This window comes from Aquarana catesbeiana, linkage group LG12 (genome assembly GCF_042186555.1).
Source record: "Aquarana catesbeiana isolate 2022-GZ linkage group LG12, ASM4218655v1, whole genome shotgun sequence".
Taxonomy (NCBI): Eukaryota; Metazoa; Chordata; class Amphibia; order Anura; family Ranidae; genus Aquarana; species Aquarana catesbeiana.
In genome coordinates, this window is record NC_133335.1 from 6,262,135 (window position 1) to 6,406,313 (window position 144,179).

The 144,179-nt window shown below is 46.1% G+C and overlaps 2 protein-coding genes across 5 annotated transcripts; both read left to right on the forward strand.

Annotated features, from left to right (window-relative positions):
- The first annotated feature begins 14,806 nt into the window (after nucleotides 1-14,806).
- On the forward strand, nucleotides 14,807-114,729 carry LOC141113856 (cholesterol transporter ABCA5-like). Of its 4 annotated transcripts, none has more exons than XM_073607183.1 (39): nucleotides 15,059-15,198; nucleotides 18,912-19,016; nucleotides 34,783-34,990; nucleotides 35,194-35,349; nucleotides 37,956-38,050; nucleotides 41,988-42,214; nucleotides 42,475-42,613; nucleotides 45,118-45,303; nucleotides 45,695-45,842; nucleotides 46,127-46,292; nucleotides 48,033-48,091; nucleotides 49,501-49,611; nucleotides 50,032-50,207; nucleotides 50,300-50,419; nucleotides 51,275-51,413; nucleotides 51,818-51,908; nucleotides 53,301-53,440; nucleotides 53,718-53,837; nucleotides 54,938-55,133; nucleotides 56,557-56,723; nucleotides 57,963-58,093; nucleotides 76,516-76,653; nucleotides 77,244-77,354; nucleotides 83,363-83,533; nucleotides 85,842-85,955; nucleotides 91,446-91,568; nucleotides 93,571-93,630; nucleotides 96,154-96,245; nucleotides 97,555-97,675; nucleotides 98,612-98,735; nucleotides 99,160-99,251; nucleotides 99,728-99,897; nucleotides 100,288-100,363; nucleotides 101,035-101,129; nucleotides 101,535-101,654; nucleotides 103,313-103,453; nucleotides 112,145-112,224; nucleotides 112,323-112,378; nucleotides 112,631-114,729. In XM_073607183.1, exons 2-39 carry the CDS (start codon nucleotides 18,912-18,914, stop codon nucleotides 112,721-112,723), a joined length of 4,857 nt encoding a protein of 1,618 aa, XP_073463284.1. In that variant the 5' UTR covers nucleotides 15,059-15,198; the 3' UTR covers nucleotides 112,724-114,729. The 4 variants fall into 4 exon arrangements, with proteins under 4 accessions (XP_073463287.1, XP_073463284.1, XP_073463285.1 ...); XM_073607185.1 differs by lacking the exon at nucleotides 15,059-15,198 and adding an exon at nucleotides 24,969-25,093 and having other exon boundaries at nucleotides 18,938-19,016; XM_073607184.1 differs by lacking the exon at nucleotides 93,571-93,630.
- A 20,966-nt stretch (nucleotides 114,730-135,695) lies between these two features.
- SCO1 (synthesis of cytochrome C oxidase 1) lies at nucleotides 135,696-143,303 on the forward strand. Its single transcript, XM_073607192.1, has 7 exons — nucleotides 135,696-135,851; nucleotides 136,867-136,977; nucleotides 137,747-137,837; nucleotides 138,043-138,240; nucleotides 141,002-141,094; nucleotides 142,732-142,847; nucleotides 143,150-143,303. Exons 1-7 carry the CDS (start codon nucleotides 135,783-135,785, stop codon nucleotides 143,282-143,284), a joined length of 813 nt encoding a protein of 270 aa, XP_073463293.1. The 5' UTR covers nucleotides 135,696-135,782; the 3' UTR covers nucleotides 143,285-143,303.
- Nucleotides 143,304-144,179: the final 876 nt, after the last annotated feature.

Genomic DNA, 144,179 nt, shown 5'->3' on the forward strand with positions numbered 1-144,179 from the left:
TGGGCTTGCTGAGGGTTGTAGTGCTACAGGAAGTCAGCCCAGACCCAAAGACAATGTACACTCTGGTTTATCTGCTGAAATCAAAAACCTCAGATTTAAATGAAACTGGTGAGAGTAACTGTCAGCTTTTGTGGGAAGAGTCTGCAGAGAGGAGCACCATGGACAATACAGTGAACTTGCCTGGACCAGACACAGCAGCTGTTTCTGAGAATAGTGGAGGAGATGCTGGGTGCAGTAGTGCTACAACTATCATGGAGTCTGCAGTAGCCAAGACTGTGCTTGAACCCAGGAAAGAAGCTGAGCGTTCGGAGCAGAGGGAGAGGGCGGGTCCTGCCTCTGTTGATTCAATGACTGCTATCCAAGCTGAATCAAACTCCCTGTTAGCTGGTTTGATTGTGCCAATACCCAATATGTCTGTGTCATCCCAGTCTGTGGTGCCCCAGTCTGTGCATTTGCCTAGTGTGCCCATGTCTTCCCAGTCTGTAGGTAAGGTATCAGTTACTGAGAATGTGTCCAATCCTTCTGTGTCTATGTCTTCCAAAGTTGCAGAGGCAGCAAGAGGTGCTGAGGCAGGTGCATCTAGTGCGGTACCAGTCCCCCTCCCTCAACACTGCAGGGTTTCTGTTAAGGATCGTGGGGTGCAGAGGAGTGGGGAGGATGGTGAAGAGGCTGGCCTAGTGGTAGGTAAGGGAAGGGAGAGTGGGGGGTGAAGGGGGTGAAGTTTAGGGTAGAAGTGGGGAAGCTGTTGATTCCGGTTTGTCCAAGGATGATATGGAGGGTTGGAGGATAAAAGGAGGAGGGGCAAAAGAGAGAAGAAAAAAAGGGGTTTGGTTACCTTAATTCCTAAGGTTTTGCCTTTGGCAAATATTATTATTATTATTATTATTATACAGGATTTATATAGCGCCGACAGTTTACGCAGCGCTTTACAACAACATTAGGGCAGACAGTACAAGTACAATACAATTCAATACAAGAGGAATCAGAGGGCCCTGCTCGTTAGAGCTTACAATCTAGGTGGGAGGGTCAAGTTATACAAAAGGGTAATAGCTGTGGGGGATGAGCTAATGGAGAAAATAATGCAGTTGTTAGATGGAGGCAGGATAGGCTTCTCTGAAGAGGAAAGTCTTCAGGGATCGCCTAAAAGTGGATAAATTTGGAGACAGTCTGACAGATTGGGGTAGGGAATTCCAGAGGATGGGCGAGGCTCGGGAGAAGTCCTGGAGGCGGATATGGGAGGAGGTGATGAGGGAGCTAGAGAGCAGGAGATCTTGGGAGGAACGGAGATGGCGTTTAGGTTGGTATTTTGAGACTAGGTTAGTGATGTAGCTGGGGGCACAGTTGTGGATGGCTTTGTAACTTATTGTTAGTATTTTGAATTTAATTCGTTGGGCGAGTGGCAGCCAATGGAGGGATTGGCAGAGAGGGGTAGCAGACACTGATCGGTTTGTAAGGTGGATGAGTCTGGCAGCAGCATTCATGATGGACTGAAGGGGGGATAGTCTATTTAAAGGTAAGCCAATGAGGAGGGAGTTGCAGTAGTCGAGGCGAGAGATAACCAGGGAGTGAATCAGGAGCTTTGTAGTTTCACTGGTTAGAAAGGGACGTAGTTTAGAGATGTTGCGGAGGTTGAGGCGGCAAGCTTTGGAAAGTGATTGGATGTGGGGCTGAAAGGAGAGTTCAGAATCTAGGATAACACCTAGCACCCTGACATGTGGGGACGGGTGGATGGTTTTGCCATTGCTCTTCACAGAGAAGTCAGGGGAAGAGGCGCGTGGGGGAGGAAATATTATAAGCTCGGTTTTGGACAAGTTGAGTTTGAGGAAGTGGTGTGACATCCATACAGATATGTCGGTTAGTAAGTTAGTGATGTGTGAGGAGACTGATGGAGTGAGTTGAGGGGTGGAGAGATAGATTTGTGTGTCATCAGCATAGAAATGATATTGAAAGCTATGAGAGGCTATCAGCTGACCCAGGGAAGAGGTGTAGATTGAAAATAAAAGAGGTCCAAGAACAGAACCTTGGGGGACCCCGACAGAGAAGGGAAGAGGAGTGGAGGAAGTAGAATTGTAAGTGACACTGAAGGTGCGTTGGAATAGGTAGGATGAGAGCCACTGAAGAGCACAGTCACGGAGACCGATGGAGTGAAGTTTTTTGAGGAGGAGGGGGTGGTCAACCGTGTCAAAGGCAGCTGAAAGATCCAGAAGTAGGAGTACAGAATAGTGTCCGTTGGTTTTTGCAGTTAGTAGGTCATTTGTGAGTTTTAAAAGAGCAGTTTCTGTGGAGTGTTGAAGGCGAAATCCAGATTGAAGGGGATCAAGAAGGTTGTTTTTAATGAGGTGGTCACTCAGTTGGTTGTAAACCAGGCGTTCAAGGAGTTTAGAGGAAAAGGGGAGCAAGGAGATAGGGCGTAGGTTGTTAAGATTGGTAGGGTCCAAGGATGGTTTTTTGAGTATGGGAGTGACCAGTGCATGTTTTAGAGCATCGGGGAAGACGCCAGAGGTGAGGGAGAGATTGAAGATGTGGGTTAGAGAGTGTAGGATGGGGTCAGAGGGTGACCGTAGCATTTGAGAGGGAACAGGGTCCAGGGGACAGGTAGTTAGGTGGGCGATAGAAAGGAGTTTAGCAACTTCGTCTGGAGTAGTAGATTTGAATAGAGGTAGTGTCAGTTGTATCTGTTGACATGGGGTCTTAGCTGGGGGAGATACCTGTAGAGTGGAGATTTCATCACGGATTGTATCAATCTTGTTTTTGAAGTGATTAGCGATTTCCTGGGCAGTGAGTAAATCAGTGGGGGGAGGCGGTGGAGGACAAAGTAGAGAGTTGAAGGTAGAGAAGAGTTTACGGGGATTGGATGAGAAGGTATTAATAAGAGTTGTAAAATAGGTTTGCTTGGCAGTGTGGAGGAAAGAATAGTATTTTTGCAAATAAGTTTGAGGTCCTGTCAGATGATGACGATGAATGGGATCGAGTACTGCATCCTCCATGGATGATGAGTGCCAGGGTGCAATGAAGCACTAGTCAGGCTAAGAAACGAGTAGTCAGGCTATGAAACGGCTGCCTCAACTACCCTAATGGCAGTTCCCACTCTGTTAAAAGTGGCAGCCATTAATGTTGCCAGCTTAAGATCGGTAAGTGCTCGTCATATGGCCTTGTTTTTGCTCAGTGAGTTTTATGCTGACATTTTGTTTTTGCAAGAGACCCATCTGAGTAGTCTGGTCGATATACATCTGGCAAAGAAGGAGTGGAGATGTGGTCCCTCCTTTTGGTCTCTTGTGGCCGAGCCTTACAGCGGGGTTGTGGTCCTTTTTTCTGGTATGGTAACTTGCTGGCGGGTAATTGAGGTAGAGATTGGGAGATACATGGTCTTGGACGTCTCTGTGAGGGGGCAGGACCTGCGCCTGATTAACATCTATGGTCCCCAGACAAAGTGGGACAGGAAAGATTAGGCCTTTTCTTTTTATGGCCCAGCAGGTTATCTTTGGAGGTGATTTCAACACCATTACTAGGTCTAAAGATAGGAGAGGTTTCAGTGATAAGCTGGGCTATGACAGCCTTTTTCTCAATACGATAGTTAGGGAAGCAGGTCTGGTAGATGCGCACATTAAGAGCTGCCCAGACAGCACGGGGTTCATTTTTCAGCGAGGTAGTAGTCAGAGTAGGATAGATAGGTTTTTTAAAGGGAGACTCTGCTTTTTCGGCACCTGTGTGTCGGGCAGTGGAGTTTTTCGATCACTGTATTCTATCTGTGACTCTGAATGCCTCAGTCATGCCACCTAGCGGGAGGGGTATCTGGAGATTGAATTCGGCCCTCCTGGACAATCCTTTGAGGATTTTTTTCAAGCACAGGTAACTATCCTAGACTTTTGCAACAGTAAGGCAGAATGGTGGGTGCTTGTAAAACAGCGGACTATTGGTGGCCTCTTTGGTTCAGGAGAGGGATTACGGGAAATACCATTCGCCTGACACTTACCAGAAGTGTCGAGCAGAGTAAACAGAGCGTAGCAGTTAACGCGGTCAATGGCCTGAAGGACAGTACGGGCTCTCTGACAAAGTCTAGGTCAGGGATCCTGGAGGTTGTCATTTCATACTATGCCGATCTCCTGGGAGGAAGGAACCTTGATCGGACAAGGATGTTGGGTTTTTTGGACTCTACACCAGGTCTGGAGAGTAATGTTCCTTTAAAGAATTTGACAAATGAAATCACTGCAGATGAGGTAATCCAGCCTATTGATAAACTAGCCATCGAGAAAACGCCAGGGCCAGATGGTTTGACAGCCAAATTTTATAAATGTTTTAGGACGTTCCTGGCTCCCCACCTTGCAGAGGTTTTTAATGGCTGTTTGTATTAGGGTTCTCTCGTTCCATGAGGCAATCTGCAGTGATTCTTCTGTCAAAGGGTAAAGATCCTTCGATGATTGGGAATTGCCGCCCCATTAGTCTTCTTAATGTTGATAGAAAGATACTGGCAAAGATTTTTTTCTGGTGATTATCACCAGTGGCAGGCAGTTTGTTATTCCACCACCAGCACTGCTCAGTCCAAGGTAGAAGCACTTTCTCAGCAGTGTTGGCTGTCCGGGAGGCCTTGGAGCATTGTAGGGCTGCTGGTTGGGGTACATTTTTGCTAACATTGGATCAGGCTAAGGCCTTTGATCAGGTTAATCATGAGTACTTATGGCTCCTTCTGGGCAAATCTGGCCTGAAGGGGGGTTTGATTGATTAGCTCAAGATTTTGTACAAAAGGGCTGAAAGCTTTCCTCTGGTTAATGGTTGGGTCGGGCAGCCCTCTGTGGTCAGCTCGGGTGTGCATCAGGGGTGTCCATTGCATCCTCTGCTATATGTGTTTGCAATCGACCCCTTCATTAGAAGGCTAGAGAGTGGACCATTGTGTAGGGTACCTTTGGGCTTCGCTGGTGAGACTCCTTTGAGGGTTGTGGCCTATGCTGATGATGTTTCTGATTTTGTCTCTGGGACTGGGGAGGCACAGGAGGTGGTCTCAGTGATAAGGCACTATACGAAGGTCAACCAGGACAAGTGTGAAGCTTTCTGGATGGGCGTGGAAGGTGAGAGCTTTGTTCTCCCGGATGACTTCTCGAAGCCCCAACAAAAAATTGGAGTTCTAGGCATTGAATTTGGCCCAGGTGACTATGGTCATGCAAATTGGGTGAACAGGCTGGAGAATGCTGATGCCAAGGTGGCAAGCTGGAAAGGTTGGCGGCTTTCCTTGAGGGAAAAGGTTGATCTGATCAAGTCTTACCTGATTCCGCTTTTTCTGTATGTACGTTTTGTTTGTGTTTTGCCAGTTTCTTTCTATACCAGGGTCTATAGTTGTTTCTTCCAGCTGTTATGGGGGAACAAAATAAACCTCGTCAAAAGGAATGTGACTTACCTTCCTAGGCGGGAGGGTGCTCTAGGGATGATCAACCCTGTAGTCTTTTTCTCTCTAATGTTTGTGAAGTACAATCTTGGTAACATGTTGGCAGAGAGACCGCCTGGGTGGGTTTGTATTTTCCAGTCCTGTTTTAGGACCTTTCTGCGAGACTGGGAAAATGGTGGGCCAGTGAAAAGCCTGAGGGTCAAGCATGATAAGCTCCCGGCTTATGTTGCCCCGTATTTGAAAATGCTTCGGCAGTGGCAAGTAACAGCAGGAGAAGTGTCAGGGCTGGGCTCAGCCCTTACTTCTCTGAACTGGCCGCTCAGCTGTCGGCTAATTGCCAGCTCCCATCTCTCTCCACAGTTACCCAGCTGTTGTTGATTCTGCTCGTCAGTCCTGCCTACTTAAAGCCGTCCAGCTCACTTGATCTCTGCGTTCGCCTTTGTCAACATCACAGAGACTTTCTCCTGCGTTCCTGTTGAAGACTTGCTCAGCTGATGTTCGTTCTGGCTCCTGATCCTGCTTGCTGTACTACTACGTTTATCTCTGGCTCTCTGACATTTGCTTGGCTGACTACCTGATCCGGTTACTGAACTCTGGCTTGTTTTGACTATGCTTACTCTGTTTACCTTATTATTATTAAACAAGTGTGATTTAACTATACTTCTGTCTCGGTCTGATTCATGGCTCCTGATAGTAGGCGAAGGCCATGAATTCAGAAGATACAGTCAATCCACTTGTTGGTAATATTTTTTCCAGATTGGATAAGCAAGATCACCGCATCAATCAGTTTTGCCATAGGGTTACAAACGCACGGCTCACCTGGAAACTCCCACTGTGGCTGCTCCGGTACATCCTGAGTTGCAGGCCATCCCTGCTGCTGTACCAGTCTCTGTGCAGGCACCCGCCTCGAGTATTACCTCTATAAGAGGTATGTCTGGTTCTGCTCTGCTTCCCAAGCGATTTGGGGACGATGCAGTTCAATGCAGAGGGTTTCTCAACCAGGTTGAGATTTACTTTTAAGGAGCACTTGCAGAAGCCTCCTGTACCTTTACCTCCGAGCTTTGCAGTCCCACCCATGCCTATCCCACCTCCCTCACCTACCATGCCTCCTGGTACAGAGTCTGTCAGTGAAGATGAACCCATGCACTTGGGCTTCACGCGTCTCTCTGAGGATGAGAGAGCCTTTAGGAGGAGGGAGAGATTGGGCCTTTATTGTGGCCAGGCAGGTCACTTTTTGAAGTCTTGTCCTACCCTTCCAGTGAACGCCCCAACCTTGAGGTCCTGTCATGGACAGACCTTAGGTGGCGTTGTTTCGTCCCCAGTTATCCAAAAGGATAAGCCCCTGGTTTCAGTCACCCTTTCTTGGGCTGAGTCGTCCATCGAGATACAGGCTCCAATCAACTCTGGGGCTGCAGGCCTGTTCATTGATGCCGCCTTTGTATCACAGCACTCGATTCCACTGCAGCTGCGTGACACTCCACTTGCCATTGAGGCTCTTGACGGGAGACCTTTACAGCCTGCCCGTGTGACTCATGAGACGGTTCCGTTGTCCATGGCCGTAGGGGCTCTTTCAGGGAAGGTTCCATTCGCTGATGACACTGCCTGATATTTGCTGTGCAGTACTGTGGTCCACCAGCAGGTGTCTCCTGGCAGTTAGGTGTCAAGGTGTCTCCTTGCAATCAGGTGTCACTTGAGACCAATTACAGGCCTATAAATACCCGGAAAACACTCACGTTTGCCTTGGTATCTTCCTTGCACCCTGACCTGCTACCTAGTGATCTGATCCTGATTCTGGACCTGTTCCTGTGCCCTGAACCTGTGTATCTGATCCCGTTTCCCTGTCCTGATCCCTATCCTGTCCCACCTGTTACCTTCATCCCTGCCCTGCAGTCTGATCCGTCCTTCCTCTCCCTGTACTTCCCTTGGCTGTATATAATTATCTGGTGTCTGTGGGTTTCTGTTGGTTGGTTGAGCACTATTTGTATTTGGGGTATTACGTATTTATCACTTATCCTTAATAAACTTTATATTATTCACTTATATACGTTTTGGTGTCCTCTGTCACAGATCACACGGTTCTGGTCACACATGTTCATGACAGTATACCAAGGCCATCTCTGACCAGATGTGACTGCGCAATGGAACCATTGTAGTGCTGTTACTGCTACTAAGATGCAATCAGAAACAGTTGTTCTCCTTGCCTCACTGATATTGGAGGACAACAATTATTGTCGTCTGGTCCTGAAGGAGTGGGCCAGGGATTAGCTCCTGGAGTGTATCCGTCTGGCCCATTCTCTGGTGGATTTGAAAATGTTCAGCCTCTGATTCAGCTGTGTGTAGAGCTAGCCTCGTCCAGTACTCCAGAGGGCAGGGATGATTTTTCTCCCCCCTTCAGTTTGGATCCGATTGAGTCTGTGGTGTGGTTATTAGAGGATGAGCCGGTTTCTTTCTTTGAACATTATTCCTCATGTTCTCAGCAGGTGTTATCAGAGTGTGTTAACTCAGTGCAATCTCTTGTTAGACAGGCAGCATGTAAACCAAGTTTTGTTCAGCCACTATTCCAAGCCTGGTCTAATATATTGCACTCAGCCTCACTCCGCTCACAACGCCCCATGTCTGCTACCAAACACCTGCCTGTTCAGACGTCTTTTCTCTCATCACCCATGGCAACCTCAGCTACAGTCCAATATACCCTGCTTCCCACCAAGTATCAATACCCTTTTTCTACTTCCTGCACCTATCCTGCCTTTAACCCACCTGCCTCTTCTCTACTACCTACAACTTCCCCACAAAAACTTCTTCTGTTCCCCCTTCCTTGCCATATCCCAGCCCTTCGCTTCAGTATGCCTCACCTCCTACCTACAGTCCTACAGTCACCTACAGCAGTTAAGCCAAAGAAGAAACGGAAATTCTTTCCAACCCATTTGATCCTGCCAGTAACCCAACCTGCCTCTGCACCAGCTAATCCACCCCAGTCTGACGTCCCAGTGCTTGCTACCCAGCCTGATGTCCCAGTGCTTGCTACCCAGCCTGACGTCCCAGTGCTTGCTACCCAGCCTAACGTCCCAGTGCTTGCTACCCAGCCTGACAGCCCAGCGCTTGCTACCCAGCCTGACGTCCCAGTGCTTGCTACCCAGCCTGATGTCCCAGTGCTTGCTACCCAGCCTGACGTCCCAGTGCTTGCTACCCAGCCTGACGTCCAAGTGCTTGCTACCCAGTCTGACGCCCCAGTGCGTACTACCCAGTCCGATGTGCCTGCCTTCCAGTCTGATGTCCTGGTGCCTGCCTTCCAGTCTGATGTCCTGGTGCCTGCCTTCCAGTCTGATGTCCTGATGCCTGCCTTCCAGTCTGATGTCCTGATGCATGCCTTCCAGACTGATGTCCTGGTGCCTGCCTTCCAGTCTGATGTCCTGGTGCCTGTCTTCCAGTCTTATGTCCTGATGCCTGCCCTCCAGTCTGATGTCCTGGTGCCTGCCTTCCAGTCTGATGTGCCTACCTTCCAGTCTGATGTCCTGATGCCTGCCTTCCAGTCTGATGTGCCTGCTTTTCAGTCTGATGTGCCTGCTTTCCAGTCTGATGTCTTGGTACCTGCCTTCCAGTCCGATGTCTCGGTGTCTGCTGCCCAGCCTGATGTGTTCCTGTCTGCTGCCAAGCCTGATGTGTTCCTATTAGCTGCCCAGATTGATGTACCTCTGTCTGCTACCCAGCCTGACAAGCCTCTGTCTGCTGCCCAGCCTGATGTGTTCCTGTCTGCTGCCCAGCCTGATGTGTTCTTGTCTGCTGCCCAGCCTGATGTGTTCTTGTCTGCTGCCCAGCCAGATGTGTTCCTATCCGCTGCCCAGCCTGATGTGTTCCTGTCTGCTGCCCAGCCTGATGTGTTCTTGTCTGCTGCCCAGCCTGATGTGTTCTTGTCTGCTGCCCAGCCTGATGTTTTCCTGTCTGCTGCCCAGCCTGATTTGTTCCTGTCTGCTGCCCAGCCTGATGTGTTCCTGTCTGCTGCCCAGCCTGATGTGTTCCTATCCGCTGCCCAGCCTGATGTGCCTCTGTCTGTTGCCCAGCCTGATGTGTTCCTGCCTGCTGCCCAGCTCGATGACCCGAAGCCCGCTGCCCAGCTAGATGCCCTGGAGCTTGCCGCCCAGCTCGATGACCCAGAGCCCACCGCCCAGCTCAACAACCCGGAGCCTGCCACCCAGCTCGATGACCTGGAGCCTGCCGTCCAGCTCGACGACCCGGAGCCTGCTGCCCAGCTTGATGTGCCCGTGCCTGCTGTCCAGCTTGATGTGCCTGTGCCCAGCCTGATGTGTCCCTGTCTGCTACCCAGCCTGATGTGCCCCTGTCTGCTACCCAGCCTGATGTGCCCATGCCTGCTGCCCAGTTTGATGTGCCGTGCCTGCTGCCCAGCTTGATGTGCCTGTGCCTGCTGCCCAGCCTGATGTGTCCCTGTCTGCTACCCAGCCTGATGTGCCCCTGTCTGCTACCCAGCCTGATGTGCCCATGCCTGCTGCCCAGCCTGATGTGCCCGTGCCTGCTGCCCAGCTTGATGGCCGTGCCTGCTGCCCAGCTTGATGTGCCCATGCCTGCTGCCCAGCTTGATGTGCCCGTGCCTGCTGCCCAGCTTCATGTGCCTGCTGCCCAGCTTGATGTGCCTGTTGCTGAGCCTGTTATGTCTACGCCTGCTGCCCAGCTTGAGCTGCCCGTCGCCTGGTTTGATACTTTGGACTGTCTTCTTACCCAGCTTAGTGTGACTCTGCCTGCTGTCCAGCTTGATGCCATAGACTTGCCCCAGCAACAGCTAGTTGGAGCGTCTGGAGGCCGTTCCTTTGAGGGGGGTACTGTCAGGGAAGGTTCCATCCGCTGATGACACTGCCTGATATTTGGCGTGGAGTACTGTGGTCCACCACCAAGTGTCTCCAGGCAGTTTATGACAATCTCAGGCCAGGTGACGGGAGCGAAATTTTCGCCCTCACTCGCCAACCTCTATATGGGGTGGTGGGAGAGGTCCCGCATCTTTGGATGTGATAGCCCCCGCCGTCTGGACACAATTTTCTTTTGTCGGTACATAGATGATCTCCTGTTCATCACATCGGACGATCAAGTAGATCTAGATCAATGGCTTTTGTACCTGAATGACAACTCCCTTAATTTGAGATTCACCGGAGAACTCGGCCTGGTCTCAATTACTTTTCTTGATGTGACAATGACGGGTGAAGACGGCATCATAACCAAGAGCCTACACAGAAAATCCACAGCTGGTAATGCTCTTTTGAGAGCAGACTCTGCCCATCCAGGGCACACAATTAAAGGTGTGCCCTATGGACAGTTTCTGAGATTAAAACGCACATGCAGCACACCTGTCAGTTTCGAGAAGGAGGCCATCAATAGGACCCACAGGTTTATAGACAGGGGATATCCCAACAAACTACTGAATAGGGCTTTATGTGCAGTAGAGAATATCCCTAGAGATACTTTGTTGATAGAAAATCCCAGAAAAAGCAACAAAAAACATTCTCGCTTACATAGCAATATCCCAGTTTTCTCCACGCCATTTTTTTTTTAAAGTCAGCAGCTACAAATACTGCAGCTGCTGACTTTTAAAACATGGACACTTACCTGTCCAGGGCGCCCGCGATGTCGGCACCCGAGGCCGAACCGTCTCTCCGTACTCGGGTGCTGCCGCCTCCATCTTCGGTAAGGGAATCAGGAAGTGAAGTTCAATCTATCTTGTATTGTACACACATGGATAAACTAGTGTTTTATACACTAATATACAGGACGCGCATATATTTGGGGTTTTGTCCTAGCTTAATTAGCGGGTCTAAACACCACCGTATTCGTCTATTTTTACACATCTTATACTTCTTTTCTTACATTAACATGACTTTTACATCTTATTCCCATTTAAGATTTTGATCGACACAGATATGTGTCTTTGTCTTTGTCTTTCTCCCTTCTTTTTTAGCACAGATTCTATATTTTCCTTTTATTTGGGTTGATAGCCCTTTATAATGTTTTTATTAAATAAACATATATATATACATTATATACATTTTTTATTCCATACTTAATGCACATACTTTGATATAAGCTCATACTCACTTTTAATACACTTCAGTATATTCTAGTATATATCTTATTTATGGACTTCTTTCACTTTATTTATACACATTTTTTTTACATTTTCCAATTTTTCAACCTTTCCTAAGCACCATTTGAACTACACAGATCTGGGTTTTTGTCTTGACTTTGGTCACACCTTTTTTGAGCTTGTTAACTGAATGTAAACAATCTCCTGAACACGTGACTAATGAACCCTAGTATATATGTAATGCCGCGTACACACGAGCGAACTTTACGGCAGACTTTGTCCTGCGGACTTTTCGATGGACTTTCCTGAATGAACGGACTTGCCTGCACACGATCAACCAAAGTCCGACGGATTCGTACGTGATGACGTACGACCGGACTAAAACAAGGAAGTTCATAGCCAGTAGCCAATAGCTGCCCTAGGGTCGGCTTTTGTCCGTCGGACTAGCATACAGATGAGTGGACTTTTCGACCGGACTCGAGTCCGTCAAAAAGATTTGAAACATGTTTCATTTCTAGGCCCGTTGAACTTTTAGGGAAAAAAAAGTCCGCTGGAGCCCACACACGATCGAATTGTCCGACGGACTCCGGTCCGCCGAACCAAGTCAGGTCTTGTGTACGCGGCATTAGATTAAATTCTGTGAGATTTAGCTATGATTAAGCACGAAGTGTAGTGTGAAACGAGTCGGCTTCCCTTTACTTCTTGCCGTGGCATGTATTATTGTTGATTTTATTAATAAAGGCGACTATCATTTTGAGTGCAGCTGTCCAGGCCTTTTCTCACAAACTCATTGTTACAAGCATTGCCGGCACCTGAGGCTTCCAGTCTGGAGGAGAGGTTCCTGATTGACCTTCTTGGAGCGGTGATTTCTTTTTCTCTGCTAAAACCAATGGCCATTACTCCATACTCATACTCTTAGAAGACCTCTCTGCTGCCTTCTGCAGTTGACCACCTGCTCCTCCTCAGCAAACTACACTCCCTTGGTCTTTGTGATTCTGCTTTATCCTGGTTCTCCTCCTACCTATCTCAGCGCACTTTCAGTGTCACTTACAACTCCATCTCCTCCGCTCCTCTTCCTCTCTCTGTTGGGGTACCCCAAGGCTTCGTCCTTGGGCCCCTCTTATTCTCGCTCTATACCTCTTCCTTGGGCTGGGTGATAACCTCCCATGGCTTCCAATACCACTTCTACGCCGATGACACCCAGATCAGGGCTGCCGTGGTCTAGGCTGTGGGCCAGGGTAGGTCTGGAAAGCCTATGGAGTAGTGCCCCTGGAATGGCAGTCCAGGGGTGCCATAAGATCACTGTGAGTGGCAGTCACTTTGATTTTGGGCACCACGGTCACTGCACCATAACACAGCTTTTTTTGCACCTGCCTCTTGGGCCGGGCCTTTTAGCTAGGACCAGAGGAATTTTTTATTCCTGGCCGGAGGGCCTGGTCATTGTGCTACACAATGGCCACTTCTTTTCACTCTCCTCTTCACTATCCCTTTCCCCACTTTTTATTTATTTTAAACCTATGTAGTCTGGTCACGTCTTGTTTTTGTCACGTTTGTCTCACTGTGTGATGAGTAAGGATGCGGGTCCTCGGGCCAGCCCTGAAAGTCTTGGGAAGGGGTGGACATGGCCTTTTGGCTTAGTTCGCCCTCTCTCATGGGGTCTCCCTTCGGGGGAGCCCCACCTAGTACTTGGGTGGGTCCTGTTTCGGCAGGCCCTCCAGAGAACGGGGTCTGTCTGGTTTCGGCCAGATAGACCATAGTAAGTACCTTTGTCCCCGCAGGAGCCTAACGCCCCGGGGGATCAGGGAATTGGCACGTCTTGTGTACCCGTGGCACTTTTTTGTGAACACTCTTTATGTGTGTGCACATTTTTTATGCACCGGGTGAAGTTTTTGGGTGTGTTTTGCACGCCATAGGCTTTCAAAAAAAAAAACAATATGAAACAAACTAAAACACAATAAGAAGCTAAACTAAAATACAATATGAAACAAAACTAAACCACAATAATAAACAAAACTAAAACACAATAAGAAACAAAACTAAAACACAATATGAAACAAAACTAAAACACAATAAGAAACAAAACTAAAACACAATATGAAACAAAACTAAAACACAATATGAAAAAAAACTAAAACATAATAAGAAACAACACAAAGACAATATGATATAATTTTCTTGACCTTATGTGTATAAATTTCCCCTTTTGATCTAATTGATATACATGATGATTGTTATATATTAGCAGACATAAAATTCTTACTGTATTTTTCTACCTTATAGTTGATCAATTGCCACACTGTATCTCCTGAAGAAGCTTAAGAAAGCGAAACATGTTGAGAGAGTGGTATCAACCTTTGTATCAATTAATCATTTTACTTGCCCTGTAAACATATATTAGTGTCTCTGTTTTATGTCTGTTTTTCTCTTTTAAAGATTGTTAAATAAAGATCCTTTTATTTTATTTTATTTTTTCTACTTTATTTACTCTAGCACCGTTAAAAGTCCCGAGGCCTATTCTTGGCCTCAATGTCCCTCCTTTCTATAAACGTATTTTTTGGGATGTGGTGCTCTTGATTTTTCCTTCCCTCCATTATTTCAACACTAAAACACAATATGAAACAAAACTAAAATACAATAAGAAACAAAACTAAAACACAATATGAAACAAAACTAAAACATAAAATGAAACAATCTAAAACACAATAAGAAACAAAACCTAAACACAATATGAAAAAAAAACTAAAACACAATAGGAAACATAACTAAAATACAATAAGAAACACAACTAAAACACATAAGGAAACAAAACTAAAATCTGATAAGAAACAAAACTAAAATACAATATGAAACAAACTAAAACACAATATGAAAAAAAAAACAAAAACACAATAGGAAACAAAACTAAAATACAACAAGAAACAAAACTAAAACACAATATGAAACAAAAGTAAAATACAATATAAAAAAAAAACTAAAACACAATATGAAACAACACTAAAATACAACAAACAAAACTTAAATACAACAAGAAACAAAACTTAAACACAACAACAAACAAAGATAAAATACAACAAGAAACAAAATATAAATGACCACTAACAACAAATCAATATGTATAATAACATAAATTGAAAAAAAAGGAAATATAAAAAACAAAATTAAATACTATATTATAATAAGCATATCATTCTATTAAAACACTGCATTGTAAAAAAAAAATCTAAATCATTCATAGGTCTGGATAGCGCTCAAGTGTTAAGGACCCCTCCCCCATACAGTAAAATGGGACAATTAGGATTTGTGTTGTCCCTTCTGTATCTTGCACAATGCTGACCACAGAGCCAGCCAGTCCTTGTAACTATTAACTGTGCAAAAGTTCAGATCTTTGGTTTAGTTCCCCCTCTGGGGGGGTTGGGGGGGAGGGGATCCTGACTTCCTCTGCTCCCCATCCATCCAACCATCAGATGAAGAATGTGGATGGGATGGTGGAAGACGGTTCTGGGCTGGAGGTCCACACAGTATGAGAAATGTCCCTGATGGACGTTCTCGGCTCACACACAAATGAGAACAGCGACCCCAAGAGATAATTCTGGGATCTGTGCCAACATCACATACACATCTGCATTCTGGTCATGTGACCTCCTCAGACCAACGCTGTGCTGGGTGAAGAAACAGAACAGATGGTGGTATAGGAGGATCGGGGTGGCCGTGTGTGCGATCCTCTCCGACACCCAAGGTAAGTGGATTTCCTGCTCAGGAGATGGAGAGATTTGTGGTTGTGCAATGACTCTTCCAACCAATAACAGTATATGGGAAATTATTATTATTATTATTCAGGATTTATTTAGCACCAACAGTTTGCACAGCACTTTACAATCTTAAGGGAAGACAATACAGTTACAATACAGACATACAAGAGGATTCTGCTCATAAGAGCTTACACTCTAAAAGGGTGGGGAAATATTGTATATGCCTGTCATGCTTTTACTGTTATCTTGGGCTCCTTTAAGTGGTTGTCTCCTCACTTCCTGTCCTGATGACAACATTTTAATCTCCAACAGCAACACAGACAAATAAAAATTATTTACATAAAGCCGTTCTCCAGGCAGCTATTAAAAAAACTAGATAAATAAATAAAAAAGAAAAACCAAATGATCACCAAGCATTTTAAGTCCCTAAATGTGACCTGGTATTGGCCCCTTTACAGCAGAGCTCAGGTTGGGATCGGGGAAACCAATACAAGGAGGCTATCGGTTGTTCTGTGGTGTTCACAGCTGATTGGAGGAAAGAGCAGAGTGACAGCAAAATAAACTCATCACTGTGCTTGCCCACTGTTCCTTTACAGGCTGGGGCAACCTGGGCTCAGAGGAAGTGGGTTGAACAATGATGGCCATCAGACTGAGGACATCTAGTGGCAGAAAATAACTACTGCATGGGGAAAGATCTGGATTGAACATGAATATGCAGAAAAGGCCGGTTTGGTTATTTTAAGCTGTAATGGGTTCCTTATTTATTTCTCTTGTTCCTGTTGGTGGGATTCCAGATATCATTTGGATAAAATTAGTCCACACCTAGAAAAGTCTCAGACTCGTCTAATTGGTCATTTTAAGTGATCTTAAGAGCCTGGATGATCTGAATGTCTTTCTGATGAGGTCCTGCCCCCCGGGGGGAAGATAATCTTCTGTGCACAGCTGTAGGTGGATATAACAGAGGACAACGCAAATAACTGTCAGCAGAGAAGGAGCAGAATATGTTCATCTCTATAAGAAACGCGCACACAGCCGTCATCTCCTCTTCTGTGCAGACCGCCATGTAAGAGGGCCCCCTTAAAGAGGAACTCCGGACAAATACAAAATGACACCTAGGATACAGCCTGTTACTAGCATTAACCACTTGACCTCCGGAACATTTACCCCCCCCCCACTTCATGACCAGGCCATTTTTAGCTATACGGCACCGCGTTCCTTTAACTTTTTAATTGACAATTGCGCGGTCACGCTGTGCCCAAATAAAATGTATATAATTTTTTTCCCACAAAGAGAGCTTTCTTTTGGTGGTATTTGATCACATAAAAAAAAAAAAGACCAAATATATATAAATATATATATATATATATATATATATATATATATATATATATATATATATATAAAATTTTTACTTTCTGCTATAAAACATATCCAAATAAAAAATGTAAAAAATCGAATTTCTTCATCAATTTAGGCCAATATGTATTCTGCTATAAATGTTTGGTTAAAAAAAAATCTCAATAAGCGTATATTGATTGGTTTGCGCAAAAGTTATAGTGTCTACAAACTATGGGATATATACTGGAATTTGTATTTATATATGTTTTTTTACTAGTTGAGTGGCGGCCCGTCCATTAGGGATGCCCGGGCGTCACCCCCCCCCCCCCCCCCTATATGAATAATGGATGGATAAATAGCATGAATCTCTCCACGGCCACCGCGGCCACCCCCTATTCATGTGTCCGGCCTCTTTCAGGACGCCGGGCGTGTGAATTACGGCGGCGGGGGGGTTTTTTTGTAAGCACCTGATTAGAGTCAGAGGCTCCAATAGGCTTCAAAATAGGGTGGAATGCGAGCGCAGAGCATTGCACCACGAGCCCACCCAAGTATTGCAACAGCGCATGAATATATACGTATATACACTGTTGTAACACTGATCCTCAATCCAGCCAGTCAGAAGCGGGTGTGAGATCTGTTTTCTGATTGGCCGAACATAGAAGACTCACAATTGGCTGCCAAGAAGGAGGAAACAGAAGCCACCGCCACCGTGGAGACCCGTGGAGAGCACGAGACCCCCCCAAAAAAAAATTACACCGGCCGCCACTGCCAGTAAAGGTGGCGGTCAGCGACTTATAACGGGACTGCGATATTGCGGCAGGCACTCTCTGACACTAACTGACACTTTGTGGGGACCAGGGACACCAATACAGTGATCAGTGCTAAAAAATATGCACTGTCACTGTACTAATAACAGAGGCTAGGAATGCGGTTAAACATCTCGGGCGTTGAAAGGGTTAACTGTGTGCCTAGCCAGTGTTTATGTGTACTGTGTGTGCTGCTTTTACTAAGGGAAATGATGGATTGTATTCCCTGCTCTGCAGGGAAAGGAAATCCATCACATCCCTGGTGCCAGGATGGAGCTCTGTATTGTTACATAGGCAGAGCTCCATCCAGCCTCTCTCCTCGATAATCAGAACATGCCGGAGGACATCCATTGGCTGGCAACCGCAGAAGAACCAGCGCGCCAGGGGCGTACGTGCGCCCTCCTACCCAGAAGTGCAGAATCACATATACCAAGCATTACCAAGCAGAAGCGGTGCGTCGGGGGCGAGAGCGCGACCCCTACCCAGAAGAGCAGAATCACATATTGTATATACTGTATATACATGACTTTTCGTCTGTCTACGACTGCCCTGTCTGTGGGGTGACAACACTGCTGTGCGATTTCACTGCAGAACAAATAGCGTTGTCACCCTTATACAGGAAGTGGAACAATAATGTATCTACTGGCAGGATCATCAGGGAATAACACTGTGCTATGGGGGAGGGGCCAGTCCACTGACAGCGGATCTTCCCGTGTGTGATGGATGTCCGGTGATATCTTCTCCCTCTCGGGGGTGCTGGATGTGTTTCGCAGAGCTCTGCAATCATTGGAAGTTCTCTGTTACATTTTGAATATATTCTTATGTATCCAGCTGGTTGCTGAGAGAAGTGCGGAGAGTAACATCTGTGTGACATCCCCGGGAAGTTACTCCAGTTTCTGGAGAATTTCTTGTTTTTTGGAGAAGTGAAATCCCTTGCAGCTTTGCAGTTTTACATAATGTACTCAACTTATTACTGGATAGGAGAGCAGCTCAGCCTCAGGATCATTAAACAGAATGCAAAAAAAAAAGATACAAAAACATCAACAAAAAGATACAAAAACATCAACAAAAAGATACAAAAACAAGTATTTTTAAATTGACCATTAAACAGAATGCAAAAAAAAAAAAAAAGATACAAAAACATCAACAAAAAGATACAAAAACAAGTATTTTCAAATTGATCATTGAACAGAATGCAAAAAAAAAAAAAAGATACAAAAACATCAACAAAAAGATACAAAAACAAGTATTTTTAAATTGACCATTAAACAGAATGCAAAAAAAAAAAAAAAAAAAGATACAAAAACATCAACAAAAAGATACAAAAACAAATAAACAGAATGCAAAAACAAAAAAAAACAATACAAAAAAAACCCAAAAGATACAAAAGAAAACAACAAAAAGCTAAAACAAAATATTAAAAAGATACAAAAAAAAAACAACAAAAAAAGATACAAAAAAACAACTAAAAAAGAAATTAAAAAAATAACATAAAAGTTGCAAAACAACAACAAGGAGTATTTCCAAAGTAATCATTGGTGATGTTTGTCTTTCAGATGACCGGGGGGACAGGAAGGGAGACCAGCCTCGTCCAGCAGACCTTTGTTCTGCTGCGGAAGAATATTCTGGTACAATGGAGGCGTCTGGGAAATGTAGTGCTGGTAAGTAAACCATGACTGGGGGCAATCCTGTGGGTGTTGGGGGGGGTGTCCTTAAATGAGAGAACAATGTAAGTTGCTGCTGCTGACCTTTCCTTTCTTACAATAAATTTGCAGAGAGCTCTGTTATTGGATGTTTATTTTAGTGAATAGGTCACTTTAAAGGCAATAAAGTGTAACTCCAGCCAACGTTTATTTTATTTCCAGTAGAACTGATAGGATAAAACTTCTGTCAAGTCTTTTTGTTTTGTTTTTTTGCTCCCTATGTCCATATTAGCAAGAGTTCCCCTTACTTCCTGTCTCAGTGACACCAAGGCATGAGATGAGAGGGTGCAGGTGTAGGTGGGGTGCAGCACCTTGCGTCTTGCTTTTTGACTGCTGGTGATTGCTGGGTGGCATTTTTAGGTTCTTTTCCTGTCGCATCATGGCAGCATACACTTTGGGTTGTGACTCCGCCCCCACAACCTGATAGGACCACATAGCTATAAATTGTAGAGAGGGCCCCGCCCCAGTATTCTCTTATTTTTCCTCACCTGTCAGGACAGATTAAGAAACACCCCCTTACCGCTTCACCCCAGCCAGGTTCTAGCCTCTCCTGGGTGGAAGTCCTTACCTGTACAGCCTCTAAATGAGCTCAATGGAAGGAACCCCGCTCTGGTGATCTCAGGGGTATTTTGCGGCTCCAGTATAGGCCTTAAACAGGCTTAGTTGTTGTGCAGCGGTCTCCAGAATCTTTCTCATCACTGGTTTGTTTTTACTGGGCATTGTAGTCCCTCTGTGATCCTCCACAGCACGCTGAGCGTCTTGGCGCTTCCGCGCATGCGCAGTGCACAGCCTAAGGGCGTCCTTTAGTTTTTGCCAGTCTCCAAGATGGCGCTGAGTGTTGCGCGCTGCTACTGCGCATGCGCGAGCGGGACATGACCTCGGCGGCCATGGCGGCAACTTTAAAAGGCTTCAGCTGTCATTCTGTGCTTCTCCTGCTTCCTGAAGGTATTCTGACTGCAATTTTCAGCTCTGTTTGCACTCTTGTCGTACCCCCCCCCCCCCCCCCCCCGGGTAAGTGTCTATCTCCATACACTTTTCTTCTTGTCTGCTTGCATGCTCTTACCTTCCTGTATCTCTCTCAGGTGCATCACCTTTCTTTTCCTATGGAGGCCGCTGCCCCAACAGATCACCATCAGCCTAATAGGTAAGGGGGGGGGAGTTCCCGTTGGTAAGTAGTGAAGATCGAAAAAGAGAGCAGGATCAGACTAACGCTGCCTAATTGGTCAGCCCTATCAGGTCCTCAAGATCGTCCAAGTCAAGGCGAAGAGAGACCTCGTACAGGAGAAGCCGCTCCGGCCATAGGTGCAGCCGCTCACGCGGAAGAAGACGCTCAGGCCATAGGAGAAGCCGTAGAAGGAGTCGATCCCACTCAAGGCATAGCCGTTCCTACCACAGAAGATCCCCTGCACGTAGACACCAGTCTCCTGTGCACCCTTCCCGCCCAGCTGGGAACGCTTGCTGGGTATGCGGGGCCACAGCCCTCCCAGATAAACTGGCGTGTCGCAGATGCATGGATGAAGCCACCAGGGAGAAAGAGCTGGATTCCATAGAACCTACTGGAATCTCTACTCTGCAAGTTTCAACACCCGATATGGCGTTTACAGCCCGGAGCGCCTCACCTCCCAGTACATCAAGGGAACAAGATTTCCCATCGGATAACGAGGAGCTGGAAGCATCAGCTGGTTTCGATTTTTCGCTTATAGAGCCTTTCGTTAAATCGGTCAAGGAAACGATAAACTGGGAGGAACCTAAGGAGGTACAGCAGAAACAGAGGAAGAATTTCCCAAACCTCAAGAAAGTTCCGGAGGCTTTCCTGTTCATCAATGAGTTAGATGAGCTGATTAAAGAGGAATGGCAGAATCCAGAAAAAACGTTTAGTCTATCCAACAGACTTACCAAATTGTACCCGCTTAAGGAACCCAAGGTATCCCCGTTGGTTTCTCCTCCAGTAGTAGACGCATCTTTGATGCCTCTAGCCAGACACGTGACGCTTCCTATTGAAGACGCAGTGACGTTCAGAGACGTGCTTGACAGGAAGGTGGATACAGATCTTAAGAGGGCCTACCTATTTGCAGGAGGCACCTGCAGACCAGCAGTGGCACTGGCTGCGGTCGGCAAAGCTATTTCCAGTTGGTCTTCTGGTACCGCAAAACTTGTTGCTGAGGGTGCAGATCAAGAACAGATCGTTAAGGCCCTACAAGAGCTTAGCCTTGCAGGGGATTTTGTGGTGGAAGCTTCTGTGGACACGATTCGATCCGCTTCAAGGTCCATGTTAGCCGCCGTAATGGCCAGAAGGGCGTTATGGCTTAAACCCTGGTCAGCTGACCCTGCCTCAAAATCCAATTGGTGCCAAATTCCATACGATGGGGTAAACTTCTTCAGGACAAAGCTGGATACGGCAATTTCTAAGGTGACAGGCGGGAAGTCAGGTCTCATCCCATCAGACAGAAGGCCGAAACAACAGAGGCCGCCTCCCTTTAAGCGCAATCTCCCGGAGAGATACAGGGATGCAAAATCCTATAGACCCGGGAAAGAATACAGAAGTTGGAAGAACCCTCAGACGTCCTTCCTCAAATTCCAGAAGCCCAAAACCCCTGCCTCCAATGACCAGAAGTCCTTTTGAAGGTACGCCCGCCCAGCCAGCGGTAGTGGGTGCCAGACTCACAAAGTTCAAACTGGTTTGGGCGGGAATGATAAAAGACCCATGGACAGTGTCCACCATTCATTTCGGGCACAGGTGGTCATTCAAAGGTCGCCCTCCAAGGGATCAATTTTGCTCAACCAGACTTCCTCCTTCCCAAGAAAAAAGGCTATCTTTAGTCCAGTACATTCAAAATCTGCTCCAAAAGCATGCTATCACAGAGAGGCAAGGGTCTCTATTCCCCACTTTTCTTAGTAAAAAAGAAGTCAGGGGACTTTCATCCAGTCTTGGACCTAAAGAACCTCAACCGGTCAATCCGGATAGAAACGTTCAAGATGGAAAGCCTACAATCAATCCTCCAAGCAATAAACCGGGGAGATTGGATGCTTTCAATCGACCTCCAGGACGCATATCTACCTATCCCTATCCACACCGAATTCCAGAAATTCCTCCGTTTCACCCTAAACCATTGGCACTTCCAATTCCGAAGTCTTCCGTTCGTGATCTCTACCGCACCCAGGACGTTTACGAAGGTCCTATTGCCTGTAATAGCCCACCTGAGAGAAAAGGGACTAAGGGTCCACCATTACCTGGACGACATCCTGCTTCTCTCAGACGGCCAGGGGTCTCTCATCCAACATCGGGAGATCCTAGTCTTAACGTTACAGTCCCTAGGGTGGCTGATAAATTGGAAGAAAAGCAACATCCATCCCACACAGAGAATGGTCTTTCTGGGGGCCGAGCTGGACACCAGGGAGAACACAGTGGAGCTTCCATGGAGAAAATCCCTCTCCTAATACAGAGGGTGAAGAGAGCAATCTCGGCTACAACGTTACCGGCCAGAGCATGCCTCAGTATCCTGGGGTCCTTAGCGTCCACCATTCCAATGGTCCAATGGGCACAATGGAACTCGAGGCCTCTCCAATCTCCTTTCTGTGCCAGTGGAATGGCACGTCAATGTCCCAGCTGATCGCCATCTCTCAGGAAGTAAAACAATCGTTGCATTGGTGGGCACGACCTCACAACTTGAGAAGATGCAAGCACATAATCACACCTCATCAAGAGATAGTGACCTCAGATGCAAGTGTGCAGGGATGGGAGGCACACTATCAGAACTATGCGGCTCAGGGCTGCTGGCCATTCTGGACATAGGACTCAGTGTCGAACATTTTAGAGATGAAAGCAGCATTTTCAGGCTCTCCTGGCCTTCAGTCCTCACTTGAGGGAGAAGCATGTCCTTCTGAGGATGGACAACAAAGTGGCTGTCGCCTATATCAACAGGCAGGGGGGCACCAGAAGCAGGTCCATGATGCAGGAGGTCCGTCTTGTTCTAGAATGGGCTCAGCTGAACCTGTCGGACTTAAGAGCGGTTTATGTTCCGGGGGTCCAGAACATCTTGGCCGACTTGCTGAGCAGGAATTTTACCTCCAACAACGAGTGGTCTCTGAGTGCCCAAGCTTATGCTCTCATATCCCGGACCTGGGGATCACTGGAGATAGACCTGGCAGCAACACCGGAAAACACGAAATGCCAAAGATTCCTGTCAAGGATACCCTTTCCTTCAGCAGAGGGGATGGATTGCCTCCAACACCCCTGGGATTTTCGTCTGGGTTACATCTTCCCTCCGACTCCCCTCATAGAGAGATTCCTCCTGAGGCTCAAGATATCAACGGTATTGGTAATAGCAGTGATTCCTTTTTGGCCGAGGAGGCCATAGTTTACTACCCTCATGCAGCTGAACACGGCAGATCCCCTGCTCCTCCCGTTATCGATGGACCTGTTCTCCCAGGGCTATCTTTTTCACCCGAACCCGGAGAAGCTACATTTGATGGTCTGGAGACTGAAAGGGCTAGGTACATAGAGCAAGGCTGTTCCCAGAAGGTGGTGGACACCTTACTCCAGGCCAGAAGGCCTACCACCAACAACACATACAGACGGGTTTGGGAGAAATTTGTCACTTTCACTCAGCAGCAAGGTTGGGACTCATCCTCCCCTTCGGTATCGCAGATCCTGGAATTTCTTTAATCAGGCCTGGAGAAGGGCCTTAGGTCAAGCACCCTGAAGGTTCAGGTATCGGCCCTATGCACCTTGACAAGAGTTAAGTGGGCACAGGATCCTCCTGTAATTCAATTTCAGAGGGCCTGCCTAAAACTGAGGCCCCCCAGAAAACCTTCCTTCCCGGTCTGGAACCTCTCAGTGGTTCTGGAAGCACTATCTAAAGAACCTTTTTTCCCACTTGAGAACATCTCCCTATGGGATTTAACACTGAAAGTTTCATTCTTAATAGCCATAGCATCGGCTAAAAGGGTGTCAGAGATGCAAGCTCTACTGGCTAGTGAGCCATATCTGATTGTCTATCCAGACAGATTAGTTCTGAGGCCTTCGGATCGTTTCATCCCCAAGGTATCCTCATCCTTTCATTTCAACCAGGAGATTAACCTCCCAGCACTTACCACGGATCAGGGCGATCCTCACACTTTAGATGTTAAAGGTAACGTCTTGGAATATCTCTCGGCAACCAAATCCATCAGAAAGATGGAGAGTCTCTTAATCATCCCGCATGGATTCATGAGAGGTCAAGTGGCATCCTCACACACCATTGCTTCATGGCTAGTAAAGACCATCAAGAAGGCCTATTCATTAGGTAACCATCAGATACCTGAGGGCTTAAGGGAACACTCCACCAGGGCAGTGGCAACCTCCTGGGCGGCATATTGTAGAGTCTCGGCGGAGACAATTTGCAGAGCGGCTACCTGGTTTTCCAGGAACACCTTTATGTCTCATTATAAGGTGGATTCCGCTCGCTTATCCACAGTGGATTTCAGAAGATCAGTTATCCAGGCCAATTCTTCTATTCTTTGTTAATAAACTTAGTTTGCATTCCCGCCCAGTTTTGTGAGTTATTCCCCAAAGTGTATGCTGCCATGATGCGACAGGAAAACGGAAAATTGTATACTCACCTTTCCGTAATTTTCCTTTCCTGTCGCATCTTCATGGCAGCATACAATTTCCCACCCTTCTGAGGTTATATATTTACGGAGAATACTGGGGCGGGGGCCCTCTCTACAATTTATAGCTATGTGGTCCTATTAGGTTGTGGAGGCGGAGTAACAACCCAAAGTGTATGCTGCCATGAAGATGCGACAGGAAAGGAAAATTACGGAAAGGTGAGTATAAAATTTTCCGTTTTTGGGGCTCTTCCTTGTAGCCTTTTAACACCTTTTTCCTGACACTTTTTAAACAGCTTTTTTTTTCTTTGCTTCCTTCAGCCTACTAATTAAGGATTAATTGGTCACAGGTGCTTGAGGCCTATATAACCTTGTGTAGAACTCATTGTGAGCCTGCTTATCGTTGAGCTTGCTGGAACTCTGTCCAAGTGGAACTGGACTAAGTGGTGAGATAAAAACCAAAGTTTAAAACAGGAGGTTATAACAGGGGTCATAGTACCTGTGTAGTGTGAGTACCTGAGTGTTGTCTGAGTAGTGTGTGTGGATCGTTAGTACTTGTGTATTGGGGGTGCACGTGGGTTTGCGGGTGCACGTGGGTTTGCGGGTGCACGTGGGTCTGCGGGTGCACCTGGGTCTGCGGGTGCACGTGGGTCTGCGGGTGCACGTGGGTCTGCGGGTGCACGTAGGTCTGCGGGTGCACGTAGGTCTGCGGGTGCACGTGGGTCTGCGGGTGCACGTGGGTCTGCGGGTGCACGTGGGTCTGTGGGTGCACGTGGGTCTGCGGGTGCATGTGGGTCTGCGCAGGGCCGATCCTAGGGTCACAGACGCCTGGGTGCAGAAATATTTCTGGCGCCCCCACATGGGCGAGGTCATCTTACCAACTCTTCCCCTTTACAAATGTTTCTATGGCAACGACTCAAACAAAGAGATGCTCCCCTAAGGACTCTTCGTTACACTGGGATCCTCCCATGATCTCTTAACAATAAAGAAAATACAGAAAGAGCGTACACTAATGAGACCTGGAGGGGAGTCTCTCTGATGCACACACAGAGGGCTTAGATGGTCAGAGACTGCAGACATGGTACAGGAGATGGTCAGAGACTGCAGACATGGTACAGGAGATGGTCAGAGACTGCAGACATACAACATACTACAGGTGATGGTCAGAGACTGCAGACATGATACAAGAGACGGTCAGAGACTGTAGACGTGATAAAAGAGACCTCAGAAATTGTAGACATGACACAAGAGACAGTCAGAGACTTCAATTATGGTACAGGAGATGGTCAGAGTGCAGACATGGTACAGGAGATGGCCAGAGACTGCAGACATAATACAGGAGATGGTCAGAGACTGCAGACATGATAGAATAGATGGTCAGAGACTGTAGAGATGATACAGGAGACGGTCAGAGACTGCAGACATGGTACAGAAGCTGGTCAGAGACTGAAGACATTATACAAGAGATGGTCAGAGACTACAGACATTATACAAGAGATGGTCAGAGACTGCAGATATAATACTGGAGATGGTCAGAGACTGCAGATATAATACAGGAGATGGTCAGAGACTGCAGTTCCTATGGACGTTAGTAGATGGGCCCTCTCACCCGACCCAGCGATACAGCAACGGTTCCCCTGATCAGGAGTCAGCTCACTCTGAATTGCCCATGGCGACTCCCCTGGGTAGCATCCAGATCTGTATTCTGGCAACGACTCCATTCTTTTCTCCACCAGGGATGGCGCCAGGCTGTGTGGCTTTCCCTCTGGTGGCGCAGGGCAGCGGGGTTCTCTCTCTGATGGTGTTCTCTCAGCACTACCCTCTCCCTCTGGAGTCCTGGGTGTACTTCCCTGAAAGTTTTCCTGGGCTCCTGGCTCTCTCTCCCATTCAGCTGAGCATGCTGTGTGGGTTGCAGTTTCCCTGTTACAGTGGGGCTGCCAGTCTTCGGGACTACATGTCCCACAATCCTCTTCTCTGCTCTTTATTCTATTCTATTTTTTCCCTGGCTGATATGAAGGCGGGGGAAGAAACATAGTGGGCATCTGTGCTGGCCAGCGCTGCTCACTAGTACAGCAGTGCACGTGAGGGGGAGAGGGAGGAGGAGGAGGGGGAAAGAAGAGCCCGCAGCTGCAGTGGCGTCACTAGGGTTGGTGTCACTGGGTGCGGTATAATATGGTATCACCCACCCTTAGACCAACTATAGTGGCCCCTCAGTACAGACCCCCCTCCACTAAGTATAAGCCCCTCCCTCAGTACAGACCCCCCTTCCATCGTACAGACCCCCCCCAGGACAAACCACCCCCCCATTTGTACAGACCCCCACCAGGACAAACCCCCTCCATTAGTACAGATCCCCCCCAGGACAAACACCCCCTCCATTAGTACAGATCCCCCCAGGACAAACCACCCCTCCATTAGTACAGATCCCCCCAGGACAACCCCCCCTCCATTAGTACAGACCCCCCCAGGACAAACCCCCTCCATTAGTACAGACCCCCCCAGGACAAACCCCCCTCCATTAGTACAGACCCCCCCAGGAGAATCCCCCCTTCATTAGTGCAGACCCCCCAGGACAAATCCCCCTCCATTAGTACAGACCCCCCCAGGACAAACGCCCCCTCCATTAGTACAGACCCCCCCACCAGGACAAACCCCTCCTCCATTAGTACAGACCCCCCCAGGACAACCCCCCCCTCCATTAGTACAAACCCCCCTCCATTAGTACAACCCCCCTCCATTAGTACAGACCCCCCCGGAGAAACCCGCCTCCATTAGTACAGACCCCCCCTAGGACAAACTCCCTCCATCAGGACAAACCCCCCTCCATTAGTACAGACCCCCCAGTACAAACCCCCAGGACAAACCCCCCTCCATTAGTACAGACCCCAGGACAAACCCCCCTCCATTAGTACAGACCCCCCAGGACAAACCCCCCCTCCATTAGTACAGCCCACCAGGACAACCCTTCCCCTTCCATTAGTACAGACCCCCCAGGACAACCCCCCTCCATTAGTACAGACCCCCCCAGGATAACCCCCTCTCCATTAGTACAGAGCCCCCAGGACAAACTCCCCCTCCATTAGTATAGACCCCCCCAGGACAACCCCACCTCCATTAGTACAGACCCCCCAGGACAAACCCGCCTCCATTAGTACAGACCCCTGCAGGACAAACCCCCCTCTATTAGGACAAACCCCCACTCCATTAGTACAGACCCCCAGGACAAACCCGCCTCCATTAGTACAGACCCCCCCAGGACAAACCCGCCTCCATTAGTACAGACCGCCGCAGGACAAACCCCCCTCTATTAGGACAAACCCCCACTCCATTAGTACAGACCCCCAGGACAAACCCCCTCCATTAGTACAGACCCCCCCAGGACAAACCCCCCTCCATTAGTGCAGACCCCCCCAGGACAAACCCCCCCTCCATTAGTGCAGACCCCCCCAGGACAACCCCCCTTCATTAGTACAGACCCCCACAAGACAACCCCCCCTCCAGTAGTACAGACCCCCCCCAAGACAACCCCCCCTCCATTAGTACAGACCCCCCCAGGACAAACCCCCTCTATTAGTAGAGACCCCCCCAGGACAAACCCCCTCTATTAGTAGAGACCCCCCAGGACAAACCCCCCTCCATTAGGGTACAAAAAAACACCCGAGCGGCAGCTAGAGAGGAGAGGACAGTGTGCAGAGGACAGTGCAGCTAGAGAGGAGAGGAGAGGACAGTGTGCAGCCGTGCCACCCGGGTGAAGAGCAGGTGGAGACAGGCTTGAAGGGGAGTGAGAGACTGAGGAGGAGAACATGTGTCAGGCACAGTGACCGCCCCCCCATGTGACGTCACTGCGCGGCTGGTCTCTCTCCACACAGAGACCAGCCGCTACGATCTCCGGAAGCTGCTCTCCTTCTCTGACAGGAGGAGGGAGTAGGGACGGCCTTCAGCAGCCAAAAACACAGTGGTGGCGGTGACCTGTGGAGAGAGCTGCCTCTGGACAAAGAGAGGAGGAGGAGGAGGGAGGGGAGCACTCTGGCGCTTCAGCTCCCCCACCTCTCTCTCTGGCGCCCGGGTGCACTGCACCCCGAGCATCCGCCTGGGATCGGCCCTGGGTCTGTGAGTACCTGTGTATTGTCTTGATGAGTACCTGTGTATTTTCTTGTTGAGTACCTGTGTATTGTCTTGTTGAGTACCTGTGTATTGTCTTGTTGAGTACCTGTGTATTGTCTTGTTGAGTATTAGTGTCAGGAAGCTAGTTGTTAGGTATATTGGACAGGGTATAATCCCCAATCCTCATTAAATTTAATAGGTACGATGCGGGTGTGGAGAGGCGACTCGTACATCTTGTGGCATGTATGCGTTCCTTGATCATCCGATTTGAGGGTGAATACTGCAGTGCAAAATGTAAGCACATTGTTTCCTTGGAAGCCCAGGTTCTGAATCTGGGGAAGCAACTGTCAGCACTGAGAAGTCCCTCCATACTAAAGGAGAGCCAGGAATGTACACGGCAGGTGCTGGCAGGGGCCAGCACAGAGGGTGACAGTCAGGAAGGGTAGAGGGGGAAGTGCCAGGGAGGCCGATCCAGGGCTGCAGCATCCCAATAAGTACACTCCATTGAGTGACAATAGTAAAACCAGTCAGGGACCAGCACTGCTGGAGCTGAGGGACTCTCCTAGCTGCCGGGGAAAGAACTCCTCCAGTGAGAGTGGGGGGAGGCGAAGGGAAAGGAAAGACAGATTCTGGTGGTAGGGGACTCAATTCTGAGAAGGACAGAGAGGGCAATCTGTAACCAAGACCTGAAGTGCCAAACTGTATGCTGTCTACCGGGCGCTCAGGTTCGGCACATCACGGATCTGGTGGACAGATTACTGGGAGGGGCTGGGGAAGACCCACCTGTCATGGTGCACGTTGGCACCAATGACAAAGTTAGAGGCAGGCGGAGTGTCCTAAAGAACGATTTTAGGGACTTGGGAGCTAAATTGAGGAAAAGGACCTCCAAGGTAGTGTTCTCAGGAATACTACCGGTACATCAAGCCACACCAGAAAGGCAGAGGGAGATTAGGGAAGTAAACAAGTGGCTGAGGAGCTGGTGTAATAAGGAGGGGTTTGGGTTCCTGGAGGACTGGGCTGACTTCTCAGTCGATAAAAGGTACTATAGAAGGGACGGACTGCACCTAAATGAGGAGAGTGCAGATCTGCTGGGAATGAAGATGGCCAAAAAGTTAGAGGAGCTTTTAAACTAGGTGATGGGGGGAAGGGTCCAGAGGTAGAGATAGTCAGCGTGGAACATATTCCAGAGGGCAGTATTGGGGGCATTAGTGGTAGTTTGACCAAAGCACATAAACCCAAGGTAAGTATAGTAGCAAGTACTGGTTGCAATCTCGGAACACCCAATAAGAGGATAATATGTGACCGGTCTAAACTATGTGGCATGTTCACCAATGCCAGGAGCCCACAAGATGGGTGAACTAGAGATACTGTTGTACGAGGAGGATTTGGATTTGGTGGGAATTTCAGAGACCTGGATCAACAGCTCTCATGACTGGCTGGCAACCATTCAAGGGTATACCCTTTATCGCAAGAATAGAGAGGGTAAAAAAGGGGGAGGGGTATGCCTATATATCAAGAATAATGTACAAGTGAATGTGAGAGATTACATCAATAAGGGAGCTAGGAAGGAGGTGTAATCCTTATGGATAGAGCTCCAAAGGGATGAAGCTAAGGGGAAAAATAATACTGGGAGTATGCTATAGGCCCCCTAACCTGAGGGAGGAGGGGGAGACAGATCTCCTATAACAATTTGGATTAGCAGCAAGGATGGGAAGTGTTATCATAATGGGGGATTTTAATTATCCAGACATAGACTGGGCAGAGGGAACCGCGCATTCATCTAAGGCTCGATAGTTCCTAAATGTCTTGCAGGACAATTGTATGGGTCAGATGGTAGACGCACCAACTAGAAATAGAGCGTTGCTGGATCTACTGATTACCATCAATACAGACCTGATCACGGATGTGGAAAAACGGGGCAATTTAGGTAACAGCGATCACAGGTCAATTGGCTTCAGTATAAATCACACAAATAGGAAACATAAGGGAAATACAAAGACACTGAATTTCAAAAGAGCCAACTTCCCTAAACTACAAACCTTGCTAGAAGACATAAATTGGGATAAAATCTTAGCAACAGAGAACACGGAGGAGAGATGGGTTTGCTTTAAGAGCATATTAAATAAGGGCATTAGCCAATGCATCCCATTGGGTAATGAATTTAAAAGAGCGAACAAAAGTCCTGGATGGCTTAACTCCAATGTAAAAATGCATATAAAAGCAAAAGAGAAGGCCTTCAAAAAATACAAGGTTGAGGGATTATCATCAGCATTCAGAGTTTATAAAGAATGCAACAAGAAATGTAAGGGTGCAATAAGGACGGCTAAGATAGAACATGAAAGACACATAGCGGAGGAGAGCAAAAAAAATTCCAAGAAATTCTTTAAGTATGTAAACAGTAAAAAAGGGAGGACAGACCATATTGACCCCATAAAGAATGAGGAAGGACATCTGGTTACAAAGGATGGGGAGATGGCAAAGGTATTGAATTTATTCTTCTCCTCAGTCTTCACAAGGGAATCGGGGGGCTTCAGGAACCAAAACTGCAGTGTTTATCCTCATGACACAACACAGGAAGCACCTCCATGGTTAACAGAGGACAGAATTAAAATTAGACTTGGAAAACTTAACATTAATAAATCACCGGGACCAGATGGCTTGCACCTGAGGGTACTTAGGGAACTCAGTCAAGTAATTGCCAGACCATTGTTCCTAATTTTTACTGACAGTCTACTGACTGGAATGGTACCAACTGATTGGAGAAAAGCCAATGTAGCACCAATGTTTAAAAAGGGCCCAAAATACATCCCTGGGAATTACAGACCAGTTAGCCTAACATCAATAGTATGTAAACTCTTGGAGGGGATGATAAGGGACTATATACAAGATTTTAGTAATGAGAACGGTATCTTTAGCAGTAATCAGCATAGATTCATGTAGAATAGTTTTTGCCAAACCAATCTATTAACATTCTATGAGGAGGTGAGTTACCATCTAGATAAAGGAAGGTCCGTAGACGTGGTGTATCTGGATTTTGCAAAAGCATTTGACACAGTTCCCCATAAACGTTTACGATACAAAATAAGGTCCGTTGGCATGGACCATAGGGTGAGTACATGGATTGAAAACTGGCTACAAGGGCGAGTTCAGAGGGTGGTGATAAATGGGGAGTACTCGGAATGGTCAGGGGTGGGTAGTGGGGTCCCCCAGGGTTCTTTGCTGGGACCAATCCTATTTAATTTGTTCATAAACGACCTGGAGGATGGGGTAAACAGTTCAATCTCTGTATTTGTGGACGATACTAAGCTAAGCAAGGCAATAACTTCTCCGCAGGATCTGGAAACCTTGCAAGAAGATCTGAACAAATTAATGGGGTGGGCAACTACATGGCAAATGAGGTTCAATGTAGAAAAATGTAAAATAATGCATTTGGGTGGCAAAAATATGAATGCAATTTATACACTGGGGGGAGAACCTCTGAGGGGGATCTAGGATGGAAAAAGACCTGGGGGTCCTAGTAGATGATAGGTTCAGCAGAGGCATGCAATGCCAAGCTGCTGCTAACAAAGCAAACAGAATATTGGCATTAAAAAAGGGGATTAATTCCAGAGATAAAACGATAATTCTCCCGCTCTACAGGACTCTGGTCTGGCGGCACCTAGAGTATGCTGTCCAGTTCTGGGCACCAGTCCTCAGGAAGGATGTACTGGAAATGGAGCGAGTACAAAGAAGGGCAACAAAGCTAATAAAGGGTCTGGAGGATATTAGTTATGAGGAAAGGTTGCAAGCACTGAATTTATTCTCTCTGGAAGAGACGCTTGAGAGGGGATATGATTTCAATATACAAATACTGTACTGGTGACCCCACAATAGGGTTAAAACTCTTTTGCGGAAATGAGTTTAACAAGACTTGTGGCCACTCATTAAAATTAGAAGAAAAGAGGTTTAACCTTAAACTACGTAGAGGGTTCTTTACTGTAAGAGCGGCAAGGATGTGGAATTCCCTTCCACAGGCGGTGGTCTCAGCGGGGGGGGGGGGGCATTGATAGTTTCAAGAAACTATTAGATAAGCACTTGAATGACCGCAACATACAGGGATATACAATGTAATACTGACATATAATCACACACATAGGTTGGACTTGATGGACTTGTGTCTTTTTTCGACCTCACCTACTATGTAACTATGTAACCTGAGCTTGCTTTCTCAGGTGTGCTTGGCATTCTTACCAACATTCAATCCCCCAATCACAGTGGTAATTCTTCCAAGACAGGTTCAGGAGCCATCTATTTGTGTTTGTCCAACACCAAGTGCTTGGCCTTTTGCCTCCTCTCCCAATGTTCCTGTTCCCAAGAACTAAGAGTTCTGGGCAGGAGGTGTTCCAGTGTCCCCAACAAAAGGTCTACGGACATCTGGCTGGACTGCCCAAACATAAGGAAGAAGGGCATGTGTCCGATGGACTTGTGGACAGTGTTGTTATAGGCCCATACCACAGCCACACCCCCCCATGTTGGCACCACCAATCTCAATAGCTCTAAAGTCTGCAGCATTCAGCAGGGTGTGATTGAATCACTCACAGGTGCCATTGCATTAGAGGTGATAGGGAGTGGTGTGAGATTTACATTTGGTCATGATTACATACTCAAAGTTCTGGCCTTGGCCTGACAATATCCACTTTGAGCAGCCGTACGATTGGACAATGTGCTCCCAGAAATGTTTGGCAGTGGTGACAGCTATCTCGTCCTTGGTAGGCACCACCACCACGAACCTGGTAAAGTGGTCAGCGAAGACATGCACATATTGATAGCCATAGGGCGTGCTGGAGATCGTTAGGAGGTCCATTGTCACCAATTCCAAAGGGCTCAGGGGTGGTGATTGTCATTGGAGTGATCTTTTCAGAGGGAGCCCTGCAGCTGGCACAACTTTCACACTCCTGACAAGCTTTGTGCACCCAGTCTGACAAAAATGGAACTAAAAAGTACCTCCAAAACAATGATTCTGTCTGATCCACCCCAAAATGGCTGCCTGTTCTGTGGATTACTTGGCAGATCTGTAGGATATGCGACTGGGGAATATCCCATAACTTGGAGGGGATACATGCCTGATAAGGTCCTTAATGGACCATGGATAGGGTACGGCCCACCCGCCACTCTCATTACAGGCCTTGCAGGGTTCGATTATAACGGTGGTCCCTGTAATTTTTGGGGTGGCCCAACAGGGAGTGACCATCCACTTCTTGTAAGGGTGCCAAAAGTAACTTTGGCTTGGGGGTGTACAGACCTATACTACTTGCTCCATTTGCTTCTTGGTTGCCCTGCAGAAGAGCGCCACATGCAGTGGAGAAAGAAGACTACGCCTGCCTACACTGGTGTCACCAGGACAGGAAGACACAGGGAGCAATGAAGGCTAAATGATATTCTATTGCTGCTTGCTTGATATCATTATAGTGTTCTTGCTGTTTCTGTTCATTACTACTTGCCGCCCATATTACACCCTGTCCCTAGGACAGGAAGTTATTAATATATCCCTTATGGGGACACAGGAATTAACACTTTCTGCCTGTCCCTGCTACAGTTTGATGTTCTTCATGGTCCAAATCCTTTCTGTAAATCTCTTTTGGTATAATCAAAGGTTTTTATTCCATTAAATCATTGGTTTAATATAAACAGCTCTGATGAAGGGTGTGATGTTCTGAAATGTGTTAGATTTCAACCTCTGCCATAAACACATCAGTGATTGAAATTCCACAGCTGGCCTTTTGCTATTGAGGTTTTAAGAAGAGCGCATAAAGAGCCAACAGTGGTTCAAATCCTCTCTGTGCATAACTAAATAAAACTGTTTCTCTGGAGTTCAGCTTTAATGATCCAGAGAGGCCGTCCCATGTCCTCAAGGAGAATGGATTCCTCTGGTTAGGGGCCCCTTTATCTTACCCATAATTTCCTGTAGTGGAGAGCTCAGGAGATCTCTGTCTGTGATCTCGAATGATTTATTATAATTGGTGATGGTGGTGACCCCATGTTTGGTTTACAGGAGTGGGTCCAGCATTTGGCGTTGATCTTCTTGCTCTTCGTAATGCTGGCTCTTAGAAACGGTCCAAGCCCAAGTGCGTACCCACCAGCTGTTGTCCTGGGGCGCCTGGATGAATTCAGCAACAAAAGTTTTCCAGTTGGCTACATCCCTACAACCCCAGCCATCCGGGACATAATGCAGAGGGTCAGCAGAAGCCCCATCACCCCAGGTAAGATCAGCTGTAAGCCGAGCATTGTGCTCCTCTCCGATGAATGAGGAGTGGATGAGGGTCACCAGAAGGCCTGACTGCTTTATAAAAATCTTTTAGTTCCCGTTCAAGTGTTATATGTGTATACGAAGCTGGGGTACCCCAAGAATGACCCCCGCTAATAAATGAATGGAAATTACAAAAGTCCCGATTCCTCCTTTCAGAAATATCAGTGCAGGAATTCCAAAATTCTTCTGACCTCCTGGACGCAGTTCATGAGATCATCACCGCTGCTGTGGAATTTGAGAACGAGTTTACGTATTTTATCAGATTTCATCACTACACCATCCCGAACCCCAATGACTACTTGGCTCGCAGAGGTAAGAGAGCAAGTAGACAATTTTTCAGCAGTGCCATGGAGGTCTCTGTTTTTACATCCTAAGCAATTTCACTTCCTTTAAAAACATCAGAATGTTGAAACTTTCATACTGCCACTTCCTTGTTTTCTTTTTGCATTTACATGAAAGTCTACTGCAGCCTTTCTCAACCATTTTACCAGAGGAACCTGTAAAATAAGTTTCAGGGCTCAGGGAACCCCTGCTAATCCAATTCATTGGGGATCAGTGGGGAAAATATCCCTTATGTTAGTGGCCACTGGCCAGTTGTCATTGGGAAGAATTTCCCTTACATTGGTGGTCAGTGGGAAGAATGATCCTTCCATCAGTTATCAGTGGCAAGAATGCTTCTTGCATTGGTGGTCAGTGGGGAGAAAGATCCTTCTATTGGGGGTCAGTAGGAAGACTTCTCCTTTCATTGGCGGTCAGTTATAAGAACATCCCTTACATTGGTGATTCATGGAAAAAAATGCCCCTTACATTGGTGATTAACGGGAAGAATGCCCTTTACATTGGTGGCCAGTGAGAAGAATGCCCCTTACATTGGTGGCCAGTGAGAAGAATGCCCCTTACAGTGGTGGCCAGTGTAAGAATGTCCCTTATATTGGTGGTTAGTAGGAAGAATGCCCCTTAAAATGGTGATCAGTGGGAAGAATGCCCCTTATATTGGTGGTCAGTGGGAAGAATGCCCCTTACAGTGGTGGTCAGTGGGAAGAATGCCCCTTACATTGGTGGTCAGTGGGAAGAATGCCCCTTACATTGGTGATCAGTGGGAAGAATGTCTCCTTACATTGGTGATCGGTGGGAAGAATGTCCCTTACTTTGGTGGTCAGTGGGAAGAATGTTCCTTACATTGGTGGTCAGTGGGAAGAATGTTCCTTACATTGGTGATCAGTGAGAAGAATGTTCCTTACATTGGTGGTCAGTGGGAAGAATGTTCCTTACATTGGTGATCAGTGGGAAGAATGTTCCTTACATTGGTGGTCAGTGAGAAGAATGTTCCTTACATTGGTGGTCAGTGGGAAGAATGCCCCTTACATTGGTGATCAGTGGGAAGAATGTCCCTTACATTGGTGGTCAGTGAGAAGAATGTTGCTTACATTGGTGGTCAGTGAGAAGAATGCCCCTTACATTGATGGTCAGTGGGAAGAATGCCCCTTACATTGGTGATCAGTGGGAAGAATGTCCCTTACATTGGTGGTCATTGAGAAGAATGTTCCTTACATTGGTGATCAGTGGGAAAAATGTCCCTTACATTGGTGGTCAGTGGGAAAATGTCCCTTAAAATGGTGGTCAGTGGGAAGAATGTCCCTTACATTGGTGGTCAGTGGGAAGAATGTTCCTTACATTGGTGATCAGTGGAAAGAATGTTCCTTACATTGGTGATCAGTGGGAAGAATGTTCCTTACATTGGTGGTCAGTGGGAAGAATGCCCCTTACATTGGTGGTCAATGGGAAGACTGTCCCTTACATTGGTGGTCAGTGGGAAGAATGTTCCTTACATTGGTGATCAGTGGAAAGAATGTTCCTTACATTGGTGGTCAGTGAGAAGAATGTCCCTTACATTGGTGGTCAGTGGGAAGAATGCCCCTTACATTGGTGGTCAATGGGAAGACTGTCCCTTACATTGGTGGTCAGTGTAAAAATGCCCCTTATATTGGCGGCCAGTGGGAAAAAATTCCCCTTACAATGGTGGTCAGTGGGAAGAATGTCCCTTACATTGGTGGTCAGTAAGAACAATGCCACTGTCACATACCTTGCGGCCTGAGCCTGATGTGCAGCGGGAGGTCTCTTTTACAGATCTGACTTGGGGACTAATGATGTTGCGACAGTAGCCGCGAGAGCGTGGTGAGCGTGGCATGACTGCCTTTGTATTCTGGTGGTAGTAGTGATTCGTAGCAGGTGCATCATCAGAGCTGCCTGGAGAGCTGGAACAGCAGATCCTGGACTGGTAGACAGGCAGCAATGAGCAGCGGCTGATAGCAGGTACAGGAAGACCCACAGTAGAAGATGCTCTAGTCGGAGCTGGGCAGTTGCAGGCAGGGCAGATGAACAACTGGATGTGAGGTCAGACAAGCCAGGTCGGCAACAGAAGGTCAGATGCAGGTATAGATGGCAGGCAAGGAACTGTCAGGGTACAGGCAGAGGTTGGCAACACGAGATCAAGCAGATAAGCAGAAGGCAGAGCAAAGTCCAGAGACAGGCCAAGGTCAGCACAGGTAGCGTTCAAGCAAAGTCAGGAGCAAGTCCGGTTAAACACAGAAGTCTGCAGAATCCGATACAAGAACATGGGTACAGCTGCAGATCAGACACCAATGGACTAGTGCAGCTGCTGCACTTATATAGGCCACTTGGTGCCAGTGTCAATGGCTAATGAACGCATGAGCATAGGTGTGTGCATTCGCATGCGCATAGACGTTAAGATGGGCACAAGCAGGCCAGCGTTGCATGCGCCTCAGAGCTTCAGCTGTGTTATGGCCAGCACGTTCCAGACAGCTACTATTCTCTTTCACAGGGTTGCATATAAGAAATACTACTGGCTCTAATATGTATCTTCTTTTTGTCTTTGCTCTTCCTGTGTGTTCCTCCAGGTTACTGTGGAACTTCAGAAAACTGCCGCCCCCTGGAGTACTGGAAAGTGGGGTTCATCTCTCTACAAGCCAGCATTGACTCTGCCATTGTTCAGGTGAGCCAAAAGCCATTTCTGTCCCATCACTACTCATTATATAGGTAGCTGTCTGATCAATGGAGAGAGAAAGATCCTGAGGGGTAAAAATGGACCCGGTTTCTTAAAAGCCCTAACAGACACACTTACCTTTCTAAGTGGAAAGAAGACCAAGGAAGGCACCAAAGGCAAGGAAGACGGTCACAAACCTGGTGCATGATAGGCTCATGTTCTAACAACATACCTACCTTCGAATCAGTCTTCAGGACCATCTTGAGGAGGTATATGCTTCCGTCTCGTCTAGCACCATTCTACCCATCTTCTCCTGGCACTTGTTTCTGAGGCTGCTCCATTCCAGGGGATGTTCTCCACACATGGTGGACATGCTCTATGCTCTCTGTATTTGGGATCAAGGTCCTTAAACTCTTTCAATCATTCCTGGCTTGTCCCTTCCATAGAGACCTGTGGTATGTTCTCTTACACTTAAAGCCCCCAGACCTCAAAAGGTCCCAATTTCAATTGGCAACCAATGTATGTTTTACTGACAGCAAAACAAGCCATAGCAAGAGCTTTGGAAAAGCAATTTGTACCCTTTACAGAACTCTGTCATCGCATATAGGCACCAGCATTCTCCTAGACATGCACAAGAAATTTTTAAAAATATGGACCCCGTAGATACAATATGCCCACCCTTTCATGTCTACAGCAAGTAATGTACTGTTATAGGCACTCAGGCCCTAAGACTCTAGCTGCCAAAAGTATTGGGATGCCTGCCTTTACACACACATGAACTTTAATGGCATCCCGGTCTTAGGGTTCAATATTGAGTTGGCCCACCCTTGGCAGCTATAACAGCTTTAACTCTTCTGGGAAGGCTGTCCACAAGGTTTAGGAGGGTGTCTATGGGAATGTTTGACCATTCTTCCAGGAGCGCATTTGTGAGGTCAGGCACTGACGCTGAACGAGAAGACTTGGCTCGCAGTCTCCGCTCTATTTCATCCCAAAGGTGTTTTTCGGGTTGAGTTCAGGACTCTGTGCAGGCCAGTCAAGTTCCTCCACCCCAAACTCACTCATCCATGTCTTTATGGACCTTGCTTTGTGCACTGGTGGGCAGTCATGTTGGAACAGAAAGGGGCCATCCCCAAACTGTTCCCACAAAGTTGGGAGCATGAATTTGTCCAAAATCTCTTGGTATGCTGGCGCCTTAAGAGTTCCCTTCACTGGAACTAAGGGGCCAAACCCAACCCCTGAAAAACAACCCCACACCATAATCCCCCCTCCACCAAATGATTTGGACCGGTGCACAAAGCAAGGTCCATAAAGACATGGATGAGCAAGTTTGGGGTGGAGGAACTTGAGTGATCTGCACGGAGCCCTGACCTCAACCTGACAGAACACCTTTGGGTTGAATTAGAGAGGAGACTGTGAGCCAGGCCTTCTCGTCCAACATCAGTGCCTGACCTCACAAATGCAATTCTGGAAGAATGGTCAAACACTCCCATAGACACCCTCCTAAACCTTGTGGACATCCCTTCCCAGAAGAGTTGAAGCTGTTATAGCTGCAAAGGGTGGGCCAACTCAATATTGAACCCTACAGACGAAGACTGGGATGCCATTAAAGTTCATGTGTGTCAGACGGCAGGTGTCCCAATACTTTTGACAATATAGTGTATTTTTTTCCTATGATCGTCAGGTCCATTTAGTGGTCAGAATGCTACATTTTTTGATTCACTCTAGTCTTAAAGAACAAATAACATTTAACCTGCAGAGGATAAAGCCTAATAACATTTGATTTTGCTCCCATTCACACAGTACAAATGTACAGTGCCTTGAAAAAGAATTCATACCCCTTGAAATTTTCCACATGTTGTCATGTTACAACCAAAAACGTAAATGTATTTTTTTGGGATTTTATGTGATGGACCAACACAAAGTGTCACATAATTGTGAAGTGGAAGGAAAATGAAAATTATACAAATAAATATGTGAAAAGTGTGGGGGGGGGGCATTTGTATGGCGCCCCCCAGAGTCAATACTTTCTCTACAATTACAGCTGCAAGTCTTTTTAGGGATGTCTCTACCAGCTTTGCACATCTAGAGAGGGACATTTTTGCCCATTCCTCAAAATTGCTCAAGCTCTGTCAGATTGGATGGAGAGTGTCTGTGAACAGCAATTTTCATGTCTTGCCACAGATTCTCAATGTGATTTAGGTCTGGACTGTGACTGGGCCATTCTAACACATGAATATCCTTTGATCTAAACCATTTCATTGTAGCTCTGGCTGGATGTTTCGGGTCGTTGTCCTGCTGGAAGGTGAACCTCCCCCCAGTCTCAAGTCTTTTGCAGACTCTAACAGGTTTTCTTCTAAGATTGTCCTGTATTTGGCTCCATCCATCTTCCCATCAACTCTGACCAGCTTCCCTGTCCCTGCTGAAGAAAAGCATCTCCACAACATGATGTTGCCACCACCATGTTTCACGGTGGGGATGGTGTGTTCAGGGTGATGTGCAGTGTTAGTTTTCCCCCACACATAGCATTTTGCTTTTAGGCCAAAAAGTTGAATTTTGGTCTCATCTGACTAGAGCACCTTCTTCCACATGTTTTCTGTGTCCTCCACATGGCTTCTCGCAAACTACAAACAGGAATTCTTATGACTTTCTTTCACCAATGTCTTTCTTCTTGTCACTCTTCCATAAAGGGCAGATTTGTGGAGAACACAACTAATAGTTGTCCTGTGGACAGATTCTCCCACCTGAGCTGTGGATCTCTGCAGCTCCTCCAGAGTTACCATGGACCTCTTGGCTCTTCTCTGATGAATGTTCTCCTTGCTCGGCCGGTCAGTTTAGGTGGACGGCCATGTCTTGGTAGGTTTGCAGTTGTGCCATACTCTTTCCATTTTCCGATGAATGATTGAACAGAGCTCCGTGAGATGTTCAAAGCTTGGGAGATTTTTTTTATAACCTAACTCTGCTTTAGGCTGGGTTCACACCGCAGCACGGAGTGGCTCACAGCAGGGGTCCAGTGTGTCCCCATTCACCGTTTCAGGTCTGATTTCAGTACAAATTTTGGGCTGAATTCGGACCTGAAACAGATCAGAAGACACCCAGGACTCCTGTGCAATTCGCACCGGAGCCGCTCCTGTGTGAATCAGCTACATAGAGAGCCGGTCACAATCTACTGACATGCGAATTGGATGCGGGGAAACCCGCATTCAATTCGCAAAAGTGTGAACCCAGCCTTAAACTTCTACACAACTTTATCCCTGTCCTGTCTGGTGTGTTCCTTGGCCTTCATGAGGCTGTTTGTTCACTACGGTTCTCTAACAAACCTCTGAGGGCTTCACAGAACAGCTGTATTTATGCTGAGATTAAATTACACACAGGTGGACTCTATTTACTAATTAGGTGACTACTGAAGGCAATTGGTTACACTAGATTTTAGTTAGGGGTATCAGAGTAAAGGGGGCTGAATACAAATGCCCCCCACACTTTTCACATATTTATTTGTAAAAAATTTTGAAAACCATTTATCATTTTCCTTCCACTTCACAATTATGCGCCACTTTGTGTTGGTCTATCACATAAAATCCCAATAAAATACATTTACATTTTTTGGTTGTAACATGACAAAATGTTGAAAATTTCAAAGGGTATGAATACTTTTTCAGAGCTCCTCATTAATACGCCCCTACGTGTGCTGATAACCACTGTCACCGGGACAAAAATTGAATGTACATTAAATTCTTCCAATGAGAACACTTGTTCTAAGGAATGTCAAAAAAGGTGGGATTTACCTTTTTTGGGGGAGTTCTCGGGCTTTCCAAAAAAATTAAGTAGATATATTTTTGATCTGTTACTCCTTTTTCTTTTAACAGAAAAATAATATAAAAAAATATATAAACTTAAAAGTTGCCCAACCTTAAATACTGAAATAATCGGCACAAACAATATTTTGCAGAAGAACACCAAGCAGTCGCTGTGGGATGGTTTGGCGGCCACAGAGGTGGTGAAGATGAAATCTTTGGATAAAACAGAAAGGCCGGTTCTCTCCATGGGCACCATCATCTATGAATTGAGCATGTGCTTCGTCTCATTGTCCTATCTCATGACGCTGCAGATTGCCCGGGAGAGGAGGAAAACCAGAGAGCTGATGAGGATGATGGGACTGAAGGATCTGGCGTTTTGGTGAGTGGTGTTGGTTAACCCAAATAAGTATATTCTTGCTAGGGATTCTTTATGGAAGATAAATAGCTCAGGTAGGGTGCCAATAGTGTGGGAGGTGGGGCAGTGACACAGTGGTGGCGCTACTGACTTTGAAAAGTTCAGGAAGATCGGGGGGTCACAAGCATACCTGCCTTTCTGTTGGCAGATAAAATGGCCCCCATTGGTTCGAGATTTCCATTCTTTGAAGATCTCCAGTATGGTGTCATCATCTTGTATTTCAGGTTGTCTTGGGGGTTGCTGTACATCATCAGTGCCATCATCATCGCCACCCTCATGGCTCTGGTTGCCACCACTTATGTGTTTGTGCAAAGTTCCTTTGGCGTTATTTTTCTGCTCTTCAGCCTCTACGGCATTGCAACGGTAAGTCTGGATGATGTGTTTGAGTAAATGAAAGCCACATTTTTATTCCCCCTACTAGTTAGGTTGCTAGTAGTATTGAGGTAAATTTAGTTGTTGGCTCTTCTATAACCAGTGCAGTGAAGTTTAATTGCTTTTGGCTGTTTTGGGTTCTGCTGGTTGTAGGCTTGGCTGCTTCCCCCTGATTTTTGGTGGGTTCCAGAACTTAGTGGGTGGAAAGAAGCAGGCCCCTCAACTTGCATATTGAACAGCATCAGCCAATCCTGAGGTAGGAAGAATAAGCAGTATGTGGGTGAGGTGTGTAAAAATAGGCTGGGCCCTAGAACAGAAGGGTCCTTGTCCTGTGGGAGAAGACCCAGCCTGAGGGTTGTGGCCCTATTGTCACTTAGTGAAAGTTTGCAGGAGGGTACAGTGGCCCCAGCTCAATGAGAGCTTAGGGACCCGTGTCTGGTGATGCTGGGAGTAGTCTACAGAGGATCTTGTCTGGAGGCTCGCAGTACTGCAGGAAAGCATTCAAATACCCAGGGCACAGTGAGTACAGGCCTGAGCGAGATCCTAGAGACTGCCCTTGTTAACTCTTGGAGAGACTGCTTAAGGTTGTAGGCTCAGATTTGCTCCTTCCCATGTCATTTTGTTTAATATGTAAAACCTTTGATAAAGAAAATTGAAAACAGATTTGCTCCTTCATTTGAGTCCACTGAGGGGGTTCACCCTGAGGAGTCTGTCATAGTCAGAGAATGTCCTCCATTATACTTTTCACCAAATTTGGGTAGGGTAGTATGTGGATTGAACCTTGGGATACTCCAAATTTAGTATCCCAAGGCTCACCCCGCACCCTAGCCAAGTTTAGCTACAAAAAGACATGCAACCAATCACTAACATTTCATAGAAGCTTTAACTTGTCAATGTCTTTTCAAAAGTCATTTTCAAAATTCTCAATGAATAAAAATGATTTCGCGCAAAACACAAAAACTTACAAATGTATATAAAAATTCATATATATAGAAATCTTAATCCCATACGTGACCTGTATAATAGCATAAGTTCTGTCACCAAGTGTAAGTAAATAAACAACAACTGAAATGTAAAAATAAAATATATACAAATTAATCCAATAGTGAGATAGTGAAAATGAGTCACACAAGGTGGAAATGATGGCAGAGAAATGAAAGTTCAATGGCTAGGATGAATCTTCAGTACATATGGCATCTATAGTACTGGTATTCATAAAAATTCTTCCGTGCTTAAATTAGTAGAGATAATATCTGTGCATAATCCACGTGTATTCATGCTCACATTGCCCTTACCTTAAGGGGCTTAAATAAAAGCCCTGTACAAAGTGCTGCATGGTGGTGGAGATGGCTGTTCCAAATGTTGCCAGATGATGGTGGCTGACTTCAGCTGGATTGATATCCGTGATTGATCCTCACTGGATTGGACTCAGGATCCTGGACCTCGTGCCAAGAAGACAGAAGGGAAAACAAGGGGGCTTCCAATGGTGTAGTATAAGAAATCGGCTTTATTGAGATAAAAACGCACTATGCATACAGTGCATATTGTGAAATAGAGTAGGCGGCGAACCGCTGTCACCAGATGCGATACTTCCGGTACAACGTGTCAACAACCAGGGTCAAAGAGTGTCGACTACTGGGTGTGTCTGCTAGCTGTAGTTCCTACGCGTTACGTCACGTGACCTCGTGCCTTCCTCAGGGAGTACTATAGATGCCATATGTACTGAAGATTCATCCTAGCCATTGAACTTTCATTTCTCTGCCATCATTTCCACCTTGTGTCACTCATTTTCACTATTTCACCATTGGATTAATTTGTATATATTTTATTTTTACATTTCAGTTGTTGTTTACTTACTTACACTTGGTGACAGAACTTATGCGATTATACAGGTCACATATGGGATTAAGTTTTCTATATATATGAATTTTTATATACATTTGTAAGTTTTTGTGTTTTGCGCGAAATCATTTTTTTCATTGATTGCTTTGAGGTGGTTAGGTGTACACTTTAGATTTTGCAGCAGCACACGGACGATTTTCTCAACACACAGCAGTTTATGTGCCATTGTTTAGTAGCGCAGAGGTCCTTTCACGTTTATCATTTTCAAAATTCTGCCTAGAAGGTCATGGAACTTCCTATTAGGGTGTGACAACACTGTCTCAGTCTCCCTGCATTGTCACAAGGGATTCCAGTGGAGACTACAAGTGGACATGTCAATACACATTACACAGGCATAGTCAAGTGTTGTCACCATCAGGAAACCCTCTGAAACGCCACGCCGCCATCCCTGGAGTGCATGTAGACAGGAAGTGGCTGGAGATCTCCAGGGCTCAGAGCAAATTACATGTCATCTAGTTTACATCGCTAGGGTTTCATGAGGGATCCTTACCATATGGGGGGCATTATAGAAAGGGGGTATATGGAGGTAGTTTTCCTCTGCAGCTCCTTTTTTATGAACTGAATCCAACTTCATTGATCTTTTACACACTCAGGTCTGTTTTAACTGCATGTTGAGCGCCCTCTTCAGGAAGCACCGCCTGACAGCGATTCTGGGATTTTTCATCACTCTCTTCCTAGCCGCAATGGGCCTCCTTCCTCTGGTGAACGCCATACCCAAATCTCTGGAAGTTTTTCTGAGCATTTTCCACCCCTTCTCCTTCGCCATCGGGATAGTGGAGGTAATCATTTATTTTTGGGAGCTGTTTGTGGAGCTTACACAGGGCTGAGGAATATCGCCCCACCCCTAGTCAGGCACCAATCACCAAGCACCAGTGCAGTCATATGACAATAAGGGAGAGGAAGTGGTATGGTCAACAATACCTGGATCCTACTGATCTTCTTTATTTGGCAGCTGAATGGAACCAAGGAGGCATGAAGGAACGATTCTTCAGATTCTTCAGGGGCGGGCATTAATGTGAACCTGTTGTCCTGCACTGCATGGATAAAGCATTAGTTAGGTTTAAATACACTTCAAAAAGTATAGTCAAACACTTTGAAAGTGTATTTGGCATGGACTCTCATATTGTTGGTGTGAGATGTGCCCATAATATGGCTTCTCTGTGTTTTTAGAGCATGCACATGGAAAATGACCTTCAAGGGGCCTTCTTCTCAGACATCGGTGGTGACTCCTCCCACATACTCTCCAGCGCCATCTACCTGACTCTGGATTCAGTGCTTTATATCATTCTCACTCTCTATTTCGACAAGATTATTCCAGGTGATGCCAAATGGCTGATGTTTATTCTCATCATTTAGCGGTGGATCAAGGAGTTCCAATAACAAAATGTGTCAAGTGGAGCACAGGGGTGGGAATGTCAATTGTGTCCAAGCCTCAAACATAAGTATGGAAGCTATTGCACTGATTTGTCTTGGTCACTGTGATGTCTCTCTTATGATGTAATTATATACACGCTGGTCTAAAAGCCTCAACCAAAGTAACTCTAAAGCTGTCTTTATTTTATCCTCATGTCCTTAACCAGACTTGACTTATGTTCATGGCAGATAAACACGGAGTAAGACACAACCCGCTGTTCTGCCTGAGCCCTTCATTCTGGTCAAAGAAGAAGATGACCACTGTACCGCTAGGAGAAGGAGAGCACATAGAAGAGGACTCGGGGGACTATGCAGAAAAAGTTCCCATTGAGTTACTGGGAAAAGAAGCGATCAGGTATTGATGTTCCAGGTGAAGTCTCCACTTCTGTCCATTAAAGAATCACACCCAGTAAGCACCTTAAATTAAAGAGAGCCCAAGGCTTGTTGACACAGACCCCAAATATTATTTTTAACAATGATCCAGGATGGGGGCACGTTTTCATCGTAACATGATGTTATATACCGTATTTGAATTGCCATGGAAGCGACCATTATTACCCATTATACCTTGCCTTGAAAAAGTGTTCATACCCCCTTGAAATTTTACACAATTTGTCATGTTACAACCAAAAACGTAAATGTATTTGGAGTCACACAAGTGTGAACGGAGAAGCTTAGCCTTTTGCGAGCTGTGTTGTTACCCAAGATATGTGATTTGGCCATGCTAATAAGCATTCTGTTGATTCACGTGGAGCCGCTTTCTCAACCTTTTTCCCTCTAGGAAACTAGAAATAATTTTTTAGGCCTTGGTGAACCCCTGCTATAAATAATTCTTTGGTGGTCATTGGAAAGAATGCTCAACACCGGTGGTCAGATTTGCAAAACAGAGCTAAAAGATCATTGGGGCCATGGTTCTGGTTCAGTTGAGTGGTGTTGGCTCTGAAACTATGCAGGCACCATCAGTTGGGAGGTCAACCAACGAATTCTCAAGGAACCTCTGAAAACCTGTGGAGAAACTCTGGTTTAGATTAGTTTATGTAAAATGTTCATTTTAGTATTGGGAACTGTAGCGAAACTTCCCACACTCCGCTTGAGTGCTTTCGTCATATACCGCTTCCTCCCAGTATGAATATAGATATCAAATATTCCAACTGCTCCCAACAACAAAACGAGACAATACTCATTGGTTGCTGAACATGGACTGTTTATTAGAACAAGAATACAGTCTTATATACAGTTGAAGAGGAGGTTCTCCCCTCCTGCTCATATTACTCTAACAATACACATGTAAACAGAAACCTAATTAACATGAGCTAGTTATCTAATCATTTACCCAGACTTGGTGACTCAGAGATATGACCTTTCAGGGTAGACTTGCCGCCTCCTGACTCAACTTACAATACACATAAGTATAAACACATCCCCCAATAGTTTTCTAGGAGACAAAGGTGTGTTAATGAGCACAATAAACTATTGGGTGAAAGACCCAGGCTTTCCAGATCTCATTAATCAGCATTTCTTTCACATACATCTGCCCACTGAGTCCCAAGCTGGCAAAAACGATCATGGCCTCCTCAATAATGTCCTTTTGCATTACATAACAGAATATTTTCCTAAATGCTTGTAGCTCAAATGCTGAAGCCCATAGTCGGTAGGCAAGAGGCTACCATTCAGTTCCCTCCAAAAGCCTCTGTCCTGAGTGAGTCTGTCACAAGAACTAGCTCTATATGGTGGTTTTGGCCCTGAAACTATGGAGGCACCATCAGCTGGGAGGTCAACCAGCCACAGCTCAAGGAACCCCTAGAAATCTCTGGAGGAACCCTGGTTGAGAATGGTTGGTGTAAATTGTGAATTTTAGTATCGGGAGCTAGCTCTGTAGAGTGGTGTTGGCTCTGGAAGTATGGAGGCACCAACAGTGGTCAACTAATGACTGGAAGTATGGAAGTCAACCAATGACTGCTCTAGAAACCTCTGGAGGAACCCTAGTTGAGAATGGTTGATGTAATATATGAATTTTTGTATCAGGTCAAAGAACATGTTCTTGGACTGGTTTTATGTAATTTCCTCTAAATCATCATCTTCTCCCTTCATACAGGATAAGTAATGTCAAGAAAATGTACAGCGGCAAGGACAAGACGACAGAGGCGCTACGAGGTGATCCAATTTCTAAAATGTTCACTTCTCTTGTCTGTAATACGGATTACTTTCTAAAGAATGGATACATATGAGGATCTTTTTTTCCACAATCCTGGAAAGAAATTATTTCACGTTAGAGATGTGCACAACAGAGAAAGATTTGTGTGTTAAGTTAATTAGTTTGTTTCCTCATATTCATAATAGTTGGAATGGTTCGTTTTCAGAATTTGTTTTGTATATTCCCATTTGTTTTGTATGTTCGTTATTTTCAAATCGATTCGAAATGAACTTGAAAATGAATTTGAAATGGAACATATTGTAATAAATACAAAAAGATTTAAAAGTGAAAAAAGATGATGATTCCTACTTAGGCTGCTTTATAGAACAGAATTGAAAAGAATAGATTACAATAGAATAGAAAATAATAGAATATTTTATTATGTGTACTTCTATTTTTTTTCTATTCTATTCTAATTTATTCTTTTCTATTCTATCCTTTTATTTTCTGTTCTATTTTAATCTATTCTTTTCTATTCTGTTGTATTCTATTATTTTCTTTTCTATAAAACGGCCTAAGTAGGAATAATCATCTTATTTCTATTTTATACCTTATTGTATTTATTGCAATATGTCTCCATATTGAATTCAAATAAATTTTTTCATTCGAATTTGGATAATTAGTTTATAATTCATTTAATAACGTTTTTAATTTATTTTGGATTTATTGAAATTTGTTATTACTGTGATTCCTTAACTCTGAATGTTGTGAAGCTGAATTCTTCTTAATATACATTTCCCTTCATTTAAGGCAGAGGATAGGCTGTCTGTCCTGAGGAATTCCTATGTAGAAGACAGTGGGCATACAAACATTCACAGCCAATACCTAATTTTAATGAACACGCCGTATATAATAATTAAAAAGATTAAGGGGTGTATTTATAAAAATACAAAAATAAAAAATTCTGTATGAACATCTCAAGCATTCTCTCAGCTGTCACGAATAATCCCCATATATTGACAAAGGTGTTTATTCTTATAATCGCCAGCTCCATCTAGTGGCCATGATGTGATATTTCCATGACTGAGGTTTTACAGAAAAATACTGCATTGTAGCCAGTAGATGGAGCTGATGATCATTGGAAACACACATATTAGGCAAATTATGGGGACTATCTGTTATAGCTGTAAGAAAGCTTAAGATATTTTTTTATTTTTATTTTTTTATAAATAGAACCTTTTAAGGGCAAGGAGACCTGAAAAGTTCCAGAAAGTTGGGAAAGGATAAGTATACTTTACACAAAAAGGATGACTGTCCTTTTTTTTTAAAGAGACTCAATGTTGCATTCCACATTTTTTTTGTTTCTGATGGAAGGATAATCCCATATTGTGTAGCCGTGCATTGATCACTGAAAGGTTTTACCCCCCAGGTCTGAGTCTGGACATCTATGAGGGACAGATCACAGCATTACTCGGTCACAGCGGAGCTGGAAAAACAACATTACTGAATATACTCTGTGGGATGGGCAGAGCCACTGGTGGTGAGTTTTTCCGCTCGTAAAAATAGATAGGCATATAAAAAAGAGATAGGCATGACCTCTACAGTCTGCATCCAGGGCTGAATGTAAACACTGCAGGGCACATTTGCTAGTGTAAATGTGGCCTAACATTAAAAAAGCTGACCAAAATCCAATACAGTTTCCATCTCTCTACTTATATTGAGCTTCAAAGAGCCCTCTGACAACACTGTGCTAATACCACATCTAGAAACATCTGAGAAGTGGACACCATACTGCTGTTGAACAGAACAAGCAACTGTGTCATTATCTTACTGTGCATTATTGGTACATGACTTCTAATCTTCTGATAGGACCATAACCAACCCCTGAAATACAGATGAAGGCTCAAATATACATTTTTGGGTGGAGATGACCTTTAACATCATTTTGTCCTCATTGTAGGGTCTGCCAACATCTATGGCCATCTTCTATCAGACCTCAGTCTTCGTCAGGAGATCCAGAGAAAGATCGGCTTTTGTCCGCAGATCGATATCAACTTTGAGCTTCTAACGGTGAAGGAGAACTTGGAAGTTTTTGCTCAGATTAAAGGTGTTCCTAGAAGTAAAGTGAAATCCGAGGTACAAACCAATGCGGATGTGCATATATACATCAACAATAGACATCTGCGAATGGAAGGTTTGAATTTTTGCTGATCAGATTTATTTTATAGGTAGAAAAGGTCCTTTCTGACCTGGACATAGAGAACATTGAAGACCTGAAAGCCAATAAACTAAGTGGAGGTCAGAGGAGGAAGCTGACCCTGGCGATTGCACTATTAGGAGACCCCAAGGTAATCTTTTCCATTTTCTAGTATTTTTTGGCTTTCATTGCAAAAAAAAACATTTGTAAGAACCAGCATGGAGCATTAAGGACACAGCCATTTTCTTAAAGTGGATTTAAACCTGTGAAATGACTGGGTAGATGGAAGGGTTTACAACCACTTTAAATCTTATTTTTAAGGGTTTTTCCTACCCATTTTTATTAAAACAAAGCTCAAGTGTCACATAAGGGCTACTCACACAGGGTTTTTTAGCATTCATCTTCCACCAAAGAAGGGATCTCCTGGAAAGGGATCTCCTTTGTCTGCTGGGGTGGAGCCCTGAGCAGTAGTCACATCTATAAGGACAGACCTTCACACACCTAGGCTGCTGGTGGACCCATGTTGGGAGCTTCATCCTTTTCAAGTATCTACGAAGCCTCTGGGCTCCAGGATCCAAACCGAGTATTACCAATCTCTGAAGAAACGTAAAATCCAGTTTCCCTTTTATGACATAAGGACCCTGGAGTGCTTCAACCTGCCTGGGTGAAAACCATGGGGATAAAAAACCCTTTTCACACCATGGCACCACACTTTTTTTATACATGGTAAATCTAACATCTTACAATTTAAGGATCCTCATTTCTCTAAAATTGTGGAGGACATGGATGAGTATTAAATTATTTATATATATATATATATATATATATATATATATATATATATATATATATATATATATATATATATATATATATATATATATATATATATATATATGAAGTAAACATAATTTATGGCTTTGACTGAAGTTCTCTTTTAATCGCTAGTATGCAACACAAATCTTTACAAACATCTCTTCTATTTTTAAAACTGCCCTCCTTTTAGATTCTGTTGCTGGATGAACCGACGGCTGGTCTTGACCCCTTCTCCAGGCACCGTGTATGGTCTGTTCTCAAAGAGCGCAAAGTTGGCCACGTCACCTTATTCAGTACACAGTTCATGGACGAAGCCGACATCCTTGCAGGTGCTTTAAGGTTTTGGTGTCCACCTTTCTGGTGTAATTTAAACCCTTAGGGCCCTTGAGAAATATTTATTTTAAAAATATACTGAAGATTACTCATGTCCCTTTTTTTAGCCCAATAAATAGTCCGTGCCAAAATATTCTGAAGCCAATCAGCATGGTTGTATCTGCTGTAAAAGTTCACATAACCAAGCATTTTTCCTTTAAATTTGTGACCTTATCTATCATTTGGGCTATTTAGGGCTACAGCAAAGGTTGGCTTTTCAAAGACCAATCTCTGTAACCAGATACAGCATCCAATTTAGTTTATCCCAACTCTCAGACTTGATTGTCATGTCATACAAAATGTTTTAACTTGTTGGAAATTCTTATACATGTCTGACCTTTATATTTTAATTTGGTTCCAGACCGTAAGGCTGTGCTCTCCAACGGGAGGCTGAAATGCGTTGGTAGCTCTTTTTTCCTAAAGCAAAAATGGGGCATTGGCTATCACTTGAGGTGAGCATGGAGATCCAAACCTGCATGTCATGCTTTGAGACTGGCAGAAGATGTAGTTGGTGCACTAAGTATAGTATACATCTCTAACATTTAGTCTGAGGAGCAAACACAAAGAGTCTCATACCTGAACCTTCAAGGAAGGGTTAGGATTCACCAAACAACTCTTCTAACATCTAGACCAGGTATTTCCAAACTACAGCCCTCCAGCTGTTTGTGGAACTACACATCCCATGGAACATTGTAAAACTCTGACATTTACAGACATGACTAGGCATGATGGGAATTGTAGTTCCTGAACAACTGGAGAGCAATAGTTTGAAGACCCCTGATCTCGACTGTGGGTCTTATGCAAAGGGCTTCATACCTAAACTACATGGAAGGGTTAGGATTCACTAACAACTCCTCTAACATCTAGATTATGGTGCCAACACAATGGGTCCCATACCTGAACGAAAGATTAAGATTCACCAAACAACTCATCTTAACATCTAGACTGTGGTGCAAATACAAAGGGCCTCATATTTGAAATTTCAAGGAAGGGTTAAGGTTCACCAGACAAATCATCTAGCATCTAGACGCTTTCTAGCATCTTTGGCGCTTTCACAAAAGGCTTCATAGCTAAACTACATGGAAGGGCTAGGATTTACTAAACAACTCCTCTAACATCTAGGCTGTGGTGCCAACACAAAGGGTCTCATATCTTCACCTTCAATGAAGAGTTAGGATTCACTAAACAACTCCTCTATTATCTACTGTCGTGTCAGCACAAAGGGCTTCCTACAGGAACCCACATGGAAGGGTTAGGATTCACTAAACAACTCCTCGAACATCTAGACTGTGGTGCTAACACAAAAGTCCCACTACCGGAACCTTCAAGGAAGAGTTAGGATTCACCAAACAACTCCTCCACTATCTAGACTGTGGTGCTAACGCAAAGAGCCACATACTTGAACCATAAAGGAAGGGTTAGGATCCACAAAACTACTCCTCTTAACATCTCTAGACTGTGGTGCAAAAAAAAAACCTCATACCTGAACAACCAAGGAAGCTTTAGTTGCCTGGAGTCACCAGGTCTCATACTACTCTACAAGAATAGGGAACTAAGCCTAGTTGGGTTTATGAAAATGCAGAAATTTCTATGCTGTGGGTCAATGTGGCAAATACAGAGAAAATAAACGTTTGGTCATTTCAGTATAGACTACCCATCCACTATTGTGTCATTAAACCGTAATCTCTGGTATAGCACGTGGACCTTTTTAGGACTAAGTCTGACATTTGCAGCTTCAAAGGAATATAAGGGAGATCCATATGAAGGATCAATGTACCTCAAAAGCTGGAAAGTGTTTTGGAGATTAATTTTGACTGATAACTTTGTTTTTTTTGGGTAACCAGGATGCAGGTGACCCCATCATGCGACACAGAGGCCATCACATCCCTCATAAAGCAGCACGTCTCCAGTGCCAAACTCAGCACACATAATGTGGAGGATTTGACGTTCACCCTGCCATTCCCGAACATGGATGCCTTCCCTGGTACGGGGATCATGTCATAGTCTGGGGGGGCATAAAATGGAAGTATACATTCATTTGTAGTGGATTCAGAAAATAACAGGCAAAGGAAGCAGAGAGTGCACAGACCAGGAGCATCGAGCTAAGGGTACCGCAAAGTTCCTGCCATATTTATATGATCCCTAAGTCAGAAAAGACAGCATGGAGATACATGTAATTCATTGATTACACTAACCTCCTACTGTCCTTTCCACTTCTATATCCTGAAGTTCTCCTTTAACACTGAACTGTTTTATTACAGCTCTGTTCTCTGACCTGGAGGGACATGTGGGCCAAAACATTGTAAGCTACGGCGTCTCTATTACTACGCTGGATGATGTGTTCCTGAAATTGGAAGGAGAGGCCGAGATCGAAAAAGGAGGTGGGTGACGTTTTTATGTTTTTATAATCTGGCAGTTCTAATGTCTAAAATTCTGCAAACTTTTACTAATTTTTAAATGCGGTGGCTGCCCCTACTTTACCAACTCACAAAATAGATGCCAAATCTGGGAGCCAGGGCCTTTAAAAAGGATCCGCCTGACCCAAGATGGCTGTTATAGCCACATTGAATGGCAGCATCCAATGGGATAGCTTCCCTAGTGACCCAGGAAACCATAGAGGGATCATGTTCTACTTGACCTCCTCTCCAACTGCAATGTCACTGCAGAAGAGTACCACCTGCAGTAGAGAAATAGAGAAAATAGACTGCATCTGCCTACACCCCCCCACCCCCCTTAACAGTTGTCCTCCTTGGCATCAACATAAAGTGGAAACAACAATAACAATGGTGATAAAAGCACAATCAAAATATGGGTAGGCAGAACAATAAACAACTCAAACAACTGTGGAGCAGAGCTGCCCGCAGTTTGACTGCAAAGAGTGCTGGCTCTCTTGATTCCCCATAGAGTCACTTGGCAAAGGCTCAACTGCAGGCAGTAACTCAGGGGGGCTCAAGTTACAAGGGACCAGGCATGTCTTCTATTTTCTCTTCACCTGAGCCCAAGGTTAAATCTTCGAATGAGTCAGTACAATCTGTGGTACTGGGTGGTGTGGGTGGGCATTCCTGGCTCCCAACTCCAACGTTGCCAGGCTCAGGACTGTGAGAGGCCAAAGACTTAAGCACCACCTGCAGTAGAGAAAGTAGACTGAACCTGCCTACACAATGTATATGAAGTTACCAGCTCACTGGATTTCTGGCAGGATGAACAGGATTTTGTTTGCACTTATCAAAAAAAAAAAAAAACACTTTCAATTGTATATTTAACAAACCAAAAAGAGCCAAGGAGTTCAGGTTTACATACTCTTTAACTACATTCCATGGCTAAGCTTGAGGTCAAAATTGCTACCAACATGGTAATAAGGACTATATTATCATGGTGATTAATGACAATGAAATATGCCACAACAAGGTCTTTGCAATTAAAGTTTTGCTGTCTATGTACAGCACACCAAATGTTTACTTTTCTCATCTTGAATGATCAGATTATGGCGTTTTTGCCCAAGAGCAAAATGAAGAAGAGGATCACTTCTCCTCGGAGCCGGAAGATTCTATCCTTCTGATGTCGGACTCCGGTACACCCACCATCAGTGGACTGGCATTGTGGAGACAGCAGGTGTTGGCCGTGGCGAGGATACGATACTTGAAAGTTATCCATGACATAAAAGGCTTTCGATCCATGTAGGTGTAATTGGTTTCTGTCGATCTCTGATATGGCGGGACCGGGGTATATTATAGAGAGTTATTCCATGTGTAAAATTCTGCTTATTTTAAAATGTACACAGAAGACCTGGCTTGCAATCGGCATCCTAACTCATTTCTATGGTTTTCAGTAGGGCTGAGGTCAGGGCTCTGTGTAGCACTCTCAGGTTCCTCCAAACCAAAATGGTCAAACCGTGTCTTTATGGAGCTGGTGGTGTATACAGAAGACCTCGTTCACATTTGGCATTCCAACTAATCCCAAAGGTGTTCAGTAGGATTGAGGTCAGGGCTTTGTGGTGGCCACTCATGGTTCTCCACACCAAATTGGTCACACCATGTCTTTATGGCACTGGTTTGTACACAGGGGCTCAGTCATGATGGAACAGAAAAGGGTCTTCCTCAAATTTTTACTACAAGGTTGGAAGAGCACAATTGTCTACAATGTCTTTGTATGATGAAGTAAGACTAGGACCTGTCACTAAGACACCTGAATGCCATCATTTGGAGAGGTGGCCCCATATAGTGTACTTTTCTCCTAAGATATACAGGGGGTTATTTACGAAAGGAAAATCCACTTTGCACTGCAAGTGCACTTGAAAGTGCACTGAAAGTCAACTCCATCACTGAAAGTGCAGTTGGAAGTAAAGTCGCTGTAGATCCGAGGGGGATATGCAAGTAAAGTAAAAAACTGCATTTTAGCTTGCACATGATTGGATGATAAAATCAGCAGAGCTTCCACTCATTTCAGATCTATGCCTGATGCCGCGTACACACGATTGGAAATTTGGCCAGCAAAAGACAGATGAGAGCTTTTGTTCAGAAAATGCTCCATTGGACTTTTCCTGGCCGAATTCCAGCCTGCAAAAGATTGTGAGCATGTTCTCAATTTTTCGGTCGGAAAAAGTTCCGATCGGAAATTCCGATCGTCTGTAGCAATTCCGACGCGCAAAATTCCTACGCATGCTCGGAAACAATTCGACGCATGCTCGGAAGCATTCAACTTCATTTTCTCTGCTCGTCGTAGTGTTGTATGTCACCGCGTTCTTGGCGGTCGAAAGTTCAGCGAACTTTTGTGTGACCGTGTGTATGCAGGGCAAGCTTGAGCGGAATTCTGTTGGAAACACCATCCAAGATTTTTCTGACGGAAAATCCGCTCGTGTGTACGTGGCATTAGATTGAGAGCGACTGCACTTTCAAGTGCACTTGCAGTGCAAAGTGGATTTGCCTTTCGTAAATAACTCCCACAGTATAATACTTTTGGATTATCTGATGGGTGGTGTTGATTGAAGTAGCAGGTTACTGCCAACCACACCTGTCAGATGCAAAATAGGAATGGAACTAGGAGATTGTGTGTAGTTGTCCTTAATCTAATATGCATGTAACACGCCTTCTTGAATTTCAGACTTCTTCTGCTGGTATTGTTCATGCTTCCCCTGGTTACCACCACCATACTGGTGAACAGTTTCCACTCCACAAACACCTGGGAACTGACTCCACAGCTTTACTTCCGAAGACCCGGAGATCGGGCCCACAGATATTACTCCAATCTTCTAATCGTCAACACCACCGGTACAAAACCAAAAGGGGCCATGATTTTCAGTTATCAGCACTCTAAGCTTAAATATTTAATTTGGTAAATCAAAAACATTCTCAGTCTTAAAGCAGAACTGAAGCAACAATTCCCAGAACATTTACTATAATGTCCAGGCATGTTCCACCTTATGGTGACTTAGATTGGCCTCCTCCAGCTATACATGGCCCATGCTCCACCTCGTCACTGCAATCTCCTTCTAGGCTTCTTATGGCCTGGCATCTTCTTTCTTCCACCATTAGTGTGTGTTGCAGTTACATCTTCCTGTCACCCAGCTCCATTTGCTTATAGATGTCGGAAATGTACACTGCTCTGTTCATGCACTACACACAAAGTACTAATAGACAGGAAAATTATTTTTTGGCGCAGAAGAAACATATAGGGGTTGGTTTACTAAAACTGGAGAGTGCAGAATATTGTTCAGCTCTGCATGGCAGCCAATCAGCTTCTACCTTCAGCTTGTTCAGTTAAGCTTTGACATAAAAAAAAAACTGGAAGCTGATTGGTTTCTATGCAAAGCTGCACCAGATTTTGCCCTCTCCAGTTTTAGTAAATCAACTCCATAAAGTCTCTACTCCTTGGAGTCTATTTATAAAAAGATCTCTGTGGAAATGCTTCAAGCGTTCTCACAACTGTCAAAGTTATTATTGTCAGCTCCATTTAGTGACTGTATTGCAGAATTTTCCTGAAATACCCCAATGAAGAAAATACTGCATTATGGCCACTAGATGGAGCTGACACTCCTAGGAAAGGACAGTGACTTCAAAAAGTATTCATACCCCTTGTACTTTTCCACATTTTGTCATGTTACAGCCAAAAAAGTAAATGTATTTTATTGGGAATTTATTTGATAGACCAACACAAAGTGGCACATAATTGTACAATAATACATTCACGTTTTTGGTTGTAACATGACAAAATGTGGAAAATTTCAAGGGGTATGAATACTTTTCCAAGGCTCTGTATATTACTCACATTATGGCAATTTGTGACAGATGTGTAAATACTTGAGGCATCCTCACAGCAAAAAAAATTAATAAATTGATCTATAGGCAAAAGACAATGTTACCAAAGAGTAAAAAAAATTTCCATCTGTAGGAGTCAACCCTACAACCACCTGAGAATGTTTTTACTATTAACCCATACATGTCACTAAGCTTTCTTTTAACTAAACCATAACCTTCCATAATGGTGACTTCCAGTATTTCTCCACATAGGTCTTTCCATTGAGAATCTTGTTCATGGTATAACGGCTCAAAATATTGCAGTGGATGTTCTGGATGGTCCGTATGATGAAAACACTACGGCCTACAATGGCGCTATAGAGATCACACGAGGCAACAACACGGTAATAAAACTTTCTTACAAACTAACATTTCTCCACCACTAAGGATGCTGAAAATAACCCAACAGGACATATTCCTGATCTATACAGCACGGACACATCACTGTGTAGACAGTAGGGATAAGCCCATGAACATAAGTTTGACTCGAACATCGGGTGTTCGCCCTTTCGCCGAACAGCGAATTTTATGGGGCCTTCGCAGCAAATTCGAGCGCTGCGGAATGCCCCATAATGTGGCCACTGCAAGATCGCAGTGCATTGCTGTATGATGATTGGCCAAAGCATGCACCTGACCTACATGCTTTGGCCAATCCCAGTGTTCTCTGCTAAGAGAGCCATATTTGCTCAAAGGCAGGGTGCCTTTGGCCAATCATGGCTCAGGGGGACTATGTCCATGCCTCACACTATATAAGGCTGCTTACACGGCGACCCTGTGTAGTGTTGTTGGCGTGGACGGAGAGATAGCATGATTTAGATTAAGCAGGAAGTTTATTCAGTTAGTGGCAGGGTATTTTATATATATATATATATATATATATATATATATATATATATATATATATATACAGTCAGTCTAGTATATATATATATATATATATATATATATATATATATATATATACCGTATTTATCGGCGTATAACACGCACTTTTTTCCCCTTAAAATCAGGGGAAAGTCGCAGGTGCGTGTTATACGCCGATCCCCTGCGATCCCGACCTGTCAAAATAACAAAATCGCCGACCGCGATTTGAAAATGGCGCCGCCGGCGCCGAAATACACAGAGCCGGTCCTCGGCTCTTTCCGGCGGCTCTCGTTTACTTTCGGTTTCACTCGTAGCCCCGAGCGGAGCTATCCGAGTAGGTTCGGATAGCTCCGCTCGGGGCTACGAGTGAAACCGAAAGTAAAGGAGAGCCGCCGGAAAGAGCCGAGGACCGGCTCTGTGTATTTCGGCGCCGGCGGCGCCATTTTCAAATCGCGGTCCGCGATTTTGAAGCCCAGCAAGCAGGGACAGGGGATCGAAGGCTGCACTGGGGCAAGGCTGCACTGGGGAAGGCTGCACTGGGACAAGGCTGCACTGGGGAAGGCTGCACTGAGAAGGCTGCACTGATATGGCTGCACTGACATGGCTGCACTGACATGGCTGCACTGGGGAAGGCTGCACTGACATGGCTGCACTGACAAGGCTGCACTGACAAGGCTGCACTGGGGAAGGCTGCACTGACATGGCTGCACTGAGAAGGCTGCAATGATGGGCATTTAAATGTAAGTTTTTTTCCCTTCAACTTCCCTCCTAAAAGTTTTTTTTTCCTTAAAATTCCCTCCTAAATTGGGGTGCGTGTTATACGCCGGTGCGTGTTATACGCCGATAAATACGGTATATACACTCTACAGTGCTTTCCGTGGTGTACTATTTCTAATATACTTGTGTATACTACGGTGTATTAGAATATATATATATTTATATATACATACAGTCTTATGTAGTAGAAACAGTACACCACGGTATGAACTGTAGATTTAGGCTACACTGGATACAGAGTATATATATCTATCTAGATAGATAGATAGATAGATAGATAGACAGATAGATATAGTCTTCTATCTATCTATACATAATAAATAAATATATATATATATATACCCTGCATCCAGTGTAACCTATATGTACAGTTCATTCCGTGGTGTACTATTTCCAATATACTTCAGGCAGGGTATTAAAATATATATATATGCAGTTGTTACTACTTTTCTGGTGGTTTACACAATACATTGCAGCCGTAGTGCAGTTGCTACTACTTTTCTGGTGGTGTACACAGTACACAATACAGTGTAGTGTGGTGTTGCAAAACAAAATATACATCATGTCCAGAAAGCCCCCAAGGAGAGGCAGACGCTCACAGGCCACTAAAAGAGGGCAAGCAGCCTCTGTGTCTACAGTCAACAGTGGTGGTCGTATACATGGTGCATCCTCTGCAGGTGGCCGTGGGGCACGCTTGTCCTTTTTTTCTGCTGCTAGGGCAGGGGCAGAAAAATTGGGTCTTTGGTGGTGGTGGTGGTGCCACAACACTGTAACCCCTCACAGATACTCTTGTTTGGCGCAGGAACGGGCCCTGCTGTGAAAAATTAGATCAAAAATTGTAATGTTAAACAGGAACAGAATAATTGGGCCTTAGGCAGTGGTGGTGGTGTCCTAAACCAAAAATATTGTTGGAAGCTAGCATCATCAAAATTGAGGAGGAATAGGATAGTCACTCAGCATAGGCAGTCTTCAAGGGATCCCACATCCATAGAAAAATCAATCAGTTACATCAGCATCAGGTGCTTGATAGCTGCTGATCCGAGACTGATTCATTTTTATAAATGTGAGCCTATCAACGGAGTCTGTGGACAGGTGCACTGCCACTAAGGTACAGCACATTCCACAAATTCAGGAAAGGGGGCAGAGTCTACCAGCTGAAAAGGCAGCAGTTGCAGTGCTAGCAATTTGGCCAAGCTAGCATTCAGATGCTGAGCATGTGGATGGCTGGGACCGAATTCCTTTTTTACGGTTTAGCAACTGGGGTAGGGAAATTTGCCTGCTAAAATCAGATGGTGGTGTACTGATAGAAAAGACACAATTTTGTTGCGCTGGGATCATGTAAAATTAAATCAGCAAGAAATTAATTAATGAATTGTGAAATATAAAAGCGGCTAACACAATATGCGAGGTTTCCACAGTAATTAGTATGGTAGATGGTGTAGCGCTAAAATAGAAACTAAATAATGAACTTTCAGTGCTTAGAATGAATTATATGACAACTTAATTTTAAAAGTCCATAAAGATCTGGAATAACAGTAAAAAATCTGGTGAAATCCGCTTTCCTCTTACCCTCAGGAAGATTACACAGGCATAGGTATTTTTCCAACAACCGCTCCTCAGCACTATGGGGGATAAAAGACTGCAGCTCCTTCACAGGTACCAGCAAGCCTAGATGCCTCTCAATGACAGATCCTCACCAGCATGGGATTGAATACAACAGTTCATCCACCACATGTAGTAACCCAGTAGAGAGAAGAAAAAACTTCAAAGTGCAGACATCCCAAACATTTTGTTTATTGAAAAGTTAAAAGTTGTTACACTCACATTTAAGTAGTTGATAACAGGCAAACGAACAGAAGAAACGTCCGGAGTTTCAAACCAAGAAAATGGCCGCTGCGTCCCAGCACACAAGTCGTGTCACACGTCACAGGCTCCCCCCCACGCGTTTTGTCATCACTGACGTAGTCAGGGGCGTGGCCGTACGTGTGTTGTGCTTGGTATATATAGGGGACAGCTTAACAATGGGCGGATTGGTCTCTGCAATCCAAATACAAGAAGCAGGAAGTTCCTATGCGCCCCAACGACCGGATGCAGTCATAGGAATAAACTGAAGGAACAGAACAGAGTATATATGTTCCGGATGCTGAAAACACATTACCAATAAATTTAAATACACATATGAGGATAAATACCATCGTAAGCCAGGACATTAGGTAATAAATCACTTAGTGATAGTCCAGGCTACGGAAGCATAAATCTTTTTAAATATTTAAATATTATAGCAACCGCACCAGGTTAACAAAACAAATAACATTATTTGAATAATCAACATCAGCATGATTAACCACTTGCCGACCAGCGCACTCCGATGTTCGTCAGCAGAATGGTACTGGTGGGCAAAAGGGCGTACAGGTACGTCCCCTTTAAGAAGCGGTCTCTCCTGCTCCTGCCGCGATCTCCGTGACCATGACCATGGGTCCCACGGACTCGATGTCCGCCGGGTGCCCGCGATCGTGTCATGGAGAGGAAGAACGGGGAGATGCTTTTGTAAACAAAGCATTTCCCTGTTCTGCCTAGTGACAGGACAGTGATCACAGCTCTCTGTCGTCGAGAGCAGTGATCGCTGTCCTGTGTGTTCAAGCCCAGCCCCGTCACAGTTAGAATCACTCCCTAGGACACACTTAACCCCTTCATTGCCCCATAGTGGTTAACCCCTTCACTGCCAGTGTCATTTACACAGTAATCAATGCATTTTTATAGCACTGATCGCTGTATAAATGACAATGGTCCCAAAATAGTGTCAAAAATGTCCGATGTGTCCGCCATAATGTCGCAGTCCCGAAAAAAATCGCAGATCGCGGCCATTACTAATAAAAAAAAATTAATAATAAAAATGCCATAAAACTATCCCCTATTTTGTAGACGCTATAAATTTTGCACAAACCAATATACGCTTATTGCGATTTTTTTTTTTACCAAAAATATGTCGAAAAATACATATCGGCCTAAACCAAGGAAAAAAATTTTTTTTTTTATATTTTCAGGGGATATTTATTATAGCAAAAAGTAAAAAATATTGCTTTTTTTTCAAAATTGTCGCTCTTTTTTTGTTTATAGCGCAAAAAATAAAAACCGCAGAGGCGATCAAATACCACCAAAAGGGAAAAAAAGGACTACAATTTTGTTTGGGTGCAGCGTCGCACTATCGCAAAAAATGTCAGTTAAAGAGGCGAGGTGACGAAACGCAAAAAATGGCCCGGTCATTCTGCAGCCAAATCCTTCGTGGCTGAAGTGGTTAAGTAAACCGTTTTTTAAAAATAAATATTTTTATAAAAATAAAAAGGGAAACAATTAAAACCTAATTAAAAACTCTAGAGGAGACATAACTAGGGCTCCATAACCTCACCACATCAATCAACTTTTATTGATGAAGGAGTTAACGTCCCACTCAATATTAATTCCATAGGGAGCATAGCACCTGACCTGATATATCCACTTGGTCTCTAAGCGTGATATTTTTCTGATCGTGTTACTACCTCTCCAATTGTTGTTAAATTTATCGATCCCAAGGAACACAGTACCTCTAGGGTCTCGATTGTGGCACAAATCACAATGTTTGGACAAACTGTGTTTCGGAAATCCTTTCTTTATATTGGCCACATGTTCGCTCAGCCTTATGTGAAGCATGCAAATCGTGCGGCCAATATATTGGAGCCCACATGGACATTGAACAACGTATACAACATTCTTTGATGTGCATGTGATAAAGGGCTTTATAGGGAACTGCTCACTGGTGGAGCTAGACTCAAAAGACTCAGTCTTTCTACATTTGTTAGTATTCATTTTGCATATAGGGCACTTCCTACAAGGGAAAAAACCTCCCATGTTTTGAAAAAAGGATAGTTTTTAGGAGGCTCAATAGCATTAGGTGCTATTTGTAGTCGCACCTACTCCGGTAGGTGAGGACCTAACACCCTGTCATTACGAAGTGCACCCCAATGTTTTTTCATGATTTGCTTCACTGAATAATGTTGGTTGGAGTAGGTGGCTAGGAGAGAAAACCTAAAAGAGTCATTACGGTCTTTTATCTTAGGTACCAAAAGGTCATCCCGAATTCTCTCGTCGGCAGCTCTTATAGCATCCTCTAACTCCAATGGTTGCTAGCCTTTCTCCCAAAACTTCATCTTTAACATTGAAGCCTCTTTGTGAAAGTCTTTCCTATTGGTACAGTTCTCTTAAGTCTTAAAAATCACCTTTTGGGTACTGATTTCAGCCAAGCAGCATGGTGACAACTATTGATATTTATGAATGAATTGCGATCAGTCTCCTTAAAAAAAGTGGATGGAATAATATTTCCATCCATAATTTTGATATTCAGGTCCAAAAAGTGAATTTCAGACTTACTGGTCTCATATTTCAGGACTATGCCTCTATCATTACAGTTAAGTTCGGTCATATAGGAATCAAGCAACTCCAAATTGCCCTCCAGTAGGAGGAGGATGTCGTCTATATATCGTCTCCACACGACTAATGCCCCGTACACACGGTCGGACTTTGTTCGGACATTCCGACAACAAAATCCTAGGATTTTTTCCAACGGATGTTGGCTCAAACTTGTCTTGCATACACACGGTCACACAAAGTTGTCGGAAAATCCGATCGTTTTAAACGCGGTGACGTAAAACATGTACGTCGGGACTATAAACGGGGCAGTGGCCAATAGCTTTCATCTCTTTATTTATTCTGAGCATGCGTGGCACTTTGTCCGTCGAATTTGTGTACACACGATCGGAATTTCCGACAACGGATTTTGTTGTCGGAAAATTTTATCTCCTGCTCTCCAACTTTGTGTGTCGGAAAATCCGATGGAAAATGTCCGATGGAGCCCACACACGGTCGGAATTTCCGACAACACGCTCCGATCGGACATTTTCCATCGGAAAATCCGACCGTGTGTACGGGGCATTACTCAGGTCTGGGGTTGTACCGCAGATTCCACCGCTCCACTACCCCCATTAAAATTAGGCCCTCCAAATGGCACCTCTTTACTTTGCCACTTGAATACATTTTTATTTTTATAATCCTCAAATTCCCTAAGGTATTTCTTTTTTTTCTTTACTTTTTGCTCTGTCTCCTCTTTTTCTAAATGTTTTTTTAAAACCTCTGACCTTTTATTATAATCATCATTATTTTTAAAAGGCACACATTTTTCACCAATTTGATAGCAGATTGGCTGCAAGTACTTGGGACACCTATTGCTATACCTTCCTTCCTCTCAGTGCAGGTTTTTGAGAGGACTGGAGGTATAGTGGGGTTGAAGATCCCAGATGAGGAGCAAGGAGAAGTCTGCCTTTTTCTTTGATGGGGGTCTTTTAAGTGCTGTTACTAACGGACTGCATGGGAGGTCGTCATATGTCTGGTCAAGCATGTGGTGCCCAAGTGGCTGCTGTTCTGGCCACGCTTGATCCGCTTCAGACATAGGTTGCAAACAGCTACAGTACAATCTGCTGCACACATGTCAAAAAAGACCCACACCAAGGAACTTTTCAAAATCAGCGGGGAGTCAGCAGCGCCCTCCACCTGCAGAGCTCTGCGGTGTGATGCAGTAGGGTGGCTGCCCTTAAGCTGCTCCCTAGAGGACATCCTTCCTCGTTGGAGTTGTGCCACCTCCTCCTCCTCCTGCTTTCTATCAGGCACCCAAGTAGAGTCAGTGACCTCATCATCCTCTCTCTCCTCGTCACTGGAGCAAACTTGGCACTATGCTGCAGCTGGGGGAACATGACTGCCAGTTTCTTGTCCTTCTTGGGCACCCACTCTCTCTAGGCCTAGGTTACTTCCTTCCTCAACCTGGGAACCAACATCGAAGCCTTCCAATCTTTGCGCATCCTCCAGCAGTATGTCCCCAACACTGTGGTCGAATAGTTCGGGGGACTCCTCCGTGCATGATGGTGGGGCTACGGAAGGCGTGACTGTGGACAAGGAGCCGGTGGAATAGTCCGCTTTGGCAGCTGCATTGGAAGGCAAACTACTCTGAGCCTGGGTGACAGAGGATGAGGATGGCTTTGTTATCCACTCCACCAACTCTTCTGCATGTTCTGGCTCAATAACACGGCCATCAGCAGAAAAAAAGGACAAGCGTGCCCCACGGCCACCTGCAGAGGATGCACCATGTCCATGACCAGCACTGTTGACTGTAGACACAGAGGCTGCTTGCCTTTTTTTAGTGGCCTGTGAGCGTCTGCCTCTCCTTGGTGGCCTTCCGGACATGATGTATATTTTGTTTTGTGACACCACACTACACTGTATTGTGTACTGTGTACACCACCAGAAAAGTAGTAGCAACTGCACTACGGCTGCACTGTATTGTAAATAAAATTTTTGATCTAATATTTCACAGCAGGGTCCATTCCAGCGCCCACCAAGAGTAGCTGTGAGGGCTTACAGTGTTGTGGCACCACCACCACCACCACCAAAGGCCCAATTTTTCTGTCCCTGTTTAACAGGGGCATGCAATTACAAACCATATCTGGTCAAACCAGTGGCGTAGCGTGGGTTGTCAGCACCCGGGGCAAGGCAAGTAATTTGCGCCCCCCTTAACCTGCGGACTTTTATCACTCCCCGAGTCCCTTCAAATACAATAGTACTGACCTACCTGATTCCTATACTGACCACTACACTAACCTACTTGATTTCAACACTGACCAACCTGATTCCTTTACTGACCATGACACACTACACGGACCACTATACTATACTGTCCACTACACTAACAACTACACTGACCACTATACTGTCCACTAGACTACACTGACCACTATACTGTCCACTACACTGACCACTATACTATACTGTCCACTACACTAAGAACTACACTGACCACTATACTGTCCACTAGACTACACTGACCACTATACTTTCCACTACACTGACCACTATACTATACTGTCCACTACACTAAGAACTACACTGACCACTATACTGTCCACTACACTACACTGACCACTATACTGTCCACTACACTGACCACTATACTACACTGACCACTATACTGTCCACTACACTACACTGACCACTATACTGTCCACTACACTGACCACTATACTGACCACTACACTGAGAACTACACTGTCCACTACACTATACTATACTGACCACTATACTACACTGAGAACTGCACTACAGTGACCATTACACTGTCCACTACACTACACTGACCACTATACTACACTGACCACTACACTAACCACTATACTGTCCACTATACTGACCACTATACTACACTGACCACTATACTATACACTCCACTACACTGTCCACTACACTATACTGACCACTACACTAACCACTATACTGTCCACTATACTGACCACTACACTATACTGTCCACTATACTGACCACTACACTGAGAACTACACTACACTGACCACTATACTGTCCACTACACTACACTGACCACTATACTACACTGTCCACTACACTACACTGACCACTACACTACACTGTCCACTATACTACACTGATCACTACACTATACTGACCAGTACACTATACTGACCACAATACTACACTGTCTACTACACTACACTGTCCACTACACTACACTGACCACTACACTACACTGACCACTACACTATACAGACCACAATACTACACTGACCACTACACTACCCACTACACTATACTGACTACTACACTATACAGACTACAATACTACACTGTCCACTATACTACACTGTCCACTACACTACACTGTCCACTACACTGCACTGTCCACTACACTACACTGTCCACTACACTATACTGACCACTATACTACACTGTCCACTACACTGTCCACTACACTACACTGACCACTACACTACACTGACCACTACACTGTCCACTACACTACACTGACCACTACACTACACTGTCCACTACACTACACTGACCACTACACTACACTGACCACTATACTACACTGTCCACTACACTACACTGTCCACTACACTACACTGTCCACTACACTACACTGACCACTACACTATACTGACCACTATACTACACTGTCCACTACACTACACTGTCCACTACACTACACTGTCCACTACACTACACTGACCACTATACTACACTGTCCACTACACTACACTGTCCACTACACTACACTGACCACTACACTATACTGTCCACTACACTACACTGTCCACTACACTACCCTGACCACTACACTGACCACTATACTACACTGTCCACTACACTACACTGTCCACTACACTATACTGACCACAATACTACACGGACCACTACACTACACTGTCCACTACACTATACAGACTACAATACTACACTGTCCACTATACTACACTGACCACTATACTACACTGACCACTATACTACACTGTCTACTACACTACACTGTCCACTACAGTACCCTACCACAACACTATACTGACCACAATACTACACTGTCCACTACACTACACTACACTGTCCACTATACTACACTGTCCACTACACTATACTGACCACTACACTGTCCTGACCACTACACTATACCGACCACAATACTACACTGTCCACTACACTATACTGACCACTAGGGATGAGCCGAACACCGCCCGGTTCGGTTCGCACCAGAACCTGCGAACGGACCGAAAGTTCGCACGAACGTTAGAACCCCATTGACGTCTATGGGACTGGAACGTTCGAAATCAAAAGTGCTCATTTTAAAGGCTAATTTGCATGGTATTGTGGGACATGTATCAATGCAAAAAAAACTTTTAAAAACGTCCGTTTTTTCGGGAGCAGTGATTTTAATGATGCTTAAAGTAAAAAAAAAAAAAAAGTGAAATATTCCTTTAAATATCGTACCTGGGGGGTGTCTATATTATGCCTGTAAAGTGACGCGTGTTTCCCATGTTTAGAACAGTCCCTGCACCAAATGTCATTTTTAAAGGAAAAAATCTCATTTAAAACTGCTTGCGGGTTTAATGTAATGTCGGGTCCTGGCAATATGGATGAAAATCAGTGAGACAAACGGTACCCCCCAGTCCATTACCAGGCCCCTTGGGTCTTGTATGGATATTAAGGGGAACTCCGCACCCAAATTAAAATAAGGAAAGGTGTGGGGCCACCAGGCCCTATATACTCTGAACAGCAGTATACAGGCGGTGCAAACAAGACAGGGACTGTAGGTTTGTTGTTAAGTAGAATCTCTTTGTCATTTTGAACGGGTACATTTTTAACGTGTTTAGCTCCAGCCAAAATATCTTTTTTAAGCTTTTTGGAAAACATAGGGAAGGGTTATCACCCCTGTGACATTTGTTTTGCTGTCTTTCCTCCTCTTTAGAAGATTTCACCTCACTTTTTGTCCCAATGACAAATGTTTTTTGAGAATTTGGGGTTTTTTGTGGAACAAGGATTGGAAAGCATCAGTGGAAAGGAGAAATGTTTTTCCCATATTAACTCTTACAGGAGAGAATTTCCCTTCCTAGGGGTAGATTTCATCTCACTTCCTGTTGTCTCCTTCTGTTTGCAAGTAGGAGTCATTTGTAAGTTAGATGTTTGAAAGTAGGGGCCTGCCCTATATACTCAGCAGAAATTTGGGCCTTAGGTGTTGTGGCCACAACACTGTAAGCCCTCACAGGGCCCTGCTGTGAAATATTAGATCAAGAATTGTAATTACATGCCCCTGTTGAACAGGGGCAGAAAAATTGGGCCTGTGGTGGTGGTGGTGCTGGTGCCACAACACTGCAACCCCTCACACTTTAGTTGGAACGCAGGAACGAGCCCTGCTGCAAAGTATTGCATCAAAAATTGTAATTACACGCCCCTGTGAAACGGGCAGAAAAATTGTGCCTTAGGCACTGGTGGTGGTGCCCAGAACCAAAAATGTTCTTACAAGCTATCAGCGTGATGATTGAGGAGGAAGAGGATAATTACTCAGGGATAGTCACTCAGCATCAGCATAGGCAGTCTTTGAAGGGATCTGAGATTTCAAAAAAAATTATTTGGTTACATCAGCATCAGGTGCTTGGTAGCTGGTGGTGATCCAAGACTGATTCATTTTTATGAAGGTCAGTCGATCGACCGAGTCTGTGGACAGACGCACCCTGTGATCGGTTACCACGCCTCCAGCAGCACTGAATGTGCGTTCCAAAAGAACGCTGGATACAGGACAGGCCAGTAGCTCAATTGCATACTGTGCAAGCTCTGGCCAGTGATCCATCCTCAAGACCCAGTAACCCAGAGGATTTTCGGGGAAAGGTGTCCAAGTCTGATCTTGCCCCTAGGTATTCCTGCACCATGTAAAACAGACGCTGGCGATGGTTGCTGGAACCGATCATACCTTGGGGCTGTGAACCAAAAAATTGTCTGAACGCATCGGTCAGACGGCCACCTTCTCCACCGCTCCTTCTTTGACTGACCGAAGCCTCAGCAACACGTTGTCCAGAAACAGGAGTTTGTAACATCCCAGTCTCTGGGAACGCGTTGCACAGACCTTTCTGCAAGGCCTCCCGAAGATGTTTCATCCTCTGCTCCCTCTGCGATGGCAAGATAAGGTCCGCAACCTTACCCTTGTAATGTGGATCAAGGAGGGTTGCCAGCCAGTATTGGTCCTTCTCCTTGATACCACGAATACGAGGATCCTTACGCAGGCTTTGCAGGATCAGGGAGGCCATGCAGCGTAGGTTTGCTGAGGCATTCGGTCCGGAGTCCTCTGGGTCACTAAGGACGACATGGTCCGCAGCCACCTCCTCCCAGCCACGTACAAGTCCATGTGTTTCTTGGGACTGATTCCTTAAAGACTGCTGCTGATGCTGAGTGCCAGGCTCCACCTCCATACTGACACAATCTTCCTCCTCCTCCTCCTCCTCCTCGTCCTCTTCCTGTGTGATCGGCGGGCACGCAGGAACACTGTCTGGATAAAGGGGGCCTTGAGAGCTAAGGAAGTCCTCCTCTTCCTGCCTCAAGTGCCCTGTCCATTATTCCACGCAGTGTGTTCTCCAACAGGTGGACAAGGGGGACAGTGTCACTGATGCATGCACTGTCACTGCTCACCATCCTCGTGGCCTCCTCAAATGGTGACAGGACAGTGCATGCATCCCTGATCATGGCCCACTGGCGTGGGGAAAAAAAACAAGCTCCCCTGACCCTGTCCTGGTGCCATAGTCGCACAGGTACTCATTGATGGCCCTCTGCTGCGTGTGCAGCCGCTGCAGCATGGCCAACGTTGAGTTCCACCTGGTGGGCATGTCACAGATTAGGCGGTTCTTGGGCAGGTTAAACTCCTTTTGGAGGTCCGTCAGCCGAGCACTGGCATTATATGACCAGCGGAAATGCACACAGACTTTCCTGGCCTGCCTCAGGACATCCTGTAAGCCCGGGTACCTGCCCAAGAACCACTGCACCACCAAGTTAAGGACGTGAGCCAAACAGGGCACATGGGTCATTTGTCCCTGTCGGAGGGCAGAGAGGAGGTTGGTGCCATTGTCGCAAACCACCATTCCTGCCTTAAGTTGGCGTGGCGTCAACCACCTCTGAACCTGCCCCTGCAGAGCTGACAGAACCTCTGCCCCAGTGTGGCTCCTGTCCCCCAAGCACACCAGCTCAAGCACCGCATGGCATCTTTTGGCCTGCGTACTTGCGTAGCCCCTTGAACGGCTACGGAGCACCGCTGGTTCCAAGGACAAAGCACAGGAAGAGGCCATGGAGGAAGAAGAAGAGGAGGGGGTGGAGGAGAGAGGTGTGTCACAATCATTAGCATTTTGGAGGCGTGGTGGCGGAACAACCTCCAACACTACTGCACCTTGTCCTGCATCCTTCCCAGCTGCCAGCAGAGTCACCCAATGGGCCGTAAAACTTAGGTAACGTCCCTGTCCATGCCTGCTGGACCATGAGTCAGCGGTAATATGCACCTTACTGCTGACCGCCCTGTCCATCGAGGCATGGACATTGCCTTCCACATGCTGGTAGAGAGCCGGAATCGCCTTCCGTGAGAAAAAGTGGCGTTTGGGTACCTGCCACTGAGGAACCGCACATTCCACAAACTCACGGAAGGGGGCAGAGTCTACCAACTGAAAAGGCAGCAGTTGAAGTGCTAGCAATTTTGCCAAGCTAGCATTCAACCGCTGGGCATGTGGATGGCTGGGAGCAAACTTCTTTCGGCGGTGCAGCAGCTGGGGCAGGGAAATTTGCCTGGTACAATCTGACGTCGGTGTACCAAAAGCAGATTGCCCACAAGTACTTGGCTGTGACACACCTAATTCTACACCTTCATTCCTCTCAGTGCAGGTCTCAGAGAGGACTGAAGGTATAGTGGGGTTGGAAATCTCAGCTGATGAGGAGCAAGGTGAGGTCCTCTTTGTTCTTTGGTGTGGGTCTTTTAGATATGTTGACCTGCCATGCAGTTCGTTGGCAAGCGTATGTCTGGTCAAGCATGTGGTACCCAAGCGGGAGATGTTTTGGCCACGCGAGATACGCTTGAGACATATGTTGCAAATAGCAGTGGTGCGATCTGATGCACTCGTCTCAAAAAAGGCCCACACCAAAGAACTTTTTGAATAACGCGCAGAGACTGCAACGCCCTGCACATGTGGAGCTTTGGGGTGTGATGCAGTCAATGTGCTGCCCTTATGATGTGCCACCTCCTCCTCCTCCTCCTATCAGGCACCCACGTTGAGTCAGTGACCTCATCATCCCCTCCCTCCTCATCACTGGAGCAAACCTGGCAGTATGCTGCAGCAGCGGGAGCATGACTGCCAGATTGCTGTCCTTCTTGGGCACCCCCTCTGTCCGTGCTCGTGTTACTGCCTTCATCGAGCTCAGTATCATCATCAGAGCCTTCCAAACGCTGGGCATCCTCCTGGAGCATGTACCCAACACTGTGATCAAACAGTTCGAGGGACTCCTCAGGAGGACATGGTGGGGCTAGGGAAGGAGTCACTGATGAAATTGAGCCGAGGGAAGAGGCCGCTGCTTTGTCAAACAAAGTACCCTGGGCATGGGTGAGAGAGGATGAGGAGGATGAGGACGGCTTGGTCATCCACTCGACCAAGTCTTCCGCATGTTGCGGCTCAACACGGCCAGCTGCTGAAAAAAAGCCCAAGCGTGTCCCGCGGCCACGTGCTGATGAGGATGCACCGTCTCCACGACCAGCACTAGACACAGAGCCTGCTTGCCCTCTCTTATTGGCTTGTGACTGTCTGCCTCTCTTTCTTGGCCTTCCAGACAAACTAATGGCCTGTAGCTGCACTAAGCTGGGATATGTATATATATATATATATATATATATATATATATATATATATGTACTGATACTGCAGCTAGCAAAATCAACTGCCTGCCTGTAGTATGAGAACACCACCAACCTTCTACAGGTAGCTTTAGCTGAACACTGTGAGGTGGACGCACCCCACTAGCTTGTAGGTTTAGCTGAACACTGTGAGCAGGATGCACCCCACTAACTTGTAGGTTTAGCTGAACACTGTGAGGTGGACGCACCCCACTAACTTGTAGGTTTAGCTGAACACTGTGAGCAGGATGCACCCCACTAACTTGTAGGTTTAGCTGAACACTGTAAGGTGGACGCACCACACTAACTTGTAGGTTTAGCTGAACACTGTGAGCAGGACGCACTGCACTAACTTGTAGGTTTAGCTGAACACTGTGAGCAGGACGCACCCCACTAACTTGTAGGTTTAGCTGAACACTGTGAGCAGGACGCACTGCACTAACTGTAAATAGTCTAGCTGCCTGACTGTGGTACTAATAGGATCAAAAGAACACCAGCAATTTTCTTCAGGTAGCTGTATATACTGTAACAAGACAAGCCTGCCTGTCAGTAAGAAGATAACAGGAACGGATCTAGCTGAACACTGTGAGGTGGACGCACCCCACTAACTTGTAGGTTTAGCTGAACACTGTGAGCAGGACGCACTGCACTAACTGTAAATAGTCTAGCTGCCTGACTGTGGTACTAATAGGATCAAAGGAACACCAGTAATTTTCTTCAGGTAGCTGTAAATACTGTAACAAGACAAGCCTGCCTGTCAGTAGGAAGATAACAAGAACGGATCTAGCTAAACTGAATACAGTGTATATATATATATATGCAACACCTGGGATGCATATATATACACAATACACTGTAAGTGCAGCTAACTGACTGACTGTTCTGCCTAATCTATCTAACTCAAATCAAATGTCACTGTCTGTGTCTCTCTCTCTCTCTCAATGAACGCCGGAACACACACTACACAGGGCCGCCGTGCAGGCGCCTTATATAGTGTGGGGCGTGTACTAAATCCCCTGAGCCATAATTGGCCAAAGCCTCCTTGGCTTTGGCCAATTACGGCTCTCTCTACTGACGGCGCTGTGATTGGCCAAGCATGCGGGTCATAGTGCATGCTTGGCCAATCATCAGCCAGCAATGCACTGCGATGCCGCAGTGAATTATGGGCCGTGACGCGCCACACGAATTTGGCGCGAACGGCCCATAACGTTCGCAATTCGACGAACGATCGAACAGCCGATGTTCGAGTCGAACATGGGTTCGACTCGAACACGAAGCTCATCCCTACTGACCACTATACTACACTATACTGTCCTGCCTAGTCTTCCTATACTGACACTACATATACGGCGCCTGTCTCTTCTCTCCCTCCCGTGTTTATCCATTCCTCACCTTCTTGTCTTGCATTGGTCTGGAGGAGAGGAGGACAAGACAGCTGCCCCGGCTCACACTCTCCAGTGATCGTCTCCCCCGCGCTCCAGCCAGCATGCTCATTGTTTCCCGGCGCACTGTGATTGGGCGTATGGGGGTCATGTGCGGAGGCGGGACTTCAGGAGCAACCGTGATCGTGGATAGGCCAGCCCCACGCCGCACATGACCCCCATACACCCAATCACAGGGCGCCAAACACTGGACATGGCGGCGGAGCGCGGGGGACACAGGAAATTAAATTAGGAGGAGGCAGCCAGTAGTGACACTACTGGCACGAAATTGCGCCCCCCTAAATGTCGCGCCCGGGGCCACGGCACCCCCCACGCTACGCCACTGGGTCAAACCATATCTTTATGGAGCTGGCTTTGTACACCTGAGACCTGGCTTGTATTCATTGCTCCAGGGGGAGCACAGTCATGCTGGAAAAGAAAAGAGTCTTCACCAAACTGTTACACCATGAGGTCGGAAGAGCACAATTGTCTACACTGTCTGTGTATGAAGACAGCAAAAGATAACCTTATATGGGCTTCCCTACTCTATCCAAAACTACCAGAAAATGCTTTGCTACACATACACTCAGGGACATAGATAAGGGGGAGGTCAGGGGTGTTCAAACCCCCCCCCCCCCGGAGCATCCTGGCAAATTGCCCAGACAGTGTGCCTCCTGTTTAGCCTCACCATCAGCACAGTAGAAGCAATCAGAGTTTCGGAGTGCAGCAGCCAGCCCCCTTCTATTGTGCCCCATCCCCTCAGTTTAATAAGGGGTCCCCCTGAAAAGCATGAAATTATTGCGAGGTCTCAGATGCTGGCAATTGACAGAGCACGGTTGAAGGAACTCCTAGACTCTTCCTTGATGTATCATATGACACACTCGAAGGGAGACTGGGGATGCAGAAGTTTTCCTACTTATGTGCTGTGCTGAATCTGAGGTCTGGTAAGTGGTGAGGCACTAATTTTCTGTTTTGGGAAGCAGGAAGTGAGAATTCCAGCCTGGGGGAGTTTATTTTAGTGGGGGGTTAAGGAAAGGGGAGTGGGTTTGCTTTTGGAGAAAGGGGGATTTTCTTGTAGAGAAGTTTACAGGGGGTGGTTAATGGCAAGGATTTGCTTCTGGGAGGGAGTTTGATTGGATGAAGGGAGATTTTCTTCATAATTAGGAATCTTTGCTGGGGGAGAGGGTCAGAAATTTGTCCCTGACAGCAGGTAACCACTGTGACCCTCGGTTTGTTAGTGTGTCGCTCGGGCTCAATAGATGTGGGGAGTAATGTAGATGATACCGAATGTGCTACAGGAGTGTTGGCGAGGGATGGAGCTCATCCCAGCTCTTGCAGTCACTGAAGGGAAGAGAGAAAAAAAATCCCTGGTGCCGCACATCCACAGAATCCTATGGTAATGTAATAGTGATGGGAGAGACCTCAGCATGGGTTCCCGCCAGGCCACACCCCAACGTGTTTTGCTTTGTCCCCTGGAGCTTAAATATGAGACCACTGGATGTGCAGATACATGTTAACAGCAGTTGCTCTAAAACCTGGTTCACACGGTAAGTTTTTTTTTAGTTCAACCCAGCGGGCTGAACGAAAAAAAAAAACACTAGGGAGCTTAGGAGGAGCTCGCTGTACTAATGAGTACACTACCGCACCACAACTGCGTGCATTGCGTTCTATTCAGTTGAATGGGGATCATTTTTACTGCGCTGCATTGCAAAGCCTCATGGCCCCGCTCTGCTATCACATGATTTAACTACCTCCCCCAACATAAAAGTGTAATGCCGCGTACACCGGATCGGAAATTCGGCCAGTAAAAGACCGATGAGAGCTTTTGGTTGGAAAATGCGACCATGTGTATGCTCCATCGGACTTTTGCTGGCCGAATTCCAGCCGTCAAAAGATTGAGAGCATATTCTCAATTTTTTTGTCGGAAAAAGTTCCTATCCGAAAATGCAATCATCTGTAGCAATTCCGACGCGCAAAATTCCTACGCATGCTCGGAAGCATTGAACTTCATTTTCTCAGCTCGTCGTAGTCTTGTACATCACCGCGTTCTTGACGGTCGGAAGTTCAGCGAACTTTTGTGTGACCGTGTGTATGCAAGGCAAGCTTGAGCGGAAATTCCATTGGAAAAGCCATCATATCTTTTTCTGACCAAAATCCCGATCGGTACGCGGCATAAATGATGCCTTTAAGTTTGAAAGACCTGAAACCCCCCCAGGAAAAAAAAACTATCTATGGCCCTGCATACACTCTAAATCCAATCGCATTGGATGAAAATGCATGAAATGATAAAATAAGTTTATGTGGCCTTCCCAGACTGATGTTCCAGTGTTGTTCAGTAGATACCTAGGGTGTGCACAAGTCCAAAAGACGATTCTGTTGAACATTTTTATTTTGTATGGTATCACTTTTCTGCTTTTATTTTTTTAGGACTACGGGTACAAAATAATCGGAAACCCCCGAGCACACAATATCCTCCCGGTATTGGTTAATATTATCAGTAACGCCTTTATGAGGGTCTATAACTCCACGGAGAGGATCAGGGTGTGGAATTACCCCGTCATTCCTGTGAGTACCCGTCTGTCCGTTCCTGGTTTACTTTTGTATCAGGTCACAAGGTTATTTTAATGCACAGCGAGGCACCATCACCACCTGCACCAGTTTCTATTGCAGAGGAACTGGCACTGGGTCTGCTCTATTGTTATCAGAGGGAATGTGTCAGTTTTCAGTATAAAAAACTGCCACATATCCGTGCCAGGTCGGGACTGCCATGCAGGATGTGAGTAGCAGACAGCTCACCTCCCACTCTCTGCTCATGCAGTCATTACACTATATGAGTTTGCTGCCCTTCTCCCCCCTCCTGCACTCAACTGAGCAGACGGGGTGGGGGTGAGGGAAGGCATTTGGGCCGGGCAGAGGGATCCGGAGCATACAGCTCCATCTGAACTGCTCTCTGTGCTGTATCTGTCACAGACACTGCATACTTCACACAGCAGGTCAGTCCTATGTAATAAAGGTGTTTGTACCTAACCCTAAGGGCTGGACCACACAATGAAAACTAATGGATCAGAGAGGAAGATTGTCCTCAAAAATATTTTTTGTTTGCTTTCTAATAAAAAATGCATTTGTTGTTGTAACCATTTTCTTTCTGTCACCAGGACTACTGGGATTACAGGTCATATGCGATTTTCTACATGGGAGTGACGTTTATGATCTATGCGTCTGGACTTGCCCCCCACTTTGCAATGACCAGCATGCAGGATATGAAGGTTAGTATAGGCCAGGGGTCTTCAAACTTTCTAAACAAAGAGCCAGTTTATTGTCCTTCAGGTTTTAGGGGTGCCAGACTGTGGCCATCGGGGGTAGAAAATGTCCCAGCATCAGTTGGAGTAAATAATGCCCCATCTTTGGTATGAGAAGAATTGCACCCCATAGTTGGTGTCTTTGGTAGGAATTATGCCCCATCCTTGGTCTCATTGGGCCCCATTGTTGGTGTCATTGGGAGGAATTGTGCTCCATCATTGTTGGTGTTATTGGGAGGAACTGTGCCCCATAATTGGTGACATTGGGCCCCATCGTTGGTGTCATTGGGAGGAATTAACCCATCCTTGGTGTCATTGGGCCCCATCATTGGTAAAAATTGTGCCCAATCATTGGGCCTCATTGTTGGTGTTATTGGGAAGAACTATGCCGCATCATTGGTGACATTGGGCCCTATGGTTGGTGTCATTGGGAGGAACTTTGCCCCAACGTTGGTGTCATTGGGAAGAATTGTGCCCCATCATTGGTCGCATTGGTCCTCATTGTTTGTGTCATCGGGAGAAAATTTGTCCCATCGTTGGTGTCATTGGTAGGAATTTGTCAGAACCATGAACCAGACCGAGACAGAAGTACAGTAAAATCACACTTGTTTATTATTAAAAATAAAAAGCTAAATAGAGTAAGCGTAGTCAAAGCATAGCCAGAATCCATTAACCGGATCGGGTAGTCAGCCAAGCCAGAGTCCAGTAACCAGATCGGGTAATCAACCAGGCCAGGAGTCAGGGATCCAAGTAGAGGAACAGCAAGCATGATAAGGAGCCAGAAGGGTTGTCAGCAAAGCCAGTCTTTAAACAGGAACGCAGGAGATGGTTTTTTGTGATGTGACCAAGGCAAAGACAGGAAAGAAGTGAGCTGGAGATCTTTAAGTAGGCGGGACTGATGAGCAGATCCACAGCTGGTTAACTGTGGAGAGAGATGAGAGCTGGAATTAGCCAACAGCTGGGTGGCCAGCTCAGAGAAGGAAGGGCTGAGCCAGCCCTGACAGAATTGTGCCTCATGATCGGTGTTATTGGGAGAAACTGTGCCCCTTCATTGGTGACATATGGCCAAGGGCCATATAAAGGCAAGCAAAGGGACGCATCCGGCCCCCAGGACGCAGTTTGGAGACCACTGGTATAGGCGATGGGACTTAATTACTAACATGTTTTCTGACTTAGATTTAAAGGAGAAGTACAGGGAAATCTCATTTGGCTGTACTTCTCCTGTGGATCACAGAAGTGCTGTTTGTTCTGCTCTCCTGTGACCCCTTTTCAGAGCCGGTCCAGGCTTTGGTCAAGATCATGACAATGAAGTCTGGATCAGCACACATGCCTGGACCGGCACCCAGCTCCGCCTTTCAGCAAGATGCCCCCTTCCCAGCCCAGCACTTCAGTGAGCACGGGGGGGAAGCAGAGAGACGGTGACTGACAGTCACCAGCACTCTGCTCGGGGAGCCCTGAGAACCGAGCGATCGGCGATGTTTGATCGCTCGTTTCTCAGTGTTAGAACCAGTGGGGGGGACAGATGCAGCATCGAGCCCATGTTGCATCCACTTAAGTAAGTATAATTCAGAAAAAACAAACCAACCCCATACTTCTCTTTTAAAGTGGATCTCTACTTTGGAAGCCCAAAAAAGACAAGGGTAGGGACTAGGACTAGTCACCAGTAATACCTGTGGGCTTCCGGCAACTGATCTTTTCTCCAATACAGACTTACAATGCCCTGTAGTGCACTGTGTCTCTTTGTGGAGGCAACACTTTTGGTAAGGACAGAGCTTTTCTCCTCATGTCAGAGCTGACTCCAGATGACTGGTAGTTATCTGATGACTGCACAGATCCACAGAATGGATGAAGTACAAGCAGGGAGATCCTTGCATAGTAGGTTTTCAGGTGCAGTTTCCTCTCCAGCAAAGAGAACAATGAGTAGCATTGTAGGGACATCACCAAATCTCACTCCACATCTTCTGAGGCCACCAGCAGCGTAGAGTCAGGGAGATCCCTCAGGTCAGGGCCAGGAGAAGGGGTGGGCAGGAGGGACAGCTGCCCTGGGGTGCAATAGTTTACTGGGGGTACCTTCTTTCTGTTGCAAGTAGTGACAGCAGCAGTGATTTATACAAGCAAGTGACTGCTGGGTGTAGGATCCCCTAAGCTTGCACACCAAGAGCGGGGGAGGGGGGAGCAGTTTGGAATCAGCCCTGGGCACTGGATGGCCTTGTTAGGGCACTGCCTCAGGTATAAATTTCTCTCCAGCAACGGAAACAGTGAGCAGCACAGAAGTGACCTTTACCAAAACTCCTGAGGCCACCAGGATTGGAAGCAGGGAGATGCTTGCACTTCAGGTCCTTCGGTACAGCTTTCTCTCCAGCAAAGAGAACAGTGAGCAGCACAGTAGTGACATCACCTAATCTTATTCCAGATCTCCTGAGGTGAGGTCATCAGGCATGGAAGCAAGGAGATCCTTCCTCTGCTGTTTCTCAGGTACAAATTCCTCTGCAGCAAGGAGAACAATGAGCAGCACATTTCGGAGCATGTGCGGCTTCTTCGACAGGTCTGAAGAAAGAGCCGTGCATGCTCCAAAATGCATTACCGCCCACCACCCCTCACTGACGCCACCGGCCTCGTGCGTTCCAGCTCGAACCCAGAACAAAGGCAGCCTCACTGCCTCCTTGCTCCCGCACACATGGAAGTAATCTGACAGCTGCTGGACGGCGTTACTTGGCTCTCCATTTGCAGACAGAGGATGGATCCACTTACCAGAGGAGGACTCCATGTTACAGGCTTTTAACAATCCACGATCCTGTAGAGGCGCCTTTCTTTCTTTTTATATGTCTGGACCATGGATTCCAGTGGGGAAAGGGGGGGTTTCTTTGAAGTGCATGATTAGAGCCAGAGGCTCTAATAGGCTTCAAAATGGCTTCAAAATAGGGTGGGCCCACGGGACAATAGTAAATGAATATTGGCTATTTTCACACTGATTCTCCTCCCAGCCAATCAGGAAGCGGGTCTTGAAACCAATTTACCAATTGGCTGAAAGGAGAAGCTAAGCTGGCCGCCAGGAGGTGGAGAGAGGAGGAGGGAGTAGATGCGCGGAGAAGAGACACAGGAAAAGCTTGCGGGTCGCCCGGAGGGAAGCTTTTCTGGCCCCCGGGAGTGGAGGAGGAGACCCGCCACTGGAGGAGACGAGATATAGAAGCCAGTCACCCAGAGGGAAGCCCACAGTAAGTGTTGCGGCCGCCGGGTGACACTGACCGACCGGCAGAGGACAGGGGAGGGGTGGGGCTTTGCGGGTGACCCGACTGGGGGAAGGGGGTGGCTGGCTGTGAACTGTCTGCCACTTGCCCCAAAAAAAAACCACCGGCCACCAATGATAGTGACATCACCAAATCTCACTCCACATCTCTTGAGACTACCAAGCTTGGAAGCAGAGAGATCCTTGCACTTCACATCCTCAGGTACAGCTTCCTCCCAGCAAGGAGAACCATGAGCAGCAAAGTAGTGACATCACCAAACCTCACTCCAAATCTGTTGAGTCTAGCACTAGCAGTCAGAGGTAGCAGTGCCTTAGTTGATCCCACATTGCAGATATGCAGCTTTTAGCTTACAGAAGAGAAGCGCCTAGGAACAGGAAATGCTCTGCTAGTTTTCCAAAGGAATTCAAGACAAAGGATAAATTTTTCAGGGTACTGCTTAGGCACATAAAATACTTCTTGAAATGTCCGAAATCCTCACTTTCAGGTCCACTTTAACTTTTATGTCAGTATGTTTCCTAGTATGCTTCTAACTGATAAAGACTTGCTCTGTACACACGGGCGGACTTTCCAACCGGACTGGTCCGACGGACCAATCTGTGTGGGCTGCATCGGACTTCCGACGGACCGTTTCGATTGGAAATCTGACGGACTTTAGATTTGAAACCTGCTTCAAATCTTTACATCGTAACTCCGCCGGACTCAGTTCCTAACGGAATGCCCGTTCGTCTGTATGCTGGTCTGACGGACCAGATACGACGCAAGGGCAGGGTACTACATCTCGCGCTCGCTGTAATAGGAAAAACAAATTTGAAGAGCCCTTGTCCTCATCAACATGGGGGGCTGGGTGCTTTGGGGGAGAGGGGGCCCTGCGGCCCCCCCTCCCCCAAAGCACCTTGTCCCCATGTTGATGAGGACAAGGGCCTCTTCCCAGCAACCCTGGCCGTTGGTTGTCGGGGTCTGCGGGCGGGGGCTTATCGGAATCCGGGAGCCCCCTTTAATAAGGGGGCCCCCAGATCCCGGCCCCCCACCCTATGTGAATAAGTATGGGGTACATCGTAAATGTGTCAATAAAAAAAACACACTACACAGGTTTTTAAAATAATTTATTAGACAGCCTCGGGGGTCTTCTTCCGACTTCGGGGGTCTTCTTCCGACTTCGCCGCTCTCTCCGGCCTCTTCTCCCGGTGTCCGGTTCTTCTCCCGCTCTCCGGCCTCTTCTCTCGGTGTTCAACCTCTTCTCCCAGTGTTCGGTTCTTCAGCCGGCTCCTCCGCTATATTCTGCTGCTCTTTTGCTAGCAGTGGCCCGGACTTCTGCGTCGTCTTCTTCCCTCTTCTCTTCTTCCGATGTTGACACGATGCTCTCTCCCGTTGTAATGCTGTGTGAGCGCTCCACAATGACTTATATAGGCGGTGACCCCGCCCCCTTATGACGGGGGCATGTTGGGACTTGACGTCATAAGGGGGTGTGGTCAACATCACCCGATGACCATGCCCCTTATGACGTAACAGTCCCAACTTGCCATGGGGTCATTGCGGAGCACTCACACAGCATTAAACCGGGGAGAGCGTCGTGTCAACATCGGAAGAAGAGAAGAGGGAAGAAGACGATGCAAAAGAGCGGCAGAAGATAGCGGAGGAGCCGGCAGAAGCACCGGACACCGGGAGAAGAGGCCGGAGAGCTTAAAGGGGGCTCCCGGATTCCGATAAGCCCCCCCACCCGCAGACACCGACAACCAACGGCCAGGGTTGTCAGGAAGAGGCCCTTGTCCTCATCAGCATGGGGACAAGGTGCTTTAGGGTGGGGGGGCCGCAGGGCGCCCCCTCTCCCAAAGCACCCAGCCCCCCATGTAGAGGGCATGCGGCCTGGTACGGTTCAGGAGGGGGGGTTGCTCATCCCCACCCCCCTTCCTGACCGGCCATCTGGTATGGATTGTGGTTGGACCCCCACGCCGTTTTGGTTCCCCTTAAAATCCATACCAGACCTGAGGGCCTGTATGCCCCATGACGGGGCTCGCAAGGTGTCAATCTCGCCGATAAAAGCGGCAAGATTGACTTCCTTTTCTAGTCCCGTCGTACCCGAGTCACGTTCAAAATGAACGGACTTGTTCATGTGTGGGCAAGTCCGTTCATTCGGAAAGTCCATCGTAACTCCGTCGGGAAGACCGGCGGACATAGTCTGCCGGAAAGTCCGGTCATGTGTAGGCAAGTCCGTTCTTAAAAAAAAGTCCGTCCGAAAGTCCGTCGGACCAGTCCGGTTGGAAAGTCCGCCCGTGTGTACGCCCCATTACTGTACAAAGTAATAGGACTAATAATACCCAACCCCAGCCTAGCCTGATGGGAAAGATCTCAGGTTTATTTGTCGAAGGAGATTTCCCGTTCACTTCTCAGCTTGCTGACACCAGAATAAGAATGATGGGAAGGAGGGTTATCAAATCGGGAGGTCTCACAGAGGTTTTAACTCTCCCCCAATACTAAAAAAATAAAAAAAATTTGTTTTTTTGCTATTGTCACCTGCTTCCATCTCAGAGATTCTCCTCTTGTTGTCACTGGGACAGGAAGTGAGGAAAAACCTCCCCCCTTGAGGCAACAAAGAACCCAACAGAATCTGACAGAAGTTGGTGAACGGAGCTCAGCTGTTTAAGAAGCCTGTAGAGTAAAGGTCCACCTAGGTGATCTTTTTTCTATCTTTTGGCCATGATCACAACCACTGAATCTTTCTCCTTCCAGATCAAAGCTCGCTCCCAGCTGCGTATTTCCGGCCTTTTCCCATCCGCGTACTGGTTTGGACAAGCCCTGGTGGACATCGCCCTCTCTTGGTTCCTCCTTTTCCTGATGGTCGCCATCTTGTTTGCGTTCAGCTATTCCATCCATCTGTCATTCTTTAACGCGGTGCTGCTTGTGAGTATCATCAATCAGCTTTTCACAGCCATGCATTTAGCTGAACCTCTGAAATTTGAATCATTTGAAACCCAACCGGACTTCATTTAAAATCAGCTTAACACCTTCCAGGTGCATCAAAACAAAAGGTGAGCCAAGTCTTACAGTTGGTTTTCTGTAGAAATCAGCCACATCCCATGTAGAGAAGTCTGTCCCTTCCAAGCAGCTTCAGAGAAGGACTGTTGCTCTCTGCTTGGAAGCAGTGGTCTCTCTGTAGAGGTCCAACATGTCCCCTGCTGTGTTATAGCCAGAGCTCTCCAATCAGCAAGAAGAAGTATGCGCTTTTCTGATTGCACAGCTATATATCTGCCACATTAGGGGGTGCGTTGGTCCTCTGCAAGGAAACCTTGCCAACCCACATTGTTCAGTCCTGGTCCATCATTGTCACCAAGCTTGGAAGGAAGACGGTCCAAAGCAATGTTGTCATCACTGGGTTTCAGTCAGTGGCGGCTGGTGCTCAATGTTTTTGGGGGGGTGGCGGCGGCAAACCAGTGCCACCCCCCCTTCCAGAAGACGGACAGGAAGGTGGCGATTTCCCTCCCCCCACGGGAGACGGATGGGAGGGCGGTGATCTGAGGCCTCTTTACCTTAGGAATTAGATGGTAGGGCTGCTGCTCCTCCCTACGGGGCCGTTGCTTCTCCACCTCTCCTCCTGGCCGAACAGGAAGTGGGTCCTGAGACCCAATTGGCCGGGAGTCCTAAGACCCCCTGGCCAATCGGGTCTCAGGACCTGCTTCCTAATTGGCCAGGAGGAGAATCAGTAAGACAATAGCGAATAATAATTTGCTATTGTCAAACAAGTGGGTGGGCTCTGGGGGGAGTGCTCTCCCCCCAGAGCCCACCCTTTTTTGAAGCCAATTAGAGCCTCAGGCTCTAATCATGTGCTTAAAAAAAAAAGTACTCCCCTCAAGAGGTCTTAGGCTAAGTTCACATTGATGCGGGTCACAGCAGGGGGTCGGGTTCGTCCCTGTCCACTCTTTCAGGTGCGAATCAGGTCCTTTTCCAATGCAGACCATGGCTGCCCCAGAGCTGCGTGAACCGGCTCCACTGAAAGCTGGTCACACTCTCCTGTCATGCGAATCGGATGTGGGGAAGCCTAAATTTTGATACAAACAGTGGGCTGGCTCTTGGGAGGAGTTATGCAAATATCAGAACACCTTTTTGAGGGCAGATGTCAGTCTGGAGAAGTGGGCGTGCCTATGCAGACTCCATTTGCATGCAGACCACCCCACCTATTGCCCACAAGCATTGCCGCTGATAAGACAGTACAGTCAGCGCTCCTGTACTGGGCCCAGGCCTCATCAGTTCAATAGGGGGGGCCCGGGCACCTGCTCAGAAGCAGGGTCGGCTGTATTGTCTTATTACAGACATCAATCCTCTTCTACCTTCCCCTGCAACGGTGCCAGCTTCTTCCTCTGGCTGCAGTACAGGGAAGTGTTTCTAGCACAAGCACCCCTTCCATCTGCTGTCTAGGCCCCCCTGTGTTCCCCTTTCCCCAGGAAACTGCTGGCTTCCCTCCTCTCCTCTTGGAAGCTGCTGTAGGCACACAGGGGGATGTTTTAGGATGGAGAGGGAAGGAAAGAGGGAAGGAGCCAGTAAATAAATAATTTATTGGCCCCTTTTTTTCCTGAATGAACATAGTGAGTGATCAGTACCAATCACTCCTGTGTCCATTCATCACTGAAGCATAGTAAACTGTGGTTGCTATGCTTCAGTTTGTGAATGAGCACGAAGCTTCAGAATGCTTCCAATTCATTCAACTGAGGCTGAAAAGAAAGGCACTGATAAAATCTATGTCCTTAGTCACTTCTGGCGGTGGGGGGGGTTTGGAGGCTGTCAGGTAGGCTGTATGGGGCCCCGTGATTTCTAACAGCAGCCCTGTCCACATGTGGTTCTAAGCTTTCATGATTGAAAGAGTTTAAATCCAATAAATGAAAGGGGTGGGCCAGGGCATCCTCCAGGATGTCAGTCTGGAATAGTAGGCATTCCTAGGCACTCGCCCTCCAGCCAGGAACTGAGGAGGGTTCTATCTGACTTGTTGCAGCTTCTAATGCACAATGTGAGAAGCTCACAGTGTGCAGTGAAATCAGAGGAAGGCATTTCAGTCCAGGAGAGGAACCGGTACACCTGTGCAAGACTGAAGGGAAGGCTGGAGGTCAGGTTTAGGGTGGCCTCAGATTACAATAACTTCATGACAATTCTACATTTGGCCAGCGTCTGAGGAATCTGATTATGTTAGTTACGTTACAGTTATGTTTTTGATTTGCAGATTGTGGAAATTTTGGGTTACGGCATGGCCATGGTCCTCTATGTTTACTCAATCACATTTTTATTTGGGAAGAGGAAGATTCATCATGACCGATGGTCCTTCTTCTTTATCTTGGTAAGTTGGTGACATCGTCTCTAGAGGGTCACTTCGGCTTTTTCATGTCTACAAACCGGAGATCATGTCCTGTGAGCCACATTCTAAGCAACAGATTTGTTTGCAGCATTTTATTTGGGTCTACAGACAGCAAGAAAAACTCTCTGGGATTTGGATGGTGAAGCTCTTGGAGGCTCCAAATAAATGACCATGTGGCAGCTTACTACTACCTAATGGAGCCCCAACTGGGTCCGAAGAAGAGTCAAAGGATGAGAGGACCACGCTGTAGAGATCTATCTAGACCCCGCCCTTCCTTTTTGACCCCCCTGCTTCTCATAAGCCCCACCCCTTATAGAATCTGCCCACTCCGTCCCCTGTATTTCACTTGCTTCCACCCATAGTGTCAGGAGTATACAGCTCAGCATCACAGGACAGAGTATACAGTTCCAGAATCACAGGATAGAGTATACAGCTCCAGAATCACAGGACAGAGTATACAGCTCAGCATCACAGGACAGAGTATACAGCTCAGCATCACAGGACAGAGTATACAGCTCAGCATCACAGGACAGAGTATACAGCCCCAGAATCACAGGATTGAGTATACAGCTCAGCATCACAGGGCAGAGTATACAGCTTCAGAATCACAGGACAGAGTATACAGCTTCAGAATCACAGGACAGAGTATACAGCTCAGCAACACAGGACAGAGTATACAGCTTCAGAATCACAGGACAGAGTATACAGCTCCAGAATCACAGGACAGAGTATACAGCTCCAGAATCACAGGACAGAGTATACAGCTTCAGAATCACAGGACAGAGTATACAGCTCCAGAATCACAGGACAGAGTATACAGCTCCAGAATCACAGGACAGAGTATACAGCTCCAGAATCACAGGACAGAGTATACAGCTCCAGAATCACAGGACAGGGTATACAGCCCCAGAATCACAGGACAGAGTATACAGCCCCAGAATCACAGGACAGAGTATACAGCTCCAGAATCACAGGACAGATTATACAGCTCAGCATCACAGGACAGAGTATACAGCCTCAGAATCACAGGACAGAGTATATAGATCAGCCTCACAGATCAGGGTATATACAGCTCAGCCTCACAGATCAGGGTATATACAGCTCAGCCTCACAGAATTGTCATGTGTACCAGTTTATCACTGCCTCTGTGTTCACCATTAGTAAATATCCGCCCAAAAACCTACATAAACCTCACTGACCACATGTGGAAAACATAGCGACCGTTGTAAATAGTAAAAGACAATATATTTTTTCTTTCATTAATTATTGTACATTTTGTTTCACACTATGAACCTAACAATCCGGCCGATTCTGCAAGAAGGTGCTGCTCAGGCCGTGCGTTCCATCCCTGGAGCCACGGCGTCACTTCCAGAAGTGACGCCGCGACTCCGAGGTAAAAAATAAAGACCATGTCCTATGGCGGTGCCAATAGAAAACCCCACAACAAGGAGAATGACTGCAATATGGGAGTGTTGCTTCGCATTGCTCTGCGCCACAAGGACTCCCAAAAGCAGCCAAATGAAGTGTCTCACCTGAAATCACGTGATTGCATAGACGTAAATCACGGGGTGGCGCTCGTGCGCCCCCTATGGACGGGCCACCACTGGTAAGGGGACTCTGGAAGGGTAAATTTTGGACTTTATTTCTTTGTAAGCTGTAAAAATTAGGGAAAAGGTAGAGGGGAAACATTGGGACTTTAAATGAGGCCATGGCCTGGTAAGGTCATGTGCCTCCATCCCTGACAATGATATTGTTAGAAGTAGGAACAAAAGGGTGGGACTTTGAACGAAGCACGTGGTTGAAATGAATACAATGGTGGAAATTGAGATATTTAATATTCCGTACATAAGATTACACACATGATTTCCATATACTTACAAATATAAATACACATTAAACGTGGCGTCAATTCCTAAAACAGCGGTGACTGGTAATAAGATGGTTAAAAATGGGTAACATGATAGAGTTGCAGAGTCCACCGTATGTCACAGTTGGGTACAAAAATGTTGCAAGGTAACATCTGCATGGCCTATGACCTTACTGGTCCCTGTCACATAATGTGATAGTACGAATATATCAACATTAGAAACTGTTAGAGCTGTAGTATACTGGTACACGGCAGTTGTTAGCTAGACGCGTTTCGCGGCTTGCTACCGCTCATCAGGAGCAAGCATGGGGTGTATCTGCAAATGAGAGATGAACAACTAGATAAATAATCTTGTATCAATAGAGGAGAGGAGAATGGAGATGGAAACCCCCCACCAATAGATCACAAGTATATATGAAGCTGGAGGCGTAATGTCAAGGACCACGGACCACCCAAAGGCATCAGTGTCGGGAGCTGGGGGGGCTGGTCCAACGGCGACACACATCACGGGCGGCAACCCGGGCACACCTAAGGTGAACATAAGAGTAGGAGGTGATTAGGCCAAATAAATGTAGTGCAAGATGGTGTGATGACAGTGAGGTCTGTGTCGTGTGGTGGGGCTAATGTATGAGGGGAAGGGGAAAAAAGGAATGGTGGGGAGTGAATGAACAGGAGTGAGGGTGGACAGCCATGGCGAAAGGCGCCTAAGGACAGGAGTGTGTATGAACGACAACCAAAGTGACGCCGCCAGGTCACACCTCAGTCTGTTCAGGAGCTCAGTGAGGCCCTGATCCAAATCTGGGAGGAAATACCCCAGGAGACCATCGGTCATCTCATTAGGAGCATGCCCGCCCCCCCCCGACATTGTCAGGCAGGCATACAAGCATGTGGGGGCCACAAACTACTGAGGACCATCCTGATTTGCTGCAATTAAACAATTAAATTTCAGCAAAATGGACTATGGTCTGCTGCATCATTTTTTCACCTTGATTTTCGGGGTGTCTTTGAATTCAGCCCTCTGTAGGGTGATAATTTTCATTTCCACCAAACAATGTGGCATCCTTTCATTCCTAACACATTACCCAGTCCATACCAGTATAGATCCTAACACATTACCCAGTCCATACCAGTATAGATCCTAACACATTACCCAGTCCATACCAGTATAGATCCTAATACATTACCCAGTCCATACCAGTATAGATCCTAACACATTACCCAGTCCATACCAGTATAGATCCTAACACATTACCCAGTCCATACCAGTATAGATCCTAACACATTACCCAGTCCATACCAGTATAGATCCTAACACATTACCCAGTCCATACCAGTATAGATCCTAACACATTACCCAGTCCATACCAGTATAGATCCTAACACATTACCCAGTCCATACCAGTATAGATCCTAATACATTACCCAGTCCATACCAGTATAGATCCTAACACATTACCCAGTCCATACCAGTATAGATCCTAACACATTACCCAGTCCATACCAGTATAGATCCTAACACATTACCCAGTCCATACCAGTATAGATCTTAACACATTACTCAGTCCATACCAGTACAGATCCTAACACATTACCCAGTCCATACCAGTATAGATCCTAACACATTACCCAGTCCATACCACTATAGATCCCAACACATTACCCAGTCCATACCAGTATAGATCCTAACACATTACCCAGTCCATACCAGTATAGATCCTAACACATTACCCAGTCCATACCAGTATAGATCCTAACACATTACCCAGTCCATACCACTATAGATCCCAACACATTACCCAGTCCATACCAGTATAGATCCTAACACATTACCCAGTCCATACCAGTATAGATCCTAACACATTACCCAGTCCATACCAGTATAGATCCTAACACATTACCCAGTCCATACCACTATAGATCCCAACACATTACCCAGTCCATACCAGTATAGATCCTAACACATTACCCAGTCCATACCAGTATAGATCCTAACACATTACCCAGTCCATACCAGTATAGATCCTAACACATTACCCAGTCCATACCAGTATAGATCCTAACACATTACCCAGTCCATACCAGTATAGATCCTAACACATTACCCAGTCCATACCAGTATAGATATCCAGCGTGATATTTTTCCCCACTGAGATCTGATGTGTTTTCAAAGTGTTCCTTTCCTTTTTTTGAGCAGTGTATATCATTATAAAAATATTATGGAATATCACACGGATAGTTAGACAGATTAACCACTGGTCCTCCGGAAGGTTTTACCCCCTTCATCACCAGGCCATTTTTTGCTATTCAGCACTGCGCTACTTTGACAATTACATGATCATGCAACGCTGTACCCAAATTAAATTTATCTAATTTTTTTCACACAAATTTTTTTTTCTTTTGGTGGTATTTGATCACCACTGCGTTTTTTTTATACTTTTGCAAAAAACAAAAAAAGCCCGCAAATTTAAAAAAAAAAATATATATATATATATAGATATATATCTATATATATAGATATATATCTATACATATATATATATTTTTTTGCTATAAATCATATCCAATAAAAAATAATAAGAAACTAATTTCTTCATAAATTTAGGCCAAAATGTATTCTGCTACACGTCTTTGGTAAAAAAAGAAAATCCCAATAAGTGTATATTGATTGGTTTCCTTTTTTATACTAGCAACTATGGCGATCAGCGACCTATAATGGAATGCAATAGTGCGGTTGACAATCTGACACTAACTGATGCCTGGGGGGGGGGGGTCACTGACTAACTGACATCCTCAGTGACACTAATACAGTGATCAGTGATAAAACTATGCACTGTCACTTTACTAATGACACTGGCTGGGAAGGTGTTAATATCTAGGGGCAATCAAGGGGTTAACTGTGTGCCTAACAATGTGTAATGTGTGTAATATGTGGTGCTTTTACTAAGTGATCTTGTCTTTTTTCACTGCTTTGCAGGGAATAACAAAACAGCAAGATCACCTGTCAGTGTACAGAGCTCTGTGTTGTTTACAACACAGAGCTCTCTTCCATGAATGACGGAGACGATCAGCGAGTCCCAGGGGTCAATCATTGTTTTGTAACAGTTGCGATCACAGCCGGGGTGGTGGGCGCACGCCCCTTACGTAGAGGTGCTGATCACATACCAGATATGTGATCCAGAGCACAGAAGCCGCCCTGCCACAGTAGATGTATGTAGCGCGGCCGCTAAGCAGTTAAATGACAAGAGTACAAATCTACTACAAAAAGAAGTGACATGTGCAAGTAAATACCATTAAAAAATGACAAATTCATGAAGAAACTCATATACGTTGGATGCCTGGATGTTCCGGTCCCCTGATGACGTCAATTGTGATGAAACGCGTCAACATGAGCTAACAATCTGACTTTTATTTTCTTTTTACAATGTAGTACTACTAATATATTTTGTCCTTTTTATCTCTAGACAAAAGCTATAGGAAATATAAATGAAAGTAAAGTATTGGTGTAAAATGTGATATTTGTAGGTTGATCACATGTTGCTTTTCGATTTTGTGGCCGACATTCTGGTGCCGGGTCACCTCTCACCTGGATTTCTGGTCTCTTGCAGTCTTCCTTCATCCCGATAATATACAACACATTTCAATTTTTCATTCCTTTGCCAAAAGAATTATATTTCATCTACTTGATCTTGGTGCCACCCAGCAATTTGATGGCGTTTTTGATCAATCTGGTGAGTGTTGATACATCGCTTTTTATATCACACATTATTACAGTAAAACATGACATACTGGGGATGTGCCGGCAAATAAAAAGACAAAACAAAAATGTGAAATGTGTTCTTTACATGTAGAAGTTAAAGAATATGTCAGCCCAACATTTCCTATTCCTAATATGAGCCTGATGTCCCATGTACTTGTATGCACAAGTCTCCTGTTCTATTCGTATTGCTTCCTTTGTGTGAAATCCCTGGTGATCCTGCCAGTCCCCCCTGCTTTCTTATTAGAAATTGACCACACTAGGCATGAGAGCACAGCGTGGTCAGTTATCTAGCGGTGCTGAGCCTCTTTCAATGATCCCACTTGTCCTGACATGCCCCCCCTCACATAGCCTTTTACTGGGGAGACCAGTGTGCTGCTGTTTCTTCTCCCCTTGCTCTCTGAGCTGCTTATGCAGCTGAGAACAGAGGGCATGTGATCACTTATAAAAGAAGTAAAAGAAGAGGGGAAAATGTATTTATGGCATTTATTTATTTATATAGAGATATATATATATATATATCTCTATATATCACTCCCTGTTGGTAATTTTAAGAACAAACTCGCCACTACTCAAAATACCACCACTGCGCCTCAGGACAGACAATATATCTGGAAGCTGCCACTTTAAAAGAAGTCAAATGAAAACTGAATTTTAACCACTTGTCAATGAAAAATAAATATATGATAATAAGTAAAAAATAGTGGCGCTGAATAAATGCTCAAGTTTGATCACCCCAAAGTGAAAAAGTGACTACAAGATACTAAGTAGAAATATAAAAAATATACTGTAACTAAAATAAAAAAACAAAATGTTGAACAAAAAATAAATGATAAACTCAAATTACACCCTGTGACAAGTGAAATAAGATGATGAAACAGTGAAATTGATCAATCAAAAAGACAAAATAATATATAAAAAATAGTCCATAAAGTGTTTAAGGGAAATCCAAAATCGATGTGAGGTTCTCCTATTCCCCTCCCCGACATGTTTCGTCACAAGGAATCCCATGATTAAGTCCTTGTGACGAAACATGTCCGGGCGTGGCTGTACGGCAATCAACATCACTGACACATAGGAAGTGGACGAGTGAGTTATCCGCTGCTTTTGAAGGATTTAAAGTCTTGCTGTAATCACTTTTGCTGATTTTGAATTTTCACAATGTGAGTGCAAAGATTGAAGGTTTTAAGTGTATTTTATTAAAACATTTTTCTACGGTATTACACTATTGGTGCACTTTTATTACTTACATGTGGAGAATATGTGAGACACACGGCTGGAATTTGGATGCTTGCTTTGAAACCCTATTCGTGTGGTTTAAATGCGCTTTAGCCTTAGCCTAACATGAGAATGTAGGCATTGGAATTTGGTGAGTGTGTTTTAGGGGAGTGGAATCACAGACACACTGGTGTGGTGGATGGAATAGGAGAACCTCACATCCATTTTGGATTTCCCTTAAACACTTTATGGACTATTTTTTATATATTATTTTGTCTTTTTGATTGATCAGTTTCACTGTTTCATCATCTTATTTCACTTGTCACAGGGTGTAATTTGAGTTTATTATTTATTTTTTGTTCAACATTTTATTTTAGTTACAGTATATTTTTTATATTTCTACTTAGTATCTTGTAGTCACTTTTTCACTTTGGGGTGATCAAACACCCACTTGAGCATTTATTCGGCGCCACTATTTTTTACTTATTGTCATATATTTAATTTTCATTGGGTAAATTTCATTGGTTTCAGTGGTTAAAATTCAGTTGAGATATATATATATATATATATATATATATATATATATATATATATACGGAGACATAAAGAAAACCTGATCGAGTTTCTTAACTTTCCCCATAAAACAAATGTTTTATCTAGAGATACACTTTAATCAAGTATTCTGATTGGTGAACTTTAGTAAAGTGATGGAATTGGAAATCTCTGTATAATACAATGATATGATATTCTCTTCCTAGGTTTACCTTCGTGATCCTTATTACATTGATATGCCAACTGTGTACGGCCAGCTGGTGATTGTAAGTAAAGGAAAATTCCGATCAAAGTAATAAACTCCTTGTGAAGTGTTCAGAGACCAGAGGGACTCGGTTCTATCCAAGCAGTGCCAGGACAAAGTCATCCAGTGCCCAGGGCAAAAATGGCAAACTGTGCACATTGGTGTCAGTGAACACAATAATAACCCCCAACATTGGTGTCAGTGAACACAATAATAACCCCCAACATTGGTGTCAGTGAAGTCCATAATAATCCCAACATTGGTGTCATTTCCTGCAATTATAACCCCCTGTACTGGTGCCAAAATCTGCAATAATAACCCCCAGCATTAGTGCCAATTTCCGCAATAATTAACCATAAGCATCAGTGTCAATAGCAGCAATAATTGCCCCCTGCATTGGTGCCTGTTTTTGCAATAAACCCCAGCATTGATGTCAGTTTAAATAATAATAACCCCCAGCAATGGTGTTCGTAAATGCAATAATAACCCCCAGAATTGGTGCCAGTGTAAAAATTAATAAGCCCCAGCATTGGTGTCAGTAAATGAAATAATAACCCCCAACATTGGTGTCAGTAAACGCAATAATAATCTCCAACATTGGTGCCAGTTTCTGCAATAACCCCCAACATTGGTGTCAGTAGCAGAAATAAATAACCCCCAACATTGGTGCCAGTTTCTGCAATAATAACCCCCAACATTGGTGTCAGTAGCAGAAATAAATAACCCCCAGCATTGGTGCCAGTTTCTGCAGTAATAAGCACCAGAATATGTGGTCAGTGGGTCTTTTTTAGATCCCCCTCCATTGATGGCCTTTTAACTTTCCTACAGTTATGGTCTGTGATGGTGCTATTTACATCCCTCCCCATTGGTGGTCAGTGGCAGTGTTAACCCCTTTATGATGCATTGGTGGTCAGTGGCAGTGTTTATCAATTCCTTCGTAGTGCACCATGAAGGAGTTAATCATTAACACTGCCGCTGACCACTAATGCATTAGTAACCAATGGCAGTTCATGATTCCCCTTTGTGCTGCATTACTGACCAATGGCAGAGTTAGCTGATGATCCCCATTACCCCCCCTGCAGTCACAAAGCCCCCCACACCCCCAGTGGAGTAACTAGTTCAAGAAAATGCATTAATGACTGAGAACATGTGTATCCTCCTGCCTGCAGTGCCAGACTTACTTCACTCCACCTGTCCCCCCCCCACCCCCCCATTGAACTGTTGCGCCCGGGGCGCACATCCCTTCCGCCCCCTTGTCTGGACCTTGTGTTCAGGCATCAGAGTTCAGTCCTCTCTCACCCCTTTCTGTTGATAATGTAGGAACCATTGCTGGAGATGCAGAAGAAGAATTCACGGTTGTGTCACGGTTACATATCAGTTAGCAGTGATGCGGCATCCATAGATTGGCCAGCCATGGAACGTTGTCTTTCATTGATTGGCCCAAGCTGCCTTTACTCTGCAGTGGGAACACGTATTCTAGGGTGACAATTCTGCTTCACTCTGATACACTCTGAAAAACTTCAAGGGCGTGTCTCCTAAGTTCAGCTCCACCCCCACACCCCCTTTCCTGCCACAACTCTGTCAGCACTATTACCAGCTGTCAAAATGACAGCCAGGAATTGCTACCTATTACCTGGCAGGTGTGGTTATCAGAATGTTGTGTAAAATGACCCTTTGTAGATAGTCTGCAAATGTCACTGAGTAATATAATGTCTTGTTACATTGTAGTTACCTCTTTTGTTACTATATGTACTTGTATTTCATTCATATGTAGAGGTGTGAATTATCACCTGCATATGATATATGTTGAAGAAACCTTACATAAAGTAAAACTAAATTATTCTTTTAATAAAATGTATTCCAGTTTAACCCCTTATTAACCAATAGCTAAATCTAGTTAGTCCTAATGCACTCCTTCCTCCCCTTCCCCCTTTGCTGTTTTTTTTTTTGTTTGTTTTTCTGTTTTTTTATATCTATTTTTTTACCAATCATATTAATTCTTTTTTTTTTATCTGATTCTTTTCTATATCTAGTTTTTTTTTTTTTTTTTTAAACCAATCATATTAAATTATTTATTTATTTATTTTTTCAGTTACATTGTCATGCATTTGTACCAGAAACTGAATTTTACTGTCACTCTAAATATGTCAAATTATAAATTACAGGTACTTTTTATTTACAGTAAAACTTTTTTTTTCTAACACTTGTCAAAATAGAAAAAAAAACTTTTTTTTGTATAGATTACATAGAAATTAAAATTATTTTTTTATTATTTATTTATCAAAAATTTTGCAAAACAATATTACCAAAAAGAGAGCCACTTTGTCCCCAAAATCAATGTTTATTACTTTGTTATCCTAAGTAATGACAAAGTTATTGCTTGATAAACCGGCCCATAGTGGAAAATGTAAAATTGCTCCATAGGAGTGAACAGGTACAAGAAGTGCATAGAGGGCCAAAAACTAGCATTGTCACTGGTATGAATTGTGAGAATTTCCACCTCTCCACCTCACCCGGTTTCTGACTCTCTCTGCTTCCTCTTCAGCCGTACGCACAAACCATCATACTCTGGGGCCTCCTGTGGTTTCTGGAATGGTGGATTGGAACCAGAAGTTTAAAACAAGATCCGGTATTCAGGTGGGTTGCTGAACAACGTACATCACAAGGGTAATCATTTATATAGATTTGATTGTGGATGCGGCCACCTAGTTGAACATAAATAAAGCTAAAGCCACAGAAAACAATCCAGGAGTGGGTACTGATCTCACTGTGGACTCATCTCTTGGCTTTGAATAAGACAGACCTTTTTTCCCCCCTGGGACAAGACCAGTAAAATGTGTTGGGCTGGTGGCCATAAGTGGAGAAGCTTCACCATTTAGACATCAGGACCAGCAGTCAGTGACCCATGCTGGGCATTGGAGTTGAGCAAACTTCGGTAAAGTTTCACCAGTTGTGGTTCAGCCAAACTTTTAAAAAATTCACGCACCTCCAAAATACTGAAATTCTAAACCCAAAGTCCTTTAGAAGTTGAAGGTAATCTGAACCAGTCTCCAAGAAAGTGTGTATTACAGAGCAGCCAATGATGATAAATTGGTTTGGGAAGCTGACCTGGTGGCAGTCAAGCTAAGAGTGGTCAGCAGATGAAGACAAAAGATAGAAGCAGCCTTTTGCCACTTTCTCCCAGAAGCCTTTTCGGGATCTATAAAAATAATTTAGATTTGACTTACAGCCTCCAAATTCATAAAACTCGATCTGAATCTAAGTTCATCCAAATTTAAGGATTACCTCCGCTGGGCGTTGTATAGTTATCTGCTCCCTGTTCAAACTTGGGATTGCAGCTCCTAGCAGAGGAAAGTCTTCCAGCTACAATGGAAGCCAATACTGGAAGATGAGAAAAAAAGTGTATCACGATAAACCACGTCCTTAAGGAGCACCACCCTCTCACCATGCCCACCAATCACTGCGGCTCCATGGCACTCTCTGCATGGTATACACATTCTTTATTCTACAGAAATCCAACCCCACCAAGAACGGGCAACTATGTTGTGTTTTCCCTCCAAGCCAATGGTTCCCAGTCCTCTACTGGATGAAGACATTAGGCCCCCAAATGCTGAGTATAGTCCATGTCATAGTACTTGGTCTGTGTGCATTTTGTAGACTCTTGTACCCTTTGTACTCCACCATTTGTTAAACAGAACTATTCACATGTAAACTATATTTCACCGTCCGACACATTGTAACATTGTAAGTGATGTCCTCTACCTAGCATGTGCTTTTATCTATTTCTGATACAATTCCCTTGTATGTTGTCTATATTTCATACACCCATTACAATGTAACATTATTAGGTAGTGTATTGTGTTGTTTTCATTTTTATATTGGGAATATGAAATCACTGCTAACACGTCCCATACTACGGATCTGACACTTTCCTCTCTTCATTCAGATTCACCAAGAGAGAACATCCATTTACCCAGAATCCCGAGCAACTGGATGATGCCGATGAGGAGGTCCTTGCTGAGAAAGAAAGGGTTAACACTTTAAAAACAACAGATCAGGAGGAGGAGGTAATATATTGCTAAATGCAAATCCACTATATACATATATAAATATACATCACACTCCTGTATGTTAACTGTCACATCATGTCCTGCACACCATATGAAACTTGGAATCAGGCTGGCAGTGGGAGTGGCTGCTCTGCTAGCTGACCATAAGAGGAGGTGGTGAGAAGGAGTAAATGGTCATAGTTCGTCTCTGCTCATTACTTTGTCAGATTATAGAGAGTACCCCATCTATCAGCGATGTGTAAATGTAAGAAGTCTACAAAGGGCACTGTATGGAGCGAACTTTCTCAACCCTTTCTTAAATTAGTTTCCAGGTCTCAAGGAACCCCTGATAAAATGAATGTATCTGGGATCAGAGGGAAAAATGCCCCCCTTACAGGGTTGGTTTTGCCAAGTGGTGTTGGTCTTGGAATTATACCGGCACCACCAAATGGGAGGTCAGTCAGCCACAACTCAAGGAACCTCTGGAGGAAACCTTGCTGAGAATGTCTGGTCCAGCCTGTCCTAGAAGTGTAACGCTGCAGATAAAAATATTAACAGAAGTTACAGATTTTACTTACTTTGTAGCAGACACATGAGACTCTTCTTGTATTGGCCCATTTTTGAAATGTTTTATCAATTACAAATGTCACGACAATCAGAAGTCCTTCAGAATCAAATCACACATTGACTTTGGGGGTTATTTACTAAAGGAAAATCCACTTTGCACTGAAAGTGCACTTGGAAGTAAAGTCGCTGTAGATCTGAGAGGGACATGCAAAGAAAACAAAAAACAGCATTTTAGCTTGCACATGATTGGATGATAAAATCAGCAGAGCTTCCACTCATTTCAGATCTACCCCTTAGATTTAGAGCGACTGCACTTCCAAGTGCACTTTCAGTGCAAAGTGGATTTGCCTTTCGTAAATAACCCCCTTTGTGTTTTTACCCTTCAAGAGGCCGACCATCCTCGTGGACAGTTTGCGTAAAGAGTTTAAGGAGAAGTCAGGCATCTGTGGACGCTTCAGGAAGAAGAAGAAGAGAACGGCCATCAGTAACACCTCGTTCTGCGTCAAGAAAGGTCAGTTCCTGTTCATTTCTGTTTCTTTTAATGACGTTGGCCATAGAGAATGTGCGTCCAAAACACCTACTGTATGTGTGGTTGGAAATGTGTGGCCAAAACACCCATGTGTGGTTGGAAATGTGAACAACGGCATCTATGATCCAATTTTAATCCCACTGAAAGCAAAAGAGTCCACATGACAGTGCCGGTCTATGTGTCAGATATAAAGGATATGTTCTCTTTTTCCATGATTTAACATCACAACGTTTCAGATTAAAGTCTGCAGTAATGGAGGTACTTTAACCCTTAAACACCCAGATCATTTCTTTTCAGTGGAGCAGGGGTCTGATTGGTTGCTGGAGGAAAGCAGATAGTTCTTCTTTCAGACATTTAGAAATATCAATGTATCAGTTTTGTCTGTTTTTTTTATTTTATTTTAAAGGTGAAGTCCTGGGACTTCTGGGCCCCAACGGTGCTGGCAAGACCACATCTGTGCTGATTCTGGCAGGAGAGAAGAAACCATCAGCTGGACAGGTGAGAAGGCATGGAGTGGAGGTCTTCAGGGTTCATGTATAGAGGTGCTTGAGGGACATCTCACCCACTGTGGTTATGACGGACTAAGGAAAAAGGTTCCCTAGAAAACACTCAGCACTAAGCCTCAAGGGAAGCCCTCTCAGCACTTCGGCCTCCGACCCGGTACGTGATACTGTGGTTATGAGGGACCAAGGCAAAATGTTTTCTAGAAAACACTGCACCACCAAAATGCAATCAATAAAACATTACCAATTATCACAAATTCATCTACAGGCAAGAAAGCATTAAAACATCTGAGAACCCCAGTAATTAAACGATTCATTTTTATAAAAAAAAAAAAAGGTTATTGTCCCTACAGATAGATTCACCTAACCACATTTCCTAAAATATTATGATGGGCCCCATTACTGGTTGGCTTTGAGCCAATGTCCAGCGTGGCATTCTTATAAGGCACCTTCACTGACTGCCTCCTACAGGTGTTGCTGGGTAATGCAGGAGACCCCCATAGGACTAAAGACTCTGCAGCTTTGGGCTACTGTCCCCAACACAACCCTCTGTGGCCCAACCTCACTGTGAAGGAACATCTGGAGATCTACGCCGCTGTGAAGGGCATGAATAAAGAGGACACAAACCGTGCTATTAAACGGTAAGTTAACATGCAATGAACTTTCCTCATGATGCAGACCAGGAGTTGTAGGACTCCATTTCCTTTGCTCTCCTTAATATTGTTTGGTCTTGACAGTCCCATCAACAGTTATGTTGGCCTTACCATTATGCTTTTAGGTTGTTGGAGAAAACAGAGTCTAAAGGAAAGTCACACAAACACACGCAAACCTAACACAGTGGCCTTGTCAGAATGAAACCCAAGACTTCAGCGCTACAAGGCAACTAACAGCTCAGCTCTGACCTAGCCTTGACAAGCCATCTGTTCACGCACATTTTCCCTATAAACTTCCCTCTCAACATCTTAATAAATCTCACAAGTTAATAAATCCTAACTGTTCTTCTCATTATGTCTCCATACTTTGGTCTGCAGGGTGAGTGAAGCTCTGGAGATGAAGGACCATCTCAACAAACCTGCCAGGAAGTTGTCAGCTGGGGTCTCCAGAAAGGTGCGTTTTTTTGGGACTGTGTTCTTAGTGTGATCAATTGAGTAGATGTGATCAGACACTCAGGATATCTAAAGAGGATCTGCAGAGCTAACCAAGACCATACCCTCATAAACCCAAACTTCACTGTGTCTTGTAAAATGATTGGCTGGACCTTTCCCATTTCCACCAAGTCTGCCCTCTGGAAACCACTGAATGTAGTTGGAGTTGTAAAGCCCAGATTAGAGAGGCTTTCATAAAGCTACCAGTCCAGTAGCTCATCTGTAATTTTATGATAGTTGTTAATGCAGGTGTCCATAATATATATAATAATGGAAGTTAAAAACTCCTTGGTTCCTGAGTCATCTGTCATCCAGCTTGTCCATAAATCTATTCTTTTTATCACCTTTGTTAATATCTGTAATCATTCTGCACATATAACATAACTGAGAGCAGCTATGTTCTGCTGGATTAAGACTTTAGATCACAGATCATGGGTGGAGGCATGGAAGTTAGAATGGTCATATTCCTAACCATTGCAAATGGATCGCTGGTCGAGAATCCGCTACCTATCGCCTCAAAAATTCATACAGTTATCATAAACATTAAGTATTAATAATGTTGTCAATTTTGTGTTGTTTAAGCCAACATAGCAGTAGCCAGAATTGTCCTTTTAGATCTCTGTTGTTCTTTAGGTGTGTTTTGCCATCAGCATGTTGGGTAATCCCACCATTGTTCTCCTGGACGAACCTTCCACTGGTCTGGACCCAAAAGGACAACAAAGGCTTTGGTGAGTCTTGTCACAAGTTGATCAAGGAGCTAATACCTTAAAGGGGTGCTCTTTTATTTTCTTTATACAGACCCTGATTCCTATAGTGACACAATCCAAGAGCCTAACTGTTTAAGCGATCTTCTCTGGACACAGCAAGGCCAGACTTCATTCATGTTGATGTATTTTTTCTCTCATAGTCAAAAAGTTTACTAATTAGTGTCTCTTGCTGCCACATGACCTTCTGACATCAGACTGAGCTGAAGAAATTAAATTAGAGCTCCTAATTTTTTAAGGCCTGAATGTGTAGTTGTAGCACTATTGCCCTTCAGCTTGATGTTGTATGTTCAATCCTACAACACATGCACTTTACTTGGAGGTTTATATACAAAGTATGACACCTTAGGCTTTTCTTGTGCATTCAAGGAGAGCCATCCGAGCGGCCTTCAAGAACAGGGAAAGGGGTGCCATCCTGACCACACACTATATGGAGGAGGCCGAGGCTGTGTGCGACCGCGTGGCAATCATGGTGTCTGGAAAACTCAGGTGAGAAGAAATGATGCCAGGACTGAGTCAGGGGAGACTTTTAGGAAGCCAGGAATACACAGAGGAAGTCAGGATTTCTTCCATGTATGGTCTGTAGGACATTGATCCTGTATACCTGTGTCATGGGGGAACCTTACCCCATAAATCTCAAAAACATCATGGTAGAGACATGAGGAAGGATAATGTAATGCAGATTACTTAGCTCCGGTATGACAGATGATAAAAATTAAAAAATTACCGCATTAAACTTAAACAAAATCAGAAAATAAATAAATAAAGCAGCTGTCAAAATTGTGAGATACACACAAATACAGATAATGGAATTCAATGTGACAGCGCTATAACTAAACGAATAAAAGAAACCAAAAAAGAACTAATCCCAGCAGTGAAAATAAGTGAACTACAACACACAATAATTGTGAAAAATTAATCAATAGTCCATAAAAAACACATCAGTGTAGGTCCTTGTGAAATACACCTCTCGAAAGCAGTGCACCTCCACCACATAGAAGGGGCGCTTACCAAAAGGCAAGCTTTGATAAGCCTGCAGCTAAATCACCCAGCCAGGGCCTCTATCCGAGGAAAACAACTGGAACAAGACACCAAAAACGTCTGGGGAAACTCGAGCATCAGCCACTAGGAGGGGGGATCAAGTATTACCCAAAAAAGCAAGAAGACTCTCCGTGGTGTAAAAATAGTATAAAATTGCACTTACAGAAATGTAGAAATAACGATCAGAGAGAAAACAGCCGGCCGGCTTGCGAACACCTGTCCACTAGATAGGCGCGATGACGTCAGCACGTCAACCTCCCTACGCGCGTCTTGTCATATGATGACGTTGTCTCCCCGAGACGTTAGTATATGACGAAACGCTAATTGGGAGGTTGACGGACGTGCTGATGTCACTGCGCCTATCTGGTATGACAGAGGTTGGAGATGGAGACCTTTCTGCAGACACGAGTTATTGGAAAATTTTCCCTATTGATGCTCAAAATATAAAACGTCTTTATTTGGCCGCAAGAAGATTTTTGAATGTGTTTAATAAAGGAAGCAAAAATAACACAGCAAAGGTAACAGCAGAATATAACAATTTTCTGATCCCATTGTTGTCATTTAGAATCATTACTTTCATGTAAAAGTTGAAAAAAACATTGGCAGGGCACTTTTTTTTATGGAAACATTGTAACAATTGCTGGGCTCCCCTTACTTATTTTTCTTTTGGAATGGGTTAAACCCAAAACTTTTGTTTTGTAGTGTAGGGTAGCGTAAGGTAAAGTCTCTATCAGGTTTTGTTTTTTTTTGTTCTGTGTTCTGCTGGGGAGATTTCCCTTCACTCCTTGTTTTGGAGATTCAACGGGATGTGGGAAGAAATCTCAACAAAGTGAGAGGGATTCCCCTTCTAGACAGTTGTCACCAAAACATTTGTCACCATCAAAAGATTTACTCTCATCATACAACGGTAACATTTTGGGTATCCTCTTGCTTTCTGTAGTGATGAGAAGGGTCACCAGTACAAAATGGAGGGGTGAATCTCCTCAGCAGGTACACAGTTTATGATAAAAACTCAGTCGAAGGTCTAACCCTTCCTTACACTATCAAGAGCCAAAAAAAATATGTTTTGCTTTTGCATATACACCCACACAGCATTCCTCCCCCAGGTGTATCGGATCCATCCAACATCTGAAGAGCAAATTTGGTAAAGGTTACCTCCTGGAGATCAAACTGAAGGACACCCAGCAGGTTGATGTGATTGACCAGGAGGTCCTCCGCCTCTTCCCGCAAGCCGCCAGGCAGGACAGGTAAAGTAGCTAAATCTGGGCAATATTCCAAGACCCCCAGTAATGATTGATTCTTCTAACCTCATTATTGACTGATTCTCGGGCCCCCTTTAATGGCTGATCCTCAGGGTTAACATATCACTTAGATGACAGATTCTTAGATCTTGGCATATGACAGAATCACGTGGTAAGGGACCCCTAGATCTCAGCAACAACAGACCACAATCTTCCAGATCCCTTTAATAATAGGATCCATGTACTGTATAGACCAGGGACGTGCGGTGAGGTGAGTGACTGGTGAGGCGCTGGCTAGTATCAGAGCCAGATACACACAGGTTACATACGCCGCGATTGTTGGAGCGAGAGCAATAATTCTAGCACTAGGCCTCCTCTGTAACTCTAAACATGTAACCTGTAAAAAAATTTAAAGAGTCACGTATGGAGAGTTATAAATACTGAAGTTTGGTGCCATTCCACAAGTGTGCGCAATTTTAAAGCGTGACATGTTAGGTATCTATTTATTCGACGTAACATCATCTTTCACATTATACCAAAAAATCAGGCTAGCGTTAGTGTTTTTTTTTTTATTTATTCATGAAACAGTTTTTTCCCCCAAAAAATGCGTTTAATACCGTGTGACATAAAAAGTTGCAACGACCACCATTTTATACCCTAGGGCAGTGATATGCAATTAGTGGACCTCCAGCTGTTGCAGAACTACAAGTCCCATAAGGCATAGCAAGACTCTGACAGCCACAAGCATGACACCCAGAGGCAGAGGCATGATGGGACTTGTAGTTTTGCAACAGCTGGAGGTCCGCTAATTGCTTATCCCTGCCCTAGGGTGTCTGCTAAAACAATATTGTGTGTGTGTGTGTGTATATACAGTGGGGACAGAAAGTATTCAGACCCCCTTAAATTTTTCACTCTTTGTTATATTGCAGTCATTTGCTAAAATCATTTAATTTCAATTTTTTCCTCATTAATGTACACACAGCACCCCATATTGTACACACAGCACCCCATATTGTACACACAGCACCCCATATTGTACACACAGCACTCCATATTGTACACACAGCACCCCATATTGTACACACAGCACCCCATATTGACAGAAAAACACAGAATTGTTGACATTTTTGCAGATTTATTAAAAAAGAAAAACTGAAATATCACATGGTCCTAAGTATTCAGACCCTTTGCTCAGTATTTAGTAGAAGCCCCTTTTGATGAGTCTTTTTGGGAAAGATGCAACAAGTTTTTCACACCTGGATTTGGGGATCCTCTGCCATTCCTCCTTGCAGATCCTCTCCAGTTCTGTCAGGTTGGATGGTAAACGTTGGTGGACAGCCATTTTTAGGTCTTTCCAGAGATGCTCAATTGGGTTTAAGTCAGGGCTCTGGCTGGGCCATTCAAGATCAGTCACGAAGTTGTTGTGAAGCCACTCCTTCGTTATTTTAGCTGTGTGCTTAGGGTCATTGTCTTGTTGGAAGGTAAAGCTTCGGCCCAGTCTGAGGTCCTGAGCACTCTGGAGAAGGTTTTCATCCAGGATATCCCTGTACTTGGCCGCATTCATCTTTCCCTCGATTGCAACCAGTCGTCCTGTCCCTGCAGCTGAAAAACACCCCCACAGCATGATGCTGCCACCACCATGCTTCACTGTTGGGACTGTATTGGACAGGTGATGAGCAGTGCCTGGTTTTCTCCACACATACCGCTTAGAATTAAGGCCAAAAAGTTCTATCTTGGTCTCATCAGACCAGAGAATCTTATTTCTCACCATCTTGGAGTCCTTCAGGTGTTTTTTTTAGCAAACTCCATGCGGGCTTTCATGTGTCTTGCACTGAGGAGAGGCTTCCGTCGGGCCACTCTGCCATAAAGCCCCGACTGGTGGAGGGCTGCAGTGATGGTTGACTTTCTACAACTTTCTCCCATCTCCCGACTGCATCTCTGGAGCTCAGCCACAGTGATCTTTGGGTTCTTCTTTACCTCTCTCACCAAGGCTCTTCTCCCCCGATAGCTCAGTTTGGACGGACGGCCATCTCTAGGAAGGGTTCTGGTCGTCCCAAACGTCTTCCATTTAAGGATTATGGAGTCCCCTGTGCTCTTAGGAACCTTAAGTGCAGCAGTAACTTTTTTGTAACCTTGGCCAGATCTGTGCCTTGCCACAATTCTGTCTCTGAGCTCTTCAGGCAGTTCCTTTGACCTCATGATTCTCATTTGCTCTGACATGCACTGTGAGCTGTAAGGTCTTATATAGACAGGTGTGTGGCTTTCCTAATCAAGTCCAATCAGTATAATCAAACACAGCTGGACTCAAATGAAGGTGTAGAACCATCTCAAGGATGATCAGAAGAAATGGACAGCACCTGAGTTATATATATGAGTGTCACAGCAAAGGGTCTGAATACTTCGGACCATGTGATATTTCAGTTTTTCTTTTTTAATAAATCTGCAAAAATGTCAACAATTCTGTGTTTTTCTGTCAATATGGGGTGCTGTGTGTACAATATGGGGTGCTGTGTGTACAATATGGGGTGCTGTGTGTACAATATGGGGGCTCTGTGTACAATATGGGGGGCTGTGTGTACAACATGGGGGGCTGTGTGTACAATATGGAGTGCTGTGTGTACAATATGGGGGGCTGTGTGTACAATATGGGGCGCTGTGTGTACAATATGGGGTGCTGTGTGTACAATATGGGGTGCTGTGTGTACAATATGGGGTGCTGTGTGTACAATATGGGGTGCTGTGTGTACAATATGGGGGGCTGTGTGTACAACATGGGGGGCTGTGTGTACAATATGGGGTGCTGTGTGTACAATATGGGGTGCTGTGTGTACAATATGGGGTGCTGTGTGTACAATATGGGGTGCTGTGTGTACAATATGGGGTGCTGTGTGTACAATATGGGGTGCTGTGTGTACAATATGGAGTGCTGTGTGTACAATATGGGGCGCTGTGTGTACAATATGGGGTGTTGTGTGTACAATATGGGGTGCTGTGTGTATAATATGGGGGGCTGTGTGTACAATATGGGGTGCTGTGTGTACAACATGGGGAGCTGTGTGTACAATATGGGGTGCTGTGTGTATAATATGGGGTGCTGTGTGTACAATATGGGGTGCTGTGTGTACAATATGGGGGGCTGTGTGTACAATATGGAGTGATGTGTGTACAATATGAGGTGCTGTGTGTACAACATGGGGAGCTGTGTGTACAATATGGGGTGCTGTGTGTACAATATGGGGGGCTGTGTGTACAATATGGGTTGTTGTGTGTACAATATGGGGGGCTGTGTGTACAATATGGGGTGCTGTGTGTACAATATGGGGTGCTGTGTGTACAATATGGGGTGCTGTGTGTACAATATGGGGTGCAGTGTGTACAATATGGGGTGCTGTGTGTACAATATGGGGTGCTGTGTGTACAATATGGGGTGCTGTGTGTACAATATGGGGGGCTGTGTGTACAATATGGGGAGCAGTGTGTACAATATGGGGTGCTGTGTGTACAATATGGGGTGCAGTGTGTACAATATGGGGTGCTGTGTGTACAACATGGGGAGCTGTGTGTACAATATGGGGTGCTGTGTGTACAATATGGGGAGCTGTGTGTACAATATGAGGTGCTGTGTGTACAATATGGGGTGCTGTGTGTACAATATAGGATGATGTGTGTACAATATGGGGGGCTGTGTGTACAATATAGGATGATGTGTGTACAATATGGGGGGCTGTGTGTACAATATGGGGCGCTGTGTGTACAATATGGGGGGCTGTGTGTACAATATGGGGTGCTGTGTGTACAATATGGGGGGCTGTGTGTACATTAATGAGGAAAGAAATGAACTTAAATGATTTTAGCAAATGGCTGCAATATAACAAAGAGTGAAAAATTTAAGGGAGTCGGAATACTTTCCATCCCCACTGTGTGTGTGTGTGTGTATATATATATATATATATATATATATATATATATATATATATTAGGGCTGTTACTGATTAAAATTTTCGTGTTCGATTAAACGATTTTTTTTTAAATCGATTAATCGACTAATTTCGATTAATTATAACACACATACAGATCCAACTACTTTTAGCTGATTTAGCACCGTTGTTATGGCAACGTCCGAAGCCGGACATAGCGGGGCATGGCTAGGACGTCACACGTCATAATCTCAGCCTCACCGTGCCCATAATGCAGCCTCACTGTAGTCAGTGCCTGTGCCTGGATTACACAGTTTGCGGGCATCTCCCGCTGTGTGTCTCGGAGCTGAGTGTGAAAACTTTGGCTGCGCTGTGAGAAAAGTCCCGCCCTCCTCTTAGATCAGCCCATGTGATAGACAGAACACTGCGTCTATAGACAGAACACTGTGTCTATCACACGAGCAGATCTAGGAGGGGGGCGGGACTTTTCTCACAGCGCGGCCAAAGTTTTCACACTCAGCTCGGAGACACACAGCGGGAGATCCCCGCAGACTGTGTATGACATATAGTGGAGGAGGAGGAGGGAGCGGAGCGCCTCGCTGCAGCCACAGCTTGGCCCAAAGCGGCCCCGGGCAGGCAGCCTACCAATCAAAAAAATGAACGATTAATCGAGGAATTAATCGTTATTTCCACAGCCCTAATTATATATATATATATAATGTGTGTGTGTGTGTGTGTGTGTGTATATATATATATATATATATATATATATATATATATATATATATATATATATATATATATATATAAATAATATTTGGGGGTTCTGAGTAATTTTCTAGCAAAAAAATGATGATTTTTACAGGTAGGAGAGAAGTGTCAGATTTGGCCTGGGTGGCAAGGGGGTAATTACCATAAGTAATATACAAAAAAATTAGTATATATAGTTTTGAAGGTAATTTACTATATTTTCAAAATCTGTACTCAAGCAGGTGTCTTAACGGACAAATTACTGAAGTTTGAAGTTATAACTTCCAACCAGTAATTTCACAGTAAATAGAGAAATAATAAATTATTATGTTATAACATATAGTTAATAAATGTATGATTTAGCTTGAATATAACAGAACCTTTTCAACATAGTCAGTTTCTCCCTCTTAACTGTGTGAGAAAAACATGGGATTGTGGGTAAATCTTCTACACATAAACCCATCTTTTTTTCTTCTAGTTAAGAGGGCTGGGCTGGAAGGGAGCATTTGTCTTTTAGACACACCCCCTTCTGACACTGCAGTGAGAGGCGTGCCTCCACTGCAGCATTTTTATTGGACAGCTGGGACCAGTGGTACTTTACCATTGGTCCAAGTCTCCAAGCTGTCCATTGTGCTCATCCCCTCAGTCTGCTGCAGAGCGTGCCAGCTTGTATTTAAAGTGGCCGCTCTGTATTTAGCTTCTGACAGGCTGCGCAAGGAGCCCCATATCTCTGGAACCTTAGGTCATACGAGCCACAAATTTACCAGTGGTGGGGTAGGACTTAGGCTACATACCCCCAAAATTTGGGGTCTCTATGACCCCAGGTCGCCGAGCTACAACCCTCAAAGCTCGGTTTATTTATTTATTTATTTTATGTTCATGCCAGGTGAGGCCCTGCCTCCCCTGACTGCACGTCCCTGGTATAGACAGATCTGTAAGTAAATAAGATACGTTATCCAATTCCCAACCAAAATTGTTCAGTTTCAAATGCCGATTTATGCATTGACATACCTCCTTAAGACCCAGCCTGTCCAGACAGTATGGTCACCTGCTGACTTGGCACCATCCAAAGGTAGCTTAACTCTTCAATAAGACACAGAAGTTGAAACCGGAATTTTACTCCGACTGATTGCAGTACAGAGGATGTTTTTCTAGCCTTTTAAAGTGCAAGAAGACCTGGCCATTTCGAACCCTCTGGGAAATACTAACTCTGACTCTGGAGAAACATGAAAGAAATGAGGAGGGTCTATCTAGAAATTAGCTGAACAGACTAACGCTAAACGAGGATGGGGGGTGGTACAGAGGGAGATACCAAAAACACATAGTAAACGAGTTGTAGTGGCCCAAAACTGCCATTAGATGTCAGCATAGTATAGAACAATATTATCTCATGCAGTTCACTACAACACATATAAAATACATGAACGTGGGGCAGAACACAAATAGTGCGAGGTTGTGATGGGTGACACTTGTTAGGTTTAGTGATTGGATGTTTCCATTGAATGTCGGTCTAGACCCCGCAGGTTCTCTTTGGATGACCTTTACTTTTTATACTTGTTGGGTTTAGTGATTGAATGTCTCCTTTGAATGTCGGTCTTTACCTCGCAGGTTCTCCTTAGATGACCTTTACTTTATCGACTTGTTGGGTTTAGTGATGAATGTCGGTCTTTACCTCGCAGGTTCTCCTTGGATGACCTTTACTTTATAGACTTGTTGGGTTTAGTGATGAATGTCGGTCTTTACCTCGCAGGTTCTCCTTGGATGACCTTTACTTTATAGACTTGTTGGGTTTAGTGATTGGATGTTTCCATTGAATGTTGGTCTTTACCCCACAGGTTCTCCTTGGGTCACCTTTACTTTATAGACTTGTTGGATTTAGTGATTGAATGTTGGTCTTTACCCCACAGGTTCTCCTTGGATGACCTTTACTTTATAAACTTGTTGGGTTTAATGATTGAATATTTCCATTGAATGTCGGTCTTTACCTCACTGGTCTTCGCAGGTTCTCATTGGATAACCTTTACTTTATGGACTTGTCGGGTTTAGCAATTGAATGTCGGTCTTTACCTCTCAGGTTCTCCCTGGATGACCTTTACTTTATGGACTTGTTGGGTTTAGTGATTGAATGTCGGTCTTTACCTCGCAGGTTCTCCTTGGATGACCTTTACTTTATGGACTTGTTGGGTTTAGTGATGGAATGTCGGTCTTTACCTCGCAGGTTCTGCTTGGATGACCTTTACTTTATTGACTTGTTGGGTTTGGTGATGAATGTCGGTCTTTACCTCGCAGGTTCTCCTTGGATGACCTTTACTTTATAGACTTGTTGGGTTTAGTGATTGGATGTTTCCACTGAATGTTGGTCTTTACCCCACAGGTTCTCCTTGGGTCACCTTTACTTTATAGACTTGTTGGATTTAGTGATTGAATGTTGGTCTTTACCCCACAGGTTCTCCTTGGATGACCTTTACTTTATAAACTTGTTGGGTTTAATGATTGAATATTTCCATTGAATGTCGGTCTTTACCTCACTGGTCTTCGCAGGTTCTCATTGGATAACCTTTACTTTATGGACTTGTCGGGTTTAGCAATTGAATGTCGGTCTTTACCTCTCAGGTTCTCCCTGGATGACCTTTACTTTATGGACTTGTTGGGTTTAGTGATTGAATGTCGGTCTTTACCTCGCAGGTTCTCCTTGGATGACCTTTACTTTATGGACTTGTTGGGTTTAGTGATTGAATGTCGGTCTTTACCTCGCAGGTTCTGCTTGGATGACCTTTACTTTATTGACTTGTTGGGTTTGGTGATGAATGTCGGTCTTTACCTCGCAGGTTCTCCTTGAATGACCTTTACTTTATAGACTTGTTGGGTTTAGTGATTGGATGTTTCCACTGAATGTTGGTCTTTACCCCGCAGGTTCTCCTTGGGTGACCTTTACTTTATAGACTTGTTGGATTTAGTGATTGAATGTTGGTCTTTACCCCGCAGGTTCTCCTTGGGTGACCTTTACTTTATGGACTTGTTGGGTTTAGTGATTGAATGTCAGTCTTTACCTCGCAGGTTCTCCTTGGATGACCTTTACTTTATAGACTTGTTGGGTTTAGTGATTGGATGTTTCCATTGAATGTTGGTCTTTACCCCGCAGGTTCTCCTTGGATGACCTTTACTTTATGGACTTGTTGGGTTTAGTGATTGAATGACGGTCTTTACCCCACAGGTTCTCCTTGGATGACCTTTAATTTATGGACTTGTTGGGTTTAGTAATTGAATGTCGGTCTTTACCTCTCAGGTTCTCCCTGGATGACCTTTACTTTATCATCTTGTTGAGTTTAGTGATGAATGTCGGTCTTTACCTCTCAGGTTCTCCCTGGATGACCTTTACTTTATGGATTTGTTGGGTTTAGTGATTGAATGTCAGTCTTTACCTCGCAGGTTCTCCTTGGATGACCTTTACTTTATAGACTTGTTGGATTTAGTGATTGAATGTTGGTCTTTACCCCACAGGTTCTCCTTGGATGACCTTTACTTTATGGACTTGTTGGGTTTAGTGATGAATGTCGGTCTTTACCTCGCAGGTTTTCCTTGGATGACCTTTACTTTGTAGACTTGTTGGGTTTAGTGATTGAATGACGGTCTTTACCCCACAGGTTCTCCTTGGATGACCTTTAATTTATGGACTTGTTGGGTTTAGTAATTGAATGTCGGTCTTTACCTCTCAGGTTCTCCCTGGATGACCTTTACTTTATAGACTTGTTGGGATTGGTGATTGAATGTCAGTCTTTACCTCGCAGGTTCTCCTTGGATGACCTTTACTTTATGGATTTGTTGGGTTTAGTGATTGAATGTTGGTCTTTACCTCGCAGGTTCTCCTTGGATGACTTTTACTTTATAGACTTGTTGGGTTTAGTGATTGGATGTTTCCATTGAATGTTGGCCTTTACCCCACAGGTTCTCCTTGGATGACCTTTACTTTATAGACTTGTTGGATTTAGTGTTTGAATGTTTCCATTGAATGTTGGTCTTTACCCTGCAGGTTCTCCTCTTTGTTGGTCTATAAGATCCCAATGGATAACGTCCAGTCTCTGTCCCAGGCCTTCCTACACTTGGAGAATGGTAAGATTATACAGCTGGTAATCGAGCTGAAGATAAATGTGAACGACCTCACAGGTCGGTACGAAGGTCGGTGATCTTTGTGTATTTTCTTTACACAGCTAAAAAAACGTATAACATCGAGGAGTACAGCTTCTCCCAGTCCACCCTGGAGCAGGTAATGGCACTGATATCCAATGAACACTGACAAACATGGTGATAAAGTCCCTACTTTCTTGATGTCATTTATTTTGTTATGTAGGTTTGCTTATGCTGTAAGATTTCCAGAAAGGGTCTCAGGTGACAGCAGGGGCAAGGAAAACCAAACAAAATCATTATCTTTACTAACTTGCTTGATTTTCCTGGCCATGTTCATGAATGTAAGGTGTGATAAGAAGGTGCTCAGTCTTTGTTGTTTGATTACTGACAGGTCTTCCTTGAGTTGGCCAAAGAACAGGAGAAGGAAGACTTCCACTTGGATTCATCATTCAGATGGAAACACCTGAAGAGCGAAGAGATATAACATTGTCTGTAATATTATTATTATGTGCCTTGTGTGTGCGGCGGAACCTTCTGCCTTAGAAGTTGCACTGAGATGGATATTGTGGGGGAAGCCGAAATCAAGTCACCACCGAGGAATGCATGACAAGTGTCGGAGGCCTCCTTTAGTATTCCATAGAAGGAAGACTAACCATTATATGTGCCTGTATACAGTATATATTGACATATCATATCATGTGACTATGTAATCAGAGAGGGGGGAGAGGAAGAGGTGCTGCATTACTATGCAGAGTAAATTTTCTTTTAAAATCTAACAGAACTATTTTGTAGAAATTTGAGCCGTGTTTCAGGCACCTGTTCATTAAAAAAAAAAAAAAAAGTCACATTGATATTCATCCAGCAAATTTGCATGTACATTCATTCTATGTGAATTGGGCAAAAACAAATGTTCTTTGGGCTCTTTTGTTATCTGAACGAATAAAATACTGCATTATGACCACTAGATGGAGCTGAGGAGCATTGGGAATACATATGTCTTTGTAACAAGAGATACAATGAAACAATTCTAGAGAATGCTAGAGGGAAACAGCAAATAAATGTAACCAATGGTTACATTTACCAATCACTATTACCATTGGTTACATTTATCTGCTAATTCCCTCCACTGTTGTCTAGCCTCTAGCCGCTTAAGAGCCGCCCCACATACATATACTGTGGCAGGAAGGCCCTTAAGCGCAAAATCGCATACCTGTAAGTGATTTCTTTCTTCAGGTCTGGGGCATGCGTGCGCACCGCTGGTGACCCGCTCCCGCTGTGATTGGAGCGGGTCCCTGCCGAGGCAGACAGAACGGCGGTCTACCTATGTAAACAAGGCAGATTTCGGTTCTGTCAGAGGAAGATGGAGATCTTGTGTTTCTGCTAAGCAAGAACACGGATCTCTGTCTTCCCCCAGTCAAAGCACCTCCCCCACACAGTTAGAAAGCACTCCCAGGGAACACATTTGACCCTTTGATTGCCCCTGATGTTAACCCCTTCCTTGCCAGTGTCAGTACAGTGACAGTGCATTTTATTTAGCACTGATCGCTGTATTTGTGTCAGTGGTCCCTAAAAAGTGTCAGTGTCAGATTTGTCCGCCGCAATGTCGCAGTCCCGCTAAAAATCGATGATCGCCGCCATTACTAGTAAAAAAAATAAAAAGTCCATAAATCTATCCCATAGTTTCTAGACACTATAACTTTTGCGTAAACCAATCAATATACACTTATTGGGATATTTTTTACCAAAAAATATGTCACAGAATACATATTGGTAAAAAATTGATGAAGAAATTACATTTTTTACATTTTTTTTTTTGATCTTTTATAGCAGAAAGTAAAAAATATTGTTTGTTTTTTTTTTTCTAAATTGTCTTTTTTTGTTTATAGCGCAAAAAAAATTAAAACCGCAGAGGTGCTCAAATACCACCAAAAAAAGCTCTATTTATGGGAAAAAAAGGACATCAGTTTTATTTGGGTACAGCATCGCACGGCCGCACCATTGTCAGTTAAAACAACTCAGTGCCGTATCGCAAAAAATGGCCTGGTAAGGAGGGGGGGGTAAAACCTTCTGGGGCTGAAGTGGCTTGAATTGTTACAGTGTATCTCTTGTTACAAATTCATCTCCATCTAGTGGCCATATTGCGGTATTGAACTGCTTGCCATAATAAAAGAACATTGGTTACGAAGAGAAAATAGCCAAAAGGACATTCATTTTAAAAAGTCATGGAGGTTTTTTTTTTTTCTAGGGAAGCGGAGGGGGCACATAAATGTTTAAAAAAAAAAATAATTTGTGGGTGTTTTTTATGGGGGGGGGCAAACATGACAAACACGTGAAGAAACTATTTCTATATATTTTTGTACCATATTTTGTAAACTGTCAATTTTATTACCTAAATACATCTCTATACATCTTGTCCTTGTTTGCTAGATAGCAGGGACACCCCAGCAGACGCTCGAATACCTTGAACAATAAATAATATACATTTCTGTACCAGCTTTATTTTCTTTTTGTTGAGTATCTTTGTACATGGATATTGTAAAATTTAAAAAAAATCATTTTTTCAGTATTGCTTTCTTTTTATTTCCTATATGATCCATCATTAAACCTTGCTAGCACTAGCAATGAGCTTCCAGTTCGAGTCGAACGTAAGTTTGACTCGAACATCGGGCGTTCGACGAATTACGAACATTATGGGCCTTTCGTTCCAAATTCATGTGGCGTGTCACGGCCCATAATTCACTGCGGCATCGCAGTGTATTGCTGGCTGATGATTGGCCAAGCATGCACTATGACCCGCATGCTTTGGCCAATCGCAGCGCGGTAGGAACAGAGAGCCATAATTGGAAGGCAGGGTGGCTTTGGCCAATTATGCCTCAGGGGATTTAGTACACGCCCCACACTATATAAGGCTGACTGGAAGTCGAGACACACAGAAGGAGCGGAGCGGTGGAGAAGGTGGCCGTCTGACCGATGCGTTCAGACAATTTTTTAGTCCGCAGCCCCAAGGTATGATCGGTTCCAGCAACCATCGCCAGCGTCTGTTTTACATGGTGCAGGAATACCTAGGGGCAAGATCTGACTTGGACACCTTTCCCACCGAAAATCCTCTGGGTTACTGGGTCTTGAGGATGGATCACTGGCCAGAGCTTGCACAGTATGCAATTGAGCTACTGGCCTGTCCTGCATCCAGCGTTCTTTTGGAACGCACATTCAGTGCTGCTGGAGGCTTTGTAACTGATCACAGGGTGCGTCTGTCCACCGACTTGGTTGATCGGCTGACCTTCATAAAAATGAATCAGTCTTGGACCACCAGCTACCAAGCACCTGATGCTGATGTAACTGAATATTTTTTTTTTAAATGCAAGATCCCTTCAAGACTGCCTATGCTGATGCTGAGTGACTATCCTGTTATGCTGATAGCCTGTAAGAACATTTTTGGTTCTGGGCATCTGTTTAACAGGGGTGTGTAATTACAATTTTTGATGCAATACTTTGCAGCAGGGCTCATTCCTGCACTCCAACTATAGTATCTGTGAGAGGTTGCAGTGTTGTGGCACCAGCACCAGTGGCTAAGGCCCAATTTTTCTGCTCCTGTTTAACAGGGGCGTGTAATTATAATTCTTGATCTAATATTTCACAGCAGGGCCCTGTGAGGGCTTACAGTGTTGTGGCAACACCAACACCTAAGGCCCAAATTTCTGCAGCGTATATAGGGAAGGCCCCTACTTTCAAACATCTAACTTACAAACGACTCCTACTTGCAAACGGAAGGAGACAACAGGAAGTGAGAGGAAATCAACCCCTAGGAAGGGAAATTCTCTCCTGTAAGAGTTCCTTGTTTCACTAATAACCCCAAATTTTCAAAATCCAATTGTCATTGGGACAGAAACTGAGGTGAAATCTTCTGAAGAGGAGCACAGACAGCAAAACAAATGTCACAGGGGTGATAACCCTTCCCTATGTTTTCCAAAAAGCTTAAAAATAGATTTTTTTGTCTGGAGCTACAGGTAAAAAATGTACCAGTTCAAAATTACAAACAGATTCTACTTAAGAACAAACCTACAGTCCTTGTCTTGTTTGCACCGCCTGTATACTGCTGTTCAGAGTATATAGGGCCTGGGGGCCCCACACCTTTCCTTTTTTAATTTGGGTGCGGGGTTCCCCTTAATATCCATACAAGACCCAAAGGGGCTGGTAATGGGTTGGGGGGGGGTTCTCAATGATTTTCATCCATAATGCCGGGACCAGACATGACATTAAAGCCGCAAGCAGTTTTAAATGACTTTTTTTCCTTTAAAAATGTCATTTTGTACAGGGACTGTTCTAAACATGCGCCACTTTACAGGCATACTATAGACACCCCCCAGGCACTATATTTAAAGGAATATTTCACTTTTATTTTTTCACTTTAAGCATCATTAAAATCACTGCTCCCGAAAAAACGTCCGTTTTTAAAACTTTTTTTTTGCATTAATACATGTCCCCTGGGGCAGGACTCGGGTCACCAAACCCTATTAAGGACAATAACTTGCATATTAGCCTTTAAAATTTGCACTTTTGATTTCTCACGTTCGAGTCTCATAGACTTTCGGTCCGTTCGAATGTTCTGATGCGAACCGAACCGGAGGGTGTTCGGCTCATCCCTAGCCAGCACATCAGACAATGGGCAGATATGACGGAGCACATTCAGGTTTTTATGGGCGGAATGGAAAGGACTACATTTAGGATGAACCAATGTTATATTGTTTGACTTTTGATTAATCATTGCTAGTACCATGCAATTGATTCAATATATAGTTTGTTGGGTTTTATAATATTGCCATCTATAACAGTTTTGTGGATTTACATTTTCATTTTTCTGAAAATGCCAGATAATATGAATTTCCAGTCCCAACATAGAGCGAGCCCCTGAATTTCTGTAAAGCAGAAATTTTCCGGAATTGGAACCCTTCATAATGAGCACAGACCCGGGAACTCAGCACAGGGATGGTGGGAGCCCCTCATAATGGGCACCGCGGGTGTACAGACCTGGGAACTCAGCACAGGGATGGTGGGAACCCCTCATAATGAGCACAGCGGGTGTACAGACCAGGGAACTCAGCACAGGGATGGTGGGAGCCCCTCATAATGGGCACCGCGGGTGTACAGACCTGGGAACTCAGCACAGGGATGGTGGGAGCCCCTCATAATGGGCACAGCGGGTGTACAGACCCGGGAACTCAGCACAGGGATGGTGGGAGCCCCTCATAATGGGCACCGCGGGTGTACAGACCTGGGAACTCAGCACAGGGATGGTGGGAACCCCTCATAATGAGCACAGCGGGTGTACAGACCAGGGAACTCAGCACAGGGATGGTGGGAGCCCCTCATAATGGGCACCGCGGGTGTACAGACCTGGGAACTCAGCACAGGGATGGTGGGAGCCCCTCATAATGGGCACAGCGGGTGTACAGACCCGGGAACTCAGCACAGGGATGGTGGAACCCCTCATAATGGGCACAGCGGGTGTACAGACCTGGGAACTCAGCACAGGGATGGAGGGAACCCCTCATAATGGGCACAGCAGGTGTACAGACCCGGGAATTTAGCATAGGGATGGTGGGAAACTGCCATTCTGCTCCTTGACAGTGAGGTGTGAGGTTGCTGGTTCCTTGGCTCCTGTGCTTCCAGAAAACAGAGTTGCTTCTCTGCCCCAGTAGGGATGCTGAATCCTGGCGAGGACCTAGGTGGGGGCCCCTGGATAGGCCTGTGACTAGGCCTCAGCCTGTGGAAGATACTGGGCCTGGCCCAAGGAGAGATGAGCCCCTGTCTGCCTTTAGACAGAGGATTGTCGGTAATCTAAAACGGATTGAGAAAGAAGAGGAGAAATTGTTAGTTTTGATAGCTGAATTTAGGAAGAAAGAACTGATTAGTGCCAAAGTATACAGTAAGAAGAGACGGCCTCTGAGGCCTGAGTTGAAGGACTTGGAGCAAGCTGTGAGGAAGCAGAAAGAACTGGTGAGCTCTTATGAAGGAGAATAGCTGAATATTTAAAGAAAAATATAGAAATGAGGAACGGTTCAGCCAAATGAGGAGAGGAGCCGCTTCCAGCATGGAAAGTGACCCAATTAGTGAGGAGATGCAGGTACCGACAGAATCAGCAGAGAGTGAGAAAGTGGGCCCGGAGGATGAGCCCAGCTGTTCAACACCTCAGGCATCTGCTGAGCCCTCAATGGCGGAGGCCTCTGTCCCCCTCCCTCAGCAATATGAAACATCTGAGCAGGAGGTTGAGGGAGGTACCGGCATGCTGGAGTTCATCACTGAGCTGGAATCCCCTTTGGTTGCGGCTTCCCCCAGATGATGATGAGGAGATGGATACCATTCCTTGCCCTGTGAAAGAGAGACCTGGGGAGAGAGCAAGATCCACCATGAAGTCTGCAACAACTGGGGGGAAGTCTGATCCCACCGTCAGCCATTACATTGCAGAGGTAACAACACAGCAAGCAGGTACAGTGTGTGTGTGCAGGATGGTGATGTGAACTTTAATGAAAATGGGCTTGCTGAGGGTTGTAGTACTACAGGCAGTCAGCCCAGACCCAAAGACAATGTACAGTCTTGTTTATCTGCTGAAAACAAAACCTCAGATTTAAATGAAACTGGTGAGAGTAACTGTCAGCTTCTGGGAGAAGAGTCTGCAAAGAGGAGTGCCATGGACAATACAGTGACCCTGCCTGGACCAGACACAGCGGCTGTTTCCGAGAATAGTGGAGGAGATGCTGGGTGCAGTAGTGCTACAACTATCCTGGAGTCTGCAGTAGCCAAGACTGTGCTTGAACCCAGGAAAGAAGCTGAGTGTTCAGAGCAGAGGGAGAGGGTGGGTCCTGCCTCTTTTGATTTAATGACTGCTATCCCAGCTGAATCAAACTCCCTGTCAGGTTTGATTGTGTCTAAGGACAAGACTGCAATTGGTGTGTCTGTAAGAAAAACCTATGCTGGAGTTGCTGCTATGGGATTTGGGAGGAGGGAGCAAGCAGGGAAGGAGCATGGAAATATTTTATCGTCCTCAATGTTTAAAAGGAGAAATGTTGTTCAGCTCTGTTGGGAGGGGGGTGGTCTTCCTCCGCATAGGAGGGCATTGGTGGATAAGATTCTGCAGATGGGGTTTAGGCCCACAGATTTCTTCGCCCTGTTCAGTCCGGCAGGTTCCTATGAGTATGATTTGTCCTTTATCCGTCCGGAGTCTTTGGACGTATTTTGGGAGAAATATGAGCAGGTGTGTAGGGGCGTGCTGGGCTGGAGTGGGCTCATCCCAAAGCTTGTATCACGCCAGTCACTCATTAAAATGGTGACAAGTCTTGTCCGCAATGAATCCATACCGCAAGGGGATTTAACTGCATGGTTGAGGAGGTATGGAGACGTCCTGAGTCCCCTAAAGAAGATTTTGGATGATCGGGGAATATGGACAGGGGTTGGTTTGTGCAGTTAAAGTGAAAAATCATTGACAATGTTGTCCAGCATCTGCCATCCTAGGCTTTCCTGGGGAGGGACAGGCTGACCATCTTCTACCCGGGCCAGCCAAAGCTATGCAACAAGTGTGGAGATGGAGAGCATTTCATCACCGGACAGGAGGATGCAAGATGCCCTTTGTTTCAGGGTATAGGACATTTGGCAAAGGATTGTAACATTATAAAGTGCAACCTGTGCAATGCAGTGGGACATCCTTATAGTCAGTGTGCTGAGGCAATGCATAACAAGCCTGAGCTTATGAGAGAGTTCTTCCGCCTGGACATGGAGGATGCTCAGAGCAGCCGGGGGGCCTGTGATTCCCTCTGAGTCTGTACTAATACCCAATATGTCTGTGTCTTCCCAGTCTGTGGTGCCCCAGTCTGTGCGTTTGCCTAGTGTGCCCGTGTCTTCCAAGTCTGTGGAGCACCAGTCTGTGCGTTTGCCTAGTGTGCCCATGTCTTCCCAGTCTGTGGTGCACCAGTCTGTGCGTTTGCCTAGTGTGCCTGTGTCATCCCAGTCTGTAGGTAAGGTATCAGTTACAGAGAATGTGTCCAATCCTTCTGTTCCTATGTCTTCCAAAGTTGCAGAGGCAGCAAGAGGTGCTGAGGCAGGTGCATCAAGTGCGGTGCCAGTCCCCCCTCCCAATGCTGCAGGGTTTCTGTTAAGGATCAAGGGGTGCAGAGGAGTGGGGAGGATGGTGAAGAGGCTGACCTAGTGTTAGGTAAGGGAAGGGAGAGTGGGAGGGGGTGAAGTTGAGGGTAGGAGTGGGGAAGCTGTTGATTTCGGTTTGTCCAAGGATGATATGGAGTGGTTGGGGGATAAAAGGAGGAGGGGCAAAAGAAAGAAGGAAAAAAAGAGGTACAGTTGCCTTAAGTCTTAAGGTTTTGCCTTTGGCAAATAAGTTTGAGGTCCTGTCAGATGATGACGATGAATGGGACTCGTTGAGTACGGCATCCTCCATGGATGATGAGTGCCAGGGTGCAATGAAGCACTCTGATTCTCCAGGGAGAGGGAGTAGTCAGGCTAAGAAATGGCTGCCTCAACTACCCTAATGGTAGTTCCCACTCCGTTTTAAAAGTGGCAACCATTAATGTTGCCAGTTTAAGATCAGTAAGATCTCGTCATATGGCCTTATTTTTGCTCAGCAAGTTTGATGCTGACATTTTGTTTTTGCAAGAGACCCATCTGAGTAGTCTGGCCGATATACATCTGGCAAAGAAGGAGTGGAGACGTGGTCCCTCATTTTGGTCTCTTGCGGCCGAGCCTTACAGCGGGGTTGAAATTCTTTTTTCTGGTATGGTAACGTGCCGGCGGGTAATTGAGGTAGAGATAGGGAGATGCATGGTCTTGGACGTCTCTGTGAAGGGGCAGGACTTGCGCCTGATTAACATCTATGATCCCCAGACGAAGTGGGACAGGAAATGCCTCTTTACAAAGATTAAGCCTTTTCTTTTTACAGCCCATCTTTGGAGGTGATTTCAACACCATTACTAGGTCTAAAGACAGGAGAGGTTTCAGAGATAAGCTGGGCTATGACAACCTTTTTCTTAATGTGATAGTTAGGGAAGCAGGTCTGATAGATGCGCACATTAAGCACTGCCCAGACAGCACAGGGTTCACTTTTCAGCGAGGTAATAGTCAGAGTAGGATAGATAGTTTTTTTTTTAAAGGGAGACTCTGCTTTTTCGGCACCTGTGTGTCGGGCAGTGGAGTTTTCTGATCACTGTATTCTATCGGTGACTCTGAATGCCCCAGACATGCCACCTAGGGGGAGGGGTATCTGGAGATTGAATTCGGCCCTCCCAGAAGACAAGAGAGTAAGACAATCCTGTGAAGATTTTTTTTCAAGCACAGGTAACGATCCTAGACTTTTGCAGCAGCAAGTCAGAATGGTGGGAGCTTGTTAAACAGCAGACAGTTGGGCTTTTCAAGGCCATGGGAAGAAAGAAGCAGCAAGATAAGTATATACCTACCAGTGTTTGCGGAGGAAACTTGATCGCCTTGTTTCGAATGGAGGAGATTCTGGGGCGATCTCTGAGGTGAAGCTCCTCCTTAAGAGACATCAATATGACCGGCACGCCTCTTTGGTTCAGGAGAGGGATTACTGGAAATACCATTCGCCTGACCCTTACCAGAACTATAAACAGAGCACAGCAGTTAACACGGTCAATGGCCTGAAGGACAGAACGGGCTCTCTGACAAAGTCTAGGTCAGGGATCCTGTAAGTTTTCAGGTCCAGGGCTGCCTTTACCGCAGGGCAAACGGGGCAGCTGCCCAGGTCCCTGTCACTGTTTGGGGCCCAAAGCAGAGCTGCCCGTTAAGCCTGCGTGCTGCCCGCAAATCGGCGCTGAAAATCCCCACACACAGACAGGCAGTCTGTTAGGGCCAATCCTAGGCAGTTGCACGGGGTGCAGTGCACCTGGGTGCCACAGAGGTGGGGGCGCTGAAGCGCCAGAGTGCTCCCCTCCCTCCTCATCTCCTTGTTCATGTCCAGAGGCGGCGCTCTCAGCCGGTCACAGCCATCGCCGCTGTGTTTCCTGCCCAAGCCCAACCCCCCTCCCTCCTCCTATTAGAGAAGGAGAGCGAAGCAGCCAGAGATCAGAGCGGCTATCTCTGTGTGGAGAGAGACCAGCCACGCACTGACGTTGATGGGGGGGCAAGTCCGTGCCTGACATGTGTTCTCCTCCTCTCTGTGTCTAACTCCTGCCTGCTGCGGTTTGTCCTGGGGGGATCTGTACTAATGGAGGGGGGGTCTGTCCTGGGGGGGTCTGTCCTGGGGGGATCTGTACTAATGGAGGGGGGTGGTTTGTCCTGGGGGGGTCTGTACTAATGGGGGGTTTGTCCTAGGGGGGTCTGTACTAATGGAGGGGGGGTTTGTCCTGGGGGGGTCTGTACTAATGGAGGGGGGGGTGATTTGTCCTGGGGGGGATCTGTACTAATGGAGGGGGGTTGTTTTTTCCTGGAGGGATCTGTACTAATGGAGGGGGGGTGGTTTGTCCTGGGGGGATCTGTACTAATGGAGGGGGTGGTTTGTCCTGGGAGGCGGATCTGTACTAATGGAGGGGGGTGGTTTGTCCTGGGAAGGGGATCTGTACTAATGGAGGGGGGTTGGTTTGTCCTGGGGGGGGGTCTGTACTAATAGAGGGGGGAGTGGTTTGTCCTGGGGGGGATCTGTACTAATGGAGGGGGGAGTGGTTTGTCCTGGGAGGGGGGTCTGTACTAATGGAGGGGGGTGGTTTGTCCTGGAGGATCTGTACTAATGGAGGGGGGGTGGTTTGTCCTGGGAGTGGGGTCTGTACTAATGGAGGGGGGTGGTTTGTCCTGGAGGATCTGTACTAATGGAGGGGGGGTGGTTTGTCCTGGAGGATCTGTACTAATGGAGGCGGGTGGTTTGTCCTGGGAGGGGGATCTGTACTAATGGAGGGGGGTTTGTCCTTGGGGAGTCTGTACTAATGGAGGAGGGGTGGTTTGTCCTGGGGGGGTCTGTACTAATGGAGGGGGGAGTGGTTTGTCCTGGAGGAATCTGTACTAATGAAGGGGGGGTGGTTTGTCCTGGGGGGGTCTGTACTAATGGGGAGGGTGGTTTGTCCTGGGAGGGGGATCTGTACTAATGGAGGGGGTGGTTTGTCCTGGGAAGGGGATCTGTACTAATGGGTGGGGTGGTTTGTCCTGGGAGGGGGATCTGTACTAATGGGGGGGGTGGTTTGTCCTGGGGGGGTCTGTACTAATAGGGGGGGAGTGGTTTGTCCTGGAGGGATCTGTACTAATGGAGGGGGGGTGATTTGTCCTGGGGGGGATCTGTACTAATGGAGGAGGGGTGGTTTGTCATGGGGGGGGTTTGTACTAATAGAGGGGGGAGTGGTTTGTCCTGGAAGGGATCTGTACTAATGGAGGGGGGTGGTTTGTCCTGGAGGATCTGTACTAATGGAGGGGGGGTGGTTTGTCCTGGGAGGGGGATCTGTACTAATGGAGGGGGGGTGGTTTGTCCTTGGGGGGTCTGTACTAATGAAGGAGGTTTGGTTTGTCCTGGGGGGTCTGTACTAATGGAGGAGGGGTGGTTTGTCCTGGGGGGGTCTGTACTAATGGAGGGGGGGTGGTTTGTCCTGGGGGGATCTGTACTAATGGAGGAGGGGTGGTTTGTCCTGGGAGGGGGATCTGTACTAATGGAGGGGGGGTGGTTTGTCCTGGGGGGGTCTGTACTAATGGAGGGGGGAGTGGTTTGTCCTGGGGGGTCTGTACTAATGGAGGGGGGAGTGGTTTGTCCTGGGGGTCTGTACTAATGGAGGGGGGAGTGGTTTGCCCTGGGGGGTCTGTACTAATGGAGGGGGGAGTGGTTTGTCCTGGGGGGTCTGTACTAATGGAGGGGGTGGTTTGTCCTGGGGGGTCTGTACTAATGGGGGGGTGGTTTGTCCTGGGGGGGTCTGTACTAATGGAGGGGGGAGTGGTTTGTCCTGGGGGGTCTGTACTAATGGAGGGGGGTGGTTTGTCCTGGGGGTCTGTACTAATGGGGGGTGGTTTGTCCTGGGGGGTCTGTACTAATGGAGGGGGTGGTTTGTCCTGGGGGGTCTGTACTAATGGAGGGGGTGGTTTGTCCTGGGGGGTCTGTACTAATGGAGGGGTAGATTGTCCTGGGGTTTGTACTAATGGAGGGGGGAGTGGTTTGTCCTGGGGGGTCTGTACTGGAGGGGGGGTGGTTTGTCCTGGGGGGGTCTGTACTAATGGGGGGTGGTTTGTCCTGGGGGGTCTGTACTAATGAAGGGGGGAGTGGTTTGTCCTGGGGGGTTCTGTACTAATGAAGGGGGGAGTGGTTTGTCCTGGGGGGGTCTGTACTAATGGAGGGGGGTGGTTTGTCCTGGGGGGATCTTTACTAATGGAGGGGGGAGTGGTTTGTCCTGGGGGGGTCTGTACTAATGGAGGGGGGAGTGGTTTGTCCTGGGGGGGATCTGTACTAATGGAGGGGGGAGTGGTTTGTCCTGGGGGGGTCTGTACTAATGGAGGGGGGAGTGGTTTGTCCTGGGGGGGGTCTGTACTAATGGAGGGGGGGTGGCTTGTCCTGGGGGGTCTGTACTAATGGAGGGGGGAGTGGTTTGTCCTGGGGGGGTCTGTACTAATGGAGGTGGGCGGCCCTGCGGTCTGTCGCTGTCATCAGCGGCGTGCGCACAGTGCAGCAGTGCCAGTGCTGCATTTTCTCGATCGAGGAGCGGGCACAGTGCACAGTGTACCTGAACGGAGGAGCGGAGGCCTCGGTAGGAGGAGTCAGACCGCGGCGCGGAGTGGAATGCTGCTTGGCGCCTGGTCTAGTGAAACTAGGAGTGTTTGTGGAGAATTGATCGGAGCTGAGTTTTCCAGGAGGACAAGGTAGGTCTTCTTTCTCCTCCCCCGGCTCCCGCTCCCCATGACATATGTAAAATAGTAGAAAGTTTAAAAATGCTGACCATACCTGCAGTCCGGGCTGAGTAAGGCTGTGGCTGTATTTTTTTTTTACAGAGCACACAGCATAATTTACAGCACAAGGCATTACTGTCTGTATTTAACTGCTTGATGGGCTTATTTTGGGCCTGGCTGGTTCACATGTTGTATTTGTTTTGGCGGCCCACATTTGCGCAGGCACAGCAGCCCATTATTTTGAATGGACTGCCATGCCTGCGTTTCCTGCAAAAAAATAAAAAAGGTACATGCATCATGTAATAGGCCGCGCACACCTTTGCCCATCAAGCAATGAAATACGGTCCTGTCTGTCCATTCTGCTTTTGCACCATGTGACTTACCTGCAGTTCCTGCATCGGCAAACCTACTGCATTTTTAGATGTTTCGGCCACGCTTTTAAAAAAACACAGTGCGTTTGTGTGTGCGGGAACTGCAGGTAAGTCGCATGGTGCAAAAGCAGAATGGATTTCAGGGCCACTGCAATTTGAAAATGCTGCATGCACCTTTTTTTTTCTGCAGGAAACGCAGGCATGGCAGCCCATTCAGATGAGTGGACTGCTGTGCCTGCACAAATGTGGGCCGCCAAAATGCATACATGTGAATGTGGGATGTGACCATGGCTGCAATGTAATGGGGGTGCTGTGATGTGTAAAGGGGCACTATAATGTGTAAATGTCTGCAATGTAATGGGGGCGCTGTGATGTGTAAAGGGGCACTATAATGTGTAAATGTCTATATAAGTACCTGAAATAAATAAATAAATAAATAAATGTCTGCAATGTAATGGGGGCGCTGTGATGTGTAAAGGGAACTGAGGACACCATGGGGCTGCTGTGAAGGGGGCCTGCAAAGTTTTTTTTTAGATAATTCTATGTGTGTGTCTGTTTTTTGAGATGTTGGGGTGAAGAGCAAAATTGCATTGGGGGTGCACAAAAAATGTTTGCCCAGGGCCCAAACCATATTAAAGACGGTTCTGGTCAGATCCTGGAGGTTGTCATTTCATACTATGCTGATCTCCTGGGAGGAAGGAACCTTGATCGGACAAGGATGTTGGGTTTTTTGGACTCTACACCAGGACTGGAAAGTAATGTTCCTTTGAGGAATTTGACAGATGAAATCACTGCAGATGAGGTAATCCAGGCTATTGATAAACTAGCCATCAAGAAAACGCCAAGGCCAGATGGTTTGACAGCCAAAGATGATCCTGGCTCTCTACCTTGCGGAGGTTTTTAATGGCTGTTTGTATTAGGGTTCTCTCCCTCCATGAGGCAATCTGCAGTGATCCTTCTGTCAAAGGGTAAAGATCCTTCGATGATTGGGAATTGGCGCCCCATTAGCCTTCTTAATGTCGATAGAAAGATACTGGCAAAGATTTTCTTCTGGCGATTATCACCAGTTGCCGGCAGTTTGTTATCCCGCCACCAGCACTGCTCAGTCCAAGGTAGAAGCACTTTGTCAGCGGTGTTAGCTGTCCGGGAGGCCTTGGAGCGTTGTAGGCCCAAAAATTTTGAAAAAAATAAAAAAGTTTTGCTTTTGTTTCTGTTAAAAAATTTTGTAAATAAGTAAGTTTTCTCTTTCACTGATGGGCACTGATAAGGCGCCACCGATGAGGTGGCACCAATGAGCGGGCACTGACGATGGGCACTGATATGCGGCACTGATGGGCATTGGTAGTCGGCACTGATGGGTGGCACTGATATGCAGCACTGATGGGCATTGATAGGTGGCACTGATGGGCACTGAAAGGCTGCAAAGATAAGTTCTTATGGGTGGCACTGATAGGCGACACTGCTGGGCACTGATAGGCGGCACTGATACGTGGCACTGATAGGCATCCCTGGTGGCACTGGCAGTGGTAGGCATTGTGAGTGGGTACTGATTGGCAGCTGCCTGGGCATTGATTGGCAGCTGCCTGGGCACAGATTAGTATTTCCCTGGTGGTCTAGGGGCATACCTGGTGGTCCAGTGTGGATGTCTTCCCCGGTGGTCCTGGGCGGCTTCCCTGGTGGTCCTGGGCGGGATCCGAGGGGGGGCTGTGCTGATAAATAATCAGCACAGACCCCCCCCCCCCTGTCAGGGAGCAGCCGATCGGCTCTCCTCTACTCGCGTCTGACAGACGCAAGTGAGGAAAAGCCAATCACCGGCTCTTCCTATTTACATCGTGATCAGCCGTGATTGGACACGGCTGATCACGTGGTAAAGAGTCTCCGTCAGAGACTCTTTACCTAGATCGGAGTTGCGGTGTGTCAGACTGACACCCTGCAACAACGATCGCCGCGATGCGCGCCCCCCCCGGGGGCGCGCAGCGGCTCAATATCCTGCGGACGTCATATGACGCCCAGTCAGGATATCAAAACCACTTTGCAGCCGTCATTCTGCTATATGGCGGGCGGCAAGTGGTTAATCACTACCGGGGTTTTTTATTTTTTGTGCTATAGATAAAAAAAGACTGTCAATTTTGTGAAAAAATAACACATTTTTCTTTGTTTCTGTCATAAAATTTTGCAAATTGGTATTTTTTCTTCATAAATTTTGGCCAAAATTTATTTGGCTACATAGCTTTGGTAAAAATAACCCAAATTAGTGTATATTATTTGGTCTTTGTGAAACTATGGTGCCAATCACTGAAAATTGATCACATCTGATCAGGCCTTCAGTACATCAGGTGCATCTCATTTCTTAAGACACTAAGTTGCAATTTACACCGGGGCAACACGACTTCAGTGCGACTTTGCAAGGCGACTTCAACACGACTTCAAGTCGCCCCCCAGGACAGGCAGCTTTGCCTGTGGCCAATCAGAGCTAATCAGCTCTTGCGACATAGTTGTTGTTCCTGTTCTCTTTCTGGGTAAATTATTTTCTTTTTCCTGTAAAGTCGCTTCACTATAGATGGAGATCCGACTTGGAGGCGACTTCTATTGAATTCTATGGGTACAGGTCGCCTAGAAGTCGCCTTGAAGTAGTACAGGAACCTTTTCTGAAGCCGGTTCACACTACAACGACTTGGGATCTGACTTGTCAGCCCTCAAGTCATCCCAATTCGCTTGACATTGGAAATTGCATTATAGTCAATGAGAGCCGTCTTAATGTACTCTACTGAAGTCGCTCCGACTTCAGAAAAGGTTCCTGTACTACTTCAAGGTGACTTCTAGGCGACCTGTGCCCATAGAATTCAATAGAGGTCGCCTCCAAGTCGGATCCTCATCTATAGTGAAGCAGGAAAAAGAAGATTATGAGGGGGAACTCCATGCCAAATTTTAAATAAAAAACTGGCATGGGTTCCCCCTCCGGGAGCCTGGTATGGATTTTAAGGGGAACCCCCTACGCAGAAAAAACGGCGCGGAGGTCCCCCCAAAATCCATACCAGACCCTTATCCGAGCACGCAGCCCGGCCGGTCAGGGAAAGGGGTGGGGACAAGCGAGCAGCTCCCCTCCTGAACCATACCAGGCCACATGCCCTCAACATGGGGGGGGTGGGTGCTCTGGGGAAGGGGGGTGCCCTGCGGCCCCCCCACCCCAAAGCACCTTGTCCCCATGTTGATGAGGACAAGGGCCTCTTCACGACAACCCTGGCCGTTGGTTGTCGGGGTCTGCGGGCAGGGGGCTTATCAGAATCCGGGAGCCCCCTTTAATAAGGGGGTCCCCGGATCCTGGCCCCCCACCCTATGTGAATGAGTATGGGGTATATCGTACCCCTACCCATTCACCTGGCAGTCGCGTTGAAGTCGCCTTGCAAAGTCACGCTGAAGTCGTGTTGCCCCTGTGTGAATCGGCACTAACAAGTCAGGAAAGTACAAATACCCCCCAAACGACCCCTTTTTAGAAAGCAGACATTCCAAGGTATTAAGTAAGTAGCATTGTGAGTTTTTTTAAGTTGTAATTTTTTCCCACAATTCTTTGCAAAATGAAGATTTTTTTTTTTTTTTTTTACAAAATTGTCATATTATCAGGTTATTTCTCACACACAGCATATATTTACCACAAATTACACCCCAAAATACATTCTGCTTCTCCTCCCAAGTATGGCAATACCACATGTGTGAGACTTTTACACAGCCTGGCCACATACAGAGGACCAACATTGAAGTAGCACCTTCAGGCGTTCTACAAGCATAAATGACACATCTTCATTTCTCAACCACCTATTACACTTTTGAAGGCCCTGGAGCACCAGGACAATGGAATTGCCCACAAAATGACCCTATTTTGGAAAGTAAACACCCCAACGTATAATCTATGAGGCATAATGAGTCTTTTGAACAGTTCATTTTTTTCCAGAAGTTTTTGGAAAATGTGGAAAAAAATGAAAGCACATTTTTTTTACACATGTAGCGCACTACCCCTGTAGGAGCTGCTAATTTGTTCGTTTTCCCACTGGCCATCCCAGACCCTTGGAGCTACCCCTACCTCTGACACTTCGGGTTCCATCATGTGTAATAGTGTGCAATAACCAAAAAAACCTTAAAACAAATTCACAGTGCACAATATAGTACACCTGTTTGTCTTTACCTTGATCTTCACTTGCTTGAGGATACAAAGAAAATAACACCCACACAGTTATACTTAAGTAAATCTTACTGTAATTACTTTAAAGGGATGTATTACAATAGTTGTACCATCAGACCAACATAATCTGACAGTCAACTTAAAGGTGTTGTAAAGGTATTTTTTTTTTTAAATAACAAACATGTTATACTTACCTTCACTGTGCAGCTCATTTTGCACAGAGTGGCCCCGAACCTGCTCTTCTGGGGTCCCTCGGCGGCTGTTTCAGCTCCTCCCTGCAAGGACTCAACACCTTAATGCGAGCTCCCTCGCATGGTGGTTAGTTCTTGCGGGCGCGCTCCCGTGATGCAGCCGGCGGCTATAGCCGCTCACTGTATGACTCGGCCCCGGCCCCCGGCGCGCCGCGTCATTGGATGTGATTGATAGCAGCGCGAGCCAATGGCTGCGCTGCTTTCAATCCATCCACTCTAGCCAATCAGCGGCCAGGCTGAGCGGCGAAGAGGCTGACGGGAGCGACCGTGGGACTTTCGAGGGGTCAGGTAAGTAAAACGGTGGGGGGGGGGCTGGGGGCGGCGGTATTGTCGGATGTTTTTTCACCTTAATGCATAGAATGCATTAAGGTGAAAAAACGTTTACCTTTACAACCCCTTTAACTTTATATTACAAGAATATAATACAGGTATAAAATGTCTGAAGTAACGTATAAATGGTATAGCAAAGCAAATAGGATATCCGTCAGAGTGAATCTACCTCACTATGAGCACTGTCCTATTTTTTTTTTTTTTAGAGATATTTTTATTGGTTTTAGGTTCGAAACAAACCAACAAACACAAAACAATCACAAACAAAGAGAAAAGAAAAAAAAAACTCACAAGAGTATCTAATACACTAGTCATACAAAAGTGGTATCCAAAATACAATTAGATCGCACAAGTCATTATAAACAAAAATCATTACAAAAGGACTGAGATATTTGTAATAATAAAAATGGCAAATATAAGCATATTACATGACATAACCATATTAAAGAATCTTGTAGTGAAGGTCTCTGGGGCGCGGCCCATCAGTGATCAATTATGGTCAGAGCACTGTCCTATCTCCTGTGCGCTTATTGACTATACTAAACCAAATGATAACTTGATTAAGTATAATACCACAATTTGGGAGCCCCCTATAGTAATATCACACTGTGAAAGGATCACAGCCGATCACGTGGTAAACAGCCGCCGGCCAATGGCCGTTTACCAGCGTCGCGACGAGCAGTGTTCCCGGGAACACGCCGCCACCGACGTGCATGCGCAGCGCGCCGTGCAAAGTGGGGCGGTACTATCTGTGATCGGCCGTGACCTCATCATGACCGATCACGTGGTAAACAGCCATGCCCAATGGCTGTTCACCCCCCTCGGTGGCGATCGGTGTCTCCGTGGGCGGCAAGCGGCTAATCATGAGTACTTATGGCTTCTTCTTGGCAAATAAGGCCTGGAGGGGGGTTTCATTGATTGGCTCAAGATTTTGTACAAATGGGCTGAAAGCTTTCCTCCGGTTAATGGTTGGGTCGGGCAGCCCTTTGCGGTTGGCTCGGGTGTGCGTCAGGGGTGTCCATTGAGTCCTCTGCTATATGTGTTTGCAATCGATCCCTTCATTAGAAGGCTAGAGAGTGGACCTTTGTGTGGGGTACCTTTGGGCTTCCCTGGTGAGCCTCCTTTGAAGGTTGTGGCTTATGCTGATGATGTGTCTGTCAGTGACCCCCCCCCCCCAGACTTGCCTGGCGGCGATGTCACTGACCTCCTCCCAGGTGCACCGTGCAGGGATCAGTCAGTCAGCTCCAGCTTGGTGGCTCTGGTTTTCCTATAGTTTCCTCTCCACAGTCCACACAAGTCTGACTTCTCCCAAGATCCCCATCGCGGCGGCGCTCCCACTCTTGACTCCTCTCCAGACTCCCTCACAGACTGCAGACATGATATAAGACAAGAGATGGTCCGAGGCTGTGGCATAGTACAGGAGATGGTCAGAGGCTGCAGGCATAGTACAGGAGATGGTCAGAGGCTGTGGACATATTACAGGAGATGGTCAGAGGCTGCAGGCATAGTACAGGAGATGGTCAGAGGCTGCAGGCATAGTACAGGAGATGGTCAGAGGCTGTGGACATATTACAGGAGATGGTCAGAGCCTGTGGGCAGCATGGTATAGGAGAGGTCTAGATGTCAGAGGCTGCAGGTATATTACAGGAGATGGTTAGAGACTGAGGACATGATACTAAAGATGTTAAGAGAATGTAGGCATGATACAGGAGATGGTCAGAGACTGCAGACATGATGCAAGAGATCTATGTAGCCTCACCAGTGCCCATCAAATGCAGCCTCACTGTGCCCATCAATGCAGCCTCTGTGCCAGTCCATGCAGCCTCACTGTTCCCATCATTGCAGCCTCAGCGTGCCCATCATTGCAGCCTCACCGTGCCCATCATTGTAGCCTCACATGCCCATCTTTGCCGCCTCACCATGCCCATCATTGCCACCTCACCGTGCCCATCATTGCCACCTTACCGTGCCCATCATTGCAGCCTCACCATCGTTGCAGCCTTACTATGCCCATCATTGCTGTCTTACTGTGCCCTCATTGCAGCCTTGCTGTGGCCATCATTGCCGCCTTACTGTGCCCTCATTGCAGCCTTACTGTGCCCTCATTGCAGCCTCACCGTGCCTTCATTGCCGCCTTACTGTGCCCATCATTGCCGCCTTACTGTGCCCTCATTGCAGCCTTACTGTGCCCATCATTGCTGCCTTACCGTGCCCTCATTGCAACCTTACTGTGCCCATCATTGCAGCCTCACATGCCCATCATAGCAGCCCCACCATGCCCATCATTGCCGCCTTACTGTGCCCATCATTGCCGCCTTACTGTGCCCTCATTGCAGCATCACCATGCCCTCATTGCAGCCTTACTGTGCCCATCATTGCCATCTTACTGTGCCCTCATTGCAGCCTTACTGTGCCCATCATTGCTGCCTTACCATGCCCTCATTGCAGCCTTACTGTGCCCATCATTGCTGCCTTACCATGCCCTCATTGCAGCCTTACTGTGCCCATCATTGCAGCCTTACTGTGCCCATCATTGCAGCCTCACATGCCCATCATTGCCGCCTTACTGTGCCCATCATTGCAGCCTCACCGTGCCCATCATTGCAGCCTCACCATGCCCTCATTGCTGCCTTACCATGCCCTCATTGCAGCCTTACTGTGCCCTCATTGCAGCCTTACTGTGCCCATCATTGCTGCCTTACCGTGCCCTCATTGCAGCCTTACTGTGCCCATCATTGCCACCTTACTGTGCCCTCATTGCAGCCTCACCATGCCCTCATGGCAGCCTTACTGTGTCCATCACTGCCACTTTACCATGCCCTCATTGCAGCCTTACTGTGCCCATCATTGCAGCCTTACCGTGCCCATCATTGCAGCGTCACTGTGCCCATCATTGCAGCCTCACCATTCCCTCATTGCAGCCACACTGTGCCCATCTTTGCCACCTTACCATGCCCTCATGGCAGCCTTACTGTGTCCATCATTGCCCCCTTACCATGCCCTCATTGCAGCCTTACTGTGCCCATCATTGCAGCCTCACCGTGCCCATAATTGCAGCGTCACCGTGCCCATCATTGCCGCCTTACTGTGCCCTCATTGCAGCCTCACCATGCCCTCATTGCTGACTTACTGTGCCCATCATTGCAGCCTCACTGTGCCCATCATTGCAGCCTTAGTGTGCCCTCATTACAGCCTCACCATCGTTGTAGCCTTAGTGCGTGGATTATGCACAGCGGGCATCTCCCACTGTGTCACGGAGCTGAGTGTGAAATCATGTTCGGCCGTGCTTTGACAAAAGTCCTGCCCTCCTCTTAGACCAGCTTGTGTGATAGACAGAACACTGCATCTATAGACAGAACACTGCGCCTATCACACGAGCTGGTCTATGAGGAGGGCGGGACTTTTGTCAAAGCACGGCCGAACATTTCACAGCACCGTGACAAAGCAGTCTCCCGCTGTGCGTGAGAAGGAGGGAGGGGAGCGGTGCGTTGCAGCCACAGCATAGCCATAGATCCAAAGCGGCCCCAGGGCAGGCAGCCTACTGGGAAATGTCCCGGTATCCCGGTAGGCCAGTCCGGCCCTGGCCTTGAGGGATTTCCCAAGCCTGGTTCTGGGGGTGGGTTTGCGATTGATTAATTTGGAGAGAATCCCAATGAAGTTTAGGGATCAGGCTTGGCTTGCCTTTCATGGAAAACTATATGTGAAGGGCAACTTGAAGTTTCTTTCCATGAGTGATCGGGGCTGCCCGAGAGTGGAGTGTGGAGGAGTGGTGGAGTCCATGGATCACTTTCTACTTCAATGCCGTTTTAATATAGAGGTGTACAAGAGGGTTGGGAGGGCTCTGAGTATACCCTATCTCCCCCATATGAGTTATGCAGAGTGGGTGTATGGGGCATTCCAGACTTGTCGGGATTATGATTTGGAAACACTTTTTTTAGTTAGTCTAGTAGTCCGTTATTTCACGTGGAGTGCCCGGTGTCAGGTATCCTTACGGAGTAAAATCCTCCCTGTGGAAGTGGTGGTGCAGGACATTCTGGGTGAGGTTGGGAAGATTCGGGGTCTTGAGAAAGGCAGGTGGCAGCAGGAGGCCTGGATAAGGGTGTGGAGGAATATCAGGACTCTGTAGCTGCTGCCTGTTGATCTCGGGATGTGCGGCTTTTCTTTGTATTCTTGATTCACTCCCCTAGATTTTCAGATCAAATATATTTTTGATAAAAGGCTCCATGCATGGTGACGGTGATGTTCCTTAGTCTGGCTCTCCCGTAGGGATTGTGTTGTGCGCAATTTGGTTTGTACCATTTATTATGTTCTTGTTTTGTATAATCATATTCAATTATTTTGTAAATATGTTTTATTTATTTATTATGGTTTTATTGTATATAAGTTGTTTGTAAGATTTTCAATAAACAAAATTAACCCCTCATAATGGGCACAGCGGGTGTACAGACCCGGGAACTCAGCACAGGGATGGTGAGAACCCCTCATAATGGGCACAGCGGGTGTACAGACCCGGGACCTCAGCACAGGGATGGTGAGAACCCCTCATAATGGGCACAGCGGGGGTACAGACCCGGGAACTCAGCACAGGGATGGTGAGAACCCCTCATAATGGGCAAAGCGGGTGTACAGACCAGGGAACTCAGCACAGGGATGGTGAGAACCCCTCATAATGGGCACAGCGGGTGTACAGACCAGGGAACTCAGCACAGGGATGGTGAGAACCCCTCATAATGGGCACAGCGGGTGTACAGACCCGGGAACTCAGCACAGGGATGGTGAGAACCCCTCATAATGGGCACAGCGGGTGTACAGACCAGGGAACCCATACCACACCCAATGCCATTCCCTTTTAAACTAGCCCTGGCTTCTCAGTGCAGACTTCTGGGAAAATCAGTCAGCCAATCACACAAGCAGGAAATGACATTTCTGGGGGCGGGGTCTGTATAGGATTTGTGTACAGACCACCGCCCTCCAGGCAGCCATATTGCATTGTACAGAAGATGACCGCGGCTGCAGAGTGAAAAGGAAAGAGAATTTGTAATAACATTCAATTATAATCTGACTCGTGTAACAATTGTATACCCTGTATTCGTATTTTCTAATTGTTATGAGAGTGGAGTTCCCCTTTAACAACCATTGACAGCAGGAAGCGGTCACATGACATTGGGGGGGGGGGAGGGGTCACTGGACAGACATTGGTGAGGATCTCCTCACTCCCATCCTATCAGGAATGATAGGTGCCATGGTAGGGATCTTTGGACAATAAAACAAAGAAGTGCAAGCTCAGCTGCCAAGCAATGTCTGTCTGTTGGGGGATGTGTGGAGGTGATTGGTGGTCACATGTAGTCAGCAGTACTGAGAGGAGCTGAGCTCAGGGGGGGTAATACTGCAGTCAGCTGTGTGTGGTGGAGTCTCCTCTCTGCTGGTCACATGGAGGGAGGAGGGGCGGAACCATAGAGCCGGGGTCCTTGTTCCCGGCGGAGGGAGGAAGGTGCTGCACACCGGAAGTGCCATCCATGTGCGGGTGTGGAGGGCAAAGTGAAGATGGCGGCCCGGCTGTCAGTGGTGCTCCGAGCCTGGGGAGCGGGGGGAGGAGCTGTGTGCTGCTGGAGAGTGAGACCACCTACCTACTCTACTCTACCTACCTCCCCCCCCATTCCATAGTACCTACCTCCTCTACTGTACCCTGCTAGAGAGTGAGGCAACCTTCCTCCTCTACCATACCTACCCTCATAGTACCTACCTCCTCTACTGTACCTACCTACCCCCATAGTACCTACCGCCCTGTACCCTGCTGGAGAGTGAGACCACCTACCTACTCTACTCTACCTACCTCCCCCCCCCATTCCATAGTACCTACCTCCTCTACTGTACCCTGCTAGAGAGTGAGGCAACCTTCCTCCTCTACCATACCTACCCCCATAGTACCTACCGCCCTGTACCCTGCTGGAGGGTGAGACCACCTACCTGTGATTTATTGGAGGGGTACACAACCTACCTACATGTACCCCACTGGGGAGTGAGACCCCCCCCCCCCTATACCCACCTACTTACCCCCAACAGTGTCCTCTGCTGGAGGAAGAGAGACCCCTAATGCCTCCCACCCCCCCCCTGTACTTACCCACCTACCTGCCCCACAGTACCCTCTGCTGGAGTGTTGGAGACCCCCCCCCCCCAATGTACCTACCTCCTCCACTGTACCTACATACCTCCTACCTATATCCATATTCTTTTCCTCCAATGTACTGACATTCACAATACCAACTTCTTCTACAGTATTCACACTGTCTGAGGATTTCCTCTGACTTCCTATTCTGGGAACAACCATTACATTTTGGATTTCTTTTAAAATTGTACCAGTGACCCCATGGAATGACGGGTGAACCACAGACAGCAATACCCCCCCCACCCCCCACACCCCATGTTGTACTTTAAGCTTCCAGTCTTTACCAGTGTCAGTAATGGTGCGGGGCATCCCAGGGTGACCTTCTTTTATACTCCCCCCCCCCCCCCACCCTGTGACCCCCACATGTGGAAGGACTTCGGTTCCTCTCGTGTGGTTAGTGGAGATGTGATCTCCCTGTATTGAATGTATTGCTGATGAACGCGTTATCTGTTCTCTCTCCAGATCTCCACCAACCACCTGAAAACCTGGCCGAAACCCCCTGGGAACCCCCGTCTGCTGAGCACTCTCCCCCCTCCCCCGCCTAGACATGGAGGGGAACCCTCCAAATTTGGGGTAAGTCTGTCTGCACTTCACACTGCCGGCAATGTTCTGTCTGATCTCTGAATGCAACAAATGTATCGATATCTGTCTCCCGTCTGTCCTCCTCCCGCCGCGCTCCCCTCTGTCCTCCTCCTCCCTTCCGCCGCGCTCCCCTCTGTCCTCCTCCTCCCTTCCGCCGCGCTCCCGCCTGTCCTCCTCCTCCCTTCCGCCGCGCTCCCGCCTGTCCTCCCCCCTTCCGCTGCGCTCCCGCCTGTCCTCCTCCCTTCCGCCGCGCTCCCGCCTGTCCTCCCCCCTTCCGCCGCGCTCCCGCCTGTCCTCCCCCCTTCCGCCGCGCTCCCGCCTGTCCTCCCCCCTTCCGCCGCGCTCCCGCCTGTCCTCCCCCCTTCCGCCGCGCTCCCGCCTGCCCTCCCCCCTTCCGCCGCGCTCCCGCCTGTCCTCCTCCCCCCCCCCCCCCTTCCGCCGCGCTCCCGCCTGTCCTCCTCCTCCCCCCCTTCCGCCGCGCTCCCGCCTGTCCTCCTCCCCCCCCCCTTCCGCCGCGCTCCCGCCTGCCCCCCCCTTCCGCCGCGCTCCCGCCTGTCCTCCTCCCCCCCCCCCCCTTCCGCCGCGCTCCCGCCTGTCCTCCATCCCTCCGCCCCCCCACGCTCCCGTCTGTCCTCCCAACCAACCCTGCCGCGCTCCCGTCTCTAATCTTTAAACACATTGTGGTGTTGCTGCTCAGAGTTTTTCGGGCAATGTGACTTGTTTTGCTCTTTGTGACATTTCCCTTTTTCTGTGCCAGTAGCCGGTCACCTGGAAGTCTCTAGCGATCACGGTGGCTTTGGGTGGAGTGGTCTTGGCGGGAATGAAATATTTGAAGAAAGAGAAAGAGGAGAGTAAGTTCTGTTCAATGTAATCCCCATCCATAGATGATAGGGGGCGCTCTCCTATCTGGGGTGAAATAGCCGCCTCTATGGTAATTATTTGACTGGTTTATACAAGAAGTGGGAGGTGTTAGCAGTTTTAATGTTTATAGTATATATGGTGTGTATGAATGACTTTCCTGGACTAATTTCCGCCCCCACTCCCTCTCCATTTCAGAGATCGAGAAGGAGAGGACCAGGTCTATGGGGAAGCCATTACTGGGCGGACCGTTCTCTTTAATTGATCACACCGGTTTACCGAAGACCGACCAGCATTTCCTGGGTCAGTGGGTCCTGCTGTACTTCGGCTTCACCCATTGTCCCGACATCTGTCCGGAGGAGATCGAGAAGATGATCGAGGTGGTGGATGAAATCGGTAATATGTGACGGATGTCTAAATTGTTGGCGTGATAACACTGAACACCTTCTAGATGGGAGGTTTGGCGGGGAGGGGGGGCTTTAAAATGTGTCGGTGGGGTTATCTGCTGGGTGCAGATAGGGTGGGGGGGTGAAGGCATAGATTGGGGAATCTGATAGTTACAGAAGGGGGGTTGATGGGTGCAGTGGAGAGGTGGGATGGAAGAAGGTAGGTGGTGTATCGAGGGGTACAGGTAGGTACAGTAGGAGGATAGTTGGGTACAGTGGAGGTATGGGGTGGGGGAGAGAGGGTAGGGGGTGATATCTGGTAGTATACAGGTAGCTACAGAAGGGTGTAGATGTGTATAATGGAGAAGTGGAATGGGAGAAGGTAGGTGGTGTAACGAAGGGTACAGGTTGGTACAGTAAGGAATATAGAAGGGTACAGTGTGGACGTGAGACAGTAGGTGGAGTGTCTAATGGATACAGGTAGGTACAGAAGAGGGATAGATGGGTACACAGGAGAGGTGGAATGGGAGAAGGTAGGTGAAATATCTGGGAGTAGATGGGCATAGTAGAGCAGTGGGATAGGGGAATTTAGATGGGGTATCTGGGTGGATACAGGTAGGTACAGATGGAGGTGTAGATGGGTACACGGGAGGTGGGATGGGCGAAGGTAGGTGAGGTCTCTGGTGGATACAGGTTAGATGGGCACAGTGTAGGGATGGGGGAGAGGGTAGGGGAACTTATCTCGAAGATACAGTTAGGTACAGAAGAGGATAGATGGGTACCATGGAGAGGAGGGATGGGACATGGTAGGTGGTATTTTTTTGGTCTACAGGTAGGTGCAATAAGGAGTATAGATGGGTACAGTGTAGGTGTAAGAAGGTAGGTGGGGTATCTGGTGGATACAAGTAAGTATAGAAGAGTGGTAGATGGGTACGCAGGAGAGGTAGGATAAGAGAAGGTAGGTGAAATATCTGGTGGGTAGATGGGAATCGTGGAATGGTAGATGGTGTATCTGGGGGGGTACAGGTCAGTACAGTTGGGGGGGTAGATCTCTTCAGTCAAGAGTTGGGATGGGAGTAGGTTATCTGGTAGGTACATGGTACAGTGAGAGGGTCGGAAGGTAGGTGGGGTATTTAGGGGGTCCAGATGCCAAGTAGGTAAGTACAGTGAAAGGGTTAAGTTGGTAGTTGGTGCATCTGGAGTGTATTGTTAGGTATTGTAAAGGTGGTGGTAGTGGGTGGAAAAAGTATAGAGAGGTTGGGTTGGAAGTAGGTGAGTTAGCTGGGGGGGAATATAAGTAGGCATGGTAGTATGGAAGATGATATGTGGGGTATCTGGAGGGTACAGGTATGTACAAATGAAGGTTACAGTGAAAGAGTGGAATGGGAGAAGGTAGATGGGTTTTTTTGGGGAGGTACAGGTAGGTTCAGATGCCAGGTAGATAAGTACAGTGACAAGGGTTGGTAGTTGGTGCATTTGTGGTATATTGGTAGGTATTGTAAAGGTGGTGGTAGTGGGTGGAAAATTGTAGAGAGCTACAGTGAAAGGGTTGGGTTGGAAGTGGGTAGTTGGGTTAGCTGGGGGGAGATAAAAGTAGGCATGAGATGGGGGTGGGGTATCTGGAGTGTACGGGAAGGTACAGTGGAGGGGTGGAATCAGAGAAGGTACAATGGGGTATCTGGTGGAACAGGTAGGTACAGAAGTGTGGGGTGGAGAGGTACAATGAAAGGGTTGGAAGAACGTAAGTGGAATACCTTGAGGGGGGGGGGGGGTTACAAGTAGTTATGGGATGGCAGATGGTATGGGGGAAGGTAGGTGGGGTACAGGTAGGTATAGTATAGGGTCAGGCAGGTACCGTGAAAGGTAGATGAGGTATTTGGTGGTCTCTCACTTTTCAGTGAAGTGTACAAGTGGGTATCGATGGCGAGTACATACCGTATATACTCGAGTATAAGCCGAGGCACCTAATGTTAGCACTAAAAATGGGAAAACTTATTGACTCGAGTATAAGCCTAGGGTTAGAAATGCGCAGCTACTGTAAGTGGAAAAGAGGGTCAACAATGCCCATTTGCAGCCTCACTGTGCCCATTTGCAGCCTCACTGTGCCCATTTGCAGCCATAGGTCCCCTGAACTTCAAACTCGGTAGTTAAGGGTTCCTAGATGCCCCCCTAGCTGCAGCCAAAATTTGGGGTCTCTGGACACAAAGGGTCCTGAAATGACATTTCTGCTGATGGACACAGTTGACCGACTTTGGGGCCCTGTATATCAGGGCCACTTAGTGCTAGGGACCCCATATTTGGTGTGCAAACCCAGTGGAACTAGCACTACAACATATCAAAGCTAGGGTTCCTAGCACCAAGTGGTCCCAAGATACGGGGCCCCAAAGTCGGTTTGGAAAATGTCATTCTTTGCACCAGAAAAGTGCTTGACTCGAGTATAAGCCGAGGGGGGCATTTTCAGCACAAAAAAATGTGCTGAAAAACTCGGCTTATACTCGAGTATATACGGTAAGCGGTGGTAGTATTTCCGTACACTTCTTTTTCTATCACCGGAACAGGAAGTAGGGTGAAATGTCTCCAGTGGGGACACAGAATAGTTGCAGGAAAAAACCTGACTAAGGTTGTAATCCTCCTCCATTCTGTGTAAAGCTGATCGGTTTTCGGTTGGGGTTCTCCTCTGGTCGGGTTTGGGATTGGTCGATGGAACGGGTAGCTCAGGGTAATGATGCTCGGTGTCTGGCTTTATAAAGTGTTGGATTTCTCTCTTCCAGATGCCATGAAGGGCGTTCCCAATCTCACTCCTCTATTTATCACTATTGATCCTGACAGGGATAACCCCGAGGCCGTAGCCAATTATATTAAAGGTAACAACTTCTTCTACAGACACTTGCTTATGGCTTGTGAAGCTGGGGCGTTGAATCCATGTGCCCCACCAACTGAATGGAGTCTGTTTCATCTATCTATCTATCTATTCTCGCTATCTATCTATCTATTCTCGCTATCTATCTAGACTGGTGTCTCCCAAACCCAGAATTGATCCTCACTTGTGTGCGGAGCTACATACCTATTCAATGTGCTGTAGCCCTGAGTGGCACAAACACCTGGCCTAAAGTGAGCCTTTCCTTTACCCATAAAGGGAAGGTAAATAGACTCTTTAAAGAGGACCTGTACTGTGGAAACTGTGCCTGGGGGAAAAAAAAGGTAACCCGTATTACCCATGGTTTCCTTTGAGCTGATCTTTCCCCATTACTGATTTACTATGGTTTGTTCAGTATTGTGTGGAGATGGCCCATCTTGTTAGAGGCAGGGCTTTGCTTCCTCATGTCAGAGCCTCCAGCAAGGAAAACTTTGAGCACAGAATGAGTGAAGAAAAAACAGGGAGATTCTTGCACTGCAGGTCTTCAGATACAGCTTCCTCTCCAGCGAGGAGAACAGTGAGTGACACTGCCTAATCTCTTGAGACTACCAGGCTGCTTGGAAGCAGGGAGATCCTTGCACTGCAGGTCCTCGGGTACAGCTTCATCTCCAGGAAGGAGAACAGTGAGCAGCACAGAAGTGACCAGAGATTACCGGGCTTGGAAGTAATCCTTGCACTGTTTGTCCTTGGATACAGCTTCCAGTCCAGCAAGAAGAGTGAGCAACACCAGTAGTGACCTCACCAAATCTGAGACTACCAGGCTTGGAAGCAGGGAGATACTTGCACTGCGGGTTCTCAGGTACAGTTTCCTCTGCAGCAAAGTGAACAGCACAGTAGTGATGTTACTGAATCTCATTACAAATCTCTGGAGATTGCCGGCTTAGAAGGGAGATCCTTGCCCTCTCTAGGTCCTCAGATACAGCTTCATCTTTAGCAAGGAAACGAGTGAGCAGCACAATAGTGACACTGACTAATCTCTGGAGATTACCAGGCTTGAAAGCAAGGAGGTCTCTGCACTACAGGTTCTCAGGTACAGCTTCCTCTCCAGCAAAGACAACAGTAGTGACATCACCAAATCTCCTGAGACTACTAGGCTTGGGATTAGAGAGTTTCTTGCACTGCAGGTCCTCAGGTACAGCTTCCTCTGCAGCAAGGAGAACAATGAGCAGCACAATAGTGACAGATATTACCAGGATATGAAAGCAAGGAGATCTCTGCACTACGTGTTCTCAGGTACAGATTCCTCTCCTGCGAAGAGAACAGTGGGCAGCACAGTAGTGACATCTCCAAATCTACAGAGATTGCCAGGCTTAGAAGCAGGGAGATCCTTGCACTGCAGGTCCTCAGGTACAGCTTCCTCTCCAGCAAGGAGGGAGTGTGAACCTTTCCCTTTACCCTGCATGGACCTAGTACACATGGCACTTCAAAGTGACCCTTTCCTAAGCCGGAGTCATGTTCATGGCAAGCTTGGCTAGTGTTGGCATCAGCAATGGCTCCGCCCGCCGTCATCCTTTGCTAAAAACCCAGAAAGGTGGCTGTCAGGAACTTGTTTCATCTCCTAAAATTTTTTTGTTGCCTCTTCAGAATTTTCCCCCAAACTGATCGGGCTGACGGGGACGTCGGAGCAGATTTCTCAGGTGGCGAAGGCGTACAGAGTGTACTTCAGCCCGGGGCCCAAAGACGAGGACAGCGATTACATAGTGAGTGTGAAGATAAATTCCTATCCTGCTGATCACTGCTTGGTTGGCATGCCGTGCTCTGGCTGCTGATCTCTGTCCCCCATGGCGGGCGGCGGTCTCTGTCCCCCATGGCGGGCGGCGGTCTCTGTCCCCCATGGCGGGCGGCGGTCTCTGTCCCCCATGGCGGGCGGCGGTCTCTGTCCCCCATGGCGGGCGGCGATCAGGAGCTATGATGTAGTTGATTTCAGGTCACATCGCTTTGTACATGCGATCTCTACCCCCAACCATAACCACATGTTTTCTGCCCCCCCCCCCCCCCCCAGGTTGACCACACCATTGTGATGTATCTTCTGGCCCCGGACGGTTCCTTTGTGGATTATTATGGACAGAACAAGAACAACCGCGACATTGCCGGATCCATCGCACTGCACATGACCAAATTCCAGCAGAAGCTTTAATGCAGTACTTGGGGGGGGGGGGGGGGGGGGGGTCATCTTTGTTTACGTTCTTCTTTTTTTTTTTTTTATACAAATATTTCCTGTTGCAAACTGAACTATAAATTATGATTATCTATAATAAACATATCATTGATTATTTTATTTTTTCAGCATGGTGTCCACATTTACCTGCAGATGTCTTTATCTTATGCTGCACTTGTACTCTTTGTCTATTGATTGCTTAAAGGATAAGTTCATTCATCCTTTTGCCGCCCCCTCTGACCTAACCCCCCCTCCTCCCCCACACATGTATACTTATCTCAATCCAACAGCTGCAGTTTGTTTACATCCAGCGGCACCTACACTGTCATGGCTGCACATGTGTATTAGTGTCCTATAGACTTCTATGTGGCGGTGTGCCCAGGCCGGAGAGGGTTCCACAGAAGTCTGTGGTTGTAATGTGCGGCCAGGATGATGAAGACCTAAACCGCTGGATGTAAACGAAACAGAACTGTGGCTATTTTTTAATGCAGCCCAGCGCAGGAGACAGTTGTTTCTGGAATAGGTGTCCCCATTTGATGATTTGCCCTTTATTCCTGTTCTGGTAACAACTGTAGAAGACTGGTCTTGTCTCCGCCCCCTCCTGTAGTTTTCTGTAGTAGGTGGAGCCTGCTGAGCTCCTCCCAACAGCTCTGCTCTCTCTCTCCTTGTGCAGGGGGACTGGTCATGTCTGCCCCCTCCTGTAGTTTTCTATAGTGGGTGGAGCCTGCTGAGCTCCTCCCACAGCTCTGCTCTCTCTCCTTGTGCAGAGTGACTGGTCTGGTTCTGTCTCCTCCTGTCGTTTTCTGTAACGGGTGGAGTCTGCTGAGCCCCTCCCACAGCTCTGCTCTCTCCTTGTGCAAGGGGACTAGTCTGG

Bases quoted from the DNA above. Each gene is read 5' to 3' on its own strand.
- SCO1 (XM_073607192.1), top strand. From the start codon at position 135,783: ATGGCGGCCCGGCTGTCAGTGGTGCTCCGAGCCTGGGGAGCGGGGGGA. The intron at 137,838-138,042 runs GTAAGTTCTGTT...TCTCCATTTCAG, and splicing joins GAAGAAAGAGAAAGAGGAGA to AGATCGAGAAGGAGAGGACC. The intron at 141,095-142,731 runs GTAACAACTTCT...TTGCCTCTTCAG, and splicing joins CGTAGCCAATTATATTAAAG to AATTTTCCCCCAAACTGATC.
- LOC141113856 (XM_073607183.1), top strand. From the start codon at position 18,912: ATGACCGGGGGGACAGGAAGGGAGACCAGCCTCGTCCAGCAGACCTTT. The intron at 53,441-53,717 runs GTACGGGGATCA...GTTTTATTACAG, and splicing joins GAACATGGATGCCTTCCCTG to CTCTGTTCTCTGACCTGGAG. The intron at 56,724-57,962 runs GTACAAAACCAA...TTCTCCACATAG, and splicing joins TCTAATCGTCAACACCACCG to GTCTTTCCATTGAGAATCTT.